The 110,570-nt window shown below is 51.2% G+C and overlaps 1 protein-coding gene and 1 non-coding gene across 2 annotated transcripts; one reads left to right on the top strand and one right to left on the bottom strand.

The window, feature by feature from the left end:
• Positions 1 to 20,098: 20,098 nt before the first annotated feature.
• On the bottom strand, positions 20,099 to 89,807 carry B4GALT1 (beta-1,4-galactosyltransferase 1). Its single transcript, XM_055140602.1, has 6 exons — positions 89,349 to 89,807; positions 52,808 to 53,043; positions 30,102 to 30,289; positions 26,809 to 26,931; positions 23,032 to 23,136; positions 20,099 to 22,870 (listed from the first exon to the last, which is right to left on the bottom strand). The coding sequence occupies exons 1-6, from the start codon at positions 89,740 to 89,742 to the stop codon at positions 22,738 to 22,740; spliced, it is 1,179 nt and encodes a 392-aa protein (XP_054996577.1). The 5' UTR covers positions 89,743 to 89,807; the 3' UTR covers positions 20,099 to 22,737.
• Positions 85,805 to 85,908, top strand: LOC129401374 (U6 spliceosomal RNA). The gene has a single exon (XR_008628300.1). It is a non-coding gene; the product is annotated as a U6 spliceosomal RNA (small nuclear RNA).
• Positions 89,808 to 110,570: the final 20,763 nt, after the last annotated feature.

Below are 110,570 nucleotides of genomic sequence, written 5' to 3'. Positions count from 1 at the left end.
CGCCCTCTTCCTTTGTTCAAGGTGTCTTTTATAGGGTTTCTTCAACCTGCCCCCACGTGGGGTTTCTTCCCAGGTAAAAGTCCGTTGCCAAGGAGGTTACCAGGGAGGTTGGGAGTGGTGATGGCCTTCTTTAGGCTGGATCACATTTTAATCAGATTACAGAAGAGGCCAAGGGAATTTGAGGAACTTCATGGGGAGGGGTCCAACCTCCTCAGGGTCTGCTGAAGGCCTTATCAGGTCTGTTTTCTGTATCCACAGGGTAGGTCAGTCTCAGGATTCTCCTTCCCTGAGACTTTGATAATCTAGGTTTCATTGTCAAGGGCCTTTCCCTATCTACCTGCCTACGTCATTAGGAAGCCTACAAAGCCAACATGTGCATTTACTTGTCACATGAGCATGAACCCTGCCTTTCATGCAAATGGCAAATATACACATCGCCGGTCTAATATACACATTGTCATATGCATTCCCAGCAGAATGAAAACTTGCTCACTCTCAAATCCTTTTCTGACCCACCTCATCATTGTTTCTCTCTCATCTCTCTTCTCTGCTTTCCTACATAACTAGACTTCTAGAAAGAGCGATTCTCTCTCAACAGGCTTTGTTGATCCCCTCATCTCATCTGCTCTGAACCGTTTTCCAACGTGGCTTTGAACTTGACCACTTATTTCCTCAAACTTGCTTGTGGCAAGTCCCCTGGACAGCTTCCTCATTGCCCACCCAATGGCAGCTCATGAGGTCTAGGGCCTCCTCTTGGGAAAACAGACACGAGGGAGGTTCAGTACAATTTGATTTGGGGACCACATCCTGCCATGCTCAAGGACTATACCCATCACGGTGGTTGGGGGACATCCCTGGGGTGCTGGTGGAGCATGACGGGGCTGAGATTGAACCTGGGACTCTCACCTGTAGAGCCTGAGCTCTAGCCCTTTGAATTGTCTCCTGGGACCCAGACTTTCACTTTGGTTTGTAGAGGTGGGAAGGTGATTTGGGGAGATAAGGGAGCTTCTGTGAGCAATATGGGTCCCTGGAGGCTTGCAGGCATCAATGTCACAGAGAATAGGACAGCAGAAATTCATTCACATGGAGTGGCTTAATAGGAGCACATGGTTAGTTACTTTCTTCTCTGAAACTTGATAGAGTGCCATGGAGTCCAAGAGAAGGAATCGTTCATGCTTTCCTGTGCTCCCATGAGGACAGAAACTTGTGAAGGGAATGGCTGGGGAAATCTAGGACTGAGTCCACTGTGTGAGCCTGGCTCTTTGCAGGAAAATCAGTTCTGGACCTTACCCAGGCTTTTCGGATCATTGACTTTCTTTCAGAAAAGAATTTCAGGAGTTGCACAGTGAAATAAAATAGTTTTTATTTGGAAGTCCTCAGGAAGGACACACACACACACACACACACACACGGGGGGGGGGGCGGGGGAGAGATGCAGGTGACATGCGTGGGGGGGGGGCACCATGTGCATGGGCTGGCAACACACATGCGCTCGGCAGCAACACATGGGCACAGGCAATACACACGCCGTTTCCCAATTTGACCCTGTCTCCCTACAGAGGACAACTGGAAGATGTAAAACAGATGTGGTCGAAGGCATAGAAGAGATAATTAATCAGTCAACTCCAGAGTGTGAAACCAAAAGGCAGATGCTGTTTTTGAACCTCAGGACAGAGATGAGAGTTAAGGAACGGCCAACGTGAGGAAGTTTGATGAACCTTCCTCAGATTTAATCTGACGAGGGGCCAGAGAGAAGCCCAACAGGCCGTGCCTATGTTCTGCGTGCAGGAGACCAGAGCTCCATGCTCAGCACCCACGTGGTCCCCGAGTACCTCGGGGTGTGACCCCACGACAACTTATTATTAACTTATTCACATCCTGTTGCTTATCGATTTGTTTGAGCAGGCACCAGTAACATCTATCATTGAGAGACTGATTTTTACTGTTTTTGGCATATCAAGTATTCCACGGGTAGCTTGCCAGGCTCTGCCGTGCGGGCTCCATACTCTCGGTAGCTTGCCGGGCTCTCCGAGAGGGGCGGAGGAATCGAACACGGGTCTGCCGCATGAAAGGCGAACGCCCAACTGCTGTGCTATAGCTCCAGCTCGGCCCCACGACAAAACAAAACAAAAATAAATAAATAAATCTCTAGAGCCCTAAAGTCCATTTGTTCACATTCTTCCAACAGCCTATGACCTCCCTGAGCGGTCCTGAGCAGCACAGCCCACAAGTCACGGCCCAGAAGTCAAGGCCCCCGTGCGACCCTTCAGCAAGCTCACTGGGCTCACTGGCCTTTCAGGAGGAGTGACCTTGTCCCGTAGACCCATTGTCCTCATGGGTCCCTCTCCTCTCGTGTAAGCTGCAGGTGGCACCCGAGCACCAAGGCCCTTGCAAAGAGAGGCCTCCGGCGCCTACCTAGGCCCCGAGCCAGAGAGGGTCAGGTAGGAGCACCCAGAGAAGCAGATGCTCTGTGTTCCCTCGCAGTCTGCCTCCAGTAGTGTTCTGAAGAAAGCGCGTTTTCTTCCTGGGAGACGTTCTGTGTTTTGCTCTGTGAGCTGAACGTTGTGTTACTGCTGCTTCAGTCCTGGCCCTGAGGCCAAGTGCAGCGAGAGGCCGAGGAGTCCTCCAGGAAGGCCCAGTTCCCAGTAACCTACGAACAGTGTCCCCTGGGTATCCACCCTTCCTCTTTCCCCCTCGTCAGTTTCCTGGACTGACAAAAGAGACCTTTGAGGCTGTCTCCTCTAAGAGGCAGAGTAGGGGAGTAGAGGAATGAAACTCAAAAACGCCCCTAAGAGTTTTCCTAGAACCATAAACTGGCAGCAGTGATGGGCTCTTTGAGCCTCCACTCAGGTTCCAGATGGAGACCAGAGGTGACCAGAGGGCCTGGATGGTGCAGGAGTCAACCTGGGTCCCTCATCTGAGTCTTCCTCAGCCTCATCTCCTGACTGAATCCCCCCAGAGAGAGGAGTCTTAGAGAAATGTCTTCACCTCAGGATTGGTGAGGGGCCAGGGGAAGAACCGAGCAGGCCTAGTTTTCCAAGTACAAATTAAAATGTCATGCAATATATTTTAGATTGTCAGAATTGAAAATGTGTTTATATAAATGAAAGTAGGCATCCTACTATAGTGAGTGATTTGAGTTTCTTTATTTACACAGGTTGAAGCCATATTGCAACCAAATATCAGCAGATGGACTTTTATTGATTTATTGTCTGATCATTCTATTTGCCATTCCTTTAAGTTTTGTCGGAGTTTGAAGGCTAGAGAGACAATACAACGAGTAGGGCACTTGTTTAGCACACAGCTGACCCAGATCGGCTGCGTGCTAAACAAGTTTAGATCCTCAGTATCACATATGGTCCCCTGAGCACTCTCAGGAAATGACTCCTGAGTGCAGAGCCAGGAGTAAGCCCTGAGCCTTGTTGGGTGTGACCCAACTCCCCCCTCAAAAAATTGTTTTAAAATAAAAGTCCCCTTACACTTTATTTACAAAATTGTTCATGATGATTTGCTACATACATTCAATATTCCAATCCCAATCCCACAACCATTGCACCATCCCCCACCATTATCTCCAATTTAGAAAAAAGGGTTTTCGTTTGTTTGTTTTTTAAAAATTTTTATTAGTGAACCACTGAGGGATACAGTTACAAACTTATGAACTTTCATGTTTGTATTTGGTCTACATCCCTCCACCAGTGCCCATTCTCCTCCACCAATGTTCCCAGTATCCCTCCCACCACCTCCACCCCAACCCCCACCACCCCACCCTGCCTCTGTGGCAGGGCATTCCCTTTTGTTCTCTCTCCTGTTCGATGTTGTTGTTTGCAATAGAGGTATTGAGCGGCCATCATGTTCGGTCTATAGTCCACTTTTGGTACGTGGCTTTCAGCCCGAGTAGGCCCTCCCGATATTCTCTACTAGGTGTTCCCTTCTCTGTCTCTGCTGCCTTTCCCCCCAGCATGTGAGGCCAGTTTCCAAGCTGTGGGGCAGACCTCCTGGTTCTAATCTCTACTACTCTTGGGTGTTATTGTCTTATTCTGCTACTTTATATTCCACATATGAGTCCGATCTTTCTATGTCTGTCTCTTTCTTTCTGACTCATTTACTCAACATGACACTCTCCATGTTGATCCCCTTATAGGCAAATTTCATGACTTCATCTTTTCTAACAGCTGCATAGTATTCCATTGTGTAGATGTACCAAAGTTTCTTTAACCAGTCATATGTTTTTAGGCACTCCAGTTTTTTCCAGATTTTGGCTATTGTAAATAGTGCTGCAGTGAACATAGAAATGCAGAAAGAAGCTCTTAATTTTTCATTGTTTAATTGAATTATAGTAAATATTTTTGTGAAGTTCCTTTTGATATATTTTATTCTAGTTTGTTCTGGTTTAGTTTTAGATGAAAAGTAATGATATATATCATGCAATATTTTAGCTCATTTTCAGCTTACGGAAATACATTGTATTTAAATATGTATTAACTGGTGTAAATATTTTTCATGTAATAAACATTTCCTGATCAAAAAAAATGTTTTGTTGGAGCAATAAATATGAAGTAAATTTGCTATGTGTCCACAAAGGGGGCATGGTGGGTGATGGGAGGGAACCTGAAGTCACTGGTGGAGGGAAGGTCACATTAGTGGTGGGACTGGTATGGGAACATTGAACACAAGAATCAACTGTATTATGAATGACTTTGTACATTGCAGTATCTTAATAGAAATAAATTTAAAAGAAAAGCCTGGAGTGATAGGACCGTGGATAAGGCACTTGTCTTGATGCAACTGACCCAGGTTCCATCCATACCACCTTTGAGTGCTACCAGGAGTGATCTCTGAGCACAGAGATAGGAGTAAGTCATGAGCACCACAAGGTGCGGCTATTCCACTGCCCGCCTCCCCCTTTTCAAAAGAAAAAAAGAAACAGTTTTCTAGAGGTTGTGAACAATGAATGACCTTGCAGGACAGGGCAGGCCCAAGATGTGGAGAGTGTGCATGGTCCCGGTGCTAGCAGGGTCACACTCAGGAGCCAGGGAGGTCCGGCAGTCACCGGCCCCAGGGCCTGAGTCAGAGACACAACCTTAGGGACAGGCCAGCAGCGACAGAGAGCCTGACAAATGAATCACAGAGGAGGTATCTGTCCTCTTTCCCTGGTGCCAGGCCAATTTAAAAAAAAATTGTTTTGTTAGTGAATCACCGTGAGGTACAGTTACAGACTTACAAACTTTCGTGCTTGCTTTTCAGTCATACTATGATTGAGTGCCCATCCCTCCACCAGTGCCCATTTTCCACCACCAATGGTCCCAGCATCCCTCCCACCACCCCCACCCCGTTTCCCCACGCCCCCCACCCCACCTCTGTAGCAGGGCATTCCCTTTTGCTCTCTCTCCTTATTGGATGGTTTGCAATAGAGGTATTAAGTGGCCATCATGTTCGGTCTTTAGTCTCCTTTCAGCCCGCCTCTCCCATCCGGAACGGGCCCTCCTAGCACCCTTTACTTGGTGTTCCCTTCTCTATCTGAGCTGCCTTTTCCCCCAGCACGTGAGGCCATGTCAGTTTCTGTCCTGAACAAACCACAAAAAGAAGCATAAATCAGAAAGGCCTGCAGCTGGACAGGGTTAAACCCAATGGTCGGCTGGGTTTTTGTTTTGGCTTTAACATGTTTTGCTCTGGCCTATCTAATCAGCATCTTTGAGGGCCGGAGAGATTGTATGTGGGTAGCATGCTTTCCCTGCATGTAGATCAATGGGCTCGATCCTCAGCACCACCTCTGCCCGTCTTAGTGATAGTACAGCGGGTAGGGTGCTTGCCTTGCACATGGTTAAGCTGAGTTCGATCCCCCTGGCATGGGCTATTGCTCCAGCCCCAACAATTTTACTTTTAAATTGAGATATTAGGACAGAGAAGGGACCATGATGATAATGATTATTGAAAATGATCACTCTGGACATGAACTGAGTGCTGAAAGGAGGCGAAGTGACATGCAGGATGCCCTTTCAGTAACAGTACTGCAAACCACAGCGCCTAGTAATAGCAGAGAGAGGAGTAGTTCTGCTATAGAGGCAGACTGGGGGTGGGGCGGGAGGGAAACTGCGAACATTGGTGGTGGGAAACTGGGAACATTGGTGGTGGTGAAGAGTTGGTTGTTGGACCATTGTATGACTGAAACTCAACTATGAACAACTTTGTAACTGTCTATCTCGTGGTGATTTGATTAAAAAAAATTTTTTTCAAACCAAAATTAAGACCATGTGTCATAAATAAACCTTTAGAAAAATGCCATTGACAGGGGAGGAAGCCCATTCTCTATGCAGAGCTCCCCTGCTTTGGGGAGAGAGTACACAGTGTGGGTTCCTGGGAGCGGAGAGGGGAGGAATTTCAGGAGGGAGCAGGGACACACAGGAAGTTCTCTTTCTCCTTCATCCCCACTGGCCCAGGCCTCCACCTCCTTGAAGGCCAATTTCACAATGACAACCATGTGCAACTTGTGATCGGGGCTGCCCTGGTGTCCCGCTGCGGGGATCTGCCAGCTGGTCCCCAAAGAACACGGGGGAAAACAGGAAAGAACATGTAAAGCAGAAACAGTGGCCTTGTCTCTACGTCTAGACTGGATTTCTCTTCGCCCTGGGTAGAGCAGCAGCTGGACCAGGGACCAGATGTTAGAACGAAAGTGGCTTTTTCCTGCACTTGGGGGCTCTTGAGAATTGTGTGAAAGATTTGCATGCAAAACTTACATACTCTTAGAAGTTAAAGTTTAGGGGCCAGAGAAAAAGTACAGTGGCACTTGCCTCACAGGTGGCTTACCCGACTTAGATTCCCCGGCACGCCGGATCTTCCCCCACACCCCTCTGAAGTGATCCCTGAGTGCTGAGCCGGGAGTAAGCCCTGAACGCTGTCAAGTGTGGCCCCCAAACAATCAAACAAATGAAAAGGAGAAGTTCATTGTGCAGTTCAAGAAGATGAATCCGGGTTCCTGTGCACGACATCACTCAGCCTGTCTGGTCTGGGTTACCGTGTCCTGGTCGCCTCCAGCATTCGAGGGTCCCTAAAGCTCTTCTCGCCTTAAGCACACATTCCTGCTCTGGATCCTGTCCGGCTGGAAGAAACCCTGTCACCTGTGTCTCCCTGCTGGGGCTAGCTGCTCTGTAACCTGTCACTGCATCTTCTCCAGGACTGTACCCCAGCTGTTCCCGGTGCCCTGAATGCCTTAGTCTCTCGCCAGGGTCACATGCATGTGGGTGAGACTCCTGTGCATAGCTCTTTGGGCACAGGTGAGCTGGGAGAAGATGAGAGACAGAGACAGAGAGACAGATTTCTTCTTCCTGTTATTTTTTTCTATGTGTCCCATTTCCCGACTGATCTGCTCTTATACCCACCCTAGTCATCCCATTTCTTCTTCTCCCTTTTTTTTTTTTTGAGGGGGAAAGGGGTCACACTTAGTATGCTCAGGGGTTACTCCTGGCTCTGCACTCAGGAATTACTCCTGGCGGTGCTCGGGGGACCAAATGGGATGCCAGGGATGGAACCAGGTGGCCTCATTCAAGGCTAGTGCCCTACCTGCTGTGTTATGGCTCCAGCCCCATCCCACTATTCTTGACTGAAGCCCTTTCGGATGGTTGAGATGAAAATGACCGGATTAGACAAACCAAACCTTAGACTGATTAGTTTACCCGGCGCTCCACCCTCTCACTCCCACTGAGTCACAGACGTCTGGGGCTACAACCCTGAAGAGAGTTGGGGCAGATGCTGACAAGAAGTCATGTGACCCCTCCTCCAGCCTGGCACGCATCCCATGATCTCCACGCACTAGAGTTGCTCCACGGGGCAGTGGGGAAATGCTGTGCATGTGCCAGAAGGCAAAAGGGCAACTCCCAGCAGCTCTGCCCGCACCCTTGCTCGCTCGCTGCCTCCCTCATCATCCCTGGGCTGCTGTCAACCCGGCAGGCCAAATTCACTGCAGCCACAGCAGTGGGACCTAGTCACCGTGAGGCGTGCTCCAAAGACCCCGCCTGAGGGCCACATTCTTGGCTGGAAAAGCCCCGGGTCACCCTGTCTGCCAGGCTCTCTGCAGGTCCACACTGAACTCAGCAGGGCACGTTAGGGCCGGGTACATAGCTCTGGGCACTCCGCCAGAGAACCGTCCAAGATAGAAGCATGTGCAATGGTTGGTCATGCCTTAGTACCCTCCAGGCGCTGGCACATGCCTCCAGGCAGGCAGAGGGCCAGGAGTGAAGGCCAACTGCCAAGCACGCAGGTCTAACCCAAGATTGAGTCTCCAGGCTCTGTTCTTTTGCAGGATTAACCCGGGAGGGCCTCCCGGGGCAGTTGGTTCCGGGGTTCTGGGATCAAAGATCCATGGGCACTGGCAGCTGGTCCCCTGGGCCCACACCCCTCATAGGCCTAAGATCCGTCCTGAATTCAGAGCCAGACACTGGCCCTCCCCTGTCCTTTATATTTGTTTGTTTGTTTGTTATTTATTTTTCCTGGAGAGGACAGGGTTTAGCATACTCAGAGAGCTACGCAAAGAAGTCTCACCCATGTGCATGTGGCCAGGGCCAGAGAAAAAGCCAGGCAACAGGGAACAGCTGGGATACAGTCATAGAAAAGCCCCACACGTGACCAGGGCACAGGCTCTGTGGGGAGGAAGCCCCGTCATCCTTCCAAGTCTGGGGGACTTTCAGGAAATGTAGTATGAGACCCCCAGTGTGTTCTCTTCCTGGGGCCAGGACTGTCAGAGGCCCAGGCCCTCAGGTAACCCCTGAAAACCTAGGTTTGTGACCCCAGGAGGGGAGCCTGGCAGCATCATCCGTGCCCACGGAGAAGACGAGCTCTTTGTTTTATTGCTCGAGCATCTGCCACTGGAACAATTAGAGAGTAATTTCTGCACTAAATTATTCATGTGTTTCCTTGCCACGCATGGAAATTCCATTCTGTAATTTGCTTTTTCTCCCTTAGACCTCTTTCCAGTCGATAAACAGAGATCCACTTCATCGTCCCCAGTGATCACAAGACCCTGAATTGTTCGCCGCACCTTCGCGCACTCAGCGCAGGCCTCGGCCGAGAGTGGCGCCTAGGTTTGCAGTGTTACGAGAAATGCCACAGGAACACTGTGGACATACATCATTGTCTAGGAACATGATTTTCTTCTTTGGATTAAAAAGATAATGAGGTAAAGAAATAGGTTTTCCCTTTTTGGTGGCAGGGGGCATGGGAATGTTGCAGGGGGAATTTGGGCCATACCTGGAGGTGCTCAGGACATCTTTTTTTTTTTTAAATTTTTAAAATTGAATCACAATAATATACAGTTACAAAGTTGTTCATGATTGAGTTTAAGTCACATAATGTTCCAAGACCCATCTCTTCACCAGTGTATTTTTCTCATCACCAATGGGCTCAGTTTCCCTCCCCTCATCCCCACCTGCCTCTATGGCACGCACTTTTCTTCTTCTATTTCTTCTCTCTCTCTCTCTCTCTCTCTCTCTCTCTCTCTCTCTCTCTCTCTCTTTCCTTTTGGGTCTTATGGTTTGCAATACAGATAATGAAAGATTATCAGGTATATCCCTTTACCTACTTCCAACACTCAGTTTCTGCCCAAAATGATCATTTCCAACTATTATTGCCATGTTGGTCGCTTCTCTAGCCTAACTCCTTTACTGCCCCCCTCTTTTTTTTTTAAATTTTCTTTTTGGGTCACACCCCGCAATGCACAGGGGTTACTCCTGGATCATGCACTCAGGGGGACCATATGGGATGCTGGGAATTGAAACCAGGTCAAGCACGTGCAAGGCAAACGCTCTACCCGCTGTGCTATTGCTCCAGCCCCCCTACCCCCTACACTCTTATGGCAAGCTTCCAATCATGACCAGTCCTTCCTCCTGATCCCTGTTTACCCTAACCTTGGATATTAGTCTCATACTAATATCCCACAAATGAATGCAATCATTCTATACCTGTCCCTCTCCTTCTGACTCATTTCACTCTCCATGTCCATTCATTTATAAGCAAATTTAATAACTTCATTCTTTCTAACAGTTGAATAGTATTCCATTGTTAGATGTACCACAGTTTCTTTATCTAGTCATCTGTTCTCAGGCACTCAGGTTGTTTCCAGATTCTGGCTATTGTGAATAGTGCTGCAATGAACATCCAAGTGCAGATAACATTTCTGCTATGTGTTTCTGGGCACCCAGGGTATATTCCAAGAAGTGGTATTGCTGGGTCAAATGGGAGTTCAATTTCTAGTTTTTTGAGGAATGTCCATATTGTTTTCTAAAAAGGTTGGACTAGTTGGCATTCTCTCCAAAAATGAAGGAGAGTAAGGATTTACTGCTGGCTGTGCACTTGATATCACTCTTTTTTTTTTTCTTTTTGGGTCACAACCAGCGATGCACAGGGGTCACTCCTGTCTCTGCACTCAGGAGTTACCCCTGGCGGTGCTCAGGGGATTATATGGATGGGATGCTGGGAATCGAACCTGGGTCGGCCGTGTGCAAGGCAAACGCCCTACCCGCAGTGCTATCGCTCCAACCCCACTTAGGTATCATTCTTGGTGGGGCTCAGGGGACTCTACACAGTGCTGGGGGAGCAACCTGGATCAGAAGCATGCCAGGCAAGAGCCCTACCCTCTGTACTATCTCTCTGGTTTCATCTCTGTTTGGTTTTGGTCTTAATATAATGTTGACCTTACAGAAGCTGTTAAAAAGTGTACCTGTTTCTTCAAATTTCTGGAAGAGCTTGAGGAACACGAGTAATAGGTTCTATTTGAAATCTTAGGAGAATAAACTAGTAAATATGTTTGAACCTGGGATTTTGAGGAAAATTATTTTATTTCTGCTTCAATTTCCTTACTAGTATTGGCCTATTTAGGCTATTTCTCTTCTGTTCAGAATTGGAAAGTTATGGGAGTGGGGTGATAGCATAGCGGGTAGGGCATTTGCCTTGTACGCGGCCAACCTGGGTTCGATCCCCGGCATCCCATAGGGTCCTGAGCACCGCCAGGAGTGATTCCTGAGTGCAGAGCCAGGAGGAACCCCTGAGCATCGCTGGTGTGACCCAAAAAGAAAGAAAAAATGAATCATAGTCAATGGCAGGTCGTTGCCTCGAGTGCTCCTCAGAATTGGAAAGTTGGATGAGCCTCAGAATGTATCTATTTCTTCTGTTTTCCAGCTTAATGGCATTAAAATGTTCATATGTGGTGGCAGAGTTCAGCCAGCTCATGCAAGGCCAGCGCCCTACGCACTGTAATCTCTCTGCAATCCTCTCTGCTGTAAATTTTATCATTCCCCTCCTAATTACTCCGGGTACCACTTGTTGTTATCCTAGTTTCTTGCAAAGATGTTCATTTATTTGAGCTTTTTTTTTTTTTTCATTGATTTGCTCGAGCAGGCACCAGGAACATCTCCATTGTGAGACTTGTTGTTACTGTTTTTGGCATATTGAATACTCCACGGGGAGTTTGCCAGGCACTGCTGTGCGGGCGGGATACTCTTGATAGCTTGCTGGGCTCTCACAGAGGGATGGAGGAATCGAACCTGGGTGGACCGTGTGCAGGCAAACGTCTTACCTGCTGTACTATCACTCCAGCCCCCTACCTGAGCTTTTTCTTGCTTTTTTATATGAGCCTGTATTGCTATGAACTTCTTTCTTTGTATTGCTTATGCTATGTCCACAGATTCTAATCTGGTCTTTATTCTTTTTTGTTGTTGTTGTTGTTTTGGCTTTTTGGGTCACACCCGGCGATGCACTAGGGTTACTCCTGGATTTGCACTCAGGAATTACTCCTGGCATCCTGGCAGTGCTCAGGGGACCATATGGGATGCTGAGAATCGAACCTGGGTCGACCGTGTGCAAGGTAAACGCCCTACCCACTGTGCTATTGCTACAGCCCCTTCATTCTTTTGTTTTTTTTTTTTGTCTTTATTCTTGTTTGATTCCAGCACTCTTTTTAGTTCTTCTTCAGTGTCCTTTTTGACCTTAATGGTTGTTCAATGGCATGCTGCTTAGTCTCCAAATGTTTAAGTTCCCCCCAACTTTCTTTTTTGGGTAATTTCATCATAGCATCATGAGTTAAAATGATACTTGATATGATTTCTATTTTTATGATTTTATGGAGATTTGATTTGTGCTTAGCATGTGGTCTCTCCTGGAGAATGTTCCCTGTAAAGAATATGTACTTGGCTTTTGGGAGTTGGAAAGTCCTGAACATGTCTATTAAAAACAGTTCTTCCAAACTCCTTTAGGACTGTTGTTTCCTTATTGATTTTGTCTGGTTGATCTGCCAGTGATGAGAGTGGAGTATTAAAGACTCCCACAACTATTGGGTTGCTGTCAGTGTATTTTCTCAGGTTTATTAAGAGTTGCTTTACAGAACTTAGCTGGACTTTCATTTGGTGCATATATGTTGAGAAGAAATAAGTCCCATTGTTGAATCAATCCCTTAATAAATACATAATGTCCATCCTTATTACTTTTTTTTTTTTTTTGCTTTTTGGGTCACACTCAGCAGCGCACAGAGGTTACTCCTGGCTCTGCACTCAGGAATTACTCCTGGCAGTGCTGGGGGACCATATGGGATGCTGGTAATCGAACCCGGGTCGGCCTCATGCAAGGCAAACGCCCTACCCGCTATGCTATCGCTCCAGCCCCCAACCATCCTTATTACTTATTACCTTAAGTTTTAAACAAATATTTCCTGAAACAAAGTCTCTGTGCTTTTTGAGGCTACTGTTACCAATCTAATTGTTTTCCAGCTTGACTGTCAGTATGTTTATGGTGAGAGCTCAAAACCATCTCTTGCAAACAGCAGAAGGATGGGGTTTGTATCCTGATTCATCCAGTGACTCTGTGCCTTTTGACTGGTGAGTCGAATCCACTGACATTTGGAAAAACTGATTTTGGTTTTGCTTTCGGAGGAGGGTGGCCCATACCTGGACAGGCTCAGGAGCTGTTTCTGGCTGTTAGCAGGGGTGTCCCAGCGGTGCTCAGAACACCAGATGTGGTTCTAAAGATGGAACGGGTAGGGACTGCGTATAAGGCAAGTTCTTTATCGTCTCTATAGCCCTAGGTAAATTGTTGCCAGAAAGGAATGTGTTACCATTTTCCTGAAGGGATTTTGGCTGCTTTGCAGTTTGTCATTATTTCTTTGGCTTTCCTTTATTTTGTCCACTTGACTTAGATATTGACTGCTTTCATCTGCCATTTCCAGTTAGCTTTTTCCCCCTAAGTATTTTGCTTTGAAAATTCCATGTAATGTATAACTGGTGTTCTATGTTTATTTCCTTTTTTTTTTTTTTAATTATAGCAAGTGTGTCTTGGGTTCATTCTGGAAATCCTCCTGAATGCTACCTTGCTTTCCACCATTTTGTGTTTTGTTTTTTAGGCTACATTCATTGGTGCTCAGTGGCTACTCCTGGCTCAGTGCTCAGGAGTTGCCTCTGAAAGTGCTCAGGGGACCATATGTCGTGCCAGGCATAGAACCTGGGTGGGCTGCATGCAAGGCAAGTACCCCACCCACTGCATTGCTATCCAACACCGTTTATGTTCTTTATGTATCTTTCTATTTCACAGTGGGGTACCTTGTCATTGATGGAAGACATGAAGTATTTCTTGTAGAGCCGGTTTATGAGCCACAAATACCTTTAGTTGTTGTTTCTCTGAAAATGTTTTATCACTCCTCAGATCTGAGTGATAACCAGACAGGACAGAGGACTGTCTGTTGGTGGTTCTTTTCACTCAAGACTTTAGACATAGCATACCTTTTTCTTTCTGTTTGCCGAATTTTGAGAAGTTCAAGGTGAATCTTAGGGATTCCTTTATATGTGAGTCTTTGCTTTTCTCTTGCTGCCTTTAGGACTTTGTATTTTTTGCTATTAACAGTATGTCTTGTGCTTCTGTTTGGATTATTATACTTGCAAGTCTTTGGACTTCTACATCAAGGCACATAACTCCTTTTTAGATTGGGGGACATTCTGAATTATTATTTCTTCCACGAGCATTTCTTGTTCTTGAATCCCTTGATGCTAATGTTGTTTCTCTTAACACTGTTCTATAATTCTCTTGTTCTATTTATGCTTGTTATTATTTTCCCTCTTCTTTATTGATGATATCCTAGACCTTATTCTTTTTTTTTAGTTTTATTGAATCACCGTGAGATAGTTACAAAACTTTCATGTTTAAGTTTCAGCCATACAATGATCAAACACCCATCCCTCCACCAGCACACATTCTCCACCACCAATGTCCTCAATATTACCCACCCCTTTTCAACCCTCCCTAGTCTCCATGGCAGATAATTTCCCCCATACTCTCTCTCTACTTTTGGGCATTATGGTTTGCAATACAGATACTGAGAGGCTATCACGTTTGGTCCTTTATCTACGTTCAGCACACATCTCCCATTCCAAACGATTCCTCTAACCATCATTGATTTAGTGATTCCCTCTCTATTCCATCTGCCTTCTCCCCTAGCTCATGAGACAGGTTTCCAACTATGGAGCAATATTCCTGGCCCTGTGTCTACTCTGAGACCTTGTTCTTAAGGTCACTTATTAAAATTTCAGTTTCTTCCATTCCGCTGCCAAGTTCTGCTGTGTTATCTTTTTGCTCTTCTTTCTCCTCTTTCCCCCTCCCTTTCTTTTAATCCCTCCCCACTCCTCTCCCTCATCCCTCCTTTTTCCTCCTTCTTATTCCTTGATTTTGGAGTAGAAAATTAGGCCATGCCTGCCTGTGCTTTTGGGTCACTCCTGGCAGTGCTCAGAGGACCTCCTGGTGCTTGTTGACTGAACCGGCATCTTCTGCATGCAAAGCCAGCACTTGGCCCTTGGAGCCATCTCCCTAGCCCTCCACTAATACGTTTTTAAAAGAAAGTATGAGGTTTTTCCATACTTTCTTTTAAACTTTCTCCAAGCTTATTGATGACCTCTGCCCTGATCTCTTCATTTTGTTGAACATTGATGGAACTGTTGCTCAGAAGTCTGACTTAGGCAGTTCAGAAACGTCTGGCAGGGGGGTCTTTCTGGGGTTCTGTCCCCATCCATGGGTGAGGGTAAAGTCCCTTTCTTCCTCCCGTCTCCAAGGAAGGCCGGTGGTGGTGATGCCCCACCATGCCAGACACCAAACCCGGGATCTTACCCATGCAAGGCATGTGCTCTACCCCTGAAGCCATATCCCTCACCCTTAGTTTAGGTTGCTGTTTTGGGGAGTGGGGGTGCTGGAGTGGGGGTTTGGGCCATGCCTGGCTGCATTCAGGGCTTACTCTTGTGCTCAGGGATCACTCCTGGTGGTGCTCAAGGGACCATATAGGATGCCAGAGACTGAGCCCGGGTTTGCCAGGTGCAAGACAAATGTCCTACCCAGCGTACTATGGTCCACGCACCTAGTAGACCTTTAAGAGTCCTTCCTGCAGGGTCCAAGGCAGCCCTGGATGGGAAGAGCTGCAGAGCGGAGTCTTGCTTGGTTTGGAGTCACAATGGCTCAGTGTGTAGGGGTCACTCCTGTTGGTGCTTAGGAGAAACTGTGGTTTCTAGGGTCAAATCTGGGGCTTGCGCAGGTAAAACTCCTGTCCTCTGACCTGTGTCTCATTTGACCTGGTCTTGCTCTAGCTACAAGGGAAGACTTAAGGAAAGTGACTTCCTTCCAGGTGACCTTATGTGAGATAAGGAAAAAACAAATAAGCAAACAAACCCAGCCCAAGACTAAATGGGAAATGGGCGAGACTCTGGGGAGCCCTGGGGTGGGCGCTGTCTCAGGACTCACTGGTAGAGTGAGTCCTGAGACAGAAGAGGGGACTCAGGCCGAGAGGGACACAGACCCATGACGGGAGAGGCAGGGGAAGCTGTGGGGGCTGCAGTGTGTGTGCCCTTCTCCTGGCCGTCACCCCAGCTCTCTGCCCAGTGACCCAGCACACATTTTGCTGAAATGAAGGTGTCCTTGCATGCCACATTCCTTTGGTTTCTACTGATCTTGTCTCTTCCGTGACACTCAGATCTGCCGTGCTGGTATAAGTCCCCAAGGCCAGGGGAGGCAGCACGGACCCCCCCCTGGAGACTCTGCAGAGCCTGTGAAGCTTGTTTGATCACACAAACTTTGTTTTCTTCTTTCTTTAATTTCTTCCTCTCTCCCTCCCTCCCTCCCTCCCTCCCTCCCTCCCTCCCTCCCTCCCTCCCTCCCTTCCTTCCTTCCTTCCTTCCTTCCTTCCTTCCTTCCTTCCTTCCTTCCTTCCTTCCTTCCTTCCTTCCTTCCTCCTTCCCTCCCTCCCTTCCTTCCTCCTTCCTTCCTCCTCCCTCCCTCCCTCCCTCCCTCCCTTCCTTCCTTCCTTCCTTCCTTCCTTCCTTCCTTCCTTCCTTCCTTCCTTCCTTCCTTCCTTCCTTCCTTCCTTCCTTCCTTCCTTCCTTCCTTCCTTCCTTTCTTCCTTTCTTCCTTCCGTTTCTCCTCTGTCTCTTTCTCTGCTTCTATTTCTGTCTCTGCCTGTCTCTGTCTCTTTCTTTTCAAGGTCACACCTGGTGATACTCGGGACTTCTTCCTATTTCTTCCTGTTACTCCTGATGGAGCTCTGGATACCATATGGGATGCTGGGGGTTGAACCTGGGCAGGCCACATGTAAGGCAAGCTCCAGACTCGCTGTACCCTCACTCGCCTCTTTTCTTTCTGAGAGTCAGTGCTAGTCCCCAGGGAGCACTGACCCTTGGGAACTTCTGTGCTCCCGGCTCCTGTGAGGAACATGAAGGGGTGCCTGGCAACATTCTCTCTGCCCCAGCACACGCCATGGCCCCTCTTGCCAGCATCTCGCCCCGCTTCCTCACATGCTCCTGTCACCGCAGCAGGCACCCATACCTCACCCCAAGAGTCTCCTCATCCTCGGAGGCCCCTGCTGACTGAGCACCAGAGGACAAGTCTGTGATTGGCACCCCAGCCACTTCTCCCTCGGGAAAGAGATACTGGGGGGCTGGAGGTGCCCGCCAAGTCCACAGATGTGACTATGGCACTCTGCTGGGCTCAGACTCAGTGGGGCCCTGTGTCCCATGGGAGGTAGAGGACTAGTGACAACCTCTGCATGAACTGATGACCCCAGGAGTCTGTCCTTGAGGGCACAGTTCCAATGCCTCAGGTGAAGGGGCAGGGAGGCAGCAGACCCTGGTGAGGCCCTGGAGCCTTGGAAAAGGGGTGCGCATTTACTTGAGGGTCACACGCCCAGCAGCCAGTTAGCCCCAGTGACATGCCCTCAAGGAGGAAAAAGGAAGGTCTCCAGCACACCTGGCCTGTGCAGGTGTGCAGGTGTGTAGGGGGTAACACACTATCTGGTTTGTCAGCACCTGTGCCTTCGAAACAAGTGAAACAAATGTTCGTTGTGTATGATGCTAAGTCCCAGGCATGTGCTAAGAACTCACTGACTCATTGACTTCCTAATAGCCCTGTTCTGCCCACTATACAGATGAGAACACAGAGGCAGTTTTGTTTATGCTGTGTCTGAAATTCTCAGACCTGCTAAGACTTGGCAGAGTCTCTTGCCCCCGTGCCTGGCTGTCTTCCCCGGGGCCCCTGGAAGGGGGTGAGCTTCAGTTTCCCTCCCTGCCCCAAGCAGAGCTCCCGTGACTGAAGACCTCCGGAGCCTAGCCACAGCCATGCCCAAAGCCCCTCTCCACACATTTGGATAATCCTCACGCATAAAGGAACTGGCAGAGGAACACAGGTGTGTGGGACCTGGGGCTGAGAAACTCTAAGCCTGCTCAGATCGGGACTGGGCCTCTTCCGCCCAGATTCCCCATTTTCCAGTAGCTAGGTGGTCACATTCAGGGACTGCCACCGGTGCTGTGTAATCGCACCAGCGGCCAACATCCACAGACTATAAAACCAAGCTCCAGGAAGACATCTTATAGCCTACTTCTCCCTCTGGGAGAACCTGGCAAGCTACCGAGAGTTTTCTGCCCACATGGGAGAGCCTTGCAAGCTCCCCATGGTGTATTCATATGCCAAAACCAATAACAATGATGGGTCTCATTCCCCTGACCCTGAAAGAGCCTCCAATGTGGCACCATTGGAAAGGACAAGTAAAGAGAGGCTTCTAAAATCTCTGGGCTAGGACAAATGGAGATGTTACTGAGACCGGTCGAGAAATTCGACGATCAATGGGATGATGATGATGATGATGCTAAGACTTAGAGGTGGTATGTGAGTCCTGGTATTCTGGTCACTCTTTTTAAAATTTTTATTATTATTACTTTTTAATTGAATCACTGTGAGATAGTTAGAAAGCTTTCATGTTTGAGATTCCGTTATAAATGACTAAACACCCATCCCTCCACCACTGCACATCCCCCACCACCAATGACCCCAGTATCCCCCCCACCTCCACCCGCTGCCCCATCCCAGCCCTCCCCCTGCCTCTATGGCAGACAATTTCCCCAACACTCTCTCTCTACTTTTGGGAATTATGTTTTGCTAGAATTTTCCCGCCACCATTCAAGCCTGCCTGCAGGGGCAGACGCTAGATCATTTATTGTCTAATACTTATTTTGAATATCACGAGCTCTATCCTAAAAGCGGCCGCGCTTCTGGAATTCTAGATTGTAAATGGTTGGGTTCCAGAGACATCTCTAATCCATTTTGGGATTCAAATGGGAGTGCCTGGACCAGGACTGTTGGTGCTCTAAGATGGTGCCCAGAGGCAGATTGTGGGTATGACAGCCAGGCTGCCGAGCAGGCGGGGACCGGGGAAGGGACGGCCTGACTCCTCTGCTACCAGGCAGCCTGGAGACTTAGTCCTGGAACCCGCATACCTGGGCCTTGCTTGTGGAAGCTCTTGGTCACCGGGATTCCATCTGGAATAGGCGGGGAGGCTGCACCTGCTCCACCTGGGGTGCCCCAGGGAAATTGCCTCGGTGTGGGGCCTGGAGAGATCTCCGGCGCTGTGGTCTCTTCCGGGAATTGCTGCTGTGTCTCTGGACCAGGGCTGTTGGTGCCTCTGGTCACTCTTACAGGCACACACCTGGGCCATTACATGTATGTTTTCGTGTGCAGATCTGTGTGAAATGTGCCTTTGGGGAAAAGGGGCAGGTGCTGCCCTTAGAGCTGGGAAAGCCCTGGAAGGCAGAGGGGCTGGAGTGAGTGCAGAGGGCAGGGCATTTGCCTTGCACACAGCTGACTGGGGTTCCATCCCTGGCACCCTATACGGTGCCCTCAGTTCTGCCAGGAGTGATCCCTGAGCACCGCCAGAATTTTTGGCCCCAAAACCAAAAATAAAATAAAATTTAGTTAAAAAGCCCTGGAAGGCAGTGTGAGGCCTGTGTCTGAGCCCCAGGCCAGCTCTGGGCTCCTGCCTGCAGAAGGACACGCTGACGTGGCCAGGGCAAGCTCTTGAGGGGCTTCCCTCCTGCTCTCATTCCACAGTCCCAGCAGCTCTCAGGCTGGGTAGGGAGTCGGGGAAGGGGGGGGGCACTCACACTGGCCTGTTTGGGGTGGGGACCTGTTCCATCTGACCCATAGGGAAAACGTGCTGGGGCCTGAGCCCAGGGACTCAGGGCAGGAGGACACCCCAAGTATTTAGTGTTTCAAGTACCTGGGTCACAACTAGGACTGACCCTTTCCAACATCTGCTTAAATTTTCTGGGGGTGGGGATGAGGCTACAACAGAGAAGCTGGACACTGGCCAATATCACTGTTTCCTATTTGTATTGAAGTGAGACCCTGTGGACGCTTGGTGCTACGGGGGTACCAGACATGATGCCAGAGGTGTCTAACAGGGAATCTAAATAGCTATAAGCAAGGCAAGAGCTTTAACCCCCGTGCAATCTCTCAGGCTCCTGGGTAATAGGACTGCAGGGTCACTTGGGGATGAACACCTTGTGTGAATGACACTATGGACTCTGAGAAAGTTTAAGCATTGTTGAAACCAGCAGGATGTGGCCAGAAGGGCTTGGGGGTGTTCCGGTCGCTTAGAAGTATCCCAAAACTTCTCCCAAGTGGGTGCTGGTGAGGGGTTCAGCATTGCTTTAGTCCCAGTTCCTTTCAGCCTGGATCAGAATTGCCCTCCAGTACCATCAGGGGTGGGGACTACCCCCCGCCCCCCCAATGCAAAAGGCGATGACAACAGTTACAAAGATAGCATCATTTATTCACGTTATATTTGGATCATAAAGGCAGAAAATACAATCGTGTTTTCAACACCAAGATCAGGCATTTCCCTCCCCCGCCCACTGAAAAAAAAAAAAGGTAAAGAAACTCATCTGCATACAGGGGAAATCAAAGCTCACAGCACAATTGTCCAGCACAGGTGAGCTGCTGCCCCGGCGGTGTGGGGTCCCTGCCCCCCCCAGCCCTGAGCTCAGTGGGGACCAGGCCCAAGCTGAGAGCCAGCACCTGCATTTCTGTTCCCTCCTGGGCCGCCATCTCTGCCCTCATATCATTCCCAAAGGCCACTGGACAGGGTCAGCGGCTACAGGAGAGATAAAGGGAAGGCAGAGGCCAACTTCCCGGAGAAGGAGTGGCTTCCTGAGTGCCCCAGGGACGAAAGGGGAGCGCCGACAGCAGCTCAGGACCTGGGGAGTGTCCAGGCGCTGGGCCTGGGCACCCCCACCAAGAGCACCAGAAGGTCAGCAGGTTCTTGGCCCTGGTTCCAAGAATGAACCACATACACAACGATTCCAATGGAACAGAAAGAGGAATAAAGGCCAGTATTTTGTTTGAAGTGTAAAGTCCCAAAGAAGTGACCGCCTGGGTCGCTCTCTCCTTTCTCTTAAGGCACTTTGGAGAAATCAGAATTGGGGGTGGGGGTGGGGGGTCCGAAAGAGGACCCTTTATTCTTTGCATTTCCCAAAACTCCCTCCATGTGGCCACTCTAAGACTTATCCACATCGGCACCAGGGAAGGGGGAGGGGACAGAAGAATACTCTTCACAGAGCCCAGCTGCTTCTCAAATCCTTTCCAACCAAACAAAGGTTGGGACGCGGGGGGTGTGGGGGTGATGGCCCAAGTTAGCATCTGAGATGCTCTAAAATGATAAAGGCACAGGTAAAGTTGGGGTGGGGTGCCAGCTCAGCTTGCACCCCCCCCACCCATGGAAAGGTCAGGGTTTGGTGGTGCAGCTGGAAGCCCTTCACCAGGCTGGACCCAGGCAGGGTGCTCAGTGGCATAACTGGGCATCTCACCACAGGCAGGCTCGAAGCCCTCCCAGTCAAGGTGGGCTCGGGGAAGCACCCCTGTGGGTATCCTCCCTGGAGTGGGAGCACCTGGTAAAAAACCTGAGGGAGGAGAGGGAGGCTTTAAACACCAGAGGGGTCTTAGAGAATTGCAGCTGCATTGCCCTGTCTACGTGGCATGGGGGATGGTGCCCAGGGCCTCATGCACTTAAGGTCAGTGTGCCTGGCCACTGAGCTATACCCCCAGCTCCCGAATCTCTAATTAAAAGGCACATTTGGGATGGAGAATGAATAGTTGGTTTGACCCTGAGTGCCACAGGCCAGTTTTAAGGAGGCCAATGAAGGCTAAGGAGGGGTAGGGAGGAGGGTAGGGAGGAGGGAGACAGCAGCGGGGAGGGGCAGCAGAGGACTAAGGCCACTGAAGGCTGGTGCACAGTCTCACCGCTGTCACTGCCAACTCCACAGCCCAGGTTCCCAAAAGAAGATCCCAGGAGGATGCAGAAAGTGTCCAGCAGGTCCTGCCTCCACCCAGAGGCCCTGCGAGCAGTTCTGACTAGTCTGACCCTCATCAAGAAAACTTAAGAGGGATTTTTTTCTAAGTCATGTTTTGTCAGCTAGACGGGAAGCCCATTTCTGGCCAGTACTGCATACATTATTTCTGCCACCCCCCACCCCCCGGCCCCAAAATACTCATTCATCCCTGCCCCCATATTTAAAAACACCACAATACAAATATACAGGAAATTCAAGTTTACAGAGTATGCTCAGAAAAAATAAACTGTGACGATTTAGCACTAGACAGCTATGCAAATCTGGATCAACACAAAAATCAAGCTAGATCATAATTAAAACTATTTGTTCTTTCTTTAAAAACACTACAAACTGCCATATTAAAAAAGTCTTTACATTCAGAAATCAGACAATCTGGAGAAAGGCATTCGAGTTTGGGGACACCCCAGGCTTCTGCTCTGATGAGGAGAAATGCCTGGGAAGTCACACGTTAGCAGGGTGAAAAAAACCTAAGGCTCAAGTTTTAAAATCCCTTGGCTAAGGCACACACAGAGAGACACCCCCGTGGGTTACACAAACTGATTGTAACAGCTGAATACACCTACAGGGTGAGGGGCTGGGAAGAAAACAATGGTGGGGACTGTGTTTTTCTGTCAAAAGAAGCTGATCAAAAAAACCCATCATTTCTATTTCAGCAGCACTCTCCCATGTTTTGTAAAGTCATAAGAATACCACGACTTAAAGCAAAATTCTTATTTCACAACAAGTTAGCAGTTGATCCCGGGAATGTGTCCCATGGTCACCAGCTGCTGGACCCTGTCCAGCTGTCTTTGGGATGACACAGCGATAGTGCCGAGGATTCCTGAGGGCTGACAGTCGCTACACTTAAAACCGCCCTGTCGTGTTGATACGTCACGTGCCGAGCTAAGGCGGGGATGAACTGCCCCACTCTGGCTGCCTGGAAGGGCATCCGAACGGTAAGTCATGAAGGCCTATCGCTGATGGGTAAGGACGAGAGGGACCAGCCCGGTGGATTGGCAGGATGCGGCAGGAGTCCTTGCCTCTTTAGGTTGCTTATTGGGGCACCAAAATGCTAGCTCGGTGCCCCGATGTCCACTGTGATTTCGGTGTACAAAGGGAATCTTTTTGTGTTCACCACGCGGTAGCTGAGTGAGTTCAAACCATCAGACAACATTGTCTCCTTCGTGTGCGCAATGCGGTCAAACCTGGAAGGGAAAAGAAAAGGCCAGGGTTGGTGCCGGAACAAATATTTCAAGGAAAAAAACAAACCAACAAACCAAAAACCTAAACCAACATTTGGACCTCTTTGGCCTCCCTTGCACCTCCCCCCTTCCTAAAGAAGGAATAGGAAAGAGCACACATGTACCTTTGAGGGTTGGGGTCATTTTTCTTGTCTCTCGAGTGGCGGATCATCCGACACTTCCCGACCATGGCGTTGGGACGGGATATAGACATACCTTTGAAATGTAACCTGTGAGAAGGCAAGAGACGCATGGTCACCACAGAGCTACCACACCGGGAGTGGCAGCCCCGGGCTGCAGGATTATGTGGTCCCTTCCACCACACTCTGGCTGTGCGTGCCCATGGATTAAGCGCGCACACACACACACACACACACACACACACACACACACACCCTGGTTCTGCAGTTAGTTGGGGTAACTCTGAGGCACATGTGTGTCTGCGTGTGTGTGTCTGTCTGTGTGTGTGTTTCTGTCTTCAGAGTACTCACAGGGTTTTTTGTTTTGTTTTGTTTTTTTACTTTTTGGTCACACCTGGTGATGCACAGGGGTTACTCCTGGCTCTGCACTCAGGAATTACTCCTGGCGGTGCTCAGGGGACCATATGGGATGCTGGGAATCAAGCCCAGGTTGGCAGCATGCAAGGCAAACACCCTACCTGCTGTGCTATCTCTCTAGCCCCTACTCACAGGTCTTGACACCAGACCTGTCCATGCTAGGACAGAGGGAGGGTGGGAGGTGGAGGCTGTGCACCATGGGAGGAAGAAGCAACCAGACCGACTTGAGCAAGGCCAGGCAGAGCCAAAAGGGGAGGAATGCCGGCTTGTCCACCACAGCACCTTGGCTGGCCCAGTGCGGGTCAAGGAGGGAGGCCAGAGCAAAGGCTCGTACCTCAGGGACTAATGCAAGCTTTGCATGGGGGCTGATGCCAACGCCCAGGGCGGGAAGAGGCAGGCCAGGAAGCTGGGGGAGGTGTGAACAAAGGTGATATCATGGAGCTCGGAGCACCGGAAGGAGCAATGCCGGGTCTGGCAGGGACAGGCTCTTTCCTGCCGAGGATGATGTGTAGAAACAGATCAGGGACGGAGACCAGGAAGAACAGGGTGAAGGTTCTGTGTAGGACTTGGGGGAGTGTGGGTGAGAGGAATGAAGATCCAGACTAAAGACCAGAGAGCCGGGAAAGGAAAGTCCGTCGAGGGGCACGACTAGCTGCGCTCCCCCCCGCCCCCCGCCGCTACAGCATAACCCCCTGTGTGGCACCCAGTGAAGAGGCTTAAGAGGAGACAGGCCCTCTGCCGCTCAGGAAGCTGCTCACACCGCTCAGCCGTCTAGCTTCTCCGCGCCCTTGCTCCTGCCTGCCTGCATGGCTGCCCTCTCCCGCCCCTCCCAATGCAGCCCTGTAGGCCACAGTGGCCCTGGAATCCAGCATGCCCAGGGGCAGTGCTGGGACCTTGTGTCTGCCGGGGTCACATCTCCAATGCCCTTTGGGCTAGCTGGCACTGTGCCCTGTATGTACCCGGCACTTCAGTGAAGTGCCCGCTTGGGGGTCTGACCATAGCTTAGTGGCAATGGTGTCTGAGCTGCAGTTGGAAGGCTGAGAGTTCGGTCTCTGGCATGGCCCCACAGGCATGATCCTGGCAGCAGTGCCTCAGGGCTTCCTGGGGCCACAGGGAGGCCTGTGATCTTCTGTACCTGGCAACCCGGAGAGTGCAGGCAGGCAGCGTGACGAGCACGAGAGGCTCAATGACTGTCCCAGCCAAGTAGGCACCACCTTTGGTCAGCACAACAGCAAAATGAAATGGGAAAAAGGAATCTTGGGCGGAGGGGTAAAGTGGATGGGGAGGTTGGGTCACATCCAGCTGTGCTCAGGGGACCATATGGGGGGCCAAGGATTGAACCCAGGTCAGTCACTTGTATGGCAAGAGCCTTCCCTACTCTACTTTTTGCCAGCCCAACCCCCATCCCAGCCCCAGGAATCAATTTATCAATGTTTTCTCTTTTCTCTCTCTCTCTCTCTCTCTCTCTCTCTCTCTCTCTCTCTCTCTCCTCTCTCTCTCTCTCTCTCTCTCTCTCTCTCTCTCCTCTCTCTCTCTCTCTCTCTCTCTCTCTCTCTCTCTCTCTCTCTCTCTCTCTCTCTCTCTCTCTCTCTCTCTCTCTCTCCCCTTCTCCACCATAGCAACTTGGCTGGCCCAGCGCAGGTCACCCTTCCCCCCTCTTTTGGGGCCATACCCAGTGGGGCTAGAGAGATAGCACAGCGGGTAGGGCATTTGCCTTGCACGCGGCCGACCCAGGTTCGATTCTTCCATCCCTCTCGGAGAGCCCGGCAAGCTACTGAGAGTATCCTGCCCGCACAGAAGAGCCTGGCAAGCTACCCGTGGCGTATTTGATATGCCAAAAAACAGTAACAACAAGTCTCACAATGGAGACGTTACTGGCGCCCACTCGAGCAAATCAATGAACAACAGGACGACAGTGCTACAATGCTATTCTTAGGGATTACTCCTGGCCTCTGGACCATATGGGATGCTGGGGATCAAATTCACGTTGGGCCAGGTATGAGGCAAGTGTCCTATCTGTTAATACTACCTTTCTGACCCCAGGAGTAAAAAAGAAAATTTTTTTTTTTACAAAGCAAGCACCAGCAAGCTCACACTCAATTTTCTTTAGAGCCTTTTTACAAAGACAAAGCAAAGTTTTCATACAAAACTAATCTTGAATAACACTTTCCATTCATTTGCAAATAAGAGGCACTTTGCTCCAGGGTAAACATGGCAACAGGGTGTACAGTTACAGCAACCACCCTAATTCGACTCAAGTCTGTTGTCTTTGGGAGGGAGAAGATAATTTTCTGAAAGTAGGGAGCTGCCAGGGTTTCCCCACTGTCAAGGAGAACTGGGCTTCAAATGCCAGTGACGGATGCTTTTATGCCACGGGGGCACTAAGAACTCCTGGCATCCAATTATGGAGTGCAGGATGACATTGCTTTGTCCTTTCCCCCCTTGCCACAAGGAGTTTAGGTTTATCAGGTCACACCCATCAAGGTGCTCCCAAGTCACCCCCATTCCTTTGTCTATCTGCAACCACTTTTTTCTTTGCTTTTTGGGTCACACCCAGCGATGCTCAGGGGTTTCTCCTGGCTTTGCACTCAGTAATTACTCCTGGCGGTGCTTGGGGGACCATATGGGATGCCGGGGATCGAACCCGGGTCAGCCACGTGCAAGGCAAACGCCCTACCCGCTGTGCTATCACTCTGGCCCCTGCAACCACTTCTCTATGCTCTCTTCCCCAACCAGTTAATCAACCTTTCCCCCTAATCAGACTGTTAATTTGTAAGATCAGATCTTTCAGGACACTGAACTTATACTGTAAGTTAATGTTGCCTTTCTCCTCTGTGTGTCTTTTGAATAGTTTACTTTAAAGCAATGTTCCTTTTGTATAGACACAAGAAGACAATATTATGCCTTTATAATTTGGGATTTAATTGTCTTCTTATGTCTATACAAAAGGAACATTGCTTTAAAGTAAACTATTCAGAAGACACAAGGAGAGGAGAAAGGCAACATTAACTTACAATAAAAGTTCAGTGTCCTAGAAAGATCTGACCTTACAAATTAACAGTCTGATTAGGGGGAAAGGCTGATTAACTGGTTAGGGAAGAGAGCATAGAGAAGTGGTTGCAGATAGACAAAGGAATGGGGGTGACTTGGGAGCACCTTGATGGGTGTGGCTGGGACTAACCTAAGCTCCTTGTGGCAAGGGAGGAAAGGACAAAGAAATTTCATCCTACAATGGAAAGCCTCAGAGCCTGGATGGGGGCACCTGCGCCTGTGTAGCCATGACTGTTAATCAAAACTCTGGAAGGGTCGGAACGCTGGGAAGGAGAGCAGAGCTGTGAGCATTACCTGTTATAGATGTCATCATCTTCACCTCCCCAGCCCCAGTAATTGTTCGGAAATCCGTTGATGGTGAGAAACTGCTGTTTACTGAGAGCAGAGACGCCTCCGAAATACTGAAGGTAAGGCAGGCTGTGGGGAGAAAGAGACACACAGCAGTTAGCTACTGCTAATGCGACTTTTTCAAAATCAAGCTTGCTCAAAAGAGAAACAATGTTTCTTTGTTTTTTTTTCCCAAGGACATCAGACTCAGATTATTTTAGAGAAGACAAAGATACAAAGATGGACAGCCTTTCTCCTCTTCACAGGAAGATCATGTTGCTTGTGTGGTTATGAGAAAACCATGGCAAGAGCATGTAAGCCCATTCTTCCGCCTGGCCAGGGGGCGTGTCCACTGTCCTGCCCACCACCCGTCCACCAGTCCCTCTGTGGGTTGAACTTTCTCCTGGAGAGAGACTAACCTTGATCCAACACAAACCCCACCAGTCAAGGGAGTATATCTTTTTTTTTTTTTTGCTTTTTTGGGTCACACCTGGCTATGCACAAGGGTTACTCCTGGCTCATGCACTCAGGAATCACTCCTGGCGGTGCTCAGGGGACCATATGGGATGCTGGGAATCGAACCCGGGTTGGTCGCATGCAAGGCAAATGCCCTCCTAGCTGTGCTACCGCTACAGCCCCTCAAGGGAGTATTTCTAAAAACTGGCTCAAGCAACAATTTCTGAGAAAGTTCTACGATCTCATTTAGCAAAAGTGTAATTGACAATCGATCTGAACTTACTCTCTTTCTTTTGGGTGCTCAGGGGGTCTGGGGGAGCCCTCCCCAGTGATATTGGGACTAAGAGGACTCCCAGCTCCAGGATGTGGTGCTGTTGCCAAGAAGAAATGCCGGGAATGACCCCAACCAAACTGGCAGAGCTGGGGGTCTCCTGGAATGTCATGCAACGATGCTCAGGAAACCATGTGTGGTGCTAGGGATCAAACTGGGGTCAGCCACATGCAGGGCAAGTGTCTTAACCCCTTACTTATCTCTCTGGCACTTGACACATTTTCTAGCAATAGGCATCTTGGCTCTCCTCCTTGCAAACCTTTCAGCATCTCGAGGTTTCATTGGTTAGAATGGTGGACTTGTGGGGATTGCAGAATAATAAATCCTGAGGAGCAACGGTAAAAATTAGGGCCTGTCCAGAGGTCAGCCAAAGGCCTTCTTGTGGCTTTGTGACAACCTTGGGCACAGCTGCAAGCCACACTCAGGCTCTTAATGGTGGAATGCAGAGAGACCGAAACCTCTTCCACAAAATAAGGAACCCTTTGACTTAGACTTTGAGAAGGAAGTCAGCCAAACTGTAGAGAACTTATAGGAGAAAAAGATGCAATTATTATTTTCAAATCTCTTAGGGATTCTGAGTGCAAGTTCCCACAAGCAAAGACTCCTGTTTTCATGAACCTAAGGAAGTCTGTCTATAATTAAGACTTACCACTTAATGCCAAGTCAGTCACCAATTACCTTATCTCACACTACAATCTGTTTTCAAGTCAGAGTTGGACAAGACAGGATTTTGAAAAAAAAAAAATCACTGGGTTTTTTCTGGGGGAGGAAGAGGGGGAGGAGAACCTGGGACTACACCCGGAAGTTCATTGCTCAGGGGTTATTCCCAGCAGCGCCTGAACCTTATGGTTCAAACCTGGGGCTCTGACATGCAAAGCCGGTGCTCTAAGCCCTCGGAGCCATCTCCTGGGCTTGGAAAATGTTTTTACCTACACGGCTCTTAGTCCCTTCCAGGAGAAACCCACCACACTGATGGGCACGGGATCCACCGCTCTCTCTCACACACCTGCAAGAAATGCTCTGTTCCCAAGCCCAACTAGTTGTGGGTGAAAGAGAAACAGCTGAGGAAAGAATTAGGTGCGCATCACCATGCTTCCAGGTGGCAATTACCAGGGGCTGGGGGATGAGCCTGGGAACCTCAAAAGAGAAGAAGGTGACACTGAGTGTCAGAAGGGAGGGATGTTCCCCCGCCCCCACCTCCTTTATTCTTACTTTGCTTTTGGGGCCATGCCTGGCTATGCTCACACAAGAGAGAGCTTACACCTGGCTCTGTGCTCAGGATCACTCCTAGCAGGGTACAGGAGTGACCCACGGGTGTGTCGTGAATTGAGCCCAGCGTGGTTGTCTGCAAGCAGGTGCCTTACCTACCGCACCATCACTCTGGCCCCCATTTCAGCCCTCGAACACCTCAAGCTTACAGTCTGAACACCTAAGGCCTTCAGAGTAGCCCTAGTTTATCTCGAGCCCTCATGCCTCTAGCCGGGAGAGGGAACGGCGTGCCAGCTGAGTCTGCAAGGAGGCAGTGCTGCCTCTCTCGAGCCCGAGCCTGGCTGCCCGCAAGGCAGAAGCCCCTGCGGAAGCAACACGGAATGCCCAGGATACGGGCAGCACAAAACCTGGAGCTGAGCTGACTTAGAGCGGAGAGCAAGAGAGGTCAGGTTACTCAACCAGTGATTCAAAAAACAAATATCATGTTAATAGGAACATCAAATAGTGGAATACCAGATCGCCTCCCTCCCCTGACGAAGTGCTCTGCATTGAAACAGGTCTGAGCTGGTCTCCCCGCTAGAGGTGGGGACATCTGGATGGTGTTTGTTGTTGTTGCCTTTTTTTGTTTGTTTGTTTTTGAGTCAGTGTGCTCTTGGGAAGCAGAATCAGGTTCTGATGTCATCTTCTCTTTGGGGGGTGCAGGGCGGGGGTTGGAGACCATACCCAGCTGTGCTCAGGGCTTACTTCTGGCAGAGCTCACAGAACCCTAGGTGACACTGGGCATCAAGCCTGGGTGAGCAGCATCAAAGTCGCCCTCTCCACCCTTTCCTTTCTGAAGTGGGTAGAGACATCTGCCGAGGTAGGCAAGCTCAGAACTGACTGGAGGAAACTGGTTCCAGTGTGCTTCCCCAACTGACCGGGTCTAATGTCTCTTTGGAGTCTAAAGATGAGAGCCATCCTCCACATTAAACACTTCCTCACTCAGGCTGGAGAGAGAGCACGGGGGGTGGCCTTGCACGCAGCGGACCTTGTTTTGATCCGTGGCACCCCCCCACCCACCCCACTACCACCACCAGGAATGAGCCCTGAGCACTGCCGGGTGTGGCCCCAATCCTACTCCACCCCACAAAAGAAAACAAAACAAACACCCAACTCTCAGTGAAGGGTTTTCCTCCAGGCAGGCACTCCTGGGCCTGTGGAGCAGCATTTCCTGGTCTTTGTGGCCACAGTGCGTGGTCGCCACAGACTGCTGAGGGCCGCTCACCTGTATCCAAACTTGTCCATAGCAACGGAAATGTGCCGGGGCTGTGCAAAACACCTGTAGGTGTTGCGGTCATCCATGGGAATGAGGTCCACGTCGCTAAACACGAAGCAGTTGTAGTCGTAATCCTTCAGAGACTCCTGGAAGCCGATGTTGAGGAGCTTAGCCCGGTTGAACATGACTTCTCCGTCCTAGTACAGAAACAAAAGTTGAGGCATCAGAGGGGCACACAGAGACCAGCGGCCTGTCCACTTCATGTGGTCTCTTGGTCCCCCTCAAGTCTAATTTCTCTGTCCTCCCTGTAGAGATCAAGCCCAGGTGACAGGTCCCAGGGCAGCACCCCAGTTCTAGGGAATGCACCTGGGGCTCTCCTCACTAGAAGCAAGAGATTGCACTGCATGATAACAGAAGCTTCTAGAGGGAACAGGTTCCAGAAATCGTGGTGTGCCCACCTACTAGAGTTCTTTCTAATAAAAGGAAGCTCTACCAGGAAATGATCTTCGAGATAGAATGGTTCGGTGAAAAGGTACCAACACTCCCTTCGAGGAAGAGGCAGTTTCTGGACGGTACACAGGCACATTCTGGGAAGGGCACCCAGGAAACGGGTGCCTCCAGCACTTTCTGCTTTCCTGAGCCTTCCGCAGTTGGCTGTGGTGGGCTGCATCCCACACTGTGCAAAGTGCCAGAGAAAGAGGAAGAGCCCAACTCAGTCCTTGCTCCCCGGGAACTCACAGTGAGTGGTGGGAAGCCGCAAGGGGTAGGCTGGAGCTTTTCAGGGCAACCTCCCCTGACTCCCCAAATGCCAGGTCTGTGGATGGAAAGGCACTTTATATTTTCCTTAACTTGTTTAGTTTTCAGTCTCCGGACTAGAATGCAATCTCAAGGAGGGCTGCGATTTTTGACTTTTTATCTACTCAATGCTTTCAACACTTCCTGGCGCACAGGAAGAGCTCAAGAAAATAATGAAGAATGGAGGACGGATGGATGAATAAGTAGACTGATGGATGGATGTGACACGCAATGGCAGAGGGTAATATTTTCAGGGAAGTATACACACACACACATACACACACACTCACACGTACCCTCTGCAAAGGTTTAAAGTGTTACCAGCATGGGTCTCTGTTCTTACCAACTCCCATGGCCCCCATCAGTAAGGACAGTACCATCAATGACGCTCACCAGCCCGTTCCCTCTCTGGCTCCCACGCTAGTCTCAGTCTTCCCCAAACGCCAAGACGCTAAGGTTGCGGGAGCCACAGTGCCACACCCAAGCCCAACACCCCAGAACTGCCCATGAAAGTTCTCCTTCTTCTTCTTTTTTTTTTGGGGGGAGGGGTCATGCCTGGTGATGCACAGGGGTTACTCCTGGCTCTGCACTCAGGAGTCACTTCTGGCGGTGCTCAGGGGACCATATGGGATGCTAGGAATTGAACCCGGGTCGGCCGCGTGCAAGGCAAATGCCCTACCCGCTATGCTATTGCTCCAGCCCCCACAAAAGTTCTTTCTTAGTTATCTCTTGGAGTACACAACATCAGGGGGCTCGGCTTTGTGGGAGAAATGTGGAGTTCCTTCAGGGCCTGTCCTAACAAAGTTGGGATATGTCCAACTTCCTCTCTCCTGAGAGAAAGCCTGGAAACGAGCCTCCATGAGGCATCTGACACTCAGGTGGGTGCCTCAGGGAACCACAGCACTTAAGCAAGGTAAAGAGGTACCAGGAAGTTGGATAAGCAGGTAAGAAAATGCTAAGTGAGCTAAGCAAACACCTCAGGGAACAGCTTCTTCCTCTGCTCCAGACGGGTACCTCTGCGAGCCTGGCGAAGCGAGAAAGCAGCAGCGTTACCATTTATCTTGGCTCTCCCTACAGTGCAGAGTCACTGATGATTCTTCTGTGTGAGTCGTAGGGCAAAGGAAAAAAAAAAGTTCAACACTTCAAAATTGCCTGGGTTAAGTACAAAGCGGCAGTTAGATCATTCTCTTGGTCCCCCCACCGCCTTTAGTGAAGCAAGGAAGTTTTTATTGAATGAAATTGATGCAAAAAGATGTGAAGTGATAAAATATGTGTTTAAGAGAGAGCCCGGGCTTCTTCAGAGTGGAAATAGGCAAGCAAGGATACAGAGACGCAAGCAAGCAAGACAGAGTTCGCAGGAGAACCTGGGCTTGAAGAGCAAGTTTATAATCTAAGTTCTTACAGCAATAGAAGGCCTGAGCTCACAGGAATAAACTTCCCATGCATGGCAGAGCCAGTCAATCACTCCACATTCTTGGGAAACCTTCACACCAACTACTCTGTTCTCCCCACATCTTTTGGGGACAGGGAAAAAGGCGAAGTTTTTCCCAGGCCCACGAAGATCCTTAAAGAGTTAGTCACACCTCAACACTGCTCAGCACAGCCCAGTCCCTGGATGCTTCTGCAAGCATGTGAAAGGGCAGAGTCTCGGGGCTGTAACAATAGCACAATGGGGAGGGCATTGGCCTTGAACGCAGCAGACCCGGGTTCGATTCCCAGCACTCAGTATGGTTCCCCAAGCACCGCCAGGAGTAATTCTTGAGTGCATGAGCCAGGAGTAACCCTGTGCACCGCTGGGTGTGACCCAAAAAGCAAAAAAAAAAAAAAAGGAAGAAAGAAAAAAAGAGAAAGAAAGAAAGAAAGAAAGAAAGAAAGAAAGAAAGAAAGAAAGAAAGAAAGAAAGAAAGAGAAAGAAAGAAAGAAAGAAAGAAAGAGAGAGAAAGAAAGAAAGAAAGAGAAAGAAAGAGAAAGAGAGAGAAAGAGAGAAAAAGAAAGGAAGAAAGAAAGAAAGAAAAAGAAAGAAAGAGAGAAAGAGAAAGGAAGGAAGGAAGGAAGGAAGGAAGGAAGGAAGGAAGGAAGGAAGGAAGGAAGGAAGGAAGGAAGGAAGGAAGGAAGAACTCTTCCCTCTCCAGGATCTGGGCCCTGAGTGCTAAGACAGCGGGTGATGCATTTGCCTTGCTTGCTTCTGACCCGGGTTCGACACTCAGCACTCCATAAGGTCCCCCCGAGCTGGCCAGGAGTGATCCCCGAGCACAGAACCACGTTTAAGCCCTGAGCACAGCTGGTGTGACCCCAAAACCAACTCCCCCACCCCAACAAAAAAGAAGAAAGGATTCTTTCCTCTCTAGGACCAGCAGCTCGGGAACCGTGATTGGGTATTTCTGTAGCCTGGAGAAGAAACTAATCCCACCTCTCCCGCACATGCCTGCAACCGCTCCTTCACTGTCTCAGACACCCGGAGCTCTGGCCCACACTTTGAACCAATCAGGAGGGGTTCCCCAAACCACCTGAACTAAGCGCAAACCCTCCCTGTCTGGCTTTTACCTTTATGCTGTTGGGAGAAGGAAGGATTCTGTGGGTGTGATCACCTATCAGGGCCCTGAGGAGTATCAGCTAAATAGAAGAGAGGAAAACTATGCCTTTGTGTTTCTCCCCTGGGATCAGAGGGCAGTCAGTTCTGGACTGCTCCAGCCCAAGTGCGGGGGCATCGAGGGTAGCCCTTGCTCAGAAGCACACGGCGTACTTAGGAAGAGAGATGGGTGGTAAGTCCGGTGGCTCCCACAGGAGCTGCTCATTCCTCGCCGGGGGGTGGGCAGAGGACACCCGCGGTCACTCCTGCCCGTGCTCATGGGAGCACACTCACCGAGTGGAGCCTGCAGCTTCACTGACTCCGGAAAAAGGTTTACCAAGCACTTCCTGGCTTGCCAGGCCACGTGCACAATGGGGAAACAATTTGTTGTTTTGGCGGGGGGGAGGCCATACCTGGCAGTACTCAGGGATCACTCCTGGGAGGGCTCAAGCAAGTGTGCGGTCCACTGTACTATCTCTCTGACACATTTTTATCCCGGCAATGTCAGCTTCCTCACATATTAGTTAAGTGACTTGGGGCACATTGTACCACGGAACCTCAACCTCTTCATTTTGTCCTGGAGATGCCAATAGGTGGGAACTGTTCAACGAGATGGCATGCAGGGCCTCGGGACACTGCCTGGCAACCCACAAAGCCTCCTCCGATTACCACAGGGCTGGTATTCACAGGCATCTGGAAAAGGTCAGACCTTTCACAATATCTCCCAGGATTCAACAGAGAGAGGGCAGGACAGGGGAAGGAAGAAGAAAGGAGGAGAGGGAAGAGAAAGAGAAAGAAAGAGAAACTGTTGGCCTGAGCAATAGGACAGCAGGGAGGGCATTTTGCCTTGCATGTGGCTGACCTGGGTGTGATCCTTGGCATCCCATACAGTCCCATGAGCACGACCAGGAGTAATTCCTGAGTGTAGAGCCAGGAGCAACCCCTGATCGAGAGGTGGTGGGAGAGGGAGAGAGGGAGAGAGGAGGGAGGAAGAGAGAGAGAGAGAGAGAGAGAGAGAGAGTGTCTCCTTCCCAATCAACTTTCAGATTCTTTCCAACTTCTATTTTCTGATGTGGGGGTGGGGATTTCTAAGGTGGGGTTCTGAACAGGAGCTTGCCTGTAGCTCTAGGAGCTTGCCTAGAATTTCAGTAGCAGCAGCAAACTTGAGCCATGTTCAGAGATGTTTGGGGAGACACAGTTGTTGAGGAGGGATGGTGTACAGGGTGCAGGAGTCCCTAAAAAAAAAATGCAGCTGTGTAAGGACAAGCCTCGCTGTACACTTGCACACGCAGGCGGGGACTGACCACTCCTTTCTCAGGCAACTGGCTCCTCCAACGGGGAGATAACGGGAGGAAGACAGGCTCCAAGGGACAGGACTGTCCCACAGATGGACAGGGAAGCTGTGCCACTGGCCACAGCTACGGAGAAGTCTTTTATGACCGAGCATACAATCCTGGCCAGATGGTCAGGCAGAGCCAGCCAAGGTCAGGCAGGAAAGGACAAGCATTTGGACGTGGTCAGGTGTGACAGCTCTTGGCAGAACAAGGCCCGAAGGACAAGTTCCTCAGCGTGAAAGAGCAAAGCAGCTACAACCAACCCCACATGCTTCTGACAGTTCGGAAAGGCCAGGGGGAGCCCGGGACAGCTCCCTGGGACCAACAGACCCTCCGTGACACTGGACACGCTGGTGGGAGTGTGTGGTGGTACCATCGTTTCGGAGAAGAAGCCTTCCAGCCCCTCAGATGGATAAACAAACTGACCACTCCTGGGTTTAGACCCTAAAGAAATAAAGCCCAGCCCAGGCCAAAAAGACAAGGTGCGCAGTGCTATGCATTACAAAAAAAAAAAAAAAAGTGGAAGCAACCCAAATGTCCACTTACTCTTGATGAGTGAGTAAATCAACCATGTAATCCCCAGGGAACACAATGCTGCTCAGTAATGAGAAGAATAGACATAAAGACACACACGGGGGCCGGAGCGATAGCACAGCAGGTAGGGCGTTTGCCTTGCACGCGACCGACCCGGGTTCGATCCCCGGCATCCCATATGGTCCCCCAAGCACTGCCAGGAGTAATTCCTGAGTGCAGAGCCAGGAGTAACCCCTGAGCATCGCTGGGTGTGACCCAAAAAGCAAAAAAAAAAAAAAAGACACACACGACAACACGGGAACCTTGGAAACACGCCGAGTGAAGGCAGCCCATCAGAAGGGATCACATTTCCAACCGATTTATTATGAGGAACACACCCATCGGCCCATCCTCAGAGACAGAAAACGTCATGGTTTCTCAAAGATGGGGCTTCGGCGCATGATAGCGGAGAGGTCTGGGGCTTCTTTGGTGAGGTAACAGTTGTGTTGTAAAATGAATCTTGCAGTGATAGCTGCGTGACTTTGGATACTAAAGCCACTGAGTTCTGACTTTTGTTTATCTGGGTTTTGGATTACATCAGGCAGTGTGCAGGGGTGGGGGGAGGTGGGCGGGAGGAAGCAGTTTCTGGGATTGAAATGGGATTGGATGTGTTGAGGCAAATGCCTTAACCCCTAAACAACAATATTTCAGCATTAAACTAGCATTACAACTTTTCTTTTCTTTGTGTGTGTGTCTGTGTTTGGTGTTCAGAACTTACTCCTGCCTCTGTGCTCAGGAATTACTCCTGGTGGGGTCACAGGACCATATGGGATGTGGGGATCAAACTTGGTTGGTCACATGCAAGGCAAGTGCCTTACCGCTGTACTGTTTATTGGTCGTGCCTCAGTTCGTTCTCTCTCTCTCTCTCTCTCTCTCTCTCTCTCAATAGGGGCTACCTGGGACCAGAGAGATAGTATAGTGGATAAGGCGCTTGCCTTGCATGTGCTTGACCAGGATTGGATCCTTGGCATTTCGTATGGTCCCCTGAGCACCACCCACAGTGATTCCTGAAGGCACAGCCAGGAGTAACCCCTGAGCATCACTGGCTGTGGCTCCCAAACCAAATTAAATAACTAGGGGTGAGCCAGAAATGCTGGGACGGAGGTGCGGGCTGACAGTGTGGGTGGTGCTCAGAGCCGAACTTAGGTGCCCACAGGTATGAGGCATGTGCCCACTGCCTGAGTTGAACATTTTATTTGTTCTGAGGGTATAGCCACAGTGGTACTCAGTAGTTACTTCTAGCTTTGTGCTCAGTGATCACTCCTGGTTGGGCTCGGGGGAACATATAGGGTGCTGGGGATTGAACTTGGGTAGGTCACGTACATGGCAAGAACCTCACTCACTGTTTCATCTCCATGGGTCCCCGGAGCTAACACTTTTTTCCCCTGAGAATTACAAAACTGTTTATGACTGTGTTTCAGTCATGCAATGTTCCAACACCCATTCCTTCACCAATGTGATTTTTCAGCACCAGTGTCCCCAGTTTCCCTCCCACCCCGTCAAGCCATTCTCCACCCAAGCCCGACTCTATGGCAGGCACTCTTCTCTCCTTCTTCCTCTTCCACTCACTTCAGGCATTACGGTGTGCAATGCAGATGCTGAAAGGTTATCGTGCATATCCCACTGCCTGCTTTCAACACTCAGTTCTTGTCCAGGGTGATCATTTCCACCTAATATTGTCATAACGGACCCTTCTCTATCTTAACTACCCTCCATCTCCCACACCATTGGCCAGTCCTCCTGGTCCGTTTTCCCTGGCCTTGGATATTATATTTCATACTGGAACTAAACCCTTTTTATAGGTACGTTGTGTGATTATAGCTCAGTTAGGCAGCTACTGAATCCCAAGAGAGGAACCGACCAGAGGATTCTGCGTCTCCCTCTCCTTCATTCCCCCGTGGATTTGTGGAGCATCTATTTCTTGCTTTGCAGCAGGGACGCAAAATAGGAACAGACATGGGCGCTGCTTTTGAGAAGGTCAGGGTTCGACTGGTGAGTGATGAGGGTGATGAGAGCTCGCTGGGGGGACAGCTACCAGGGGAGGGGTGGGGACCACAGAGCCACGCTCAGGTGGAGACACCAACTAGAGGGCCAGAGAAGCCTTCGAAAATGTTGGCTAAGTTTCAGGGGAGGAGGCATGAACAGAGTAATTCCCGAGAGAGGGAACTGCATGAGGCAAGGCCATGAGGAAAAGAATATTCTAGAAAACACAAGAAGCCAGAACAAAGTGTGAAGGAGGAAGTAGATCGTGTGCTAAAAGAGAAAGAGAAAATGTGTCTAAATATGTTTTGTTCAATAAAAACTATTGTGCTTTAGTAAAATTAAATAAAAACAAGGTTTCTGTTTGCATGTACAGGGTCAGGGTGGGATTCGTGTGCTACTCCCAACAGAATGCAGGGCCCAGGCTGCTGTGTGACCCCCATGAGCTGGCCGTGCTGGCAGGTGAGGAGACCAGGCCTCCTGTTCCCGGCCCCCACCCCGGTCCCAGGGCAGCACACGGCACACAGGAGCTTCTGAAGATGAGTCCGGGCCAGTCCCTGGGCAAATCCTACCTGTGGTCAAGCTAGGCCCCTCCTGATTTCAACAGGGGACAAAGGACTGGGGAGTTTCTGGAAGAACCCATCACATCGCCCTGTATCCCCCCGTGGCCAGACGTCACTCAGGCCCCTGTGAGTTCCCAGCAGTTGCCTGAGCTCAGCTCTCCCTCTGCCAAAGATTTGCTGGAAAGATCCATGCCCCTCAAGGAACCAGGATCACTGTGCGACTCAAGGCTGAGCCCAGGACACTCCTGTGTACATGCCACCACCCCCAGGCCCCGCACTCTCAGCAGTGCAGAGGTAGGTCTGCTTCCTGAGACCCTCGGCCAGCGGTGCTCAGGGCTTCCTCCTGGCTCCACAGAGGACTCTCTCCTGGCGGTGCTCAAAGGACCATATGGGACACCAGGGATTGAACCCGGGTTGGCCGCATGCAAGGCAAATGCCTTACCCTCTGTACCACTGCCAAGGCCCTCCCTCCTCTGCACATTTTTCACTGTCTGCTCAGTGCCAAGAGGAAGGGCCCAGCCCAGGGCAGCAGAGCTGGAGCTGCAGGCCGTGTGGGTGGTAGACAGGCTGTCCGGAGCCCCTCGGAATTACTGGGAAGGGCTCGAGATTATAGGAATCTTCTGTGTTTGAAGAGGGCTAACAGCCACTTAGCCGTGATTTCACCGTAGTGGGCTGTCTGGGTTTTGGGGCCATAATAACACAGTAGCTTGGGCATGGATAGGGCCCGACGCAAAACCTGGCTCTGGCTGATTGCAACTCTTTACCCAGAGAGGAAAGGGAAACCGGGCCCCTTGGGGTCGAAGTTTGCAGGCAGCTCCTGTGACTTCTGGAACCTCCCGGGCCCCGCGGAACGAGAGTAAGAGTCAGCACTGGGGGCTGCCTCAGAGAGCAGAGTGAATGTAGCGGCCGAGCAGGGATGCAGGCTGAGCAGGGCAGCCGGAAGGGAATGTCGCCACGCCAGCTCCAGTGTGCAGGACAATGGCCTCTCTCCGGGACCCAAGGCTCTGAGACTTGACTTTTTTTGTGTGTGTTTTTTGTTTTTTTGGGTCACTCCTGGCTCTGCACTCAGGAATTACTCCTGGCTCAGGGGATCATATGGGATGCTGGGATTTGAACCCGGGTCGGCCGCATTTAAGGCAGATGCCCTACCTGCTGTGCTATCGCTCCAACCCTGCTGAGACTTGACTTTCTGCCAGGGAAGGCAGAGTTAGAAAACAGAGGCTTCCCTTTTCAGAAAGCGATCTGGCCTCTGAAGTTAAGAACCATAAGAAAACCTCCACTGGGTGGGGAGACGATATCGTGGTTAGGCGTACACGCCGGGCACGCGCCTGACCCGGGGACTGATTCCTGCCACCACATGGTCCCGCAAGCACCACCAGCATAGCCTCAAGTGTCACCACATTCTTGGGGCCCCTGAACTGACCAGCCCGGCTGGCAGAGAATTTCTGTTGAAGTGCCTTCACTTCCTGCTTGTGTGATCCCCAAGAGCTGGCCGCGCTGGCAGGTGAGGGGACCAGGCCTCCTGTTCCCGGCTCCCACCCCAGTCCCAGGGCAGCACACGGCACACAGGAGCTTCTGAAGACGAGTCCGAGCCAGTCCTTGGGCAAATCCCCTTAAAGACTCGCCTGGGGAAGGGACCCTAAAGGTGCAGAGGCGAACAGGAAATAAGCTGCCAACATGCAAATGTGCCACATGCCCCCATTCATGCTGGGGAGGGCAGAGACCTATCCCCCCTCAGAGAGGAAGGGCAGAGTTCAGGAGGGCTGAAATCTTGCTCAGCAACTGTGAACACAGAGCAGAGGCCACGGAGACGAAAATAACATGGAGAGTTGCAGGGGACTTGAATGTGGACAAAAGCAGACACACACACACACACACACACACACACACACACACGCACACACACACACACGGCATGAACTCGACTCCGGCTTCCTCCGAGAAAGTCAGGTCTTCTGATCTCTGCACCCCAGACACACACACACACACACACACACACACACACACACACACACACACACACACACACACACACACACACACAGAGCATGAACTTGACTCCAGCTTCCTCTGAGAAAGTCAAGTCTTCTGACCTCTGCACCTCCTGGCAGGTCCACAGAGGGCCTGGCCCACCAGGGTCCCAGCGCTGGGGCTGGTGTGCTCACGGGACAACAGCCCAGCTCAGCCTGCCCATCGGGGCCTGGGCTCTCGGTCTACCTGGGGGAGTGGACACTACCAGGGTATCAGCGGTCACAGAGAGCGTCTCCTCTCTTTCTCTCTCCAGGAGGTAGAGGGTGCGGAAGAGGAGGCAGGCAGAGAGAGAGAGGAAGAAGCAGATTGGAGAGAGGAGACGCTTGCTTCTGCTCTACTACAATCAGAATCAACAAAAGGGCCCCACTAGAAGGGGGGGGGGCAGAATAAGTAGAAAGGGCTGGACGGGAGGGAGATGGGGGAGGAAGAGAGGCAAAGCCTGAGGCCCACCACAGACACAACGGAGGGGGCACAGGTTTCCCTCTGCCCTGTTCCAGAACCATGGCAAACACTTAACACCCTTTGTTCTAACTCCTGGAGAAAGGCGGATAAACAGGAGTGACCCACCACTCTGTGAAGGCCAGGCTGAGTGCCAGCGTGCCCCCCGGGAAACCGAAGAGGCACTGTGGGAATCCCACAATGAGAGAGACGAGTGTTTGCTGGCTCTGCGCATGAGCCGTAGGGCTTCCACACCTCCCCCAGACCCCAGGCTTTGAAAGGTCCAAGTGCCCAAAGGCCAGGGAGCTGCAGAACAGAAACGGGCCCTCTCCCTGCAGGGGCTTCCAGCCTGACACACCAATGAGGCCACTGGGCAGCTGGAGGAGGGGACAGCTGGAGGGGCAGGGTGGGGCAAGGACAGGATGGAGACAGTGCTGAAACCACCAGGGTCAGAGGTCCTAGCACCTGATACCCGGAATGGGGTGGACTTCTCATGACTCACCTGCACCCCAATTCTTTTGTCTTCACTGGGGGAATTGCACCCTTGCCCGATGACAGGAGATAAGCTGCTCAGGTGTGGTGACAGACACAAAGGGCATATGCTAAGACAAACCCCTTCCCCCAGCCCTGGCCCCACTCACTCCTGGTCAAGCAACCAGGTCACCGTGGTGACGAGGAAGATAAAACCAGGAAATTCCTAAATCAAAGACTAACTGCACAGGAGCTGGCTCCCCCAGCCCTTCCCGTCAGTGATGTGGACTTCTCAGCAGGCTGCAAGGCATGCTCGGAAGAATGTCAGGTGCTGACTCCATGCCACGCCCCTCATCAACCACTAGACATCCAACCTCTACCAAGTGGGTGTGTCAGGTGCGGGAAGCAGGGTTCCGAGGGATCAATACAATGGGACCCAGCACTTCCCAGACCTCGGGATCCCTGTGCCAGGCCAATGTCCACTGTGCAGCCACCAGGGAAGTCAAGTGCACGGCTCACCTTGTGCCTATTCATTCATTTGTTCATTTAGGGGCCACACCCAGCAGTGCTCAGAGCTGATTCCCATCTCTGTGCTCTGGAAGGACTCGGGGGACCTTACCAGGCATGAGGGATTGAACCCACATTGGCCAGGTAGGCAAGGCAAGTGCCCTACCCCCTGTACTCTTGCTCCAGCCCCAAAAGATTCTCAGTTCTAAGGTCAGAGCTAGAGGACCAGCAAAGCCACAGGATGTAGGGTTGGAGAGACAGTACAGCAGATAGGCGTTTGCCTTGCATGCAGCCAACCTCAGTTTGATTCCGCATACAGTCCCCGAAGCTCCACCAGGAGTAATCCCTGGCACAGAGCCAGAAGTTAGCCCTGAGCTCAGCCTGGTGAGGCTCATTAACCAGAAAAATGAATGAAAACCACAGGGAGTCGGGGATGGGGGCAGTGGGGGGGTCCATGGGAGAGTGCATGTGTAGCAGCCGTGAGGTCCCAATGTCCGATTCCAGCATCCCATCCCTAAACCCTGAGGGTGAGGAAGGTTCTCTGCATTTTCCCTGAGTGTATGAGGTTGGCTGGTGGGGAGAGGGTGAGGGCTGAGGGTTGTGACCCAGGCCGTCTGCTCTGGGCGGCAGGCTGAGTCAGGTGTGTGAGGAAACAGCAAGGCCCGGAGGCACACAGCTTCCCAAGGACTCACTTCCAAGGGGCAGAGAGAGCCAGGAGAGGGGGACCCCAAGAGGGGGTGTCAGCATGGGGTCCTGACAGCCACGAAGGCTAGTGATTGGGGTGGGGGGAGAGGGAAGCGTTGGACTAGAGGGCAGAACTATGAGGCGCCCCTCTGGAGAGGTTACGGCTGCCCATCCGTCGCTGCCAAGTGTGAGGAGACCCGGGAGCAGCTGGGGGTGCAGCCAGTGCCATCCCAGGGCCTTACAGTGCTCAGCTGGCCACTGGTCAGCGGCTGGAAATGGTGGCCAGAGGCTGGAGATGTGGCTCTGGGGCAAAGCCCTGCCTTGCATGCCTGAGACCTGGGCTTGATCCTTGGCATGGCAGAACAACAATTAGTGGTCGCCAGAGAGAGGGAGAGAGGGAGAAAGGAAGAAGAAGAAAGAAGAAGAAGAGGAAGAAGAAGAAGAGGAAGAGGAAGAAGAAGAGGAAGAGGAAGAGGAAGAAGAGGAAGAGGAAGAGGGGGAGGAGGAGGGGGGAGGAGGGGGAGGAGGAGGAGGAGGAAGAGGAGGAGGAGAAGGAGGAGAAGGAGGAGAAGAAGGAGGAGGAGAAGGAGGAGGAGGAGAAGGAGGAGGAGGAGAAGGAGGAGAAGGAGGAGAAGGAGGAGAAGAAGGAAGAAGAAGGAAGAAGAAGGAAGAAGAAGGAAGAAGAAGAAGAAGAAGAAGAAAAAGAAGAAGAAGAAGAAGAAGAAGAAGAGGAGGAGGAGTAGGAAGAGGAGGAGGAGCAGGAGAAGGAAGAAGAAGAAGAAGGAGGAGGAGGAGGAGGAGGAGGAGGAGGAGGAAGAAGAGGAAGAAGAAGAAGAAGAAGAAGAAGAAGAAGAAGAAGAAGAAGAAGAAGAAGAAGAGGAGGAGGAGTAGGAAGAGGAGGAGGAGCAGGAGAAGGAAGAAGAAGAAGAAGGAGGAGGAGGAGGAGGAGGAGGAGGAGGAGGAGGAAGAAGAGGAAGAAGAAGAAGAAGAAGAAGAGGAGGAGGAGGAGGAGGAGGAGGAGGAGGAGGAGGAGGAGGAGGAGGAGGAGGAGGAGGAGGAGGAGGAGGAGGAGGAGGAGGAGGAGGAGGAGGAGGAGAAGAAGAAGAAGAAGAAGAAGAAGAAGAAGAAGAAGAAGAAGAAGAAGAAGAAGAAGAAGAAGAAGAAGAAGAGGAGGAGAAGCTACAGAGAGGAGCTAGAGAGGATAGAGAGAAGACCTAGAGAGAGAGTGAAGAGATAGAGGAGCTAAAGGAGATAGAGAGGAGAGAAAGAGGGGAGATAGAGAGGAGATAGAAAGGAGAGAGAGGAGAGAGAGAGGGAAGCTAGAGACTGAGAGAGGGGGGCAGCACGTGTCCGGGTGAAGTGGGGAGAGTATGTGCGTGTTGTGGAAAAGGCCCAAGGATGGTGGGTGCCTCAAATCCTCGGCTTGAGACCCTTGCCCACTGTCACAGGATGATGCGGTCAGTACCGGAAGGTCTCGCTCAGGCAGCCCCAGAGTTCTGAGGTGCCAGAGGGTGAGCAGGTGGATGCAGTGCAGAGTATAATGCGGGGTGCAGGGCAGTGGAGTGGCACCTCCAAAGGCAGGGGCCTGAGCTGAGCCCACAGGCCTTGTGCAATTTGTAACTTTAAACTTTTTTTTTTTCGTGTGGGGGCTTTGTTCAGTGGTAATCAGGGATGACTCCTGGCTCGGCACTCAGGGTTCCCTCCTTCTGGGATGTGGGGGACCAGCTGGGGTGGAGCCCAAGTGAGGTGTATGCAAGGCGAGTGCCCTACCCTCTGACCTATGGCTCCGGCCCCAACATTTCATAACTTCTGTGACGCTTGAGTCTGCAAACATCCTGCATTGGTGAATGAGGGGCGAGTCTGCCAGCTGGCACCTGCCTCCCGCCACCCCGGTGGCTTTATAGTTTTCCCCTCAATGTACAGGAAGTGCAGCATGGCCCCCTCTCTCCCCAACCAACGCCTGTCTGCTCTGACCTCTGGCAACCATCCCTGCACCAAGGTCCCCGAGCAGGGCGCCGGGCAGGACGTCCACCTCTTAGACCACCACCCACCTCTCCAGCACGCTTGCTCTTCTCCATCGCTGTGGCAAAGCTCTGTTTGCCGCCCCAGCAGTGAGCACCGAGCTGCAGGGTGTCAGGAGGTGCCCAAGCCCAAAGGGGGTGGCGAAGAGCACAGCATGGGCAAAGGCATGGGTCCCCCAAAGCCCCATCAGAGCCATAAAGGCCACAAGACTGGCGCTGGAGACACGACCTGAGCCTGCAGGAGTTGGGAGGGCTCTTCCTGCTCTGTGTTTGGGCCAGCCGGGGTGGTGCTCAGGGTGGAGGCACGGAGTAGGGGGGTGGGGGCAGGGAGGGGAGGGATGGACTCTCCTGACCCCCTCCCCCCTCGAGGTCATGCAAACAGGAAGGAGGCTCTTTCCCAAGGTTCTGAGCTGGGGGAAAGCAGGATGTCGGGATAGCAGTTAAGGGCAATGGCCTGGGCACGGGGCGGAAACACTGCATGAGAAGGAACTGGGAATGAGGCACTAACACCTCAGCTTCCCAGCTGACTCCCGAGCTGACCCAGGGGTGCTTCATGGGGGCGGGGGCAGGAGACACTGAACTCACCCTCCCACCCAGGAAGAAACTAAGGTCAGAAGCCACAGCCTGAGCCCCAGAAGCTCTAAAGAGCAGGGGTTATTTTTTTGGCGGGGCGGGGGGGGGCGTCACACCAGGAAATGCTCAGGGCTTACTCCTGGCTCTGCACTCAGGGGACCCTATGGGGTTCCAGGGATCAAACCCTGGTCAGCCACAGGCAAGGCAACTGCCCTACCCGCGGTTCTACCTCCGGTCCCCAGAGAGAAGCTCTGAGAGCAGGTCTACACAGCCAGCTCTGACCTCAGCCCCTGCCCCCACGTGTCACCACATTATCCCCCGCAGTTACTGCCGAGAGAGAGTGAAAGCACGCGGGTCTTTGGCTGGATCCCAGCCCTCTGGGCCAACCTCATCTCTCTGAGCTGCAGCATCCGTGCCTGTATGACGTAGAGCTGGTGTGTCACCCTGGCGGGGCTCTGGACACATGCCCACACTGCAGGGGAGGTGAGAGGTGAGATGGGCACACAGACCCCACTTTAAGCACAGTTAATGCTCAGCTATTGTTGGGGATAGGGTATGTGGGCAATACTCCCCTCCTCCCCTGTTTTGAGGTCATACCTGGTAGTGCTCAGGGCTTACTCTAGGCTCAGGGATCACTCACGGCATTGTTTCGGGGACCATTTGGGAGGTGTCAGGGAATGAACCTGGGTCAATGGTGTGCAAGGCAAATGCCCTGTCTTCTGTATACTCTTTCCAGTTCTAAATTCTCTTTTTAATGGCTGAGGTATTTTACTGATTCCATTTTAATGTCACATGCTTTTCATATCATTGACAAACTAGATTTCCACCTAAAATCACTTACTAGAATCGAACTTTGATATCAGGAGGCCCCAAGGCAAAACTGTTTAAGGGCTCATAGACGTATGAAAGAGATCTCAGAGCCTGAGCGGCGGGCCGGAGCGACAGCACAGTGGAAGGGGGTTTGTCTTGCACGAGGCTGACCCGAGTTCAATCTCCGGCACCCCATATGGTCCCCCCAGGCACTGCCAGGAGAAATTCCTGAGTGCAGAGTCAGGAGTAACCCTCCTGAACATTGCTGGGTGTGATCCAAAAAGCAAAAAAAAAAAAAAAAAAAAAAAGAGCCAGAGCGATAGTACAGCAAGGAAGGTGCTCCCCTCGCTCATGGCTGGCACCCCATAAGGTCCACAAAGCCCCGCCAGGAGTGATCCCTGAGCGCAGAGCCAGAAGGAAGCGTTGAGCATTGCGAGGCAGAGAGGAAGAGAGACAGAGAGACAGACAGACAGACATGGCCTTGGATTACAAAACTCAAGATTATCAAGCAGTGGAGTGGGGGAGAACGAGAAGGGGGGAAGGAAGAGGTGGACTAGACATTGGGACAGAGGTGGAAGGTGTCTGGTTTCGGTGGTGTGGAAGGCACATAAACTTTTGTATCAAAACATTCACACTCTTGTAACCATGTTCCCTAAACTCAAGGAAGAGCTAGGACTGGAGACTAGTGACGCAAGAACGAAGTCTAGCACGGACGGTAATGCAAACTCACTGAAATGCACCTTTGCCAGAGACCCACCACTTCTCCCTTCAATCTGTCTTCCGTGACATCAGCAAGCACAGATTCACCTGCCAAGTCCTTTGTTAGGGTAAGGATGTCACAGGCCATGCCAAGAGCACCCACCCCCAACACTCATCCTGTTTGGAGGGGTTGTTCTTCCCTGAAAAAGACTCAGACTCGGCTGATCCTAGAGAGCCAGTGGCCACAGTGCTGACCAGGGTTAGTGGTGGCGTCTCCGAGATTCCATCACGTTGTGTTTTATGGGGGCAGGAAATTGTTCAGCTCTTAAAAATTTGTCATCAGTTTCAGATGATTCAGAGACATCTACTTTTTTCTTTCTTTTCTTTTCTTTTCTTTGCTTTATGGTGGGGTGGGAGGGGGGTCACATCCTTTGGTGCTCAGGGGTTACTCCTGGCTCTGCACTCAGGAATTACTCCTGGTGGTGCTTGGGGGACCATATGGGATGTCGGGGATCAAACCCCGGTTGACTGCATACATGACAAACATCCTCTCCACTCCACTATAGCTCCGGCCCCCTTTCTCTCTATTCCTTCATGGGTTGAGGAAGGGGTGAAAAAGAGTCTCACAGGTCAGGGGAGCAAGACATCAAACTTTAGTGATGCCTATTTGCTCGGTAAATGGTACCAAAAACCAAAGTCAAATGCTTTCAGATCCCTTTCTTCCTCTTCAAGGCTGATTGTGAAACAGACATACGGTAAGTTCCCAGTTGTAAACGGTGATAAGCTATAGACAGTTCTGGTACATAGAGTCAGCTTTCAGAATCTACTTTACTTGGCTACCAGATAAGAAGTCACCCTAGTTTAACTTTCATTAAGTTTGAAGGTTCATAACTTTCGAAAAGTTATCAAGATTGAGCTGGAGCCTAACAAATATGGGCAAAGGAGAGGATATTAAGAGGAAATGTTCTTGGGGTTAGGATCCTGGTTCAAAGGGCAAGAGCACATGCGGGAAGCTTGGTTTTGATTCCTAATGCCAGTAAATGTGAGTGAGGAAATTAAAACAAAAAAGTTCTGGTAGACAGTTAAGCCTTGCCCCGTGTTCTCCCTTGAACACGTATCGACATATTTTTCTATCTCTGTCTGTGCTTGCTTGCTTACTCTTTCAAGTCTATGTTCTTCTTGGGGCACAGATTCTGGTCCTTCTTCCCCTCACATCTAAGTTTCATTCAATAAAAACTTTTCTTCCCCCCTTAGTTTTGGGCCACACCTCATGATGCTCAGAGGTGATTCCTGACTGTGCTTAGAGATCATTTTTATTTGGGGGATTTTTTTTTTTGACCCATACCTGTCAGTGCTCAAAGGTTACTCCCAGCACTCTGCATTCAGGAATTATTCCCGGTAGAGCTTGGGGGATCATATGGGATGTTGGAGATTCAACCACGAGCTGGCTGTAAGCAAGGCAAGCACCTTCCCCAATGTACTCTCTCTCCAGCCCTAATAAAAACCAATCTTGCTTCACTTAAAAAAAAAAAAAAGGAATGAATGAAAGTTAATCTTTGAGAGAGAAGGAAAAGATGATCCTGGAGGGTAGGTAGAAAGGAGAGGTGATGGGAGACAGTCCTGAAAGATCAGAGGGGTGAAACTGTGTGTGTGTGTGTGTGTGTGTGTGTGTGTGTGTGTGTGTATCTGAAAAGCCAAGAACAAACATTTCTGAGAAAAGTGAGAGGCAGAATGGAGAGGGGCACAGATGGGGCACTCCTCAGTATTTCAGTATTCTCGGGCAAAGAAAGCAGTGGCTGCCTGTATCTTAGAGTGTGATACATCAACTCCTCACGTGACGAGGTCTAGGAAACCACTTCTCAGCACGCTCAGGAAATGTAGTGTGTTGGGGCCTCCAGGCACTATCTGTAGGATAACATGGGGTTTGTCCTTTTAGCCTTGCCGCAGTGAACTTAGTTTACCTTAAAGCAATGTCCTTTCTGTATGGACACAGGAAGACAGTTAACATTATGCTTTGTAACTTGGGAATTGATTGACTCCAATAATATTTATTCCTGGGCATCTGCTTTCTCAACTCAGTTGCCCTTAGTTCCTAACAACCAAAAAGCAGGGTCCCAACAAAGGATGAAATGGACCTAAGGAAAACTGTGAGCTACCTTGGCATCAAAATGGGCCAGGCCAAAGTGCCACAATACTCAACTACAAGTTGAGAGCATGGTCATAGACAAATGCTGTCATGATCCAAATGTAACGACGAGAGTAGGACCCTGCTGAAGTTGGGAAAACTAACCTGGCCTGAGGACTGTGGTCCAGAATATATAGTGAATGTCCTCAGGAAGAACCAAACTTTAAGTCTGATAAATCTCTTACTGTGCTCATACAGAATGACATTGCTAGAAATATTAGGAGATTCACTACAACTATATAAGTGGATTACTAGCTGAGGAAAGAAGAAAGCAACACACCCTGGAGGGTATTCCGCCCTTAAGCAGATCTCCTAGTAATCTGGAGTAACCTCCTTAGATGAGATTTTGTTGATCTCCTGGAGGAGTGGTCTTACCCCTCTTCGTTGATTTGTTAATGTCCAACCCACCATTGTGTCACTACCCTATGTGATTGCTACATAAACTAAGACTGTGAGAGAAGCAGAAGAGAAAACACGGAAGCAAAGGAGAAGACACAGAAGCAGAGACAGAGAGAGTTTGGAAGAGACCAGAGGAGAGACTACAGAGACAGAGACAGAGATAAGAGAGACAGACAGAAGAGAGCACAGCAGCACACACAGAAACAGAGCACAAGGAGGAGCCATCTGATCCGGTCCATACACAGCAGCTCGAGAGCACTGAACATGAGCGGCGAGAGAGAGAGAAAGAGAGAGAGAGAGAGCACCACCCCAAGAGTCCGCAAACAACACACACACATCACACCCCCTCCTGCAGGAGCACCTTTGAATTTTTTACACTATCAGGTCCACTGGCCTCCTAGGGGAGCTGAGGGAATGAGGATGGTTCGGCGGAGCTCAATCCCCCCCTCGGGTGCATCTGGCTCCTTGAGCACCGGTGTCTATGCCGAGCTGGGGCCGCAGGACCACAGGGCCCACCGGTGAGCAGAGCTGTCCCCTCCCCCAGATCCAGCCGGTCAGGGCCCTTGGAAATTTATGTTTGAAACCAGGACATTGCTGATTTTGATCATCTCACAGAAGGGCAAGGGGGTATTGCAAACCATAATGCCCCAAAGTGTAGAGAGAGTAAAAAGGAAAGTATCTTCCACAGAGGCAGGGGGTAGGGTGGGGTGGGGGTGGCGGAAGGGATATCGGTAGTGGGAAATGTACACTGGTGGAGGGATGAGTGTTTGAGCACTGTATGACGGAATCTCAATCACGAAAGCTTTGGACTTGTATTTCACAGTAATTCAATTAAAAAAAAAAAGATATAAAGGTAAGGGGGTGGTTAAATTTTGCCGGGCTACTATTTATTTCAAATGTTAATGAAAACTTCTATCATTCAACAAGTTTATCATTAAACAGGAAGGTCTGACATTCACCTAATACATAACCTATCCCTACAGTAGCAGTTTCCTCCCATTCTTCCTTGATGAGAGTCACCTATCATTTTTTTTTAAAGCTCAGGCCAGAGCTATAGTACAGCAGGCAGGATGCTTGCCTTACGCAAAGACCCAGGTTTGTTCCCGGCATCCCAGATGGTCTTCCAGGCATCATTTCCTGAGCTCACAGACAGAAGTAACCCCTGAGCACCACTGGATATAATCCGAAAGTCAAAAACACCCAAACAAACAGAATTTTGAAACTCTGAGTTAGAAAGATAGTACAGGAGGTAAAACATTTGCCTGGCATACAGTCAACCCTGGTTCAAATCCCTAGCACCCCACATGGTCTCCCAAGCACCACTATGAGTCACACTTGGGCAGAGAGCCAGGAGTAGTTCCCGAGCACCGTGAGGTGTGACCCAACCTCTCTCTTAGCCTTGCCCAAAAAAAAAAAAAGTTGCCACGATCAGCAACTGTCCTTTCTCTTCCTTATCCAAGTATGTCTTCTCATCTAATTTATGCCACCCAGACCACAGCTGTCTATTTTCTGCTCGTGCACACTTGTGGGAGGACACCGGATCCTTCGGGAGTAAGAGCTGACAGCACAGCGTCTACAGCAGCTCACTCGTCTGCTGGTCTGAAACTGTCGGCCAGGGAAAAGAGATACAGCCGGCCAGTCTCCTTCTCAGTAACCCTTGCTGGCTTCCCGTGACGGGTGTCCACTTGCAGGAGCTCCCATTCATTTCTTTCATTGAAAATGACCCCAGAAGCTTTCCGTGGTCAACGTGTGTTCACTGGCCTATGATCACAGGATGGAATATTTGCTGGATTAAAGTGGCCTTGGCTGTTGGGGGGTGGGGGGAGGAAGGGAGAGAGAGAGAGGGATGGAGGAAGGGAGAAAGTGGGGGAGGGGGAAGGAGGAGAGGGAGAGAGACAGAGACAGAGACAGAGAGAAAAGTACCATAAAGGTAGGCTGGGGTGGGGGGTGTGGGAACGCTGTGTAACTGAAACCCAGTCATGATCAGCTTTGTAAGGGTCTACTCACAGTGATTCAATTTAAAAAAATCTTAAAATAAAATTAAAAATTAAAAAAATTAAATACCCTAGGTTTTACCAGGCACTTAGCAGCTCTTGCTTATATTCTCCAATATTTTTTCACAGATGACCCTTAAGTGTGTGTCATGCTTGCAAATGTTCTGTGCGTGTGTGTGTGTGTGTGTGTTTGGCGGGGGGCGGGGGTGTGGGGGGCCATACTGTGGTGCTTAGAGGGACAGCTCCAAGGATAGAACCTGGGCCTTACACCTGAGTAAGCTTCAAATGCACTCAGCCCACTGGGCTCTCTTGCTCATCTTAGCTTGCAGAGACTTCTCAGGGCCCCAGTCCAGGCCTCCTTTGGCCAATGGACTCCAACAGCCTTGAGTTGACACGCCCCCCGCACCCCGCCGGCCATTCCACCTTGAGCTTCGGCTTCCTTGTTATATAGCTGCCCTGCTCTTTCCAGCCTGGCAAGACTCAGCTCCCCAGCCTGGCCCTGCAGTCTCTGCTGCTTTCCTACCTCCACGGCCCCCCCACGGCCATCCTGACTGGGTGTTAAAATCTGTTCACTGGCTGTTTCCTTCCTGCCTTTGCTTTCGGGGTCACACCCAGCGATGCTCAGGGGTTACTCCTGGCTTTGCACTCAGGAATTACTCCTGGCTGTGCACAGGGCACCATATGGGATGCTGGGAATCGAAGACGGTCAGCCTCGTGCAAGGCAAACACTCTACCCACTGTGCTATCGCTTCAGCTCCTCCTTCCTGCCTTTGGATCAAGAGCATATCTGAATTCATGCCTGTGGACTATTCCTCTCTTCCTCCTCCGAGAAGCTGTTGGCTGCCTCCATCCAGTCACTGCTTTTCTGGGACTGGTCACCTTTTCCTCTGAAGGGTCTTCCTTGCTCTGAGTGGGGATGGACACATTATTCCCTGCTGGCCAAAGGAAAGACTTGCCAAGCCCCTCCACTGAGCTGGAAGCAGTCAGCCATCAACCACATCACTGCCATATGTGGGTTGGGAGTTTGTCTTGAAGTGAAAAGGGCACTGGGCTTTTCAGAAATGAGTACACTTGTTTCTCTAACAAATTTTAGTGAAATGTATATTTCTTCTTCTCCTCCTCTCTCTCTCTTTATGGTTTTTGTTTTAGGATCACACCTGACAGTGCTCAGGGGTTATTTCTGGCTCTGAACTCAGAAATCACTTCTGGAGGTGCTCAAGGGACCATTTGGGCTGCCGGGGATCGATTGCTCGAACCCGGGTTGGCTGAGTGCAAGACAAACGCCTTACCCACAATACTAGCTTTTCAGCCCCAAAGTGTGATATGCTTCTCACTGGGTATATTATTGCTCCAAGAAAGTTTTAGTCTAAAGAGTGAATTTAAGTATCTAGAATCAGCTTGAAATGACAATGTTAATAGTGGTCTTCAAACAGGCCAGCAATTATAGAGTTATTTCAGAAAGACAAAAATTGCCTTTGACCCAGCCAGAGAGTGATAGTAAAGGTGCACATGTCTACACATATGCACACAAATGAAAAATACATGTGTATAGGCAGACAGACATGCATACCCATACACATACACAGGTGCACACACACACACCAGGTACTGCCATTCTGGCTGGAACCTTGATCTGTCCCCCGCAGGTGCCCGGGAGATACGCAGTTTGACGGGACAACTTCAGCACTGCCTAAAAACCCTGACCCTCTAACTGGGTATTTACTTTTTTTTTTTTTTAAGGCAAAACTAAAGAAGGGACAGAAATAAACTGGGGTTTAATCTGGGGAGAAGGTGGGTTGTGATTTAAGCCCTCAGTTTTGATGGACCGCTATCTACCACACAATGCAGAGACTGGTCACTCTACGGCAACTTCCCTTGCCTAAAGGGGCTGGGACCAGGGCACTCAGCAGCCACTGCTCTGAGGATGCAGACAGGTGGCCACCGCTGCCAGTCCGTCCATGAAAGAAACGGCTTCTTCTCCCCATTCCTTACGCATGTGCCCCAACCCCCAACCCAACACACACACACACACACACACACACACACACACACACACACACACACACACACACACACACTCGGGCCCCACCTGGTTGATGACGTAGATACCATAGTCCAGCTGCTGGCGCTGCAGGATGGGGTGCAGGTAATAGAGCCAGTATTTGAGGTGCTCGTAGCGGTTGCGGAACGGGATGATGATGGCCACCTTGTGAGGCGAGATGCAGTTGCTGGGCCGGTAGCGGCCGCCCACCTGCACGTTGGGGTTCTGCGTCGCCACCAGCTTCAGGTCCACTTTGATATTAAAATCGATGGGCATGGGGCCAACTAGAGTTGGGGAGGAAAGGGAGGTGTCAGTGACTGTTGGGGGTTGGAGGGCGGGGGCAAAGAGTCTCGAGAAAGACTCACACTAGGTACAGGTCTGAGCGAACATCCCCAGTCCCAGGCCTGCCCCTCCACCACCACCACCATCACCCTCCAGCCCAGGGATCAATCACCCCCTTCAACACTCCGTTTCTTGGGGACTCTCTGTGGGTATCTGGGATGGAACAGGGGTTGGTGAGTGCAAGGCAAGAGCCTTCCCCTGGTTCTATCTCTCCGGGCCCCAGAACTCCTGAGGCTGCGACCTCGCTCTGCCACCTCCCGGCTGTGTCTGCTGGACCGGGCTCCTCCAAGTCTAGACCCCGCAAGGAGAGGTGTGTGCGGGGGCACCGTGTGGTGTGAAGGGATGCAGCCTTCACCCCCAAGGCAGCGTGAGCAACCGGTGTCTCAGGAGAGCCAAGACAGCAGGGAGGGAGGTGGGAAGGAGAGCAAGGGGCTGGGAAGAACATCAAAGGGGTAAACTTGGTAAATACTGGGGATGCAGATAGGGGGAAAGAGGACCCCAAAGGTTTGGGTCTGCGAGAACAAGGCTCCAGGCCAGAGTTTTTCAACTAGAGTTGTGGCAGGGGTGAAGGGGAGGGACAGGAAGGAGGTCACTGTCCTAAAAGGTTGAGACGGGGCTGCTGGAGGCTGTGGCGACAGGGATCAGTCAGGAGAGACCTGGGCAGCGGGTCTTGAGTTCAGGGAGGCCGGGAGGAAAGAGAGAAAACAACCAACAGGCACCTCCTGCCCCCTGGTCTGATGGAATACGGGGGTTACCCACCCACCCACACAAGCTGGGGACTGTCACTGAGGGAGCACGCCTGGTGAGAGGGAAGGAGACAGTGACCTCTCAGTACTCCTTGTGGTCACTGCCCCAAAGTGGGTCCCCTGCAGGACACTTTCATCCCAACAACAGACTCAACCTTTCCTGGTCCAGTCCAGGGGTGGTAGGACGCCCCATCATACTAACCCCTGTCCTGGAGAGCCATGCTGTAGCCCCAGAGACACTGAGAGACTGCGCAATCGAGGACCCTGTGCCCCTCCATTTAAGCTCATTCAACGCCTTTGCCGTGTGCAAGCTCAAGGGACACCCCTGGTAAGACGGTCTCCTTTGTATCAGGGGACTCCTGTCATCAGGGACCCTTATGTGGCATCAGCTTCTCCGGTGACACGGAAGCCACTACAAGAGCACAGGAAGGAAGCAGGGCCAGGAGGGAGAGCATGTCAGGGTGTAGGAAACGTGCTTGCAGAAAATGAGCCTCACGCTGGAAGCCGTGGAACAACCCAGGCCCAGGCGCGGCTCTTGGCTGTACTGCGGATCTGGCCTTCACCATTCCAGCACCCCTGTCCGCTGAGGCCACCCCCTCATGTGGCTGTGTGGCGCAGAGCACAAAGGCCAGCTCCCCTCCCCTCCCCTCTCCTCTCCTCTCCTCTCTCTCCCCCCATCCCCCTTGCTTGGTACCCACTATCCTGCAGACTAGCATTTCTCCACTTTTTCCCAACCTCATTTCCTCCCTGTGGGACCCCCACCTTACAGGTTTGGATGCCTCATCTTGAGCCATGCCCCCCGCCCCCAACCTTTGAGAAAATTTTCACTCATGGCCCCTTAGACTCTCCAGAGGGATTACAGGGATGGGAGGGCAGCAGCGACCTGACCCCCAGTTGAGAAACGAACCCGGCTCTAACCCACACGGGCAGCTGGCGGTCTCTCTGCCAGGAAAGCCCCTTCCCTTCTCCAGCTGCCACGGTTGGACCTGGAGGCCCATCGGAACCTGGAGCCCGGAGCTGGCTTCCTCCTCCTGTTTTCTCCTCCACCACCACCGAACTCAGAGCGCAGATGCCCGGGGAGAAAAGGGGTTGCTCAGGCGCTCTGGGCCCTGCTCCTTCCCATGTGCCCCCATTTCCTGGGTGCCCCAGGGAGTGGTCTGATGCTCTGAGACAAAATAAGGGGTCCCCTGGGACCAGTTTCCTCCAAAACTATTACTAGAATCTCGAGTTGACGGGTTAAAAATACAGGCAGGCGCTCAGGCCCGTCTGAAGGGCTCCTGGGAAGCAACGGGGTCGAACCCCCCACCCCCAGCGTCACATCTTGGCCAGGGCTTTCCCGAGGCAGCCCTCCCTTCCCACCAGGCCCCGTGGGCGGGCGCAAGCACCAGAAACCCCAACTCTATGCCAACGCCCCGGGGGAGCCCTTTGATGCTCGCTTCTGGTGAAAAACATGCAGAGATCTGGGGCTGCTCTCACTTCCCAGGGCCCCTCAGCACCTGCCAAGCTCCCAGCTGCACCCTACCTCGGGCTCCGGAGACACCGCTGACCATAACCCCATTTCCTGGAACCCCAAGGGTATCTGCACAGCAACCCAGCAGCCCGCACACATGTGAAAGCACCCCAGAAGACAGGCATTCACACGGGGTGTGCCTGGCCCCCAACTCAGACACTTGCTGGCTAGAAAGCACCTCTGCTCTGCACTTCCGCTCCAGACAGGAAGGGGTATGTGTCTGTGGGGGGGGGGGGTATGTGTGTTTATGTATATGTGTCTATATGTGTCTGTGGTCTGAGAAAGCTACTATTATATGATTCAAAGTTATGGCGTTCTGTGAAAAGCGAAACTCTGGAGGTAGTAAAACAATTAGGTTCTAGGGGCTGGAGAGATAGCACAACAGGTAGGGCATTTGCCTTGCAAACGGCCGACCCGGTTTCGATCCCCAGCATCCCATATGGTCCCCTGAACACCACCAGGGGTAATTCCTGAGTGCAGAGCCAGAAGTAACCCCTGGGCATCATCGGGTGTGACCCAAAAAAGAAAAACAAAACAAAACAATTAGCGTCTGCAATGTGGGAGAAATGAGTGAATAAAAGAAAGAAGCACAGAGGATTTTAGGGGAATGAAATTACTCTACATACCAAAATGATATATGTAAGTCAGAAGCTTTATTGCAAAACCAAGACTGAATCCTAATGTGATCTATGCACTCCCAGTGATAGTGATGTCAGTGGGGGCTTAGCAATAGGAACAAGTATGATTTGGGGGGAGGGGAGCATCTGAGTATGGGGAAGGCTGTCTGCGCGCTGAAGAGAGGGAGCACACCAAACTCCCGATATATTCTATCCCTTTTTGCTATGTTCTTAAAACTGCTCTTTAAAATAAAGCTCACTAGAAAAAAGGAAGTTGCATAGCTGACAAGGGGTCAAACCCAAAATAGTGGCATTCAAAATTAATGATGTACTATATATTTGTGTGTGATTTGTATATATATATATTTTTTTTTTCTTTTTGGGTCATACCTGGTGATACACAGGGGTTACTACTGGTTCATGCCTCATGCACTCAGGAATTACGCCTGGCGGTGCTCGGGGGACCAATATGGGATGCCGGGAATCAAACCCAGGACAGCTACGTGCAAGGCAAACGCCCTACCCACTGTGCTATCACTCCAGCCCCAATGTATATGTGTTTTTTTTAATGTATTAAGCAATACATAAATGTGTTCATGTAATAAATATGTATGTAAACTTAGCAAATTTCTAGAGGAATATCATCTTTACTAACATTGCAATATAAAAGCCCCCATATAACACAAGTAAAGCCACTGTCTAGATTTTCCTGCAAAGTAAAAAAAAATACACTAAAAAAGGTGAAGAGATTAAAGAAACTGTTACCTAAAAGCACAACATGAATTCTCTAACAAGCTGTGCTTCACTGGCTATGGGCTGCATACTAACTATTGCATAAAAAAATTTAAAAAGTAAATGTTATCTCAGGCTACTCTGTTGGTTGCCATCTCCTCGATTTTGTCAAAGCTGCAAAAATCTGATGTACATTGGGATCATGTTCAATTTTCAAACCACTTTTTTAAAAAATAAAGCATAGGAAAGACTTCTAGGGATTCAGACAATCGCCTTTGCTGACTAAAGTTTGGATCAGAACTTAAGCAGTCTTGAATAAAGAGGACGATGCAGACGAAATCCTGCTCAAGGCCAGTCTTTCATCCACTGAACAGCCAGAGCAGTGCTCTCCAACAAGATAAAACTCGAGCCCCGCATGACATTCTAAATGCCTAGTAGTTGCTTCACAAAATATTTGAGTAACAAAAGGCTGGAAAGATAGTCCATGGGGTAAGGATTTATTTCCCTTCATGATACACATTTATGTTTCATCAGTATTTTTCTAGGGCTCGATAGTACATACATTTCTTTTAGTATCATCTGGTTGCACCACAGCTATCTTTCACCTACTGAAGGACATCTTGGTTGCTTCCTAGTTTTGACAATTATGAATGAGCTTCTGTAAACACTCTGTCTCGGATCAGGACAGGGCATCCTCCACCCAGACGCCCCATTTTCCAGTAGCCTGGTAGCCACACCCACAAACTGCACCCCCCACCCCCACGCTGTGTAATCCCATCAATGGACAAGATCCAGAGACTATAAAACAAAGTTCCTGGAAGTGTGCGGCAGCATTCCCTCTTATAGCCTAGTTCTCCCTCTCAGAGAACCTGGCAAGGTACGAAGAGCATCCTGCCCGCGCAGCAAAGCCTGGCAAGCACTTCGTGGTGTATTTCATATGCCAAATACAGCAACAATGATGAGTCTCATTCCCCTTAACCTGAAAGAGCCTCCAATGCGGCAGCAATGGGAAGAACGAGAAAGAGAGGATGCTAAAATCTCAGGGCTGGGGCTGGAGCTATAGCATAGTGGGTAGGGCGTTTGCCTTGCACGTGGCCAACCCAGGTTCGAATCCCAGCATCCCATATGGTCCCCTGAGCACTGCCAGGGGTGGTTTCTGAGTGCAGAGCCAGGAGTAATCCTTGTGCATCGCTGGGTGTGACCCAAAAAGCTAAATAAATAAATAAAATCTCAGGGCTAGGACAATGGAGATGTTACTGGTGTCGGCTTAAGCAAACTGATGATGAAGGGGATGACAATGATACAGTGATGGGTCTGTGGTATATGTGTGTATATGTGTTCCTGTGTGTGGTGTATGCTATGCCCGTATTTCTGTGTGGTGTGTTTGCATGTGTATGTATATGTGTGCATATTTGTGTATGTATTTATTCATGTGTGTGGTGTATGTGTAAGCGGGTGATGAGTTTGCATATGTGTACTTGTGCATATATATATGTGGTGTATATGTGTGTGTGTGTGTGTGTGTGTGGTGTGTTTGTAAGTGTGGGTGTATATGTGTGCATCTCAGGGGAGTTTCCTAGGCTAGGGCTCACTCAGCTCAGCCACACAGACCCGGGGCAAATGAGTCCCCCCCCACTATTGACCCCCCCCATGGAAACTCAGGGAGTTAATGCCCCTAAGATATCCCCCACATAGAAAACCCCCAACCTACCCACCCCCCATGTCGGCCCCTCAGTCATCTTCCCTCATGTTCCCCAGACACACACACGGTCCCATTTTACACCCAGGAGGTGATCCAGAGTCTCTCCCGCCTCTCACACACTCCAATTGCGGAATGTGGCCCCAGGCTTCAGTCAACCCTCCTGGCACCTGCTGTGTGCCCACACCTGTGCCAGGGTCGGGGACGGAGGCTAGAGAGGAGACGGTGGGATGGACAAGACAGGTACTGCCTTCTCAGCTCTCTGCTGAGCTGAACCTCAGTGACAGCCCAGCACCCACTCTAGCCCGTGTCACGGCTGCCCCTCCAACAGCTTCATGAGGAGTTTTCTTGCTTTTTCCATTTTCGGGCCACCCCCAGCGGTGCTCAGGGACTCCTCCTGGCACTCAGGGGGCCACGTATGAGGTCAGGGAAGGAGCTGGGTCTGGCTGCATGCCTTATCCCTGGAATGCGTCTCTCACCTCGCCCTTTGTGCTAAATCGACTCCCCATGCTCCAAGGCGCCTTTCTGCAGCCCTCCTCTGCACAAAGAGGGTCCTGACCCCCAATCTAGGCCCTGATTCCATAATCTGGCAAATCCCTTTTTACCTTTCAATTTTATCTGGAGCAGCATGATAAGGAGATTGAAGGTCTACAATTACAATACACTAAAACCACACCCTCCCAGGAAGCTCAATTCTAGCCACCAGTTTTGTTGCCTTTGGCTATTTGCCACACCCTCGCTATTTCTTGAAATCTCACTTTTGAGAGCTCATTCTCTCCCTCCCTCCCTCCCTCCCTCCCTTCCTCTCTCTCTCTGTCTCTCTCTCCTCCTTAATGACTTTATTCAGAATGGTACCTCCAATACTATTCATGGTGTGGCAAAACTGCATCATTTCGTCTTAGCTTCCAGCCGACGAGCAGTCTTCCACTGTGTACACGTACTTTGGGGCACCTGGGTTATTCTCAGATCTTGGCTATGTTGAATAGTGTTGCAATGAACATGGGAGTACAAATGTCTTCTCTGAATAAGAGTTTTTGGGCTCCTGGGATAGATGCCATGGAGTGGAATGGCTGGGTCATGAGGGAGTTCAAGTCTTCGGCTGTTGTGATATGTCCATATTGTTTCCCACAGATGATGAACACACTGACATTCCTACTAGCAGTGGCGGAGGGCTCCTTTTCCCTATACCCATAAGTTCGCTGATTCTCTCTCTCTTTCGTTTTCCTCTTCTGTCTCACCCTTTTTCTTCTCTTCTCTCTCTCTCTCTGTCTCTGTCTCTCTGTCTCTGTCTCTCTCTGTCTCTCTATCTGTCTCTCTCTGTCTCTCTCTCTCTCTCTCACACACACACACACACACACACACACACACACACACACACAGCCAATCCCAACCTTCACTGCACAGTGCTGGGCAGACAGCTGCAGCTCCTGCCAAATTGCCCTCTTGGGTCAGGCGCCAGGCAGGAGGCCCGAGTGCTCCGCCTCTCTGGCCAGGCTGCGGGGATGTCTGCCTGGCGCTGTTCCCTGAGAAACCAGAGCTCGGGTTCCAGGGGGGGCGCTGAGCGACTCTGCCTAAAACCACCCTCGCCCTCAGTTACTGCCTGGGGAGGGGCGGGGAGGGGAGGAAAGCCCCGTGGTCGGTCCTCGGGCCCAGCCAAGGCTCCCCAGCCGGGCGGCGGCGCATGGCGTGTGCTACCACCGGCCTGGGGCCCCGCTGCGCCGGCTTGTGTGTTTTCTTGGCTCCGGGTTACGTAAGCAGATGAGCAGATGTGAGCCTCTCCTTGGCTGCCCCGGCTCAAGCCCTGCCACGTGGGCCTCTCGGCTGGGAGTCAGGGTCACGGCCTTGCGTGTAAGTCGCTCAATAACTTCAATGTGTGAGCGCCACAAGACAAATTCCATTGCTCCCCTCGTGCGCCCCAGCAAACCCAAACACACACACACACACACACACACACACACACACACACACACACACACACACACACACACACACACACTTGCTCCTCCCTCCAAAGCCCTGGGAACCGGCAGTCCGTCCAGCCCGAACCCTTGCCTGCATGCCAGTGACAGCCCAGCTCAGCCCTCCCTGCCTCAGCAGAACAGACTGGGCCATCTAGTCCCTGCATTCCCCTGACTGGCCAGGGGTTCAAGACCCCCAGCCCGCCTTGGAGCTGGGTTGACAGTAACACAATTTCCCATGCCCAGGACACTGTAGGAGATTCTCATAAAGCTGAACATAATTGCAAGCGATCGCAGAGATGGTTCAGACTTGATCCCGACCCAGAGGTCAAGTGTCTGGGGCACTTTGTGGTGCGTGCAGTGACTTTGCACATCAATTTCATAAAGGCAAACACAAACCATGTTACCTAAATATTTAACAATAGGAGCTGGAGCGATAGCACAGCGGCTAGGGTGTTTGCCTTGCACACAGCCAACCCAGGTTCGATACCCAGCACCCCATATGGTCCCCCAAGCACCGCTAGGAGTAATTCCTGAGTGCAGAATCAGGAGTAACCCCTGAGCATTGCCAGGTGTGACCCAAAAAGCAAAAAAGAAAAAAAAATTTAACAACAAAAGAGGCCTTTTTAAAAAAAAATAGTAATGTAGGAGTACTGCTATTTGTTCAGCCATTGATTAAGCTAGAAAGAGGTATTTTCTTTCTTTCCTTCTTTCTTAATTTATTTATGTCACACGCTGCAATACATAGGGGTTACTCCTGGCAGTGCTCAGGGGACCATGTGGGATGCTGGGAATCGAACCCGGGTCGGCCACGTGCAAGGCAAACGCTCTACCCGCTGTGCTATCACTCCAGCCCCGGAAAGAGGTCCTTTAGACTGTGGCTGGAGCATAGTACAAGTGGGTGGGGAACTTGCTTGCCATGCATGCGGCCCACCCGGGTACCATCCCCAACACCTCATATGGTCCTCCAAGGTCTACCAGGACATCCCTGAGCAGCACCAGGTGTGGGCCCCCAAAGTAGCCAAATAAATGAAATAAAAACACACTAAACATAACCAGTACATCCAAATGCCCTCTCTTCCAAGATAAGGTGTGCCTCACACCTTTAATATTAAAATGTCATTTCTCAGGGCTGGAGTGATAGCACAACAGATAGTGCACTTGCCTTGCATGTAGTTGACCTGGCTTCGATCCCCGGCAAACAAGCACAATAACACAATGAAATGTCACTTCTTTGATAATTATGGCAGACTTTGATATTGGATTGGTTTTTCAACTTGGGGGGTAGGGAGGGCACTGCCCAGTAGCGTCAGGCAGTGATCAGTTCTGGTGGGGCTCAGGATGGACCCTGGGGTGGCCCTTGCCAGGCAAATGCCTTAACCCCTGTACTATCGCCCTGACCCCAGTCAGGGCTTCTTATTTCTGGCCCAAGGGACCACAAGAGGTACCATGAACTTGTGGAACTCTACCAACAGTTCCTGTTCCTGAGCTCGAGGATTTGGCACTGCCTGGTTTTTGGAAATTCAGCAAAGAAAAGTGGCTTACCTAAGCAAGCTTTCTGAAGTAGGGGGAACTGAAGTAGGGGAGTTAGCTCGGAAAGCAGCTAGGTTACGTGATCAGCAGCTGAAGGGGGTCCCAGGAAGACATTCTGCCCCCAACTTCTAGGACCACAGAGCTCTCGTTACTGCCTAGTGCCACTGTTAATAAACTTCATCAGTTTGTTTGGGGCTGTGCCAGGGATTCAATCCAGAGCCTCATGCACGCAGGGCATATGCTCCAGACCTGTGTGCCATCTACTTAATCCACAGATAAAGATTTCACGCCATAAGAAATGAAAGTTATCAGCAGCAGAATTGACAGTCTAGGGGTCAGGCACTCGCCTGGCATATGGCCCACCCCAGTTTGACCTCCAACACCACATATGGTTCCTTGGGCACTGCCAGGATTGAGCCCAAAGCACAGAGCCAAGAGTAAATCTGGGGCTCTGCTGGGTGTGAGAGAGAAGGGTAGGGAAAAAGAAAGCAAGAAAGCAAGAAAGAAAAAAGAAAGAAAGAAGGAAAGAAAGGAAGGAAAGAAGGAGAAAGGGAGAGAAAGAGAGAAAAATAAAAAGATAAAGAAAAAAAAAGAAATGAGTGAAAGAAAGAAACTTGAGAAAGAAAAAGAAGAAAGAAAGAAAGAAAGAAAGAAAGAAAGAAAGAAAGAAAGAAAGAAAGAAAGAAAGAAAGAAAGAAAGAAAGAAAGAAAGAAAGAAAATAAGGAAGGAAGGAAGGAAGGAAGGAAGGAAGGGAGGGAGGGAGGGAGGAAGGAAGGAAGGAAGGAAGGAAGGGAGGGAGGGAGGGAGGGAGGGAGGGAGGGAGGGGGGAGCAAGCCAGTCAGCCCCATCCTTTGCCTCATAGGGCCTACCTCAAACCTCTTCATCATCCAGAGAAGCAACTCTCTCAAGTTCTCCAAGGACTTATCACCATGTCAACAGGCACCTGGCCTTGGTTCAAACAGCACCTCCCCCAGGAAGCCTTCTTGGAGTACTTCGAGGCAGTTCTCTCTCCCTGCCACTCCACACAGCACTCTCAGCATCACAGTCGCTCCTGCTTAGCACAACACACGCCAGCTGCTGCTGGGCAAGCAGCATGGGGGCCGGTTCATGGGAGGTCTCTGGCCTCAGGTGGGGGTACAGGACAAGAGACAACAGCAACCCTGATGCTGAGGTGACATGGGGACACAGGGAGGGGAACCACTCTGGGGTCCAGGGAGAGGGATGGAGAGTTTGGGGCGTGCTGATGCCTACACAGACACAGCAGTCTGTGTCTCCCACCGTGTCTCAGACACAGAGACCCAGCAGAGCCGAGGGGACAGCACCCAGCTCTCCCTCCAGCTTCCCCGCTACCCACCCACAGAGCTCCATAAAGGTGCTTACAAGCCCTGGGGAAAAGGGGCAGGGAGATGGTTCGAGTGGGGGTGGGCAGCACAGCCTTCACAGGTGGGAAGCTTTGACTTCCATCCCCCCAAACACCAACACACACACACACACACACACACACACACACACACACACACACACACACACACACACACACACACACACACACACAGAGGTTTGAGAGCTAAACCATTAAGCCTGCACCGGAGGGCCGAGCATCCCCGGAAATTAGTGGCCCTGGCTGCCCCCACTCTGCTGAGTGTGGCCCTGACACACTGAGTGGCCGAGGCCCCAGAGTCCGGCCCGCAGCGGAAGGGCGTGAGCCCCACCCTCAGGGCGTGTCCTGGCTGCTCGGCCATCTGGGGTGCCCGGAAACAAGCAGGGCATGCCTACTCTCCAGGGCACAGCCCAGGGTGAGCAGTGCCACCCCACCTCTCCTATGCACAGCTCCAGGTGGCCTGCAGTGCCCCTCCTCGCCCTGCTCAGCATACGTGTCCCCCCACCCCACCTGTCTGTCACTGAGGTCAAAGTGTGCCCCTCCACGTGAGCGCCACACCCAGTGTGCGAGCACCACAACTGCAAGTGTGCAACCCTGGCCAAGGCAGCCCTGGCGGTGACGGGACAAGAGACCAAGGAGAGCACGGAGAAGCCACAAGAACATCGACGGAGGGGCTGCTGGAAGGGGCTTGTCAAGCCTCCTGCTACGTGTTATTGCTCACTGCATTTCAAAATCTTACACTGGGGTCCACAAATCTTTTAGCCTTTTTTAATTGGTCTATTGCTCCTATTACAAACCTACAATAATAATCATTAAACTTTTCTTTTAAAAAAGTTTTACACTGTGGGGGGGTTGCAGTGATAGCACAGTGTTTGCCTTGCACGTGGCCGACCCAGGTTCAAGCCCCAGCATCCCTCACACTCTCCTGAGCACTGCTAGGAAGAGTTCCTGAGTACAAAGCCAGGAGTAACCCCTGGATGTCACCGGAGTGACCCAAAAACAAACAAACAAAAAGAACAAACGAAATAAATAAAATCTTACACAAGCTTCACAGATAACCAGAAATAATTTCTTTCTTAAACCAAATGTGACCAGTATTGCTTTTTTTTTTAATACCTTCGGGGATTAAAAATAAAAAAAAGAAAAGTATAACAATTAAATTTTTTAAACTATAACCTACTAACAAGAAATAGGACCCCTCCCTCATCCATTTCCCAATACACAAGTATCTTCCAAAATAAAGATTTCAAACATCAGTCTAGGAAGCAGGAATAATCTCTTCCTCATGCTGACTTGATGTGTCCCAGGCTCCACGCTACCTCAGTACATGCCTGCAACATCCATGGCGCCTTCTGCCAACTCACCATCCCAGCCGCCACCACCACGCCGGGGAAAGAAACACTTTCTGTCAACAGGAAGTCAAAGGCATTTGTGGTCTCGGAAGGCTGCCTCTGGGTGCATCGAGAAAAACAAAGTATTTGCTCACGAAATTCAGAAGCCTGCCAGAGGAGGTTGGAGAGTGGAGGGCAGGTGTGTGGGGGGGCGGGGGGATCAGCCCCCATGGCATAGGAGGGGGAAGGGGGGGTCTTCCTCCATCCTCCTCTGTGCTCAGGGCAGCCTCACATGGTTTTTCACACACACAACGAGGACATGGAGACTGAACTCAACACACACTAGCCTCAGGACAAACGGCTGCTGCTAGAGAGTCCATGAATGGTGCTCAGGGCGCATGTGGGCCTGGGGGTCAGGCCCGGGACTCTGTCCTGGACATCTGCTCGGCCAGGAACTATGCTTGCTGGGCTCTGCTAACCTCCTGAAATCGCCATCCAACCGCTATGGCCGCTACTTTCAAATTTGTGTTTACGTTGACGTTTACATCGAAGGCAGAGAGGTTCTGGGTATGGAGCAGGAAGAGAATCATCTGGAAAAGCCTGTAAAACTGGACATTCCTCAGTCCCACTCCCCCGAGTTCCTGGTTTGAACAGCTTGCGGCTGGAGCCCAGCAACCCCACCTGCCCACAGCGCTCTGCATAATTTGGGGGAGGGGGAGGGGGGAAACGTGAGGGAATTGGGCCTCACCCAACTGTGCTTGGGGCTTACTCTTGACTCTGCGCTCAAAAACCACTCCTGGGGGTGCTCAGGGGACGCTATGGGGTAATGGCGATTGAACCGAGGTCGGCCACGTGCAAGGCAAGCGTCCTCCCCACTGTCCTCTCTCCAGCCCCCTTTCTGTCTAACTTGAATGCAGGTCCCTGGTCTGGTCCACTCATGGACCCCCATCTCCCTTCACCCCATGGAGCGTCTGAAGAATGAGGTACCACAGAGCCAGGGAGAGGCTCAGAGAACCAGAGACCCATGCTTTTTGCATGCAGAAGCCCTGGGCTCAATCCTCAGCCCTGCTAGGTCCCCCAAGCACTAAGTGTGCCCCCTTCGAAAAAGAGTGAGGTACCAAGAAATGCACTCTGTCCTGAGGAACTACTCCTCCATCGCGCCCCAGACAAGGCAAGACAGGAAGCAGTCCTCATTTCGGGGGGCCACAGCTGACCTGAGGAAGGGGCTCTTCCTTGACATGACAGATCTGGACATTCTCAAGGGTGTGTCTCTACAGCTCCTGGGTGGGAGGGGTCAGGAGAGGCAGGCGAGAACCCCGGGAAGTCTTCCAGAGGCCCCAAACTAGGAGTTGGCTTGACAGTACACTTTTCCCTCTCTGGGATGACCCCAGGGGGTGGTATCCACCAGAGAAATAAGGCCCTGAGGTCACTGGTGAGTGCTAGCAGGTCACGGGCTATTAACTCAGTAAACAGCCTTGTCCTCGGGGGAGAATGGCCCCAGAGGGAATTTCTGCTGCGTCCAGTCCTGGCTCAGAGACCGACTTCCTCCTCCTCCTCACCCAGCCGTTCTAACCCTGGGCTTGTCTTCCTCTCTCCTCACCCCAGCCTGCTGGACTCTAGAATCGGGTCAGTCCCCACGTATCAAAAACCTAGCAGTGGAGTCCAGCGGGCCCGGAAAACACTCCGTGAACTCCAGGAAGGCCTTGCCCCATCTCTTTTTCCTCTTACAACAAAGATTCTTCTAGGAAGCATGACTTGAGCTCCTCAGAAAGGATTGGAGGAGTGAAACCTGAGGATGGAAGGACCAAGCCCCCCACCCCCAACCCAGCTGTGGGAGTGTCCCACCGGCCCCCACCAGAGCTCTCAGACAGTAGCAAGAATCCCTAGGGAGAGGGGCTGTGGCGGTGGAGGGGGGGCGGGCAGGAGCCCCTCTGAAGCACTCACTCCCAGATGCAGGGTGGGAAGACCTTGCTCTGCACTTTCTCAGGCCACCGAGACGTTCAGATATAGAAGCTCGACAAAAGGGCAAACAGAAACCCAATGCAACTTCGCAGGGAAGGAGACAGAGAGGGGGAGGGGGAAGAGGCCACAAAATCAGGATCCAACGCCCACACAGGCAAGTGTCCTCACCGCAGCGTGTCCCCCCCGCAGCGAGAGTGCCTAGCCTGGTGTGCAGCAGGCTCCCCTGGGGTTTGTTGGCAGAACAGATGCTGAGAGCTCAAGTCTCTCATTTCCTGGCTGCCGAGAGTCCTCCTTTGCAGGGATGCTGGGGCTACTCCTGGTGACACTTGGCCTGGCGGTGCTGGGGGAATCACTGGGGCAATGCTAAGTACTCATGGAGGTATCCAGTCAATGTGCATACGCACGCAGGCACACACACACACACACACGTCCATAATTAGCATGCAAAAGCTGTTGTTCACAGCAGTATTTGTGAGGATAGTTAGGGGAGGAACCTTCAACACGTGGGAAAGCACCTGGTGCTCAGTTCTCTGCTGAAGACAAGTAGGGCTCCGGGTTGCAGAGACAATACGGGGTGAAGGCACGAGGTGAAACGCGGTAAATCCAGGTTTGATCCTTAGCACCACACAGGGTCCCTTTAAGCCCCACTGGGAGTGATTCCTGAGTGCACAGCCAGGAGGAAGCCCTGAGCACCTCCAGGTGTGAGCCAAAAACAAAACACACTTAGAAAAAAAAAGAGAAGCAGGGCTCACAGGAGAGGCAGGGAAAGCATCAGAAGGGATGGGAGCCGGTGCTGTAGTTTCAGGAAGACCTTAAAGAATGATGAACCGGCAACGAGAGCCCCCAAAGAACTGAACTGAGGAGGTCTGGGTTTGAGACCCCAGTATTACATGGACCTGCCCCCCCCCCCCAACAAGTACCAATAGCAGAGGTTTTTGAGTACAAAGCTGGGAAGAGTCCCCGCCTACCCCCCCATGCCCCCACCCCATCCCCGGCACCACTGGATGTAGCCCCCCAAACAAAGACAAAACAAAACAAAAACAGGACTGCTAAATCCAAAGGGACTGTCTGGCATTAACACGGGAAAAGGGAGAGTTCTATCCTAACTGGGAAACGCCAGTTAACAACCACACAGGATGGAATGAGATCACCAACCACCCTAAGAATACACTCAGGCAAGACTCACGCATGGATGCTGAAACCCAGTGACAACACCCCGGAGATGGCCACACCTCTGCAAGTCAACAGCAAGTGTGTGAACACCACTACAACTGAAAGGCGGAAACCCGCACCACTACCCCAGCCAAGGGTGCCAGTCCCGGAGCCACGAGCAGACCTCACGTTGTGTCCCCCACCCCCACCTTCAATTGTGACCATCTCAACAATGAAGACAGAGCAGGGGAGGGGAGTATGGGGAGAGGAAGGGAAGAACGAGCGGGAATGGGGTTGGAGGGAAAGAAAGAGGAAGAGAAAAGGAGCAAGAAAGAAGAGACAGAAGGCGGAGCAGGGAGTGTCTTTTCAAGAACTGGCACGGGAGGGCAGCGCCCAGAGCCTCCCACTAGACCAGGCGCCCCTAAGGCAGGTCCTGTTGTACTGTCGGGAAGGGTTCGTCAGCCTCGCCAGCCTGACATCACCCAACATTACAGCACAGCTCCATTTCCGGTCCTGACTCGGGCCCTGACTCCGGCTCTGTGATTACATATACTGCAACTTCCCCTGTGCAGCCTTTGGTCAGAATTCTAGGCTGCTTCCCAATAGTTCTAACTCAGTAAAAGAGCAATTCAGCTCTTCAAAAAAAAAAAAATTTTTTTTTAAGTGAATCAGTGACCCCTCTGATCAGCTTTGGGGCCCTGGCTGGTTTCTGGAGCAGCAGTGCTGGTGCCAAGAGGCCACCTCTGCTTTTATCAAGAAGCAGGACCTTGGCTATAATCTTGCTGGCTGCCGTGCGCACCCTCTGGGCTGCCAGCCAGCTCTGCATTCCTGGCATTGTCTCTCCAATATCAGGATCCTTTCCACTCAGCCAGCTCCAATTTCCTCCTTTAAGGAGCGGGCCTAATAAAGTGCTGTTTTCGGAACGTAAATGAGATAACACACATATGTACTTACCACAGTGCTTGGCATGAACAGATGCCACTTTGCCTCCTTCCCTGGCTGCCCAGGACTTCAAAGCCAATTGATTATTTACAAGTCTGTAACCACAAGTGGGCAAAACTGTGCATTTCTACTCATGTCCACCTGCATCCGTTATAAACAAGGAAGAAGACGCTGCTACCCCAAGGATCCTCTGGGTATGAGCGCTGCTTGCAGCACGTAGAAGATAAAGAGCATGTCTAATGTTTCTTATAGTCAGAATGAGCCCTCACTAGAACATTCAAGAGCTTAGCGCAGAGCACAGAGGATACATCTTAGAATCTTGGGATGGTGAAGGCCTTCCTTGGCACGAAAACAACCAACAGTTGTCAAGTAAGAGACATTTAAACCCATAAAAAATTAAAATCATCAAGCGGGTCAGAGTGACAAAGTACAGCAGGCAATGCCTTTTTTTAGCTTTTTGGGTCATACTCGGCGATGCTCAAGGGTTACTCCTGGCTCTGCACTCAGGAATTAATCCTGGCGGTGCTCGGGGGACCATATGGGATGCTGGGAATCGAACTCAGGTCGGCTACATGCAAGGCAAACACCCTACCCGCTGTGCTATCACTCCAGCCCCAGCAAAAAGGCACATAGCCAACCAGGTTTGATCTCCAGCACCCCAGAGGGTCCCCTGAGCCCACAGGAGTGAGTATAAAGACAGGAGTAACCCCTGAGCATTGCTGGGTGCGGCCTAAAACCGAAATTACAAATGAAAACAAAGCAAAACAAAACAAAACCTACAAAACTTTGAGGCCACAAAAAAGCACAGCATTTGGGACATTTGCCTAGTGAGTGGGTGCCAGACCTGGATTTGATCCAGCACCATGCAGCCTTCTGAGCATCACCAGGCACAGCCCTGGAGGGGTGACTCAGGGAATTCCCCGAACAGCAGGGATCCCACACTCAACAACATTTCCAGTTAACCAGAATCACCAGGAGTGGACACTGGGTCCCTTAAGCACTGCTTAGGGGTACCCTTCCCCCAGCTCCCAAATCGAAAACTTCTAGAGCCAGGGATTTGGTTCAAAAGTCAAACACATGCCTCAAGTATGAAACCCTGCGTTCAACCTTTTTTTTGGGGGGGGAGGGGCACAGCCCACTGTACGCAGGGATCACTCCTGATTCTGTGCTTATGAATTACTCAGGGAGCACCTGGTGGTACCAGGGGACCATATTCAGTGCCAAGGATCAAACTGGGTTCGGACACATCAACCTCTGTGAACTATCTCTCCAGCCCTGAGTTCAAGCTCTGGCAAAGCAAAGAAATACACACACACACACACACACACACACACACACACTTACTTTTGAGGGTGGAGAGTGAACACACCTGGTGGCTCTGCACTCAGGGATCACTCCTGGCTGAGCTCGGAGGACCATATAGGGTGCCGGGGATTGAACTCAGATCTGTGGCATGCAAAGAAAGCACCCCACCCACTGAACACTCGCTTCAGCTCCCCTCCCTCCCCAAGCACTGACATATGAGCAAAGCTATGAGAGATAAAGTTAGAAGATAGGTGAAAGGGGAATCTCATTAGCAAATAACATGCAAGTGCTGGACAAGGCCTCTCAGCACCACAGCAGAGCCCTGGCTGGCCACATGGTCAAGGAGCCTCCTGAATGCCACTTGAAGATCCCTCCCCACAAAAACACCAGAGAAAGGGGTGATATCCACAAAGATCCTACATACTTTTTTTTAACGATAAAAAAAATAACTGAGTCAGAGGCTGGAGCAATAGCACAGCAGGTAGGGCGTTTGCCTTGCACGTGGCCAACCCGGGTTCAATTCCCAGCATCCCATATGGTCCCCCGAGCACCACCAGGAGTAATTCCTGAGTGCAGAGCCAGGAGTAACCCCTGTGCATCACCGGGTGTGACCCAAAAAGAAAAAAAAAAGGGTCAAACTGTAGGTGAATAGGTTAATTCACAGATACAAATGGTCCACAAATGCCTCATTTGTACAATTATATAGAATTCAAGAAATACATTTTCAAGATACTATATCTGACTATTTGTATCTGATAATGGACAGAGAATTTATTTACATTTTACATTTATATCATTTAAGTTCCAGAACTGACATGGATTTTTTTTTTTCTTTTTGGGTCACACCCAGTGATGCTCAGGGGTTACTTCTGGCTCTGCACTCAGGGATCATTCCTGGTGGTGCTCGGGGGACCATATGGGATGCTGGGAATCGAATCCGGGTCGGCCGCATGCAAGGCAAATGCCCTACCCGTTGTGCTATCGCTCCAGTCCAAGAAAGTACCTAAAATCAAAAAGACAACCTAGCAGTTCATTAATTTTTTTTTCCTTACACATTACACACCCGATATGGGGTGTATACCCAAAATACACAAAGGACTCACACAACTCAAGCACAAAACAAGCCACCTCCTGCCCCGAAGGGAACCTGCAAGAATAGATACTTCTCTAAAAAAGATACCACACCAGGGGGGTCCACAGGAAACATGGAAGATGCTTCCCCCATTGCTTATTATTAGGGAAATGCGAACCCAAACCACAAGAGGCTATCACCTGTCACCTGTGAGAACAACCTATTCTAAAAAAGACTGGAAATACGTGTTTGAAAGGACATGATGTAAAAGGAACTCTAGGTACCCTGCTCGGGTGAGCATAAAATGGGGCAGCATCTGTAGAAAATGGCACAGAGCCGCCTTTAAAATAAATAATAGTGCAAATGCCCTGTGATCCAGCAATGCCACTCCTAAGCTTTTATCCAAAGGCTAAGAAAACACTCGGATGAAAGGAGGTGTGCTACGTGCACCCCTGTGCTCGCTGCAGCACTGCTCACAAGGCAAGGCACGGGATCAATATAAACAGCCATCAACCACGGTGAGTGGCTGAGGACAAGGGTCTAGGTAGGCCACGTAAGGCGAGCCTGCCGCTGAAAACAATGAAACTGCCTTTTGAGATAAAAATGAATGGGTACTGACGTGATTGGTGAAATAAAGAAAGATTGCTATCAGAAGCTTCATTCAGGTGGAAAATGAATTGTTAAAGCAAATACGGCTGACACATGTATAACAACAATGAAATGAACTCCCATATGCAGTGAAACCGATGGTGGATATTAGCGCAAGAGGGGAGAAGTGGAGGGGGGTCGGGGGAAGGGGTACAGGGGTCATGGCAGGGGTCCCTGAAGTCTTGGTGGTGGCGGTGGTATTATGTACCTAGACATGTGAAGTTAAAACCCTCAAATTCATGATATTGTGAGCCAATAATTCATCAACAATGCTAAAATGATTAAGGAGATAAGGGGCTGGAGAGTGTGCGCGTATATGTGGGGGGGTGCGGGGAAGATACGTGCCTGGGGTGCAGCTGACCCTGCTTATGTCCCCAGCAGTGTGTGGCTTCCTGAGCACTGCCAGGTGGCCCTGGAGGCACTGGCAGGTGTCACGTCAATCTAATTTCTCCCCTTAAGGAACTTTAGAAAGACAGGCAGACTAAACCTAAAGCAAACACAGGAAGACAGTTTAAAAGATCAGAGCAGAAGCTCATGAAATAGAGAACAGAAAAACAGGAGACAAAATCGATGCACCCACGTTGGTTCTTTGAAAGCAATAACAGAGGGACATACTTTGGTCTCAGCTCACTGAAAAAAGAGAGAGCTCTCAAATGACCAAAATCAGGCACAAAAGTCAGTGCTTGGGAGAGCCCAAGGCAAGGAAATTAAAAGGTTTACACAGGAGGCCTATGACTGTCACCAACAGTGAGATGACAGTTTCGCAAAGTGGGCAATATTGTGCCCCTACACCACCCCCCCCAACCCAACACTGGGTGGGGAAGGGGGAAGGAGAGAGGAAGTAGCTTCAGGTGCAGTTCCCCCAGGCCAATTTTCTATTTGCCCACTTAAAGAAGGTCAATTTCCAGGGGAGCACTGAGTAATCTTTTTTCCCTCTGAAAAGGTGTTGGTGATTGAGTCAGTTTGGGAACCTCTGTGACTGAGATCCAGCAAATTCCTCGAAGACATAAACACACAACGCTGGGGCTGGAGCAATAGCACAGCAGGTAGGGCGTTTGCCTTGCATGCGGCCGACCCAGGTTCGATTCCCAGCATTCCATATGGTCCCCTGAGCATCACCAGGGATGATTCCTGAGTGCAGAGCCAGGAATAACCCCTGTGCATCGCCAGGTGTGACCCCCCCAAAAACAAACAAACAAACAAAAAAACAAAAAAACCACACACACACACACACACACACACACACACACACACACACACACTGCTGACTCAGGAATAAACAGGAGCTCTAGGCAGACACCGAAAAGCCTTTGACCAGACATCCGAATTCATAAGAAAAACATGCCATTGCAGGCACAGTACAGAATGCAGGAGTATCTGCTGGTGGAGTGGGGGACAGTGAGGTCCCACGCTAACACGCTGCTGCCCAGTGACAGACTGAGCACGCTTCCTCTGAGATCAGGATGTTCCCCCCCCCCCCTTAGCTGAGCCCTGAACTGGTGGGACATTCTAACCTGGGTGACTGGGCCAAGGCAGGCGAGCTCACGAGAGGAAAGGGGAGGAGGCACCGCCTTTCTCATCTGCAGCGCCCAACCCCTGAAGCATAAACTCCAGCAGGTGTGGGAGAGGTTTTTGCGGTTGTTGATGGGGCTTTAGGTGTAGATTCCAAAGAGCGCTCACTGATCGAGTGGACTTCTGACTGTGTGACTGCTGGAAGGGTCGGGTGGAGGAGGATTGTCCATTAAGCCTCGGTCCTGGCTCAGGGCCCATGAACGGGCACCGCAGGGCGGTACAGCTGGCCGGGGGGTGGACAGCACTCACGCTTGCTGGGAAGCCACGTGGAGTGGTGTGAGCAGCCGCATCAGGACTCCCAGGAGGACTGGTCAATGCTGGAGGCTTGCCACAAGCATGTGTGTGTGGTGGTGGGGGGCGGGGAGGGCAAGGGGTGGTTTGGACAGAGAAAGGGTCAATATGATCCCTCTGGACAAGAACTGAGTGTTCAAAGTACGTAAAGGGATATACATGATAACCTTTCAGTATCTGCATTGCAAACCATAACGCCAGAGAGAAAGAGGGATGGAGGGGAGGAGAGGGTGATACAGGGGAGAGAGACAGAGACAGAGAGAGGAGAGAGAGACAGAGACAGAGAGAGACAGAGAGAGAAAGCACGAGGAGAGAAAGAGCGAGAGAGAGGAGAGAGAGAGAGAGGAGAGAGGAGAGAGAGAGAGAGAAAGAGAGAGGACAGAGAGAGACAGAGACAGAGAGAAGGAAACTGCCTGCCCTGGAGGCAGAGGAGGAGAGGGGATGGGGGATGGGGGAAGCTGGGGACACTGGTGGTGGGAAATGTACACTGGTGAAGGGACGGGTGTTGGAATATTATATGACTGAAACCCAATCATGAACAATTCTGTAACTGTGTATCTCACTGTGATTCTATATTTAAAATAAGAAAAATGAAAAAAAAAACAAAACCCACCCACCCGACAGGAAGGGAGTCCAGAGGGCAAGGGCCTATCTATCATTCGTGTACAGTAGTACAGAACTTGAGGGGATTAGCATGCCTCTAACATGCGGACCGTGCCACTGGCTGCCTCTCACGGAGGCCAAGAGGGATGGGGTGACTCTCTCACATTACTCCGCAGGCTGCCACAAAGCGGGGCAGCAGGGCTGGGCACTCTGCTCCCCACAGCAGCCGGCTGGCACAGTCACCCACACGATTGAACCTCAACTGTCCCGACACTATGAATAGCCACAGGCTACTGCGACCCCCAGGCTGATGCTACTGAGGCCCAGCAGTGTTCAGGGGCTCTGTGCTCAGGACTAGCCCTGGGGGTGCTTGGGGGACCATATTCAATGCAGGGAATTTGGGATTCAAGCCAGAGTCTGCTGCACACACACGGTAAGTACATTAACCCATCACCTAATTCTCTGACACCTAGCCCGTGACTATTTTAGGAAAGGGGGCACACCTGGCTGTGCTCGGGGGCACGTACGGACTGCTAGGGATCAAACCTGGTGGGTCATGTGTAGTGTCAGCACTCTGCTGTGTGATATCTGGCCCCTTGTCCCCCCCCCTTTTTTTTTTTTGCTTTTTGGGTCACACCCGGCGATGCACAGGGGTCACTCATGATTTTGCACTCAGGAATTGCTCCTGGCAGTGCTCAGGGGACCATATGGGATGCTGGGAATCGAATCCAGGTCAGCCCCGTACAAGGCAAAGGCCCTACCCACTGTGCTAACGCTCCAGCGCCCCACCCCCCATTTTTTTTTTTAACATATCCATCCTCTTTCCCTGAGACTCCACCCAACAGCCTATGCAACCTTCCCAGCCCCTCCTCTAGCCCACTCAGCCCTCTGTAGTCTCTGGGGTTTCTCGCTAGGCTACGGGCAATGTCACCTAGAGAAGGGAAGGCTGTGGACTAAGGGGGTGGGGGCTGAGATATAAGCCAGGCCCAACTCTCCACTCATCCTGGTCCCTAAACTCCGGGTCCAGCTTCAAAACCTCTCCCTCCGCCTCTAAACTCAGCCCCACCGGGGATGAGAAACTAAACAGGGACACGTGCACTTGGAGGAAGCTTGACTCTGCAGTCTGCTCTGCTGAACGTAAGCCGGATGGACCCCCCCAAAGGGGTGGGGGGCTTGAACAGGTAGGAAGACCATGCACAGAGAGTGTCGTACTCATCACATTCAATCCTCCGCCACGCCTGTGCGGTAAAGCTTCCCGTTATCCACTGGAAGATAGTCCTGCTGAGGGTTTCCCAGGAACAATACACTCCTGTCCAGCCCAGAGTCCAAGGGACGAAGAGTGGTGCCCTCTTGACTCACAACTGAGTGCCGGAATGCAGGAGAAAAAAGGAAGAGGGTAACACACACTGAATGTCAGCGCAGCGCTGCCACTGGGTCTGCACCCTTGGTCGCTGAAATCACTAGCTCCCACGGTCGTTCTCCCCCTTATGTACTTCAGTGTGCCCCTGCTTATCTACAAAGGGACATGTGCATGGGGAGGAGGATAAGCAATTAATAAGGGGAAGGGACAGAACTAGCAACTCATATTGGCTGCTTTGGGGCTACTCAATAGTACTGGTCCCGTCCAGCATTAAGGTCTTTCTCTACTTGGACCCTGTTTCTGGATCCCATGAACAGGAATGCCAGAACTGTCAAGAGTTGGGCTCCTCTGACCCAGATGAGGTACCGAGGCTAGCTTATGAGAACCTGTGATCTCACAGACGGCTATACCCACTGTCCACAGCAAAACAGACCTTTCCAGCTTTCCATCAACATCATTTTTTGGGGTTTTGTTTAAGTTGGTCTTGTTTTTGAATCATCTCTGGCAGTGCCCAGGGCTGACTCCTGGGTCTCCGCTCAGGAATCACTCCTAGCGGGGTTTGGGGAACCCCATGGGATGCCAGGGATCAAAGTCGGGTCGGCGGCAGGCAAGGCAAGTGCCCTACCCACTGACTGTACTCTGACCCCAACACCATTTTAAACCAGTCTTTTCTTTTTTCTTTTTTTGAGGGGGAGGGGGCATTTGTGCTCAGGTTCTACACCTGGCAATGGGCTTGGGGAAAGAAGAAAAGGGAATCAAGGCTCAAGCAGTGCCAGGGCTGAGTGGCTGGCCATGCAAAACACTTACACTTGCTCTCTGGGTCATCTCCCCAGCCCCTCAGTTGGGGCCTTTATCTTTATTTTCCCACTTTCCTTTCCTTACTCCTGTTGCTTTTGCACTGCCCGGGGGGTCATACGCAGCTGGCGGTGTTGCTCTCACACACTTGGATGTGGTGAGCTGAAGACCCCACACTTGATGGTTGTATGGGAGACCCCAGACAGCAGAGCCCCTGGAGTCATCCCCTGGGCTGGTGCCCAGGATGGAGCTAGTGGCACCAGCGGCCTCACACCTGCCAAGCAGGTGCGCCACACCTGAACTCATCCCAGCTCCCTAGTCAGGATTTTACAGCCAGGTACCCCAGGCCACAGACAAAGGAAATAAAGGCTTTTATCATATGCAAACAAATTCTGGCACAGCTTCCTAGACATGTTTAAAGAGCCACGCAGAAGCCTCCTTTCCAGTACAATGAGTAATCACAGCAGGAACTGCCCAAAGGCCTCTGTATAAAGGGAAAGCCAGATGTCCAGGAAGGTCCCCGTGCCCCCTTCAAGGAACTTCAGGCACCCGCACAAATCAAGGGCTGGGAACATGACACAAGAAGTTCACATAAATCTGTCACTCCCTCAGAATCCACACTTTAACAACCATTATCTCCAGGAATTTATAACTCAGGGAGGGAGAGGATATTCCACTCATCCTGTAAAGCAATGTGGCGATGGGACCGGGTGAGAAAAGACCCTACCTTCTAGCCTAGAAATTTCTCTCTAGCAATTTATGCCAAGGAAATCATTCAACTCAAGTGAAGAGCTACACACAGCAGAAACACCCATGCCAAGACTATCCAGGCAGGGCCAGGGATCTGGCCCAGTGGCTAAGTGTTTGCCATGCACACAGGATGCAAGAATTGGATCCCTGGCATAGAAAAAATAGAAGAGAAGGGAAGGGAGGGGAAGGGAGGGGAGGGGATGGGTGGGGAAGGAAGAGGAGATTATGGATGATGAAACCTGAAGTACTGAATGCTGAAGAAATATCTATAAGGATTTTAGACAGGTACCAAGGATAACTAGGATAATTAAAACAATGCAAAGATTTTATAAGATAATACTGAATGTGGGCCTGGGAGAAAGTACAGTGGGTAAGGCACTTGATTTGCTCTTGCCCGAAGCTGGCTGACCCAGGTTCAATCCCCAACATCCCTGAGCCTGCCAGAAGTGATCCTTGAATAGAGTCCTGAGCATAACCAAGTGTGGGCCCCAAACCAAACCAAACCAATAAACAACAACAAAAAAATACCCAGCAAAATGATTATGTTAAATGAAAATAGCAGCACAAATAGTTTCTCAACAAAGTTGCAACAGAATAAATATGCATTTGAAAAGTGCTAGCAAGTTTGTTATAATGGCAGGCACATTTTCTGTTATAATGGTAGGGGACAGACCCCTTATTTTTATTTTTTTAATTTTCATTTATTTATTGATTTATTTATTTTGCTTTTTGGGTCACACCCAGCGATGCTCAGGGGTCACTCCTGGCTTTGCACTCAGGAATTACTCCTGGCGGTGCTTGCAGACCCCTTATTTTTAAACCTTTCATATGCTCACACTGTTTTTAGCTAAAAGGGGGGAAGGGTCAAGAAATCATACAAAGGGCGGGGGGGGGTGCCAAATCTTGACAGATAAAGAGTGATTACATCCCTGGGCCCTGGAACTGTGGCAGAAAGTGACTGCTCTGCAAACTCAAGACTGGGAGTTCTATCCCCAGGGCAGACCATGAGCAGCCAGCCATGAGCCCAGCAACTCTTATCCAGGACATCCTGGACACAAGAGAGTGTGTTCTCCAGCACACAAAACGTCTGTGTGAACTGCAAATAAAATGTACAGCCCGGGGCTGGAGCGATAGCACAGCGGGTAGGGCGATTCCCAGCATCCCATACGGTCCCCCAGCACCGCCAGGAATAATTCCTGAGTGCAGAGCCAGGAGTAACCCCTGTGCACTGTTGGGTGTGACCCAAAAAAAAAGCAAAAAAAAAAAAAAGAAAAGCACAACCCAGGCCAGAAAGACAGTACAGCAGGCAGGGTGCTTGTCTTGCATGCTGCTGACCCGGGTTTCCGGGTTTAATCCCCAGCATCCTACATATGGCAATCTGAGCATTGCAAGGAGTTATTCTGGAGCCCAGAAGCAGGAGTAAGCCCTGAACAGGTGTGACCCGCGCCTCCCCTCAAAAAAAAATTAATAAATTTAAATTTTTCCTTTGGGCCAAAGCAATAGTACGGTGGGTAAGGCAATTAATCGCAGTGCCTGCAGTCGACATGGATTTGATCCCCAGCAACACATAAGGTCCCCTGAGTGCAGAGCCAGGGGTAAGCCCTGAGCACTGCCAGGTGTGGTCCAAAAACCAAAATAAATAACTGCAACTTCCAGCAAGCACAGTCAGTGATGTGTTGAGCCCTGCACCCTGGGCTATGTCGTGTGACTCCTGGTCAGCACCTGCATTAGCACCTCAGCGACCTCCCTTCAAGCACCAACGCTCGAACCCGCGTGAGCACCCTAGCTAGCCGCGCCCCTCAGTTCCAGATGTGCCGTATTCAGAACTCATTCTGTGCTTGCACCGGGCAGCTGGGGTCCTTCTGTGTCTGCTGGCTCAACTTCACAGTACCTGTCAGGTAGATCCTAGCACCGGCCCCATTTTTACGGGTGGGAACAAGGAGGCTAGTAACTTTCCCATACAACACAATTAGCCAGTGAGAGAAAAACAGAGAGAGAAACTTTCCCTCCTCTCCCCGCCACTCCCCGCCCCCTCCCGCCCCCGCCATCCACCTGCTAAAATCGTCCTGTCTGCTCTCACAGAGAGAGCAAAATTCTCAGCAAAACCTCCCCATAGAGCCCCCAAATTGGTAGTGAGCTTTGCAGGGGATTGCAGACGCCTTTCACAGTTATGGGTCTGACCGGGGTCATCGAGAAGAGGAAGAAAAACATTCAGCACCAACAAGGCCCTGCTGGCCCCGCTCCAGTGAAGGGACGGAAGTTCAGACTTGCCCTCCATAGTCAGGAGTCAGGAGGCCCAGAAGTCAGAATCCACCCGCCAAGGCCTGCACGACTTCCCGCCACTTCCTGCCCTGCCCGCCATCTCCTTCCCCCGGCTCAGGTCCAGGCTCCAGCTTCTTTCTCTGACCACCTCTTGCTCTGCCTGCCCCTACAGGTGACTGAGGTGACAAGGCCCAGTGGAGAGGGCAGTGGGGCTCTCCTAGGGCAGCTGGTAGAGATGCAGGCAGGACCCTCACCCCCCAACCAGGGGCTGGAAGATGCTAAAATCAGGGCTGGGGAGGGAGGCTCCTCACTTGTGACCCTGGCTCTGGCCAGGTCAGAGACCCTTAGTGCCCTGGAAGCATCCACTGCTCCCCTGACCACACCACACAGCTGCCCTGTCCATGGCACAGGTGTTCCGGTGGCGTTGCTAAGAAACCAAGATTTGCAGAGGAGTAAATGAGTTCATGTTTATCTTCTGTAGAGCCCCTCCTCACTTGGAGGTGAAGACTCAGACTCACCCATTCTCAGCAGGCAGGGACCCCACCCAGGCTGCCTGCCAAGGGCACATCTGAGCACTAGGAATGACCTAACATCTCCAGGACAAGTACCCGGAGCGCCTTAGAACACAGAAATCATTGGTGGTCCCCAGCACACTGCCAGGTGTGGCCCCAAAGATACCAGCACCCGCACCTACTGCTCCCCCAAAGAAACCTCGCCACCGGGCTGAATGGAGCAGCCCCCCACCCCCACCCCAGCATGGCTGGAGAGGCCCCTTGGTGAAAACTAAACAAAACATAAATACCAGTTTCCCTGGGTCAGCCTTCGACTCCAAGGCTTTTTCCTGTTTTGTCAGGCTGGCAGTGTCCCAAAACACCAATGACAGTGCTGTGGTTTCGGGACATCAAAGGCAAAAGGACCCGGCACACTGAACAGGAAGAAACTTCGAAAGGAAAAGTTTGCAGGCTTATTTAGACGCGTCCTGTCACGGGCTGGGGTCCCTCCTCACACCCCCCAGGCCCACATGACCGGCAGGAAGGTGCCTGACTTCACAGCATGTTGGCCGCACAGGTCTGCCGTGACCCTGCCCCATCCCTCAGGCGGCCTACCCATTAACCCGGGTGCCGGGTGCCGTGCCAAATGATTCCTGGCACATTCCCAGTCCTTCAGTGTCCCTCAAGGAGGAGGACTCGGCCCCGTGAGGTGGTTTCAGCACTGAGAGGCATTCAAGGACCCCTCTTAGGCAGGGTCTGGGAGATCATATGTGGCCCCAGGGCGGCTCCAGACAGGAATTCCGGGAAACCAGAAAGAAAGGGCCTCACTGCCAGGCCTGGAGCCAGCCACCGGGGGCCCCTGAAGGCGGGGCAGGCAGACTGTGTGTGTCTCCGGCTGCTTGGCGAGCTTGTGCCTTGCTCCTGGAAAGAACAACTCAGAGCTCTGAGGGCTCTCTGGTTCGGTCCCTGGTACCACCAGGCAGCTGGGATTGGGTCCTACTGCGACACAGAGTCCTGGCGGTGCTGGGAGTGATGCCCGAGCACTGCTGGACATGACCCCCAAATCAAAATAAATTTAAAAATCTAAGAGGGGCTGGAAAGATAGTACAGTAGTAGGTACAGCAACGGTCTTGCATGTTACCTGGGTTCTCACCCTGGCAACACACACAGTGTCTCCCGGCCCGGCCAGGAGCGATCTCGGAGCAGTGGGTGTGGTCCAAAAAACAAAACCGTAAATAAAAAGAACCACATCTCAGTCAACAGCACAATGTGTCACCCAGTGCCAAGACCCGTAAGCTCCAGGCTTCCAAGATCTAGAGACTCAGGAAACAAGAGGCAGGGGAGGAGTGGGGAGGGTTCCTGGGAAAGTTGCTTCCTGGGGCCTCACTCCCAGGAGTCCTCTGAATTTCTGCCACCTTGATGCCAAGAGCCTGGCCCTCTGCCCCTACCCCAGGTGCTTCCTGCATCTAGTTTCCTTTTTAATCAGAATTCTAGAAACATCCTTCATTCAGCAGCCAGCAATATAAATCCACCAAGGCTAAAGCCAACCCATCACTTCCAATGAATGGGCCACTCCTTTAAGCAAGGCTGGTTTCATAGCCCGGGCCTTTTCAAAAAGCGCACACCCATTGTTTCCATTTTCATAAAGCTCTCCTAGGCAAATAATCCCTAAAGGGCAGAAAGCTTTATGCATGAGCCTCCCCACAACACCAAGGCGAAATAAAACCTGTGCGTGCTTGTGCACACATTGTGTTCCAACTTTTTTTTTGGGGGGGAGCACACCTGGCAATGTTCAGGGCTTACTCCTGGGCTCTGTACTCAGGGATCACACCTGCTAGGGCTCAGGGAACCATACGGGGTGCCAGGGACTGAACCCAGGTTAGTCACAAGCAAGGCAACGTCCCTACCTGCTGTACTATTGCTCTGGCCAACTTTGAAGAGAACCTTAAATCTAAAATGCTGATCATTCCCCCTGAACACCACCACCAGGTGTAGCCTTTAATGCCAGGTACAGCCCTAGAGGCCAGAGTGGTCTGGGTAATCCCTGGCTCACAGGGCCCTCACCCTCCAGCCCAGCTGGCAGAGTAATTTAAGGAAAGTCCGTGGAAGGGGGATCATCCCAGAGCCTCTGAAAACCCCTTGGGAGGACCTATAACACCCTCCACCCAAAAACACTCGTCACTGAGCTCCTGTGTGTGTGTGTGTGTGTGTGTGTGTGTGTGTGTGTGTGTGTGTGTGTGTGTGGTGCTGGTCACTGAGCTCGTGGGGTGGGGGACACAGGGGTCAGGTTGCATGAGCACAGCTGTGTTAACGTTTATGGTTTTGACATATGCAGCTACTAACCTTACGACCAATAAAGCAAACAAGAGCCTCCATCACTTCCTTATGGAGGCTTCTAGTCTTCTAGTCCTCCTCTTTCTTCTTTCAATTTTTTTTTTCGAGGGAGGGGGAAAAACAGTAAGGTTTACTGGAAAGGACAGAGAAAGGCAAGGAAACTCCCCAGCTGGGGAGGAACTTAGCACTGGGCTAAGTTCTCTTCCTCTCTCTGTCCCAGCTCTCACCAGGTTATCTATCGACACAAATTTATCTGTATTCGAAGATGTCAGCCTCTCCCTTAAACAAGCACCAGCAAAAAAAGAGGAAACACAAAATGCATTTCCTCCAGGCCCCACTTCTTAAACCATGAGGGTTGAATCCCAATGAGTGTGGGGGTCACAAGTCATTCAGCAACAGTGAGAGGTCTCTGAAAACAGAATGCCCAGAGATGAATTTGAAATGCATCCTGTTCCTGTATCTGAGAGACTTCGGGCAGTGTTTGTCCACACTGCATCTCTCAGGATAAGAGCGGTGGTGTCGGCTAGAGTTCAAGAAGCAGGCTGGAGAGACAGTACAGTGACTTGACTTGCACATGGCTGACCTTGGTTGTATCCCCAGGACCCCAGGTGATCCTTCTAGAGTGGTCCCTGAGCACAGAGCCAGGAGAAAAACCCTGAGCATAGTGGAGTATGATCAAAAAAAAATTTTTTTAAAGAAGCAGTAGAAGCAACACTGTAGTAGGGCCAGGGTTTCCGCCATCAACAGAGCTGACTGCCAATCAATCACCAAAACAGGCTGCAATGGGTGAAGCCTCGCTAACACCTTACCGTCCTGGGCATGGCCCAGCCCTCAACCATGCCATGAACACTCTTAGGAATTTTGTCTTTTTCTTTTTGGGTCACACCTGGCGATGCACAGGGGTTACTCCTGGCTCTGCACTCAGGAATTACTCCTTGTGGTGCTCAGGGGACCATACGGGATGCTGGGAATTGAACCCGGGCCGGCCACGTGCAAGGCAAATGCCCTACCTGCTGTGCTATCCCTCCAGCCGCAAAGACTCTTAGGAATATTTAAGAGCTCTCCAGGGGATTCAAGTAAAAAAAAAAGGTCACTGTCACTGTCATCCTGTTGCTCATCGATTTGTTCGAGCGGGCACCAGTAATGTCTCTCATTGAGAGACTTATTGTTACTGTCTTTGGCATATCCAATACGCACGGGGTAGCTTGCCAGGCTCTGCCACGCGGGCTCCATACTCTCGGTAGCTTGAGAATCTCTATACTCAGTGAAGAGGAATCAAAGTGCGCTTTTTCTTCCTTTTTTTTTTTTTTAAATTCTTCCTACTTAAACTTCATTTTTTAAAAAATAAGTGACTTTATTTTGGGGTGGAAGCCTGTAGTACTCAGTGCTTACTCCTTATGGGGTGCTCATGAATCACTCCTGGTAGTGCTCCATTACCCGCAACCCAAGCACCACCTGACCTGATCCTACCATCTCCCCGGCCCTTAACTTCCCAAACTGCTTTCAAAGAGCGGACGTCACTTTTTACCAAGAGGAGATCTCCCACACAGAACAAAACCAGAGAAGGCAAGCTTTCTGGGCAAGCAGATCAATTCCTCTCCACTCCCCAGGGGGGCTGGAGACGCAGCTCCTGAGCACAGCCAGGCCAGCCAGAATCACCAGGGCCTCTGCCAGAGTGCCTGAGCCTCATCTGTGCCGGAAGAGGGTGGGCAGAGGCCAGGCTGAAGAAGTGGAACCTGAAACCTGGAGCATGTGACTCAGTCCCTCTGCCTTCTAAGGACAAATCCCTACAGGCCACATGGACCCAGAACCAGTTCCTAGCCAAAGCCAGAGATGACCCTGAAGTGACCAGGACATCTTGCAACCTGAAGACTTTGAACCTCGTGGAACAGAACCCAGATATCTCCCCCCAAGTGCCCATCACTCACAGACATTGGTTGTGGTCCCCAGGACGCTGCACCTAAGAAAGAGGCTGGGGCAGTCTGATGGAGGTCACTGAATCCAATCTGACCTTTACAGGGACCTCACTGCCCAGAGAGCATGTGGGCAAATGTCAGAACCTAATGGAAAAGTGCCCAGGCCTCAAAGGACTTCAGAAATGGAGCATATTCCTTGTCCTGGGACAAAAGATCAACACTTAAGGGGTGAAGAAAAAGTGGAATTAGGGCTGAAGCGATAGTACAGTGGGTAGCGCACTTTCTTTGCACTCACCCAACTGGGGTTTGATCTCCATATAGTCCTCCAAGCCCTGCTAGGAGTAATCCCTGGGTAGAGAGCCAGGAATAAGTCCTGAGCACTGCCAGGTATGGCCCAAAACAAAACAAAACAAACAAAAAAAACCACTGGGATTGGGTCTGGAATGATAGTACAAAGAGTAGGGTAGGGTGCTTACCTTGCACAAGTAAATTTCTAATCTCCCATCAGGCACAGGCAGGAAATAGGATCACAGGAGATCACAAGATTGCAGGAGGCCTTGGGGAAATAGGCCATGGAGAAATCAGCTGGGCTGGCAACCACAGACTGGACAGGCCCTTTCACACAAACAGAGTTCAGCAGAGCCCCAGAATTCTTGAAGGTGCCCACGAAGAATGTGAGCTGAGCGCATTTGAGGCTTGAGACTGTCCTGGCATTGACTGTCATTCCCAACCAACAATCAGTCTAACTCCCCACCCTACAATCTGCTACTATATCCAAGACCTTCTCTTAAAGCCAGTCACAGGCGGGCAGCAAGGGAAGCAGTGAGTTAAAATTTAAGCAGCAGAGCAAACAGATCGCTTCAGAAATTGAAAGAGGATTTTCATGCAACCAGGTAAAACCAGGGCTAGATGGGCAGAGAAAGAGCATAAGGTTTAAGGCATTTCTCTTGCATGAAGTCATTGGCCGATCAATCCCCCAGTACTGCATATGGTCCCCGAGCTCCACCTGGAGTGACTCCCCAAGCTGGGGAGGAGTCCTGAGCACTTCTGTGTGTGGCCCCAAATCAAAGAAACAAACAAAAAAGCTCCAAAGAAACAGGACTGGAGAATTTTGACATCCATTTTGAGTTTCTGGATACAAGAAGGAAGACTTGGGGCTAGAGCGATAGCACAGCGGGTAGGGCGTTTGCCTTGCACGAGGCCGACCCGGGTTTGATTTCCAGCATCCCATATGGTCCCTTAAGCACAGCCAGGAGTAATTCCTGAGTGCAGAGCCAGAAGTAACTCCTGAGCATTGCCAGGTGTGACCCAAAAAGAAAAAGAAAAAAAAGAAGGAAGAAAGATAAAAAGGAGCAAGGCCAAACCTCAAAGTTATCAGAAAGGCCACCCTGGGGCTGAAGTGATAGCAGAGTGGGGAGAGCATTTGTCTGGCAGCACTGCCAGGAGTAATTCCTGAGTGCAGAATAACCCCAGGAGTAACCCCTGAGCACAGCTGGGTAGCACTGTAGCACTGTCCTCCTGTTGCTCATTGATTTGCTGGAGCAGGCACCAGTAATGTCTCCATCGTGAGACTTCTTGTTACTGTTTTTGGCATATCAAATATGCCACGGGTAGCTTGCCAGGCTCTCCGAGAGGGACGGAGGAATCGAACCTGGGTCGACCGCGTGGAAGGCAAATGCCCTACCCGCTGTGCTATCAGTCCAGTCCATCTGAAAAGTATGTATTGAAAATAATTAGCTGGTGCTCATTTCAGATGCACATATACTAAAATTGGAACACTACTGAGATTAGCAAGGCCCCTGCATAAAAATGACATGGAAATTTTTGAGGTATTTCATATTTTTGTGGAGGTGAAGTGTCTAAAATGTGTCTGCTGAGGAGTCAGGTTGGAGGCTGGGAGGGAACTTGGAAGTCTTTGGTGTGGGGGGAGTCACTGGTAATGGGACTGGAGCTGCGAACACTGTCAACAACTTTGCAAGTCAGTGTCTAAATTTTTTTTAATTTGAATAATAAAAATAACTGATTGGACAGAGATTAATATGGTCTTGTATATTTTTCTTTAAAGAACTGTGTTAGGGCCAAAGCCCTAGTGCAATGGGTAGGGTGTTTGCCTTGCACTCAGTTCACCAGGTTTGATCCCAGGATCCTTTATGGTTCACCCGAGCACTGCCAGGAGTGACTTCTGAATGCAGTGCCAGTGTAAAGCCCTAGGTACCACTGGGTGTGTCCCCTACCATCCACCACTCCCGCTGCTCCCCCCGCCCCCCAAAAGGAAAAGCTGTAGGTAAGGCTCAGGGAGAAGCTGGGGGGACACGGGAATGGCCTGGAGAGGCTCCTTATGACCCTGCATTCCCAGAGACCAGGGAAGCAGGGGTGGGAGAGGGGAGGGGCAGGGCCCAGGAGGCTCCGAACACACGCAGTCAGGATCTATGGCCAAGACCACACAAGCCTCCGGCAGCCCATGGTAGGTCCCAGTGGGTTGCCCATCACCAGCTAGAGGGCAGGCTGCCCTGAAGTGCCCACCTGCTCTCCATGACCTCCTAGCCTGGATCAAGGACAGCAGGTCAGGTCGTGACCAAGTCTTGGAAAGGAACTGCAAGTAGTGAAAGGCTGCAGTCCCCCCCACCCTGCCACCGCCCCCCGCCAGCCAGGCTTTCTCCCACCAACCCTAAAAAACACTGGCAAGGTGCTAGGCTCGACACCTGCCCAGCAGAACATATGGGGTGGACTCCCCCAAGCACAGGCTCCCAGAGACTTTCAGCTCCCTCGTGTGTGTGTGGGGGGGGGGGGAGGGTGTAGCGGGGGAGGGGAGGGTAATCCTGGCAAGAAACCTCCCTGGGGAGCCAATTCCCAACCACTCAAACCCGAGAGCTCCACTGAGATCAAGGAAACCTCTCTGGGGATGGAGTGATAGTACATTTGCCTCGCATGCGGCCAACCTGGGTTAGATTCCAAGCAACCCATATGGTCCCCCAAGCACCACCAGGAGTAATTCCTGAGTGCACGAGCTAGGAATAACCCCTGGTGTATTGCCAGGTGTAACGAAGAAAGAAAGAAAGAAAGAAAGAAAGAAAGAAAGAAAGAAAGAAAGAAAGAAAGAAAGAAAGAAAGAAAGAAAGAAAGAAAGAAAGAAAGAAAGAAAGAAAGAAAGAAAGAGAGAGAAGAAAGAAAGAAAGAAAGAAAGAAAGAAAGAAAGAAAGAAAGAAAGAAAGAAAGAAAGAAAGAAAGAAAGAAAGAAAGAAAGAAAGAAAGAAAGAAAGAAAGAAAGAGAAAGAAAACCTCTCTTCCCTCACTTTCTGTGGTTGGCTCCTGGACACCATGGTCCCAAGCATGCCCCAGACAGGGAGAGATGACTCCTCCAGCCCTGGGCCACACAAAGCCCAAGTCCTCACCCTCCCAAATCCCTTCTGTCAGCTCAGAAAGCCAGAGAACTGAGTGTTAGCAACACAGCTAACAAAACAAACCAAACTGTCCCTAACAACTCCCAAGACCTGACGGGGGCACTTTCTGTATACTGCTCATTAATTCCTCCCTCTTTTAGCTGAACACCTAGGCAACAACTGGAAACAAGAGAAGACCCACACTGGCTGCTGTCTATGGAGGCCTTCCTCTTGCCCCTCTCACAAACACTTTCCCTGCGCCTCCGGGGAATGCAATTTCAAGGCCAGTGCCTGGATGATGATGACTGAGCACCCTCCAAGTTGCCACGTACTCAGCACGATCTCATTTAGTCCTAAAAATAACCCTGTGAGCTTTGCACCGAAAGAGAGTCTTGCTGTTTTGCTTTTTTGTTTTGTTCTGTTTATTGGGACGCAGGGTCTCAGACCATCCTCCAACAAGCCTGAGATCCCACACAGAACAGCTCTGCCCAGACAGCTCCTCGTTTTCCAGGACTGGTTGGCTTCCCACGCTAACCGGCGTGTCCAGAGGAATTCCAGTTTCTGCTGCTGAAAAAGCCTCCCTGATGACCACAATCCATGTCTGACCGATTCCAAGAGCTTCCTCCCAGACTCAATAGGAAAAGGCAGGAGTGGTTCTGGAGACATTGCGCAAGAACCCTGGAGGGAGCCCGCGTGCCAGGGTTCGGAGAAAAAAAACTAGCCAGTTCCTAATGGCACAATGCCTCACTGCCAGCTTGCCAGCCCGCCCCCCGCCCCTCCCCAGAACATTCTCTAAGCCTTGGCCGCTAGCTAGACATGAGCAGCCACCTGTCTGGTGATTTGGGGAGCAATCTGTGGCTGCCTGGAACCAAGTACTTGTGGGTTACAATTTAAGGAGATGTCTGGGGGACAGGGGCGGGTGGGGTGGGGTGGGGTGTTTCGCCTCCTGCAGACGTAAGTAATGCAAACCCACCCAAATCTCTCTGTCTGCTCAGAAACAGACCAGACACTAGAAGCCCTGCTCACACCATCTGGGCAAAGATGTGCACATAGCATAAGACCACATATACACACACCATACACCTTTACACACACGCGTGTGAACTTTATTTACCCTTGCACCGCAGAGGGCCCATGCGTATTGACGACTTTTGGGGAACCTCACAGGGCAGGAAGCAGAGGAGGCCGGCCCCGCGGCAACAGCAGGAACTGAACGCAGTAGCAACAATTTACTCTCATTAAAGTCTACTCTTGTTAACATTGTATCAGCTCATCTCCCCAACACCACCTACCCGGAAACAGGCGCCAGCCTTATTCTCCCCACTTAACAGGTGTGAAACCTGAAGATTACTAAGAAGTCACTTGCCTAGAGAAGTTCAGGAGAAAATTTCACCCGTTTTCAGTAGCGGGAAGGAGACGGGGGACCGGCAAGGGATCTAGGATAGAGGGGAGTGGAGAGAGGGGGTTAGGGGCAGAGGAGATGGGAGGAGGGGGGATGGAGACATCAACCAGGCCATCAAGTTCGTTCCCTTTGAGGTCCCTAAGCTACAAGTCAGCCGGAGCGAAGGCGGCTCCCCAAGCCCTCGGCACACTCGATCGTAAAAACTTTTTGCATGTTGGGCCAGAGGAGGGAAGTTTTCCAAGGCCTCCTCCGGTTCCGAGGCCAAAGGGGCCTGCGGCTTCCCCTCACCCTCACCGGCTTCTGCTCCGCCTTCCAACACGAAACCCAAGGACTCAACTCCTTTCCCGACAGACTCCTCCCCACCCAGTCGTGCCCGAACCGCTTTGGACCGCTCGGATCGGGAAAGGGAAGGCGAAAGGGCACAAGCGTCCCGGGAACCGTGACGGGGAAAGACAGGGAGGAGAGCCGGGGCTTGGAGCCGCGTCGCCTCCCCGGTCCTTACCGAGTAGCGGGGACTCCGGCGGGCAGGCGGGCAGCGATAGCGCCGTGCTGGGGGGCGCGGGCGCGGCAGTCGAGTTGCGGGCGGGCCCGGGGCTGGACTCCCCGGGCGGGCGCGGCGGAGAGGAGACACCCAGAGGCAGCGGCGGCGCGGCCCCGCGCGCGCGGAGCCCCTCGGTGGGCGGCCCCGGCGCCCCGGCGCCGTCCGGGACTTCGTCCAGCGGGGCGCGCGCCCCCACCAGCTGCGGCAGGCGGCGCAGGTCGCTGCCCGCCAGGTAGTAGACCAGGGTGATGCCGAGGTGCAGCGCGCACAGGGCCACGAGCAGGCGGCAGGCCCGCTGCAGGGACGCGCCCGGCATCGCGGCGCTGCCGTTCAGGAGCTGCTCGCGGAGCTTCATCTTCCCGCCGCCGCTTTAAGAGGGGGGTGGGCTACAGCCGGAGGGCGGCCCGCCCGCGGGCCGCCGGCCAGACCCTGCCCGACACTGCCGCCGCGGGGAGGGCCGGCAGCAGAACCAGCGCGGGCGCGGGCTGGCGGGCAGCAAAAAAGTCCACCGGGCCCGGCAGCCCAGCTAGAAGGGAGCCCCGGGCGCGGGCGGGGGCGGGGGGTGGAGACGGAGCTGCCGGCCGGGGCGGGGCCCCGAGCGGGGTTTTCTTGGACAAGCGAAGTGGGCGGGGTCCGGGGGGCCCCGCGGGTTTGGGTTGTGGGCGGGGCCTATCCGGGGCGGGGCAGATATGGGGCGGAGCCTAGACGGGGAGGCGGGGCCTCGTCGGGGACGGGTCCAAGCCCGGGGGGTTGGAGGGTGGGTTGCCAAGGGGCGGAGCTGGAGCTAGTCGGCAGCGGAGGATTCGGGAGGGCGCGGGTGGTGGATGCCCGGGGCGGAGCTGCCGGCCGGGTCGGGGTATTTTTGGATGAGCGGAGTGGGCGGAGCCCGAGGGGCGCAGGTTGGGCGTCGGGGCTGTGGGGCGGGGCCCAGTTTGGGAGGCGGGGTCTGGGTGGGGCGGGGCCTAGGTGGGGGGCGTGGTGCCGAGGGCGGGGTCTCTGGGCAGGAGGTTGCAGCGGGGCGGAGCTGGGACTGGAGGGGAGCCCCTCGCTGAGGATTGGGGATGGCTCAGCCCGGGGGGAAGGGGAGGGCTTCCCCGCACTTTGGCCCCGAGGCCCGGGGACTCGGGAGACTTGGGAGAAGTGCACCCCCACCCCCACCCCCGCCGGACGGGCGCCGCCTCGACGCGGCCCCCTAGAGGCGCCGCGCACTTCCTGGGGAGCTCACGGGCTACACGGCGGTCTACCGGGCGGAGCGCGTGGGGTCCCGGGAGCCTCAGGGGGGCCGCCGGCGCGTTGGGGCTCTGGAGGCGAGGGGACCGCCGCTGCTGTCCTGGGACGGCGTGGGGTTTGGTTGCCCTGGACACAGGCCTCGACGAGCGGCGCGCGCGCGCTGGCCCGGCTGTGGGGCAGGAGGGGGTCGCTGGGGCGTTAGGGGCCCGTTTGCCGCGGGGCCGGACACTTCTACCCCGAGAGGGGGGCGCGCGCGCGGGGGCGCAGAAGGGCCGCGAGGAGTGCCCGCTGCTCCCCCGCAGCCCCCCGCAGGCGCTTCCCGGGGAACCCCCCCGCCCGGTGGCCTTTGGAGGGGAGGGTGCTGGAGAAATGCCTCCGCAGGGCACACCGCGCCACCCACTGAACTCGCAGTGGAAGATGGGGGAGAGTCTCGAGAACTCCCGGGCCGGCCGGCGTTCAGGAGCAGAGCGGCTGCTAGTATTTATTTATTTACAATCCAATTTATGGCCCGCGCGCGCAGACCTGACCCGTCCCCACCACCCCGTGGAGTAACCGCGGCCCCCCTGGGCAGAGTTCAAGACGGAGCAAGACTCGGGAAGCGCCAAGATCCCACCGACGGGGTGCAGAGAGGCAGAGAGGCTAGAGGCAGAATTCCGGCTCCAAAACTTTTTTTTTTTTTCCCTCTGCCGTTTGCTTGGCCCCCCGTGGCCTTGAGAGTCGGGGCGGAGGCTGCATGAGCCAAGTTGCTTGCTTCAGATTTGATGTTGGAGAGAGTCAAGGATTCCCAGGTGTCCCTTCAGAAGGACTCTGACAGGAGAAGGTGTGGTGCGGCAGGGGGCCCCTAATAGCTGTGGTCCTTGGAGCACTGTATGCCAGTCCCACGCAGGCCTACCCCGCCTCTCTCCTCTCTGTGCCACAGCTCCAGCCACCTTGACATGCCCATGCCCATTTCACAGAGGTGAAAATTGAGACGTGGAATTTGGACGTTGGTTGTGGTGGTACAGAACCTGCTTCGTTCACCTGATTTCCTGGCTTGTCTGGTCTTCCTTGCTTCACTGGCAACTCCTGTCTTCTCCGTGGCCTCATTCTCCTTTCCTTCTCTACTCACTTCTTGGGCACGACTGATTTTTATCTGCCTGCCTGTGACTGCCAAACACCTGTGTTCCCAGGAGGGCCAGATGTCTGTCCTCTGCAGGAGTCAGTTGTAATGATTGTATGCTGATGTGAGGGGAAAAAAAATTATGTTTTGGTCTCTAGCCCTGACCTCCAGACTCCTAATCAACTTCCAAGCATTTCAAACCCCGCACATCCTGTCCTCCGCTACCCACTCCACTTCGGTTCTGGAGAGAAAGGCACCATTGTTTATCCTGTTCCCCAGACCTCAGTGGTTCTCCATGTGCCTCTTAGTCTCCACTGTCATTTCCAACCCCTGGGCAAATCTCAGCAACACTTTTTTTTTTTTCTTTTTGGGACACACCTGGCGATGCACAGGGGTTACTCCTGGCTTTGCACTCAGGAATTACCCCTGGCAGTGCTCAGGGGACCATATGGGATGCTGGGAATCGAACTCGGGTCAGCCGAGTGCAAGGCAAACGCCCTACCCGCTGTGCTATTGCTCCAGCCCCTCAGCAACCCTTTCAAATTCTCAGAACCCATCATTCCTTAACCTGCTCTAACCATCTTGCCACCAAGCTCTTGTTCTGGGTTCTATGGTAGCCTCCTGACTGGTCACCAGGCTGATCAGTTTTCCTCCATGGCCCTTCCCCAGGTATTCTCCATACCACATCCAAGGATGCAAGAGCTCATGCAATTCAATTCAGAACAAAATCCGAATCTGTATCAATCAGCCTAATCTGGCTTAGATCTCTTCCTGCCCCATAATTGTTCTCTCAGGTTTGCTCTGCTGTATTTCAGTGTGTAATCATTGCCACTGCATTAATTGTGACATCCACTTTTAAGTAATTTTGGCACCTTATCTAAAAAAAATAGAACTTCATAATGGTCGAGTCCTACTTTTTGGCAAAAGAAATAACTGGGGCTTGTTCTTCTATCCCGTGTTCTTCCTTGAACAAGTATCTTGCTTGCTCACCTACTTGCTCTTTCAAACTCATGTTCTCTCTTTGATATATACTGCTTTCCTTCTCTCCCCCTCCCATCTTTCTAAATTTCATTCAAAAAAATTATCATAAAAATTATTTTGTTCTCTTTCTTTCTTTCTTTCTCTCTTTCTTTCCTTCTCTCGCTCTCTCTCTCGCTCTCTCTCTCTCTCTCTCTCTCTCTCTCTCCCACACACACACACACCACAAAATCTACAACTATGCACTGAAATGTCACAACCTCTAAGTGTCCCCAGTCATTCATCGATTTGTTCAAGCGGGCACCAGTAACGTCTCTCATTGAGAGACTTATTGTTACTGTTTTTGGCATATCCAATATGCACAGGTAGCTTGCAGGCTCTGCTGCTCAGGCTTGTAGCCAGTATCTTTACATTTTCTGTTCAATTGGTATCTTTATTTTTATTTATTTGTTTATTTACTTTTGGCTTTTTTGGTCACATCTGGTGATGCACAGGGGTTACTCCTGGCTCTGCACTCAGGAATTAACTCCTGATGGTGCTCAGGGGACCATATGGGATGCTGGGAATTGAACCTGGGTCTGCCGTGTATAAGCAAATGCCTTACCGCTGTGCTATCTCTCCAACCCATCAATAGGTATCTTTCTATTTGCTGTTCACTTAGCCTGAGCTGCTGGTCTCTCAAGTTTCAGTGTTTTCTCAAAGCTTACCTTAGGAGAGAGATCTTTTCAGACCACCCTGTGGAGATTAATTCCCCAACCAAATCTCTTTTCAGAGAAGCTATCAGTACCCAAGGTTTTACCTTTACTGTCTTGCTCCCTTATTAGAAGATCAGCTTTGTGAGCATGGGAACTTTCATTAGTATTCACTACTATATCCTCAAAAAGTAGAACTGAACCTGCACATTGCTGACACTGAATAAACATTTGTTAAAATATGTGTGAATAAATGCTTAGAACCACTTTGATGGTGTAAGAAGGGAAGAAGAAAAGGTTTATAGTTGGTTTTGAACATGAAAGTCAAGAACTTTTTTCACCCAGAGACAGGGTGCTCAAAGGGCTGGAGCACAACCTTTGCATGCTGGAGGCCTGGGTTAAATCCCCAACACTGCCTGGTCCCCCAAGCATCAATGAGAGTGACCCTGGAGCACCAGCAGGTGTGACCCAAAAAACCAACAAGCAAACTTGTTTACCAAGGAGTTGGGGAGGGGGCAGCTGACCCCGGCAGCCTGAATCTACTAGAAAATGAGCCATCCTGAGTTATACTGACCTGTTGTAGAAGAAGAGGAGAGGTGTAATGTGTGATTCATAACTTACTCTTATGCTGTTAACTACAAAACCACAAGACCCTCTCATTTTCTTGCTATGAACTTCCCTTGCCGTGAGCATGATTGTTACTCCTTATCTTATGATGTCCTTGCTGTTCTGGAGCCCCAAAATCATTGCTGAACTCGAGACCATGAGGTAAGTGCACCCCCACAGTGTTAACACGTAATACTGAGCATGAATCAGAGGGTGAGTTTGCAGAAGTGGCCTATAAAATGCTTGTAAGACCACGGCTCTCAGCTGATTGTTCTCAGACAACTTTGCTGTCTGGACTCAGCCCACTGGTGAGTTAAACCTCCTTGTCGTGGTGTGCTTGATGAAGCAAACTTCCGGTTTAATAGAGGGAAGTAGAAATGTCATTCACGTGTCCCTAGATTAGCCAGAAAGCTGGTCTGAGGGGAGGTCAAGGGCCACAAGCCTGTCCCAGGCCTCTCTCCACAGCCAGGAAGTGAAGAAATGGGACAACACTTGCTGACTGTCCCCCCTGTGCATCTAATGAGGCATGACACCAGCATCCCCACCAGGATGCTGATGGCATGATCCAGCGAGGAGGCCACCAGCTGATCCTTGATACAGACAGACAGACCTAGTGCAGCCTTCCTGAGATCTCTTCACTCCCAACTTTGTCAAGTAAAACAAAAATCCATCCATCAGAGCACAGAGCACAGAGGGGTGGGGTGGGGGAGTGAGAGGGAGGCGGAGAGACTTGTAGGCACTGGTTGACCCAAGTTTCATCTTTGACACCACATACGGTCTCCTGAGCCCCACCAGAAGTAAGCCCTGACTCCAGCCTCTTGTAGACCAAAAAAAAAACAAAAATATTCATCCTAGCAGCAGAAACCTTGGAGGAACAAGCTGGTCAAAGTGGATCCTGGGTTTGATGGTTTCCCCCTCATGCTCGCCCCCCTCCCCTATAGACGCCCCCAGGCCCTCTGTTTCTCCCTGAAGTCTGGCTTCAACTGCTGAATGGAATTTCTTCTGCCCTCCCATTGTGCCCTCAGCTGCACATGAAAATATACATTTCTGTTTCACCCCCATTGATCAGAAAGGCATAAAATAGTCCTAGTGCCTGGTAGCCAGCTATTCAGATATTTTTTGTTTTGTTTTATTTTGGGAGGCCACACCTGGTGTTTAGACTGGAGCGATAGCACAGTGGGTAGGGTGTTTGTTTGCCTTGCACACGGCCAATCCGGGTTTGATTCCTCCGTCCCTCTTGGAGTGCTGGGCAAGCTACTGAAAGTAACCTGCCCACACAGCAGAGCCTGGCAAGCTACCCGTGGCATATTTGATATGGCAAAAACAGTAGCAAGTCTCACAATGGAGGTGTTACCGGTGCCTGCTCGAGCGAATCAATGAACAACGGGATGATACCTGGTGCTGCTCCGAGCTTACTCCCACCTCTGTGCTCCTGGGAATGTTTGGGAGATCCTATGAGGTGCCAGGGTTCAAATCTGGGTAAGCCATATGCCAGGCAAGTGCCCAACCCACTGCACTATCCCTCTGGCCTCTATTGCAGATACCTTTTGCTACCTAACACCCCAGCCCCAAACTTCATGTCATAAAATGAACATTTCTCATGGTTGTATAGGTTGACGGGGCTGATGTGCTTTATGGTATCAGCTGGGGCACAGACACAGTTGGCCCCTCCAAATGCCCTCATTCCCATGGTTGGCAGTTGATGCTGAAGGGTTAGGGGGGAAAGCAGGGTGCTGCATCAGAGAGCATCTTGGTTCTCCTCCACTCAGACCTTTCCACAAAGTCCTCGAATCATATTGTTGTTTGGCTTTGCACACAGAAAGCAGGACGGTGCTTCCTGAAATGAGCGTTTCAAGAGCACATCTTGAAAGATGCACATCCCAGGGGCGTTGGTGGTGGCAGAGGAGTCCCCAGGGGAGGGGACAGGGTAGCTCTGTGTAGAGAGCTTCTTCTATAGCTAAGACCCTGGCTTTGACCTCCACCAAAGCTTATGATTTGAGTAACATTCGCTGTGCCCTCAGTAGTTCCTCTAATTCATAAGAAACTGCTTGAAACAATTTCTTCCTACACACAGGATAAGAAGATAGCTGAATTAGGTCAATGGAAACTTAAAACGTGTCTGCCTGAAAATCTCCATAGCAAGACCACAAATGCATTTGAAACCTCTGTCCTTATCCATGTTACCATATGTAACTTAGAATCCTGCCCGCCTCACCCAATAACCTCCAGTAATGATTTTCTTACAGCTCTTATATCTCCCTTCACTCTTTCAAGGACTCTGTACACTTCCTGGTTCCAAGGTCAATAACAGGTAATTTTTAGGTTTTTGTTATAAAACTGCCATATACATTCCCACTTCTTGGAGCCAATTTTCATTTTGATTATCTATTACAGGGATTAGCAATACATTCCCTTGCCCAAATCTAACCCCTATTTATTTTTACAAATCTAAAGTGATTATAGCTTCACCCAGCTCCTTTATTTATCTTTTACTTATCAGGCTTTATGCTACAAAGACAAATAGTTTAATAAGTATCCTATCACTGCAAAACTATAAAAAGGTACTATCTGATCCCTTACATTAAAAGCTTGCCAACTCCTGTTACTCACAAAACTACCCTTCAGCCTGAAATGTAGCTCGGTGGTTGAGCATTTGCCTTGAATATGTGAGGCTAGATCCCCAGAACTGCAAGAAACCAGTAAGCAAACTATGCAAGGGTCAGATGAATGACACAGTGGCTTAGAGAACTTGCCTTGGAAACGTGTGATTGTAAGTTCAAGTCCTCAGTTTCCCGTGCACGGAGCACTGTCCTGGCCAGTCCACTGTTCAATCTTGGCAGCTCTGCTGTGTGTTATCCTTGGTGCCACAAGTAACTCCTGGGGCATACTGCAGCCAGGTTCATGTAAGCGCCACAAAGAGGGATCTGAATGCTTCTTCTCAGGACTGCAACTGAAAAATAGGCGTGATGGACCCAACCCTGGTTCAATTCCTGGCTCTGATTATGGTCCCCCAAAACCCACCAGGAGTGATCCTTGGATGCAGAGCCAGGAGTAAGCCCTGAACATCACTGGGTGTGCACCCCAACCCCCACCCCACCCCCACACACACACATACACACATACACAAAGTTTAAAGATGGCGCTTGACTTATATCCCTCCAACATGGGTTCAAATCCTTGGTACCAAATCTAGTCTGAGCAACTCCAGGGGCCCCTCCTGAGCTGTCAGAGCCAGAACTTGCCCCTAAGCACTGCCAGATGAGACCCAAACAACCGTCTCCCTGCCAAAAAAAAAAAAGAATCTGTGACTACCCTTAACCCATCACAGCACAAATACACTTCAGAATGCTGCTTCTATCCTGCTTTGTTCTGAGCAGCCAGTGAGCCTTCTTCCTCAGCTACAGTGCGGTTGGCTTCAGCCTCTCATCGCTTCAACCCCACACAGAACACCTCAGGCGCCGAGTCTGCACCCACAAAGGAACTATCTGCTCTTGGCAGCATCTATATCCAGGTCAAGTTAATGCCCACCATCTACTGGGATGCGTTCTTTGTTCTCCAGTGCTTCTTGCTCAGAGTCTACAGAGGACAGCAGCACCCTGGGAAGTGCTTTTGGCTTTGTATCTGAGCGCCTCTTGGAATAGTCCATCCATCTTCATTATTGCTGTGATCATGCTAGGTAGCACTAACCACTGAGCCTCAGGGAAGTTAGACAATGAAGCATTCATTTCTCACCTGTCCAGCGACTGGACAAGGAAGCTCTGCTTTAAGGTTGTTCACATCTGGGGTTGGAGCGATAGTACAATAGGTTGGGTGTTTGCCTTGCACATGGCTGGCCAGGTTCGATTCCCAGCGTCCCATTTGGTCCCCCAAGCACTTCCAGGAGTAATCCCTGAGTACAAAGCCAGGAGTAACCCCTGTGCATTGCCGGGTGTTACCTCAACAAACAAAAAACCAAAAAAAAAAATGTTCACATCTGCAGGTGAGTCTGGGAAGACTACGGCAAGGATTCATTTCTCAAGTGGCTCACAGGAAAAGGGACTGAGGATCGGGGGCCGGAGCGATAGCACAGCGGGTAGGGCGTTTGCCTTGCACGCGGCTGACCCGGGTTCGATCCCTGGCATCCCATATGGTCCCCCAAGCACTGCCAGGAGTAATTTCTGAGTGCGAAGCCAGGAGTAACCCCTGAGCATCGCTGGGTGTGACCCAAAAAGCAAAAAAAAAAAAGAAAAAGAAAAAAAAGAAAAGGGACCGAGGATCGTGCCTGGGAACTGTGCTCCAGATCAATTCGTCATTGGCAGTGTTCTCCATTTCAGGTCCTGCCCTTCCCACCCTGCCCCGTGGGCTTGGCCAGACTTCAGCTTTAGAGAGAATTTAGAACACTTACCCTACCTATACCCATTGCAGAACACCCCTCCCCCGACCCACACAGATACATGTACGTACACAGATACATACATACACACACACATATATATCCACACATACATATAATCACATACACAGAGATGCACACAGGTATGTGTACAGACATATATATATATACACATACATATGCTCACATACTGACAGATACATGTATATACATACATATAGACACATACTTACAGATACACACACACACACACACACACTGTACTCTTTAAGAGTCTCCTAGGTTTTGTTTGCTTGTCTCTGGTGATAGGGAACCACTATAGAGGAAGGCAGCTCCCCTGGATATGGCTGACCCAAGAAGTAAGCCCTTCTTACATTCACTCAAAGCCCACCCGTTGCACTGATGGCAGTTCTGTTCCCTGGAGCCACAAAATAAACTGAATTCTTTCCCACTAGGTGGCCTTTCAGTTACTCGAAGAGATCAGTCAAGCGCCCTCTCCCAACCCAAAGATCATTTTTCTCTCAGCTGCCCTATCATCTCTCCTGTTCTCACGATGTCTGAGCCTTTCTTGACCAGAATCCAGCCTAGCTAATTACTTCCCAAAAAAATTCATGTCTGAAACTATATGTTAACACCTCAGTTGGGCTTCAAGCAAAGAGAGAGAGAGAAAGAGAGAGAGAAAGAGAGAGAGAGAGAGAGAGAGAGAGAGAGGGACAGAGAGACAGAGAGATAAAGGCAGAGACAGAGACTGAAACAGAGAGACAGAGAGAGAAGGCATTCTGCCATACTGTCAAATCATACATCACAGTGAGAGTAGAAACTAATGCCAGTTAGTTTTTGGTATCCACTAATAAGACAACTGAAGACAGATCCTGAAACAAGAGTCACACCCAGCAAGTTGACTTGAAGCCATTATATAGAGTCATTGTATCAGTCAGGGTCTTTGACTGCAAAACAGTTACATGTCAGCCTCCAGAGTCAGGACCACTCGGCACTGCTTGCTGCCGGGCTGCTGCAGCTTGAATGCTTCCTCTACTGCCCTGCCCTCAATATTATCTCCTGGCGAATCCAGGCTGGGTATGAGAGGCTGGGAGGACTTGAGCTGAGCTGCCAGGAAGTCAAAAGGAGAAACTTTTCCTTTCTGCACTCGGGCTGGAGCCAGGTCACCAGAACCTTCCAAACAAAAGAGGGATTTGCATGGGCTGTGCATAAATATAGCAAGGAAAGTTCTCTCTGTTTATTTATTAGCAGCTTTGTTTTCATTGTTCTTTCATCCTACTCATAGTTTCCATTTTATCAGTAAGAATATCATGACAGGGGCTGGAGATGTGGCTCGACAGTAGAGCACTTGCTCTGCATGTGTGAAACCAGGATGGGGGTGGGATGGAGAGAGAGAAAGAGAGAGAGAGAGAGAGAGAGAGAGAGAGAGAGAGAGAGAGAGAGAGAGAAGACCCAACTAGCTAATAAAGAGACGGCCAAGCACAGCTCTGTGATCTATCATTTCAGGTCTCTGTCAAAGGAAATGTGATTGTCCGTGTCCTGACTTGTTCTGAGAAATCTCTACTTCCTTTGTAGCTTTAAAAAGCTCTTCTGAGACAGCATGGCGGGGAGGGACCCTGGGGCCATCAGTGGAGGAGAATGGGCACTGGTGGAGGGATGGATACTTGAGTATTGTATAACTGTAACACAGGCACGAAACTGTAACTGCAACCTCACGGTGACTCATTAATAAAAAATAAAAGAAATAAAAACAAAAGATTGTAGTGGGATGGAAAAAAATCTCTTCTGGGTGGGAGAGTATTTTGTAGAATTAACTCACCCTCCCTGCCTTGGTGGCAGGTGTTTGCTTACTCTTGGCAAGGGGCAACTCTGTCCCAAGGGAGGGGCTCATGGTAGGGACTAAGCTCATCACTGGCTCCTCCATGCTTGGGTGATCATTTATGGCCCATCAGAGCACTGATTACCTCTGACTACAGTGACTGATTCAGGGACAAACTCAACTCAAAGCAAAAAGAAGCAAAAGCTCCCAGGTCCCCCTGAACTTCTGCCTGAAATGTTGAGAAAGAGATTCTTCCTTTCCTTTGTGCCAGACAGGAGTTTTGTTCTTTCTGGGACTCCTGTTACAAACTGCCAGAGAATTGGTGGCTCCAAACCACAGAAATTCATTCTCTCATAGCTGGGAAAACTAGAAGGGCAGGAATCAAGACATCAGTGGGCCAACGCTCCTTCTGAAGGCACGAGGGAAGAGTCAATTGTTCCTGCCAGCAGCCTTTGCAGCCTTTGGCGTCATCCCTTAATCTTTGCATGGCCTTCTTTCTGTGCCTTTCTCTTCTGTCCAGGTTCTCCTTTCCCTCGTCCCACTTTTATTGGTGGAGGTCGGGGGGCTTCCCAAGTGGTGCACAGGGGCTCTGGGGGCCACTCCTGGAAATTCTCAGTCAACTGAGGTCTTCAGCTGATGTGAGGGCCCGAGGATAAAAAGCTTCTCAGGTCCTATGGTGCCCAGGGACCTCCAGGGTTTTGCCTGGCAGTGCTGGGGCCATGTGCTGCCAGGGTTCAAATTCAGGTCAGGTGTGTGCAAGGCATGGCCCCCTAACTCCTATACTTTCCCTGGCCCCCTCTTCTCCTTTTCTTAGGACACCAATCATGAATTTAGGGCCTGCCCTAATTTGGTATGATCCAAATGCCAAAATGCCTTAATATAACTGCCTTAACTAGTTATAGCTACAGAGACCTTCTTTCCAAATAAGGTTTATTCTGAGGTTTGCACACTACTCAACCCCTCACAGCTATGCGGTGGAAAATTCAGCTCTGCCTGAAAATGCGTCCAGGAGCCAAGGGGCTGTGCCCAGGGAGTAGACATCACGACACCCCCTCCATCATTTAATTATGTGAACTGGCAAGTCCCCCCTCCCCACTTTCCTTTCTTCCTTAAGTCAGTTTGAAGGAACAGAGAGAAACTGGTGACCACCCTCCCTTCTGCAAGATTGAAAAGGCACTTGTACATCACCAATGTTCAATGTTCTTTCCTATAGCACCCGAAAAATCTGAATGAGGGCCAAAGATGGAGCCCAAAAGGCTGGAGAACAGGTTTTACAGGCAGGAGCCCTGGGTTTGAGGGAGCTGGGAACAACATCCTCTACCTACTGACATGGCCCCCAAACAAAGACAAAAACCAGCCAGGGATTGAGGACTTTAAGGTTCTCTTAGTCCTTGAGATTTACTTTGAGGAAACAAACTTTGACTACCTAGATGATCTCTTATGATGTCTTTCATCATGATTCTTTTCTTTTAATCTTCATTATAGGAAACTTCAAAAATCATACAGTATTGAGCAACGAGAATAGTATAATAAATGTTCGTGTTTCTATCAATCCATCTTTGCTTCATCTATACCCACCTACCCCCAACGTCCCTCCACCTCCTACAGGATTATTTTAAAACTAAGCTCAGATATCATGTAATTAGTTAATCTTCTTCAACCACCATTCTGGAGTTTGAAAATTCCCAACCCCCCTCCATTACTGCCTTGGAGGAATTCTGTCTCTTGGGAGATAAAAGAAGTACTTTGCACTTAGGAAGTATAAGGCTGACACTTGCTGAAGAGTTTGTGCCCTTAGAATTGTCAGTCTAGAAATGGTACAGTGGGCAGGGCACTTACCTTGCACAGCACGCCACTGACCCAGGTTTGATTCCCAGAATCGCATATGATCCCCCAAGCCCTGCCAGGAGTGTGATTCCCTCACAGCCAGGAGTGAGCTCTGAGCCCAGAACAAAAACAAACAAGAAGTCTCGGTCTGTTAGGATGGATAAGAACACCCTCCACGGGTCAGCTGTTTGATCCTTTGAGTCCTGCCAAGAGTGATCCCTGAACACACAGCCAGAAGTAAGCCCTGAGCACTGCCAGGTGTGCCCCTGACTGTCACACACACACACACACACACACACACACACACACACATACACACAAACAAACAAAGGAGTAGAGCACTTGCTTTACCTGTGGCCCAGGGTTCTATCCCCAGCATTAAAAAATAAAGTGGGGGGGGGGCTGGAGCGATAGCACAGCGGGTAGGGTATTTGCCTTGCACACGGCCGACCTGAGTTCCATTCCCAGAATCCCATATGGTCCCCTGAGCACCACCAGGAGTAATTCCTGAGTGCAGAGCCAGTAGTAACCCTGTGCATCACCGGGTGTGACCCAAAAAGAAAAAATAATAAAATAAAGTGGTTGTGTGTGTTGGGTGCGGGGATGCAGAGTGAAATTAGCATTGAACCAAATGCTAAGTAGACCTTGAAAGAAATGTTATAGGATACGCTTGAGGGTTAGGACAGCAGGGAGGGTGTTTGCCTTGCAAGCGGCTGACCGCAGTTCAATCCCCGGCATCCCATATAGTCCCCCGAGCACTGCCCTCAAAGGATGGGACAGAGCACGTGACTGGCATATGGGAGGAACTGATGTGTGGTCCCCTGGATACCGCTGGAGTAACCCCAAGCAATAGTGAGTGTACGAGCTCCCTCAAAAAAGAGAAAATAGGTGTTTTTTTGTTTGTAGGAAGAGAAAGCAGTCATATCAACTTCCAATTCCAGGAAACCTATATGCTGATTAGGGAAAGTATTTAGTCAGCTCAGCGTGATTCATCTTTCTGAAACTTAGCCCTTCTGGGACATGGCTGCTGTAGTCAGTCTTGTTTATGGTGCTTGGCTCTGCCCTCCAGCCTCGGCTGTCTGAAGCAGCTGAGGTATTTGCTTTCTTTTGTTCTTACTTTCAGCCACAAGCCAGTGGTGCTTAAGGGAGTCATGCAGTGCCAGGATCTGAATGTGGGTCTCTGAGCCATCTCCCCAGAGCACAGGAGAGAATCATTTTTACGTAGTCTGGACCCATCAAATCATGTCTCCTGAGTATTTGGACTTCAGATCCAAGACAAGTCAGTCTATCCCGGGGTGTGGCTGGAATTGAAATTATGTAAATATTCCATGTTCTGCCAATACACAGAGAAGCCAAGAAAGTGGAGAAAATGAAGCAAACCACAAAGAGACGTGCGCGGACTCGGGCATGAAGAGTGAGCATTGCCTGTGCGCCTGAGGCTTCCCGCCCCGTTCACATCCCCAGCAGAAGCGTTTCTGCCTGCGGAGTGGCAGCCGGCTCCAGCTCCCAGCCCCGTCACCTCCTGTGGGAATCTTCTCGGGGTGGCACCAGTGAATTTCAGAACTTCACAGCCAAAAGGACTGGGCCAGCAGGTAGAAGGTGCTTGTGCAGCTGATCCCGTTCAATTCCTTGAACTGGTCCTTTGAACACCGCCAGGAGTGGTCCCTGAGCACAGAGTCCGGAGTGATCCCTGAGCACCGCCAGGTGTGCCCCTGTGGCCCCCTCCCCATCAAAAGGCCTGACAGAGTCTAGAAATAAGTAGAGGGAGGAGGGTAATTGTCTGGATCCTAAGGACAGGAGGAGGTGTGAGCGTGTCTCCTGGGCAGAGTGGAAAAGCTTTCCTGGCAGAGGCAAAGTTTCAGAAAGAAGAAACTTCCTTTCTCTTGGCAGGGTGGGCCGGGCCAGGCCTCTGGCTTCCTCTGAGATCACCAGGCTCCTGCTGCAGCCTGGCTGCCTCTTCTCACCTGGGAATTTCCTCCTCTCCTTCTTTCAAGAATCATTTCCTTATTATTTAGTAGGGGGATGGCAGACCACACCCTATGACGCTCAGGTGGTCCATACCTGGCTCTGTGCTCAGTGATAACTTCCGAAGGCTGGGTTGTATGTGTCGGGGGCAGGGATCATATGCAGTGCTGGGGATTGAACCTGGGTTGGCAGCATGGAAGGCAAGTGCCCTACGGCTGCACTATCTCTCCAGGAGACTGTAACATCCCAATCTCCCCTTCTAGCTCCTGGAAGAGCCTCTGTCTTTGTGTCTGTGGGCTGGTCTTAGTGACCATGTGCCACTCTGTGGGGTAGGTGCCATCCCGTGGGAATGAGGGAGAGATGAGTCTGGAAATCCACGATAGTAACCCAGGCCCAGATTTTTTTGTGTGACAGCTAAGATGATCAGTTTCTCCCGTCTGCCAGGACCAACCCAGGGTTTGGGTCTTGTTTGCATTACTTAGTTGGTTGGGTCATTTGGGGACCATATCTATCAGTGTGTGTGTGTGTGTGTGTGTGTGTGTGTGTGTGTGTGTGTGTGTGAATGATGGGGGGGTATCATATGCAGACCACGGGGCTGGAGCGATAGCACAGCGGGTGGGACGTTTGCCTTGCATGCGGCCAACCCGCGTTCGATTCCCAGCATCCCATATGGTCCCCTAAGCACTGCCAGGAGTAATTCCTGAGTGCAGAGCCAGGAGTAACCCCTGAGCATCACTGGGTGTGACCCAAAAAACTAAAAAAAAAAAAATACGACATCCACTTCACCAAGGGAAAAGGGAGGTGAAGGACCACCAAGCAGATAAAAGCCAGACACCCTTTGTCTGCCCCACCCTGGGGAAGCCACCGCCTCTGCCCCCACAAACAGTCTCTCTTTGGTACCCCCAGGCAGGGGCAGAGCCTGGCACAGAATGTAGGGATGACCCCGATGCCCCAAGAGGCCTCACTCGGTCCCTCCCTTCATGGGCAGTGAGTGAGGACCTCAGCATCCAGCCTGGCTTCTCCTGCAGGAGAAAGCTCAGCGGGGTGGGGAAAGGAGGCCAGCAGAGAGGGGAGGGCAGGGCTCAGGGGCCTGGCGGGCCCTGTGGTGTGGATGGGGGCCCGGTGTCTCAGTTCCCCTGCAGTGTGGACAGCCTCAGAGCCGTGCTCTGACACCCATTAGTGGGAAGTGAGCAGTTCCGGGCCAGGTGAGACTCTGACAGCTCCATGCAGACCCATGGTGCCCAGAAGGGGTCAGAGAGGACACGGGGGTCCCTGTGGCTCTCCCTGGCAGCCCTCGTCAGCTGGAGCACAGTTCAATTTTGTTTATTTTAGGGAGAACTGCACGCAGTTGTGCGTTGGGTTAACTCCTGGCTCTGTGTTCAGGGATCACTCCTGGCAGATTTAAGGGACCCTATTTCAGGGGTGCCGGGGATCAAGTCCAGGTCGGCCTTATGCAAGACCAGCACCCTACCCGTCACTCCAGCCCTAGAGTCGAGCTCTGTCTACCCACCGAAGCGTCCTGGGCCTAGCAAGAAGGTGCCTGAGGCCAACAGGAGGCCGGGTCTGAGCCCTGGCACCGCATGGCTCCCCCAACACCGCCGGGAGTAACACCCAAGCACTGCGCCAAGTCGTTCCCAGCACTGCTGGGTGCGTCCCACACCCCACACCCTCCCGCTTAAAAAGGTGGAGGTTCTGATCCAAGCCGCTTTCATCTCTGCTGCTTACACGGCAGAGTGAAGCAACAGCCAAGCAGGCTGTGTGCTCTGGCGAGAGCAGATTCCACAGCCAGGGTGCTGGGTTTCAGGCCTGTGAGAGGGACAGGGCCGGGAATGCGGCGGCCTCTCCACCTCCGCCCAGGCCGAAAGCCGCACAAGACCCCCTCCAAAGCCTCTTGTGACCGTCCTTTCTCTCGTCTTTCCCCACGCTGATGAACCTCTTGGGATTAGGCCTTCTGTGTTTATTGGACGAGCAAATTGTGTCTGTCTGAAAAGCGACGTCTGAATAATATTTGGCACGAGCCGGAGAAACGTGATCCCCAGCCTTCTGCTCCAGCCGGCTCCTGCCAGCAGGGCCGTCCGGGCCTGAAGCTGTTTGCAGCCGACACCTGCGGATGGGTGGACGGGCGGCACCACACAGGACAGTGGGGAGTGAGGAAGGAGGGGCAGGCTGGGGGGAGCAGAAACCCCAGAGGGAAAGAGAGGGCCTGGCCCAGGGGCGAAGCTGTCCAGACTCTCCAGCCTCTGTGATGAAGAGGAGGCACTCACCGCACACACGGGGCCGGGGTGGGGGTGGGGCGGCGGCTGGGGCCAGAGTCTCGAGCTGCTTGGGGGCCCCTAGATACAGAGTCCAGCTGTGAGGGCTGTGAAGGCGCCTCAGAGGGGCCTCTGGTCTGGAAGATCACGTCTGGCAGTGGTGGAAGTTTGTGAGGTGTGGGGAGGACAGAGGTAGGAAGTTGGAGGATTTCCTGTCTCCATCTGCCCCCTCTTGGGAGCAGTCGGGGAGGGGGGCAGAGATGGGGGGCGGGGAATGTTTGCTGCCCGGTTATGAGGTGCTGAGGAGAGGATGGAAAGGGGTACTTGCTGGGAGCCCTGCCCTCAAAGCGGGCAGCTTTGGCTGGGCTCAGGATCTTCTCTGGCTTCTCTGGAGGTGGGATCCACCTGTCACTCTCCATCTTCTCTCCCCCTGCACAAAGCAGGGATGGGATTCCAGGCCAGGAGTCCTTCCTTGGCAAGGAACCGGAAGCCCCCACCTGGCCATGGAGGAGGCGTTCATAGGGTTCCCTGAGTAAAGGATTGAACGAGAGAGCTCAGACTTCAATGCTACAGACCGACAAGAAAATAAGCAAATGGCTGGCCTGACAGAGGTTCACCGAGACAGAAATCGGACAGAAGCATCAGCTTGGGGCCAGGGACAGAGTTCAAAGAACATGAGCACATACCTTGCATTGCTCAAGGCCCCAAGTTTGATCCCCAGCATGACAGGGTTGCTCCAAACACCTCTGGATAGAACCCTAGTGGCCCCCGAGTAGCTCTTGCATGGCCCTCGTGGCCCTCAACACCGCTTGGCCTGAGTATTAGTGGTCCCAGGACCCCTGGACATTCCTTATAGCCCCTCTCCAAGGAAGAAAAGAGGGGAAAAAAGAATTCCCTGCTTGGAGCGTGTGCTGGATATTTAGGAAACCAGCTCACGGGTGTAGCCAGGAGGCTCCTCCAGCGTTGTCCCTATCCTGAGATCATGGTAAGTGGTATTTTTAAGGTCAAAACACATTGCAGATTATTTTTGGGGGAGAGGGCAGAGGGGAAGCAGGGAGTGAAGATTTGAGTTCAGGGCTTACTCCTGGCTCTGTGCTCAGGGATCACTCCTCCTGGCAGTGTAGTGCCTGGGATCACATCCTGGTCAGCCTCACGCAAGGCAAGCACCTTAACCCCCACGCTATCTCGCTAGCAGCAAAGAGTGTTCTGGATTCCTACCTTGTATGATACTTTGTAGAATATCATCTGTATTCTTAAGTGTAAGAAACATCTAATGTACCCCTTAAAAAGGTAGGAGCAAGCAGTGCTTTAATAGAAGCATAGAGAGAAAGTTTTATTTAAATTTTTTTAATTTTTAATTTTCTCTTAATTCACCATGAGATACAGTAACAAAAATTTCATGTTTGAACTTTGGTCATACATCATCAAACACCCATCCCTTCACCAGTGCACATTTTCCACCACCAAAATCCCCAGTATTCCCCCATCCCACCCCCCACTTTCTATACCTCCCCCTGCTTTTGTGGCAGACAATTTGCAAGGTATTCTTTCTCTATTTTAGTTACCTTCGATATTTCGAGACCAGTCCTACCTCCTCTTATATCTGCTGAAAATACAATTGCTGGACAATGTGTTTTGTACTGCTTGTTATGGATATAATATAATGTCATGCGGCCACAAAGGCGGCCACACGCTTTAGGAATTCTAAGATTTTAATAATTAGGGTCTGAAGAAATTGCTGCCGCAGGTTGCTCGTGTCTGAGATTCCAGTGTGTGTCTCAGGATTGTGGCCACGTGGGAGCTGGTGCTTCTTACTGGCTTCTAGAAAATGGCGACTGCTGGAGCTCTTAGAGGGCAGGCGGTGGGATGGCACCTGCCCCCGTCTGGAGCGGCCCAGTGGAGAAGGCCTATTGCAAAGTCCCAGGCCATCTCTGCCACAAGTTGCTCGGCAGTGTGTGTCTAGAGAGAAAGCTTTAAAAGCTTGGGAAAGATAGAAAGGTTTGAGCGAAGGGTCCTGGGTACTTTGATGGTGGTGGTGAGGTGACTGCCTATAGCAAAACCGTCAATGTCAACACTGTTGCAAGCACATGACCGAACCTATAAAGCATTAAAAAAGAAAAAAGGACTAAAACTCAGGAAAGAAAGTTTTATTTTATACAAAGGAGCAAGGAAGACTTCATGGGAATTGGTGGGGTCAGCATGACTCTGTGTGTGTGTGTGTGTGTGTGTGTGTTATTACATCTCCACCTGGAACAGTCTGCAACACCCTCCTGACTACTCTGCCCCACCCCCACACTGTCCAGTGCCAAGCACACCTCCAGCTTAGCCTCCCTGGCTGATTTGGCTTGCTGATCCCTTCCCTCTTTTCCTGGGCCCAGTTACATCCACAGAATCTTTCTTATCCCCGCAGATACCCTGAGCAGGCACAGACACCAGGAGACCAGAAGGACATTTCCATCGCATCCTCTGGAAGGTCTGAGGCTTGGAGACAGCAGGGCTGCGAGACAGGGAGAGGCTCTGGGGCGTGGTAAGGCTGAGTCCCCAGGCCTTAGGGGAGTGGCCGGGCGAGGCACGTGAGGAAGGTTTGTGAATGGGGAACTGAGCATCATGTGACAGTGAGAGGAGGCTGAGGCCTGCTCTGGGGAATCTTGGCAGCTAAGGAATGTGGGAGCAGAGGCAGTGGCCGGCAGAGCTGTGCCCAGGGAGACTCCAACAACGGCCTGCAGGATCAGCTGCGGAGGGGAGAGGCTGGAACTGAGCACACAGGACCAGGGTCCAGTCTCCGAGCTCTCTCGGGGCTTAGCGCAAGCTTCTGCCCGACACTCGCCCTTCTGTCTCCGACAGCCTGGTGGCTGCCCACACCAGCAGTTCCTGGACAGCCGGAAGAGCTTTGCTGCCTGTCAGGGCAGCCCAGGCCTTGTGTGATCTCGTCACCACCTCCCTCTGTGCTGGTGGAGTTCCTGAATAAGTCAATGAAAGAAAGGGACAAGGGGTATACACACGAGGGCGCAGACTTCCGGGAAAACATCCTGCTCAGCAAGCACTGTTCCATAGCCTGGGCACGAGAGCAGCTGTTTTCAGTGAATGTGGAGAAGTCAAGGCTTGTGCCAGCAGCAAGGGCTCTCTGGGAGTGAATGCGTGTATGTGTGTGAGTGTGTGAGTGTGTGAGTGTGTGTGTGTGTGTGTGTGTGTGTGTGTATGAGCCTTGCGACAGACAGATAGGAGACATGATCTCACTGACCTAAGATGCCTCAGGAGGTGTATTAAAATTCTACTGTGGCACAGGGGAGATAGTACAGAGGTTAGGGTCCGTGCCTTGCATAAAGATTACTCTGGGTCAAATAATCTGGCACCACATATGGTTCCCCAAGTGCTGCCAGGAGTCTCTCCTGGGTGCAGAGCCAAGAATAGCCCCTGAGAGCTGCTGGCTGTGAAACACCTTTCTCTACCCCCAATTAAAAAAAAGTCTCACCAGATAGAGCTAAAAAAGAATATTTCATTTCAATTTCTCTGTCTCCCTTCCTCTCTGTCTCTCTCTCTTTTTTCTTTTTTTTGGCTTTGTGGGTCACACCCGGCCATGCATAGGGGTTACTCCTGGCTTTGCACTCAGGAAATACTCCTGGCGGTGCTCAGGGGACAATATGGGATGCTGGGGATGGAACCCCGGTTGGCCGAGTGTAAGGCAAACGCCCTACTCATTGTACTATTGCTCCAGCCCCTCCTCCTCTCTCTTTCTCTCTCTTTCTTATTTCTTTTAATTATTTTTTTATTATAATACCGTGATTTACAAAGTTGCTCATACTACAGCTATTTCAGGCATTCAATGTCCCAACACCTATCCCACCCCACCAGTGTGACCTTCCCTTCACCAATGTCCCCAGTTTCTTGTCCAGGCCCCCAAGCCAGCACAAATTTACTTCATATCACTTATTACAGCAAAATGGCAAATGGGATTATCAAAAACTAGATTAAAAAAAGTCATTTTGTGATCATTGTTCTATTTTGCAATGACGTTACTAAAGTCATGGTCTGCGGATTTACTGGGCTGTTTGGTGCTAGTTGGGCCCTTCAGGCGCATTGAGCTTGGGGGACTTCTGTGCAACTTTTCCATCACCTTTGCTGTGCTCCTGCTGGGCTATCAGTTCTGTGAAATTTGGATCTGTGGAACAATCTGGTAGCTTTGCAGCTTAATGAGTTTTAGTTGTGCTGGAAGATGTCGGGGTGTGGATGGGGACAGCTGGATCTTCAGGCAGGAAGGAGAATCTGCCCACCCCATTCCAAGAAGGCCCCAGAGTTCTCATCCTGGACCCGTCCACCTGGGACAATTCAGAGGCTGGGTGTTC

The sequence above is a fragment of the Sorex araneus genome, chromosome 1 (assembly GCF_027595985.1).
Source record: "Sorex araneus isolate mSorAra2 chromosome 1, mSorAra2.pri, whole genome shotgun sequence".
NCBI classification, from domain to species: domain Eukaryota; kingdom Metazoa; phylum Chordata; class Mammalia; order Eulipotyphla; family Soricidae; genus Sorex; species Sorex araneus.
Note: the sequence above shows the minus strand (reverse complement) of the source record. Positions and strands in the feature narration are given on the sequence as shown.

Bases quoted from the DNA above. Each gene is read 5' to 3' on its own strand.
- B4GALT1 (XM_055140602.1), bottom strand. From the start codon at position 89,742: ATGAAGCTCCGCGAGCAGCTCCTGAACGGCAGCGCCGCGATGCCGGGC. The intron at 53,044-89,348 runs GTAAGGACCGGG...CCCCAACTCTAG, and splicing joins GCCGGAGTCCCCGCTACTCG to TTGGCCCCATGCCCATCGAT. The intron at 30,290-52,807 runs GTGGGGCCCGAG...TTTCTGTACTAG, and splicing joins GTATCTACGTCATCAACCAG to GACGGAGAAGTCATGTTCAA.